The sequence below is a fragment of the Argiope bruennichi genome, chromosome 4, assembly GCF_947563725.1.
Source record: "Argiope bruennichi chromosome 4, qqArgBrue1.1, whole genome shotgun sequence".
Classification (NCBI taxonomy): Eukaryota; Metazoa; Arthropoda; class Arachnida; order Araneae; family Araneidae; genus Argiope; species Argiope bruennichi.
Window position 1 is genome coordinate 125,153,706 of NC_079154.1, and position 144,179 is coordinate 125,297,884.

Genomic DNA, 144,179 nt, shown 5'->3' on the forward strand with positions numbered 1-144,179 from the left:
TTTTTGCGAAATTAACCGAATATTTCAAGAAAAGTCCTTCTATTTTTCTTCAGTTCCAACAAACAGTTTAAATTTTCCTGTCTAGCAAAGAAAAACTGGAAAGCAGGACATCGAAATATGTGAAAATTTCAACTACGAAACAAGATCTAGTCACATGTGAAGAAACGGCTTTACCAATATTGATGTTAATTAATTAATTTTGTTCCAAACATCAAACTGTTTTACAGTTCCGAAATTATTCTACTAATTTCCAAAAATATTGAAATAATGTATATTTTAATTTACCAAAGGAATCACTTCTTTTGCAAAATTAGTGTGCATAGCAAGCATTACAGGCATTTTTGCTATATTTAAATAATCCTATGTAATCGTCATTGAAATGATCTAACTGGCTTTCTATTGGTTGGCGCAAACGTGTGATTGGTGGTGTGATCATGTTGGTATGGTACTGGAAATAATACCAACAGAGTTTGTTTATGTCGTATTAGAAATTAACTTAATCTATTTTTTTGAAATTAAATAATTTCAAAATGGAGGGCGAAATGCCCACTGATGTTGATGGTAAGTGATTTTCACTATTATTTATTTCAGAGTAGATAAGCATTTTTATTGAATAGCTTTAATGTTAGAAGGAAAAACGAGCGATTAAGGAAAACGGAATGTTGACACATTTTTTTTACGTTAGGCATCTGTTGTGTGAAAGATTGATTTACTTTCATGAATTTTACGTAGACATCTACAATTTATAAAATTTTCTAAACAGTGCCAACGTAAGTGGAAATGCTTGAAAAAAATAATATATGATGCAACATTAAGATAAAAGCACCTACTGTTGTATATTGGCATTCCCTGGTTGCTTTATATTTTTTTATAATATTGTTTAAGATTATGCTAAATGTATAACTGTCTGTTAATTTTTAAAATTTTGACCTGTAATTGTTTCTTGGAACTGATTTTAAATATTGCAACATGTTATTAATATATTTCATCATCTAACATCAGTCTTTTTATTTAGAATTTCAATTTCCCAAATGGAATATTAAATTGAAAATCTGGAGAAACAATATAATACAGTTTAAAATGTTATCTTGTTATTGATTGATATTAGATTTTAATATTAAGAATGAAGTTTTTATGATATTTAACAGATTATTTCCCCAATACTTAAAATATACATGAAATTAAATCAAAGTAAGCATTGGAATTTGTTTAAAGGTAGGAAGGAATGAAGGTGTGTTCTCCGACGTATGCTCCAGAATTGTAGTTCTTAGCTTTTGCTGGGTTAACAATAATCGAAATTCACGAATACCACAATTTAGTGAAAGGTAAAATAAAATTCTCTGTAAAGAAAGGATTGCTTATCAAAGTTCTTGATTTTGGCATGTTTTATTTATATAAAAATTAATTTACATTTAATTTTTGCAGAACCTTTTTTCAAAATTAGAACTTATATCTTTGTATAGATAATATTTATTTTACTTCTTTTAACCTTATTTGCTTTTCATCCATTTTCCATCATTAATTTGTGTTATTTTAAATTAATAAATGTTGAAGTAGGACATTTTTTTTTTTTTTAAATTTTCTACAGAGAATCAAAATGAAGGTATCAAAAAGCATGTCTAAATTTCTTGATCATGTTAGGTAAAACGTTTAAAAATGTATGATAAACTATTATATATTGTTAAATTCATGAGTTTCAATAATGGTGTCACAACAATAATAATAAATGTATAATTTTCTATATAGTTTTCAGCATTGTTCATCATTGTGCAATGTAAGAATTTTGGGTATTCGTGAAAGATTGTTAATGTAATTTTTTTTTTTTGAAAAATCTTTTATTTAACAATTATTAAAACAATTTTAAAATTTTTATGCTAGAATTTTAAATTATCAGTATTTTTAAAATTTCAGTTTCTTTTTAAAAATAGAACAATATTGTTGATATGGTATTTATTTTTTACATTATTATTCAATATTTGTCAAAGTATTGCACAAGATTGTGGTATTACTAGAGTTCTGGAAATGCTGTCAGATATAATTTAATATATATTTAGTTGACATTTGGAATGGTTCTTATGTTTCATTATTAAAATTAATAAGAATATAAATTTAAAATTTCTTAAAAATTATAAAATTAAATTTTTTCAATTATTTAAATGCAGATTTTTCGTTTTTAATAAAATTAAAGTGTTGAATGTTCTTTGAACAGAAATTCTGATTTAATTAAAAAAATAACTTGATGTAGAAAAAAGATTAGTTAAATGAAAATTTTCATTTAAAATATTACTAATTAGGATTTTTTAAAATTTAGTTTGCCAAAAATTTCTAAATGTTTCTTAGCAAAAAAAGGTTAGGTCAACCATATATATGCCATATATAAATGGATGCTTTAGTTCAACAATTATTTTAATGAAATTTTCTTTTATTTATTATATTATTGTTGCATTTTAAATGACATGAAGTTTGTGAAAGTAAAAGAAACTTTCTAATTTTCACCATACTCAGATAATGAAAGGAATATCTGACATAATATTCACACTTTCCAAACTTGAGAATTACACCAGTTTAAAAGTTTAATTCTTGATATGTTTAAAACACATTGGTCCTCTCTCCCTCCCTCCCCTCTCTCTTCCTTTCATATATATTGGTTATTATTAATTCAATTGAATCCTCATCCCACATAAAAGTTGAGATTCTGATATTGAATCATTGTGCTTTGATATGGTTTTAAAGTCTTCTATACTGAAAGTGATAAGCTCTTGAGATTTACAGTTGCTCATTAGCATGTTTAAACATATTTTAATTTACTTAGCTTCTTTGTTTATTTCTTGACATGGCAAAGCTGAAGAAATACAAATGAATTGCAATTACCAGAATATATATAATTATGCTGACACTATGTGTTCATGTGATTAATAATATAGTGATATCCTTGTTCTGTCTTTAAATTATTTTAGAATTGACTTAGAAATATCTATGTTTGATAACTTATTGTAATGGAATTTTTGGGCTCTTTGGTTATATTTAAAGACATTAAATGAATGAAATGGTTTTAAGATTTTAAATGAACAATGTCAGCTTCATAAAAATGAAATGTAATTATTATTCATATCCAGTTTTTTATTATTAGATTCATGCTTTATATTTAGTTACTTTTTATGGTTGTTAACTTTAATTATGATAACTTGTTTTATATTGAATAAAATATTATCTTTTAATATTTCAGAAATGCTCAATTTCATGTATGCTGAAAATGGGCATGTAGGTAATCTTTTTGATTCAGATGTTCTGTTGGAGCCCATAGACTTGAATAGCAGCGCTAAAATTAGTGACATAGACCAAGACCTGGTTCTGGATTTATTTCAAGATATGGAAACTGCTGGTATGCAGGATGATAGCAAACTTTATGATTCACCTCAACACACTCTGCATCTGGATTCTTCTAATTTAAATAACCTGTCTATTCTTAATCAGCAAACTATTCCTACTCTCAAAACACAGCCTCTGGAAAATATTCAATTAAAGTTTGAACCCCAACTGATACAAACACAAACTGAAGCTGTCTCGTTGCCAACTTCTATAAATCTCATGCAGTATACAATTACTCCCAATCCACAGCCAACTATTGCACCACAGCCTGTTCGAAAGTTGGTTGTTCAACCATCTAATCAAAAGAAAAGATTATTACCATCAAATGATGCTTCTCTGACTAATGATATTATTAAATTATTAAAAGAAAGAGAAAATGATAATAATCAACTACTTTTGCAACAGCTGAGTCAGATGCCACAACAAAAAGTGCAACAGGTGAATTTTTTTTTTTTATTATTATTTATGTTACAAATATAATATATTATACAATTTATTATTCTTAGGTTGAAAATAATGAGCTTACTTATTTATTGTAGTTTCTTCTGTTTTGCTGCAGGACATTTTTACATATACATATTAGATAATTTTTACAATGATACATATTAGATAATTTTTAAATTTTTAGGATTTTATATTGATCTAATTGAATGTGTTCTAGTTTATGATTCAAGAAAATAAAATTAAAAAAAATTATAATAAAATATTAAACAAAAAAATTTATAAAAACTAATCCGAAAGAAAATATTTTACTGTCCTTGAAATTAGTGAACTTTTCTTCTTAATATAATATATAAATTTATATGTAATTCATTAATTTTGAATAAAAAATTTGTTTGTTATCTGCCATTCATCTTTCAATAAAAATAGAGAAACTGCATGTTATCAATGTTATTTATACATCACATGCATTATAAATTAATTGGCAAAAGCATGCATAGTGCACCTCATTATTGTTCAAGAGGTTAACTTATTTGTTGTTCTTGATGTTGTAATTAGACACTAGCCTGATTTGTTTGAAAATAGAAATATTGAAGCAATGGTATCATACAACTTGTGCAATAAAACGTTTGAATTGTTTAAGTAAGCTGTTAATTGCTGTTTTGCAGGGGTATTAAGAAAAATTCTGATAGATGTCTTTGATTTCCTTTTTGTTGAAACAATTTATTTTACTCAGATTTAAGATAATTTGTATGAACATCTGTATTAAAAATAATTAATATGTTTTGATTTCCAGAGATTAAAAATTTACTTTAGCAGTTCTTGCTTTATTATCCTATTTACAGACAGTTATTATGTAACAGTAAATGTTTGTTATAATGTGTTGAATATAATGATATTATAAATGTAAATATTCTTATTTTTCCAATCAAAAAATTTAAGTACTTGTTTCTTCCTTTGCAGCTTTTATTACAAGCACAGCTTTTAAAAGGTGCTAATGAAAACAAGATTGTCACATATACAACAACCCAACCCATTGTTACCGCTACATTATCTCCCAGTAGTCAGTGTATAGCATCTGTGCCTTCGACTCCCATACAGACTGTTGTTGCAGCTCAGAATGGTACTATTCTGACCACTGGTATTCCTGTCATTCTTGATGCAGACAAGCTCCCCATAAATAGGCATGTGTATGTTCTGTGTTATTATTCATATACATTGTGTTGTTGTATCAATATGTATTGTATCATATTGTTGTTGTATCAATATGTATTGTCATTAATTTTCGCATTATTATTCACAAATTAAAAGCTTGACACTATCTTGCATATAAAAATTTACCCTTATAATTCAAGGCCCCTAGATATGCATTACAAAATAAGGTTAAATAAACAGTTTCCTTCTTCCATATTATGTAACCTTAATATTGAAGTTTATTAAATGAATTGATTTATATTTTGCCAGAATTTATTGCCAATCTTCTTTGTAAGATTTGAGAAAACCATGTAACCTTGACACAATATTTTTTGTCAAAGTTGAATTAGATATTTTTGCTTAAATGAAATGAAATAGATTATTAAAATCATGACTGTTATTTTTTTTTTGATTATCATGCATTCCAATCCTCCCATTATTAATTATTTTCAGTTGAAAGTTTGTGAAATATATCAAATGTTTCCAATTATCAAAATTATATTATTCTGTATGTAATCAAAATCAAATATTTGAATCTCATACTTAATAATTGAATGTTTGAATCTTATAAATAATAACTTCTAATTTTATCTATAACTTTATATATGGGAAATACAGCTGATCAGAAATAAGCACCCCACTAAGAAACTCGTAATATCTCGGAAACCACTGCATATATATCGTTCGAACATTGGGAATAAATATTAAAAGATTTATTCACCAGCTTTTAAAAAGAATCTGGGGATAAAATGCAATTTGTAATCGTAAAAGATAAATCTTTTTAAGTAAATGGGATCCAAAAGATTCTTATATATGAACGGAGTTTGTTCTTTCTCTTTAAACCTAACTAGAATGAGCAAATTGTAAAATTTTTTGTGGCATTTATTGGGGCAACTAAAAAACAGAATGAACTTGATGAACTGAAAGATATTTTCAATATCATTTCACTCCCCTTTACCATGAAAAGTAAGAAAACTCCTATTTTATTAGTAGATGAAAGTTATGATGCTCATTAAATGAAACATTAAAATTTTTAGTTGACAAAATAAAAATAAAGTTATTTATTATTACAACTTATATTATTTATGAATTATTATATGCTCATGAATATAAATTTTGTGGTCTCTTTTTAGGGTAATTTTCCAAATTTGTTTCTTGTATTATTTTAAAAATGAATGTTTTTGTATGTGTGGGAGAGGAAAAAGAATATACGCTTTTGGCATAGATTGTTCGAATCAAAAGCTGAAAAGCATTTCAATTAGTGCAGATTAAAAAGAAATTAATATTGTTGAAGGAACTTAATGTACATTAAGGATTACACTTAAGGTATATCACTGATATTTTTTTTTTTCTTTTTTTTTCAGGATATCTTCAAAACCACCTATAATTAAAGGGGAAAAGAAAAATGCTCATAATGCCATTGAACGGCGTTACAGAAGCAGCATTAACGACAAAATAATTGAATTAAAAAACATTATAGTTGGTACCGAGGCAAAGGTAATATATCTAAATTATTTAAAGTTTAATATAATGTTTTTAAAATAAATTGTATATACTTTTTATTATTTGAATTCATCTGATGAAATATAATTTAAAGCAATTAATAAAATTAATTGCTTAATTAATTAAACATGCAAAGCACTTTTTGGTACTTTACATATTTGATGAATATTTGTAATGATGATTTGTTGATAATATTTCTTACTGAATGTTATGTAATCTTTTACCACTTATGTTCAAAATTTATATGTTTTTCAATTCATTTAGAGACAGATTAATAATATAGGCATCATATAAAATTTAGAAATCTTTCTGAGTTTATATCATTTTTGTACTTAGATTATTATGAAACAAATATAATTTTAAATATAGAAAATTGTTTTATTTTATTGTTAATGGAATGAATATAAAATTATTTTGATATTAGTTTTAATTTAATTGTCACTTCTTTTCTGGACATTTTGTATCCTTGTATCTATAGTATTTAAATCATTTATGTATGTTTTGGACTTTACTAATGTTGATAAATGCTATTCATTCTTATTTGAGGTCCCGCAATAACTTTCTGGAATTGTCTGATTATAGAAAATTTTCTAATATGGAGAATTATACAAATAACCGTTTTGAATGAGCATTTAAAAGTTTTGGGAAATGATTTAAAATGAAGAAACTAATCTATGCAAAATTATAGACACAATATGGAAAATAACTCATATGCCATTGAACTTCAAGCTAACCTTATATAATGTAGGCATTTATACCTAAGACTTAGTTTTAGGATTAAGAGTTTGCTGAGAGATTTGAAAGTTAAAATAAATAACATTAAATAATGTATTATCTTCATTTTTCCTTAAATTTTGTGGGATTTGTGAAGTTTTTATTGCAATTTACATTACAATTTCAGATAACATAAACATGTTAACATTCATTTTTTGAAAAAATTGTATGAGGTTATGTAAGTTAAATCATTACATAACTGATTTTTAATTATTAATAATTAAAAAAAAATCTTCTAAAAACTTAATAAAGGCTATACGTGTTTTTTTTTAATTTTTTTTTATTTTTATTTATTTTTCACATACTTTTAACTTTACAATTTCAGATAAAACACAGTAGTGCAGAGCATCTTCATTTGAGGACAGTTGCATTTCATTCATAACATTTAATTCTTTTTTTCTTTATCTGACAAATCAATATATATTCTTAAACTGCTAAATTATTTTTAACTGGCATACAGCATCTGTAAGTTAGATTTTGAAATAAAAAAAATAGACATTTGAAATCTTTTGTATTTTTTTACTATATTTTAAAAATCTTTTAATGTTTATGTTTAAAAAAGTATTTTTAAATTAATCTTTTGATTATTTCCTAAAAGTAAAAACATTTTCAAAGAATGAAATTTTATTTAATTTCCTCACAGTTTCTTAATTTTTGTGGTTTATCTATAAAAGAATTTTAAGCTTTTATTAATTTGCTTGAACATTTATGCTTTTAATTAATTTGAACATTAATGGGTTAATAGTATTGATAGAAATACTCTAAATATTATACATTGTCTAATTATTTTATAAATTTTACTATCCTATTAATTCTGTAATTCTTTAAAACTTAAGAAAAGTAAATTATTTCTTTTTTATAGTACTGTTGTACTTTTTTTCTTAGATTATATATACTGTTGTGGATGCATCATTAAAATTATATTTAAAATCTTAATGAATAGGAAAGGTTATTATATTTTAGAAAAGTAGGTTTCAGTAAAACTCTGACTTAAACATGTGGTTATGTGCATTATAATTTCTGTAATTGTACTGCTAATATTAATTCCTAGATTCTTTAAAATCATTCTTTTGTTCTTTATATATTAAATCTGATTGAAACGTTTCTTTTTTGTAGTTAAATAAATCTGCTGTTTTACGCAAAGCCATTGATTACATTAGATTTCTTCAAAATGCAAATGCAAAACTAAAACAAGAAAATTTAGCTCTAAAAATGGCTTCACAAAAACACCGTAAGTATAATGTTTATGTGTATCTTTCAAATATATGCTGATATTTCTTTTTAGTTTCATAGTTATATTTATATATAAATATATAGAAAGAAGAATTGCCAATTTGCAGAGATAGATTTAAAATATGTTTTTCTCCATTTTAAATCTTGAAGTACAAGGTGTATATTAATATTTAGAATTCTATTTCTTTTTTGGAATTTATTTTTATATTTGAATCTATTTTATTTAGGTAATATGATTTATTAAAATACATTTATTTTTAGTATATTTTATATGAATTTTTTAAAACTGAATTAAGGTTAGAATTGCTCATTTTGTTGATAAAGCTGTTTAAAAATTAATGGGATAAAAAAAAATTACTTGAATGTAATACATTTTGTTTTTACATTAAATTTGCATATAAATTCTTTATAGGTTCTTTATTGCTTTTGTTTTTATGCAATATAATAACTGCACTTATTTTTTTATAATATTTGCAGGTATTGAAGATCTTTTAGACAAAAAACCATGCATTCCCCCTAGCATTGCTGATTACACTCCCCCAACATCAGATATAAGCTCACCTGAGCGAAGTCCTTCAAATAGTGTTGGTGATACATATTATTCAGATCAAGACTCTCCTCAGTTCAGTGGTTCTTGCGATACCCAGAATCTTGGACCTTACAGTATCACTTTGGATAAAGAGGACAGCAATGATAGTTTCTCAAGTAGAGGCATGCTGGATCATAGTCGAGTTTTGTTATGTGTTTTTATGTGTGCTTTCATGGTTTTCAATCCGGTCTCTTTTGTGATGAAAGCAGGGTTACAGAATGTTGGTAGAACTGATTCAGAGGCATATACAGGACGAACAATTTTGGCTGATGAAGTAGGATCTGAAGGTATTTAATTTTTATCTAATTTATCCAAGTTTCATGACAAGTTAATTTTTTTGCATGCAAGATTTGAATTATTCTGTATCTGTAAGAATCCTAGAAAATTAAATTAAATTTTTATTTCTTTATTCCTTTTCTGAAATTAAGTTAATTAAGTACTTTATTCTTTTTTTTAATTTCCTAAATTTTAATAAAGTATTAATAATTTAAATAAAGCATTGCATGCAATTATACTATTTCACTGCAGATTTGTCCATATAGTAACTTCTCTAGCACAAATCTACTAAATACACACTTTTATGTGGCCTGCTCTTCAGTGATAGATTTCAAAAAAAATGTAAAAATATATTTCTTGCATGCAAAGTGTTAAAATTCCATGAAGCATAAAAGTATGCCCTGAATTCTTTTTGTGTAAAGTGTATTGTTTGAAATTAGAAATTTAATTATCATATTAATGGAGTTTTAAAATCTAAAATTATGTTATGAATATGATAGTATGAGCAAGTGTATTGATGCAATATTAAAATATGATGCATTAGTTATACTAACTAAAATATTAAAATAATTCCATGAAAAAGAGTTTTTTTTTGTTAATTAAGTGCATATATATATTTTTTTTCTAGGAAAATGGACTAAATACTTATTATCGAGTGCTGTTACTTGGATTTTGAATTTGATTTTTATTGCAATGTGTCTACTGAAACTATTTGTTTATGGAGATCCTGTATTGAAAAAAGATTCTGGTAACTATACCATGTTTTGGAGACACAGAAAACAAGCTGATTTATCTTTTCAAGAAGTAAGGCATTTCAAAAACTCGTTTACTCCAATTTTCTTAAATTCCAGTTGATTAGTACATTTTTGTATTGATTGCAGAATTTTAGAATATGCATTTTTGTCCCTACTGTACTAATTTCAAAATTTCACCCTTTCTTTACTTTTATTAAAAAAATTCATTTAAATTATTATTTGAAAAATAAGTAAATTTATAAGATTTTATACTATTCATAGATTTTTTTTATATGAATGTTATTGGTAAGGCAAAGAAGGAGACATATCTGAATACAAGTCATAAAATAATGTAGAAATTTGAATCCTCAATGATCCGTTAAAAAAAAATTAATTTTAATTTTGCACGATGGAATAATATAAAAATGATGTATTTAGGAAATTATTTTAACCAAAATATTAAAATTAAGATCTACTAAAAGTTACATGCTTTTTTATGCCCACTTTCCCTATCTTCTGTCTTACAAACATTAAATATTACTTTATGTTACAAAATTTGTATGTATGTTGATTATTTACTCCCCTCCTATTGTTTTGCTTGTTCAGAATTTAAAGAATTGTTGAAAAAACGTTATTACATTACTGCTCATCTAAGTAATTTTGCTTCTTATAGCAGGGGGAAAAAAATCAATTTAGAAGTATCTCATATCTTCATTTGGAAACAAGAAAAGTTATTTTCCAAATAAATATGAATAATTCATAACTTTATTTAACATTTACTTTTTTAACATTTTTCAGTTATTTTTTTTTTATTTTTATTTTAAAGCAATGAAAATAATAAAATTTGATTTTTATAGGAGGACTATCCAAGTTCAGTTTCACACTTAAAACTTTGTCTGACAGCTTTGGGAAGGCCTTTCCCTTGCAGTTCAATTGAATTAGTAATTGGTGTTGTATGGCAATTTATAAGGCAAATTAGTCATTTTACTGGTATTCAAAAGGCAATAAATGCTGTCTTAGTTCCAAAAGGCCATTCATTATTGATGGAAAGTTCAAGAGATGCTGCTTTGGTGTATCAAAAGTTACAGCAGTTGCACTTATTAGGTAAATATGTTATAGAATATTGATTTTAAAAGACTTAGAAATCTTGGAAAGGTTTTATTTCTATTAGTGAAATATAATCTTTAAAAATTCACTGCAGTGGGTAAAATTTTAATTTTTTCTAATTGTGGCTTTTCTGAGTAATCATGAAAAACACAACCTTACATAAACAATACAACTTTTTATTTTAAGATGTTATATGTAATTGTCCTGACCAAATTTATCAAATATGTATTTCAGAATAGCTGTTTAGTTGGGAAAAAAGTACTATAAAATAGTCTATCAAATCCATTGTAGATTAAAAGTATTTATTTCCTTGTTTTCTTTATAGATTCATGTTTGTAATTGGCATGATTATAAATGAATTCATGCCTTTACATACAGAGTAAATAACAATGCTTTCTAAGTTAATTGTCTGAAAATACTTTTCAGATTTTATAATTTATTAATTCATGATGTCTGTGACAGATATTTTTCAATATAATGTGAGCCTGCCAACTATTGGTAGTTATACAATTTTTTTTTTTCATTTTATATCTCAAGAATCATTTCATTTTATGTATTTTTTTGAATCATTAGTATCATTTTTTCTAAACAGAGAGGAAATAAAAATTCTCTATGATCTATTTCCTCATCTGGAATAAATTTACATGGCACATTTGGTAGTGTCTTATGTAGTGTCTATTTATAAAAATAATAATATTAATAAAAAACATCAATTTTGTAACTTTTAAACAAACAAGGTAGTGTGCAAAATAATTAAATACCCAATTTCTTAAATTTCATGAGCAACTGAGGAATAACTAAATATAGAAAGTAATGAACACAATTTTTTTTAAAGAAATGCATCTGACTGTGTTAAGTGTTGTAAAAAAAATATTGTGTTTGAATTTCTTTACTTTTTAGGTCATATGTCTGAAAGCAAGCTTGAACGAGTATATCTGTCTCTGAATGCCCTCAATTTAGGAGAGGAAGCCAAGTCTCTCATACCCATTGAAGAAATGGCTGAACTTTATCTTATTTCTGCAATGAGTTTTATCAGCTGTTTTCCTCGTAAACTCTATTTTGTCACAGTAAGAAAAATTTGAATTTTAACTTTAAATTTGTGATTTTTTTAGTGGCTTAAAATGGATTTATAAGTTTTGTAATGTTAAAAAAAAGCCATTTAAAATAAATAATAGCTCTCCCTTATGTTAAAATGCATGACTTGAAATGAAATGCATTTCAGTTCATATTTGCATTGACAAATATATTTATTAAATAAAAACCATTTACTGCGTATTTTCAATATAAGTTTATCTATATATAAATTGAAATTGTGTGTCTTTTTCAATAATTTACCCAAAATTTAAAAACAATATATAAGCTGAAAGAAATGAAAATCTTGTAACTTTCATATTTGTATCTGTGAGAGCTAAAACACTGCCAAGTAGGTAAAATGGAGGGAATATTTCTGATTAAGTTGTTAAAAAATAAAATGCCAGACACCAACAATGATAATTTTAATTCTGGTGATTCTATCTGAAGCTAACAATTACCCCACCACCACCATGCACTTATATATGTGATTTATTGTATATATACTAGTCTTATTTTCTAATTTTTTTTTTATGTTAAAAAGATGAGCCAGAAGCAAAATTCTTATACAGCAAATTTCAAACTAGAGGTGATGGTATTTGCTGAAATTTCTAACAATGGTTGTTTGGTTGCTTTACGTTACTCCCTAAATCTTCTATCTTACATAAGAAATTAGCAGTAATAAACAATTTGAGAATAAACCACTCATTTTTACTAAAATATTAACTCATTTAATTTAAATTTCATTTTGTCTTAAATATAAATTGTATAATCAAAAATCTATTGCTTGTACTCAACAAAAATGTACCTCTTTTTTTTTTTTTTGAAATTAGTGCTGATTCCTATAGTTTAGCTTTAAAAAAAGTTACAAATAATACCAGCTTATTCAAAGAATATGCAGTACTATGACATGCATGTCAAGAATTCTGTATAATATTCTCTTTATAGAAACTTATAAAGTGTATTCTCTTTAAACATATAATATTCTCTTTTTAAAAACATATGTTTCTTTTTTTACTGAAGGAGTTCTCAATCTTTAAAAATTAAATGAAGAAAAATATGCATTATCATGTATACAAAATATATGCTTGTCTCTCTCTCTATATATATATGCCATAAAATTATATTTAAGCGATGCATCATTTTGCATTAACTTGAATATTCATAATTAATAATTTTGGATGTTTATCTAAATATTCTGTATAAAAATTATGCCTAAAAATAATGCAGTGCATCATATTTTAAGATACTCTCATTTATAAAATGCAATTGATTGTATATTAATGTTTCAAAATGTCGTTATTTAGCAAATTTACAACCTTCTATTTTTTTTCCCCTTCTAAAGTGGTATCTACTCAAGAAAGCTCGAAAAGTGTACATATCTAATAATGCCATGATACCACCTACTTTAAGATGGCTTTTTGATCCAATGGGACAGACTTTCTTCAGGAATGGCAATTGGGATTATTCAAGGGAAGGAACTGTTTTCAGTTCTGTTCCAAACTCAAGTAATTTCTTTTTATTATTCAACTTTAACTGATAAAATATAAATTAAAAAAATATTATTGTCCTTCTTTGTTCAATTATGATTTAAAATGAACTTGGTTTATCTGTTATAAGCCTATTTTTTGTTTAAAATTAATTTTCTTTATCTCTAGTGAATCCTCTTTGTTTTGCTTCTCGAGGATTCCGTGAATTCTTATTGGAGAAGATAGCATTGTCTATCATATCACCAAGCATGGAATTGGATGAAAACATAGAATATAAAAGGTCCTACTGCTCTTTTATATTTAAATAAATTGAGCTGTTTAAATTAATACATTTTTATGCCATATATATTAATTTTTGCTAAATGAGAAAAAAAGGGGGGAAAATGTAAATTTAATTGAAGTTTCGTTTACAGATGTATATGCACATTCCCCCCCCCATTTTTCATTAAGTGCTGCTTTACTTTCTCCATTGTATTATAATTTTTTAGTATAATTCTTGTTTATAATAATTAAACCAAAATAACAATTCTTTTATCTAAATTATTTTTATTTTTCTAAGTTGTGAACTCTTTTTGTGGTGACATGAAGATACTGTTTTATATATATATATATATATATATATATATATATATATATATATATATATATATATAGAGAGAGAGAGAGAGAGAGAGAGAGAGAGAGAGATGTTCCCTTGAAATTAAAATATCCTTAATAAATTCTGCTTACATAAGGTTAATAAATATAGAATTATATATGTGTGTTTGTGTGTGTAGTTTTGTTTGTTTGTAATATTTTTGTAATTAACTGTGCTGTTCCTATAATTTTAGCTGTTATATCTTTAAAAGTATTATATTTCCCACTAGTTTAACTCAAATGAGGTATTTAAATTATAGAAAGTATATTTTTTAATGAAAGCAAAATAATTGTCAGTATGTTAAAAAACGTATTAAAATATTTATTCTAGCATCTTACTTGTAATTTCAAGAAAGATACTTGAATAATGAATTAACTCTTCTAGTGTCATATTATAACTTTCATTTGGATTTTAACTTTCAACATAAGTATTTTTCAACATTTTATATTAATTTTGAAGTTTCTGAGAAATTTTAATTTAAATATGTCTTTCTTCATTACCAATATTTGAATGATACCATTTAAATAAATAAAAAAAAGTTTAAAAAAACCATTGGTTTTATTTTATCAACCTACAAGAATGACATTAAATCAAGATTGGATTATTATTTTTAACGTTCTAGTTCTTTAATGTATTTCTTAGTATTTTTAATTGAAGAATTGGGTATTATATACATTATTAACACTGTTTTTCCAATCTCTGTGAATATAGGAGTTATTCTACTGGTTTAGTAATATCAAACTGCATCCAGCTATTGAAAGACTCATGCTATGTGACTGAAAGCAGTCATTTTTCATCTGCGCTTTTGAGTTCTAAACCTGTCAGCTTAAGGCAAGAAGACAGAGTCACTTATTGGTGGGCTTCTGTGATGGCTGTTGCCCTGGCATGGTTGCTGGGAGAGGAAGAAAAAGCAGAAAAATTATACCAGGATGTTGAAGATTTTCCTAAGGAGCTTATGAATTTAAAGTAAATTTTGTGATCATGTGCTTCTTAGGTTTCTTTTTGTGATAGATAATTTTTAAAAGTTGTAATTACTATGAAATGATTAACTTTAGAATGTTGATGTCTGTGTTGAATATAAATAATCTTTTTTCTTATAATTAATAAAATTGTGAATTTAGGGATGCACTAAATGAATTTTTACTTTTGTTAAATACTATATCACCTAAAAACTCATTTTAAAATTTATATTTGCTTATGTAAAATAGTAGCTGCTCTTCTCAAATTAGTGCTATGTAAATTATCATACTAAATTTATTTTTATAATCCTTTAAAACTACCACTTGGTGGATTTCCTGTTTGACTTTCTTTAGATTATTTGTTTAAATTGTGCATTGATTTTCTTATGAAGGAAATCTTTTATCATAGTTTCAGGTTTGCACAGTATATACAGTACATTATAGTATTTTATGTTAAAAAATATACAATTATTTTTAGGTGTAAAAGGAATATTTTCATGAGTGTTAATGTACAATTATTTTTGCTCAAAATATTTTCCTATCTTCTAGTCATCCTCTTCCATCCGCTGTTTTACATTCTTTCCGAGCAAGGAAATGCTGCTTTAATCCTACAGCAATGCCAGGCCCAACTCTTCGACTTTGTGATAAAGCTGGTGCCCTTGTGAAGGACAGTTTAAACTATTCTTTGTATCAGATGCCCCCTCCTTTGGTACAGGTAAAACAGCTGCAAAACATTGGAAAGTTTAAAAATAAAATTTTAATATTTATTGTAAAATTATTTGTAACTAAGTGCTTTCAGTCACTAGTTGGTGTATACATCTGATCGATTATAAGATTCAATAGTTGTTTGTAATAATCATTATTGTTGTATTATACACTAAAAATTTGAAATGAAATCTCTCTAACAGATTAATTTTCAAAAGAAATTTCTTAGCATAATGAAGTGTTAATTTTGAGCAATGAATTATATTTCAATGGATAAATTGAAGATTCAAATGAATGACTGCAAGAAACTGCAAGTTATATTTAAATATATTTCACACTTTAAAGTTTATTAGTAAATGAAAGATGATGTTCACAGAACTGTAAATGAATGTAGCTATTTGTTGTTAATCCTCAAATATTAATTTAAACATCATATTGCATTATTAGAACAATTTGAAATATCATTTAAATTTATGTTTAAATTACATGTTCAATTTTATTTTAAAAAAAGGCAAAAATAAAAAAATGGTGTAATATGTTATTTAAAAAATATGCAATAATATAATTGAAATTAGTATTCGAAAATATTTAAAAGGAATCCATGTACAATTAAAAAATGTTTATATTTTATTGAAATACAATATTTATAAGGGAGAAAACTATTTAAATATTATTTTAATGCAGTGTTTCATCATTTGTTACATTCTGTTTATGGTTCTCCTAACTGAATTACATTTTCAATTAGTTCAACCTATAAATGGAAACAAAACTAAAGATTTGATGTAATATCTTACAGAATGCCACATTTTATTATTTAATATCAATAGATTTAATATTATAGATTATCAATATTAATATCAATACTTTTAAAATATTGATTTCTCTTTTAAAAATATTTTTTTAATCCTTTTTTTGGTAGTAGGGAACCATGAAATGTTCCCTCTTCGTCTTGTAGGGAGAGTATGTAAAACTTTATACTTGAATGACCTTGGCCATGTAAAATAATTATAATTTAAGTATTTGTAACAAATTCTGCAAAAAACATCATATGATACTTAAACAAATGCCATCAAAAAGATAGTTATTTGTATTTAAAAATGTTGTAAATATTATTTTTATGTGATAATTCTTTTAAAAATTCTTCTGGAATAAAATTTTTTAAAAGATAAGAATTTGACTTAATAATTAAATTACATGAATTTGGATTTTAAAAAATTTTAAATTTAGCCCCTAAATGCATATTTTATACCTCCCAAGTATATCACTGCCAAATTTTGTTGCTGTAGGTTTAGCGGTGTGTGCTCTAAGTAGCCACCAGATTTTCATCTGTATTAGTGTTAGAGATTAGCATGATGACAATTTTTGCTGTAGAATTAAACATTTGAATTTAGAAATGCATCTCTTTAAAATAAGGATTAATTTTAAACATAAGCTTTTGTTCAATTAATTATTCTTATTTTCTTAATTGTTTTTATGATTTAGTTAAATGTGTGTAAAAATTATTTACATATACATTTACACATTTTGTTTTGTTTTTACATGTTTATTTATTAATCGAAGATACACATTTTTGGCTAAGAGAATTTTGGAGATTTAGTTTTTCTTATCTGAATATGATCCCATTTCAGTAATGTAATATAAATGATTAATATATTTAATTACTAAAGCAAACTTCATGAAATTAAAGAAGATTTCTTTTCTATCTATAAGTGCTTTCCCACTTTTATACTGAGATTCAGTTTTTGAAAATAAGATTAAGAAACATTTTTTCTCCCCCTTCTTAAATAATTTTAGGCTTTTCAAGTTCTAAGCATTGATTGGTGTCTGAGTACACGGAAGCATGTCTTTGAAAATAACAAAATGGACTCAAACTCTTCTGAAGTATATGGTGTATCAGAAGGCTATCGTGAGGATTTAAGATGCCTGCGACGACTCTTACATCATATACCAGAAATACACTCTAAGGTAGAATTTTGTTTTTGTTTTTTATGTAACTATCGTGTACTTTTTTAAAAAAATTTAAATAATTTTTGCCTTTAGTAAAAGAAATAGAATTATTAATTTGAATATCAATTTCAATAATTTCTATTATCATTGTTTAATAGGTGTACAGAGTAATAGTTATTTAATGTTACAGTGGTATTTATTTACTGCTGTAATAATTTTTCTTTCTGGTCACTTTTTTATTTAGCTAAATTTAGTTCATGAATGAACTTGTGAAAGTTAAAATGCGACAATAAAGATTTGGGAATTTGTATTTAATGTTTCTACTTAAGGATTATTTGTTTTCATGTAGTTTTTTTTTATATTAATATTTAAAAATATCAATGTCAAATTGCTTTACTTTTCAGGTAAACCTCTACGAAATTACTCTCCGATTAATGGCTGGAGCAAATCCAGTCAAAACTCAACAGATGCTAGACAGAAGTCTTAGAAGAAGAAATAGGTTTGCTTCTGTGATTTGCACTAAAGGTAAATGGATTATTATATTTTCAATCATTAAAGTAAACTGTTTAGTAGGGGAGGGGAAAATTGCGTATTTTTGTGCCATGCATACAAATCTGTTCATATTATGAAAAATGACACTTTTAATTTTTATGCAAACAGTTTTCCGATATTTATTTCATAAGAACTTTATTTTATCCAAAATTTTCTTTATGAAATGTAAAAGTATTAATGAACTGTTCTTTTTTTTTTTTAAATATCTTAGAACATTGTTTTATACTAATTATTGATAAATATTTTGCTTACTTTTGAACTTATTTATTCTGTTATATATATATATATATATATATATATATATATATATATATATATATATATATATATATATATATATCTTTAAATTTACATTTTTAAAAATTCACATGAGTAAAATATAGAATGATTTTTTTGAATTTTGTTGAAAGCAAGTTTATTTTCTATGTTGCTTTTTTTTAAATTGTAAATTTTGAGAACTGTTAAAAAATAGTAAAGATAATTCAATGGTTTTCTTTTATCAAAGAAGGGGATATGATGAAATGATGATATAAGATAGAGGAAAAACTCAGTGGATGTAATCATATTAAAGTATTAAACATAATTTATTTTATAATAGAAACTGTTTAAAAGTAAACATCTCTCATATAGATGTATAACAGTTATAACTTGATGTCATGATCTGTACAATATTTTATGTCGTCATATTATAAACATTTTCTTTGTAGGCTGTTTTTGCAGTAAGGTTTTTATTCTAAAAACGAATGCTCCATTTGCTTATGGATTGATACAACTGTTGCAGCATTAAAACTGCATTCTGCATATATAATTTATCTGTGTATGCACCAGCCATATATTGTTTTTATTAATTTATTGTATGTGTTTTGGTTAAATAGTATTCTAAAGCGAAAAACAAAAATAACAATTCTAGATGACTGAAGGGGAAAGCAGGCCTCATTTCCCAACAATGGCTGGAAAAGGGTGAAACCCTTTCCTATTTCTTTATCCAAATCTTTGCATTGAAAGAATTTGAAATTTATTCTGTTTGAATAATATCAAAAATAAATAGAATAAAAAAAAAAAAAACTTTGTTATATTCCAGTGTATATCATAAAATGTGAAGGCAAACCTAAATGAGGAAGGAGGGTAGTCCCCCCCCCCCGATCTGGTTATAGTTTGTATTTTCTTGATATTGTACCCAAATGATATGATTAAATATCTTGAATATTTAGGAAGCAATGGAGAAGGTGGTCATCCAAGTGAGAGGGATCAAGCTGAAGCCCTCATGCTTGCTTGCAATCATCTTCCTGAAAGTATCATTTGCCATCCTCGTGAGAAAGAATGCATGCTTGCTGAAGCAGCAAGCATCTTACAAAGGTTGAGTGATAAGACAAAGTTGGAAAAGTGCCACAAGATGATGGTTGCAGCTGGCAGTGTTTTCATTGGCCAGTCTGGTGCATAAATTTTATTAACATTTCATTGTTGTTAACCATTAACAGACTACCTGTAATTTTAAATTGAACTTAGTCATTTGGATGAGTATGAATGGTTACAATATTGTATAGACTTATTCAACTTGATCTTTGAACTCTTCTTACTCAAAATTGGTAAATAATTGATATTTTACCATATTTGCTGCTTTTATAGATTAATGTAGATGATTATGCTAATAAATTTTATTTTTTCTAAACCAACTTGCTTATGTAAATTTCCAGTTTATTAATGCATATAGTATTTTGATGCACATGTATACCATTATCAATGAAGGGCTAAAAAATAAGTGAACCATAGAAAATTGAATTTCTGCTAAATGAAATTCTCAAAATGATTTTGCTTTTCGTTTGCAATGTTTATATATTCATAATATCATGCAGTCCAAATTAATAGCAAAAGCTATTTGTTGACATGATATTTCAGCATGGCTCTGAAATTTTAAATGGTGCATACTCTGACATTTTAGATTGACATATATATTCTTTCTTAGTTGTTTCATGAGAAATTTTATAAACTTTTTGTTTAAAATAGTTACAAAATTTTACAAAAATGTTTATTTAAAAATTATTTTTGTAGTATCTCGTAAAAAAAACAACAATAGATATTGTTTGATGGTACTTAGCTAAAAAGTACATTAGCTAACATTGTTATTATTATTACGTTTGATTAACTATATAATTTGTTATAAGATACATTACATTTATTTATTATTTACATTTATTTTTTTCGATTCACTGTCGGTGTTCAACTGGTTAATATATTGTACATTAGTGTATTATAGTTTTATTGAAATTATTGATTTATAATTTGATCTGTTGATGGTTAATGTGAAATTTAAGATTTATTTCATCTTTTTTCACTTTATCATATTTCACTTACATTTGCTTCTTTGTATATTAGACTGAGCTCATGCGTGTCAACATTTAACAAAGGGATTGAATAGTTTTCTTTTTTTAAAAATCTATTCACAATTTGTAGTAGAAGTCTTCCAAAGATTTTCATATAGAGTTTATTATACATTTTTTTTTCTTTAAAAATATTTATTGATCATTATAAGTTTTCCATTCAAATATGCATATGTATTTAATTTTTACTTGTTGTTATTTTTAAATGCTTTAGTGCTTTGTATAAAAAAAAATTTTCTATTGCATTATAAATGAAATATTTTTAAATTGCACTGAAAAATAAACATTTTTTACTATTAAGTCTGACTAATGTCATTGATTATGTTACTGTACCATATTGCTGGCAGTTTATATAGTAACAACACAAGTTAGTCTGTTTGATTGCTCCAGAAATATCACTAAGTCCTGTTCACTTATTTTAATGCAACAAAGTAACTATTGTATCCATGAGAAAACTTTCACAGTTGAAGTCTTAATAGAAATTTCAGAGTTGTGTAAGATTTATTTAATCACATTTCCAGAGGAGAGTCATTTTATACTTGTTCCATTTTTTAAGTAAAAGATTTATATGCTTTCAACTTGTTTGTGCTGGCCTATTTCATTTTTTATTTCTCCTATGAAATATATATATAGCAATATGAAAACAACAATAAAATAATAAAGTTCCCTTAATTTTCAGTCAAGAAGCAGAAACTTGTTTTTCGTACAGTTTCAATTAGAAGTCTTTAAACTAAGTGCTATGACTATAATGGAGGTTGCAAAAAATGTATGACAATATATTTGGAGCTGCAAAATCTTGAAACATAGTTTTGACTGCATACAAGTTAATCATGTTTTGGATGTTTTATTATTCTTGGAAAATAATTAACAAACTGTTCTGATTAGATTAGAATATTAGATATGTAATGAAAAAAATGGCTTTGTTACATCATTATGACCTTTTTTCTCCAGGACTTCTTATCTAAAGTTTATTAAGTTGGAAAAAAAAAAAAACCGTGGAGATGTCTACAAATTAAAATAGTCAAATTTGATTTTTATGCAAAAAAAAAAAAAAAAAAAAAGTAGTCATATATTGTTATATAAAATTTATTCCTATCTTAACTTTTTTTATTGTTGTGTCCGTACATTTTTATTACTACATTACAGTCCACAGAAATAATGCCTTAATCAATATGAAATTAAATAAAACATTGATTTTTTTTTAAAAAAAAAACAAGACTATAAAAATTCTTTCAAAAGAAAATAAAGATTGATTGAATGTTTTGTAAATTATAGTCTCGACTGATTTTTAATTAAATTGAAATATATCGCTTATGCATGCCTCAGTTTAAAAAGTTGTTGACGTAAAACACACAGACAGAGAAAGAGAGAGAAACAAACTGCTCTTTGAAAGTAAGAGAATATTGTATTTATTAAAGATTTAATTAATGTTTTTTGGTTTGTAAGAATGCCTTTTTAAGAATGGAACTACCATTACTCCAGTTGGTTAGTATATTTTATAATTGATAGCACACAACTTTTCAACTATTTTATATGGCATTTGTAAAAAACTTAATTGTTGATTATGAGTACGTTCAAAATATTGTGCTTAAGGATTTTATCTTGGTCTTTCTCCTTTGACTAAAATGTTGGATATATAATAATTTTTAGAATTAATGGAATAGTTTCTGAGCTGTTTAGAGTTGAGTGCATATGCATCATCTTTACACTTTAGGAGTTATTTATATGATTAGTGAGCTTTATTTATCTTTGAATAAGTTAACCAGTTTGTTTTTCATTCTAGCTTCTGAATCACTTAAAATACAGCATTTTTATTCTATTCTGCGAATAAATATATCACAAACATAAATAAATTAATAAATTTAGGTTGGTTTTTAGGTTTTTTTTTTATCACAATATAACATTTGAATTTTGTGAAAAATAAAAGATTAGTTGACTGCATATGGATAAAAAGCAAAAGAAAATTCATTGATTGTATATAGATTATAATGTTTAATCTGAAATTATAATTTTTTTTATGACAGTAATATCTGTTTGTATTTTTTGTGCACAGTTTTTGCATTAGTGCTCATGATAGCTGTGTTCTGAAATTTATATTTCATTTAAGGAACATTAAAAAAAAAAAAAAAACAGTAATGCTTCATGTATTCCTTTTAATTACTACTTTAATACTTCCTTTCAGTAACTACTTTAAGCATTTTCTTCAATAATTTATTCTGATATTAAGCCTATAAAATAATAATTTCTGAGTAGGTTCTGATTTTTTTTTTTTTTTTTTTTTTTTTTTTTTTCTATTTTGCATATGAGTAGATAATCAGAAATTATTTTAATTGTTAAAAAGAAAATGAAAGGAGATTCCATCTTCTGTTTTGAAGCATCATAGCATGATAAGGTCGATCTTTATAGTATTTTTTTAATTTTAATGTCAGTGTTCACAGGAGAAATGTATTTAATATCATTACAATGCACATAGAGTATAAACCCAGTAATCAAAACAGTAAAAAGAATTGATGTTACTTTTAATGATTTGATGATGATGATACTTTTAAAAACTTGGCATTACTGAAAAGCTAATTTTTTCTAAAGAAAATACCTAATTTATTGTGATGTTAAAATGGTTTTAGTGCGATTATAAGTTCTGAAATAAAATTAAAAAAAAACATTTTGATTTTTTCAATTTTTTTTTAATTAGATCTTCAATGAAGAGTTTGAACAATACTTTTTTAGTGATGGCATATTATCCAAGAAGTAATTAGTGTCAAATTTGGTAGCTATAGTCTATTAATACAGATTTGTTTTGCAGAATGTTTTGAATAGTTTTGTATATTTCAGTTTGTGAAATTTAAATTCCATATAGAGCAGTTTAAGGTAATTAAAAAGTGCCATGTTAAAAAAATATTAACTAAGAATTAAGTGCTAAATATGTTGAAAAATAAAAATGTGATTCATAAAAAAAATGATTTGGAAAAAATATACCTCTTAATAATTTATATCATTTTGGCCATTTTATTTTGATTTTCCATAAAGTACTGTACATTGATCATGAACTAATGTACATCGGATGTATCAGAATAAGAAAAAGTATGCAGGTCAATCTGGTTGAGTAATTTTTTCTTTTATCAGTGTGCTGATTAAACACATATAATATACATATGCTTATATCTTAATAGCAATCAACAATATTTTATAAACATAATCGGTAGATTCCTTTTTGATTGATTCTTTTCGCCCATCCTTCATTTGATTCAGCCTTCACAGTTCCGGTCTTTTAGCCAGCACCATAACATATTTAAGATTCCAGATAACTGACCCTCCGGGAGTCTTCTTGGCTTTCTTGTAGGCTGTTTTCTGAAACTCCTTCATGAAATTTTCCCTCTTGTCTTCAGGTATATGATGTAGTGTTTGGCGGATGAGGCAACGAAGACAAGCTATTAGAGAAAGAGAAACAAGTTCGTTAAACGAAATGGACAATATTTTTTGTCATACCAGAACATTTTTTTTTTTTTTTTTTTCATAAGAAACTAAAATATCTTATTGAAACCAGAATTTTCATCTTTCGAATTTTTTTGGCACCAGCTTAAATGCACCACGAATCATAGTTTTATACCATGGCTAAACGCTCCTATTCTTTAAATATCTTGCTTTTTCGTAATATAATAAATGGAATTCATGTAATGTCTCAGGACAAACGTAATGCGCTTTAATGCTGACTGGGCCGTTAAACTCTTAATATTAAATGTGTAGTTATTTAAAATTGCACTTTTAATATCTAGAAAAAATGTAAAAATGAATTAAAAATTCAATAGAAATTGAAAGTTATGCTAAAATAAATTACTTTTTTTCAGTTTTTGCTTTTAAAATAAAGTACATAGCATCAAAGTAGCTGTTAAATTTTCATTGTGTTAAAATTGAAAATTTGGTGAGTTATTTTTTGAAAATTCAAATTTAATAGCCGTACCGATATTTTAATCAAAAATAGTAAATTTTTATTTATTTTAATAAATATGTATGAAACACAAATTATAATAATTGCGAAATTATAATCTATATGTCTAAAATTGAAAAACCGTCTGTCCATTTGTATATTCGAATCTTACACAATTCTAATCCCCTTGGACAGACTTAAACAAAATTTGATACAAATTTGAAAATAAAAAGTTTTTTTTTTCTAAACGTTTATTTTTTTAATTATAATCCATTTTTTTAAAAAAATAATTTAAACACATTCCATACAATGCATTTTTTCCTTGAAATATCAAGCCTATTTTCGGTACAATTACATCCATTGCTCGTGCGTCTTTGCCACTATTGAAGTTTCTTTTGTTCTTATTACGTAATTTTTTAATGGCGGGTTTACACTTGGCTAGTTATAAGTTGGTAGTGCATGAATAGAAAGGCTGAAAAATGCAATTCGACCCATGGCAAGTAATTGTTCCGACGGGAGAACAACATGCCGCTGTATTTATTTATTTATTTTTTGCGCATCGTTTGTAGAATTTGGCGGTTTTTCGGCGTGAAAAAACTAATCACTTATCATTGATTAATCCCGACATTTTTTTTGTTCTTTTTAATAAGATTTTTTTTTTTTCATTTCATTTGCCATTTTTTTCCTATAGTTTTCAAAATTTATTTTTATTTTACCATATTTCTTTGACCTTTTTTTATTTTACCATATTTCTTTGACTTTTTTTTTATTTTACCATATTTCTTTGACCTTTTGTTTATTTTACCATATTTCTTTGACCTTTTTTTTATTTTACCATATTTTTTTGACCTTTTTTTTTATTTTACCATATTTTTTTGTGTAAATATCCATCATTATAATACGATACGCAGTGAAAAAGAAAATTTCAGCTATTTATTACTGCCAAAACAGCTATTTATAGTCAAGAATGGAATGTCTGAATTCATCTTATGAAATTGTGGCAAACATAAATCCTTCCCTTTCTGCGCATGCGCTGCCTGCTGGCCATCTTATAACTAGCTGAGTGTAAACCCGGCGTCAAATTAGAATTGAATTAGTTATGTGGTTTTTACCGATATGCGCGTGCAGTAATTCGTCTTTATACTCCGTTGACAAAAAAAGAAAAAAAAATCTTGTAAATTTGCATAAAAAAATAACCACACACATACAAATATACTCTGCTTCATATATATATCGAAAGATATATGATAACTCACTTCCCCTTTTAACAGCTTTGTAATTTGTGCCATATCATATGATGCATGGTTTAATGATCAAGAGTCAAAAGGTTTAATGATGTTTTGGAACTGTGATGATAGAGCATTAATGTGCTTATTTCCTTTTTTAAAATCAATAATACAGAAAGAAATTATATAGTACGATGTCCTGAGCGCCATGTACTTTTGCGACCTTTTTTACTACATTAATACTTAATGAGATGTGGATGTTAAAAATGAATTAATAAAAATTGTGTAGAAATTACTTAAATGTCATTATTACACTAAATTTAGTGATCCAAAGGAGAAATTTCCAATTTTTTAAAAATGAAAATAAGGAGGTTGAAAAAAGCAATACGAAACACGTGGAAAGATTTGTTCTGCGTACGACATCATTTGTTTTATCATATAGATCATCATTTAATGATTTCATCATTAACGATGAACTTACGGGCAATGTCGGAGGGAACAGATAGCGATAAGATCGAGTTATTTATTGATATAGAACATCACAATAATGTACGAATTGTTATGTATTAAAATCAAACACTGAACATTTTTGACCTTTGAATCTATTAAAAGTTAGAGAACACAACTGAAAAGAATTCTCCTGTCAACAAGTTTTTTTTTTTTTTATGCAGTACTTTCTTTTCTTTTTTTTTTCTTCTTTTTTTTTTAATGGGAGTAAAACAATTCTCTCTTGAAACATTATGAGAAGTCCTGAAAAACAGATTGTTTACAATTATCTCAAAAGCTGCCGCCAGCAGTGATGAACTTGCCCACTGATTGAAGCAGCAGAGCTTTATCAGAGGAAGGTCATGTTGACAGTTTGATGGAGCTGGCAAAGCATTGCGTGTTTTGAACTGCTTCCAAAGAGTGAAACGATTAATTCGAGTGTTTACTGTCGACAACTGGATGAATTAAGTAATATCATTCATCTGAACGTTCAGAATTAGAAAACTATATAAAAAAAATGGCTTTTATGATGATATGGCACACAGTACAGGGGATTCATCACAAATTGTTCGTAACTATGGTGCTTCCATATCTTGTTAATTGATCAGATCAACTATTGTGCTTTTCTTAGAATTCTTTGAGAGAAAACGTTTAGTTTCATGATGATATCAAAGAGTACTTTGATCAGTATTTTGCCACGAAAGACCAGAATTTATTTTAGCACGAAATAATGAAGCTGGAAGAAGCATGATGGATAAGTTGTTCAATATCAAAATGTTTTAATATGTAGTAATAAAATCTTGCTAGAACTTATTGGTAAACTCAATAAACAAAACAATTTTGATTGAATATTAACTATCAAGAAGTTTATACTTCAAGAGAATATGTATAAATTCTCAAAGAAGATAAGTCGACGCCGCTCTTTGGAATTTTAAGCCCCAGATACAAATAAATAAATCAAATCCAAGTTTCAATTCAAGAAAGGAATATATAAATTCTTTTCAAACTTATAATACGCTATTAGCACAAAATGTCCAACAGCATTGTTATGATGTCTGCACGATGTTGGCCGGCATTCAGAATATCAGACCTCGTAGAAATATCGTACAGTAGCTAGTGCTGACAGGGTACTTAATTTCTAGTACATTAATATTAAAAGAAAGGGGAAAAAATGATATAATTTCATTTTGCTTGTTTTCGCTTCAGCAAATCTATCTAATCTCACATTTAAATCTCGTTTTTCTCTATTTCGTATGATCTTGATAATACAGAAAATAAGGTGGCTAGAAGGCAATTCTGCGCGAGGTCACACTGACTTCGGGGAGCTATTGTGTGCGAATGTGAATTTTACAGGATGTACGTTTTGATTATTATATATCATTGGATAGCGTATTTTGCGTATACTTGTTCTGTTAAAACACCTGAATATTATTCTAAACTATGTCATGTTGACATATGATATCGTGATAAAAAGTTTAACTGAATCATTTATGACAAATTTTTATAATCTAATGTTTTACTTAATAAAACAGCGGGAGTAGTCCCACACAAAACCTTCTAGCATGTTCTCTACTAAAATTTTCATGCTAGAGAACGCCTACCATGGTATTGGCGTACAATAGATAAGAAATATCAACTTTTGGCGTGAATTTAGCATTTTTACTGAAATTATCGTGTTATGGCGAGTTTAATCCATGGCATACCGTTAATAGTATGTGAAGATGGGATTTATACTTTAGAGATACATTTCTCAACCGATTGGAACTAAGATTTGACACAAAATTGCATTTGTAATCCCAAACCAAATTTGATATATTTAAGTTTATAGTTTTTGAATTATCACGTTTACATGTTTCTGAAATTACAGACCGACAGACAGTCAAGCCGTAGATGGATTTAGCTTAAAATTTGATAAGTGTCTACACTATAGACGTTAAATCTGTGTACCGTATCTTATTCGTCCAACTCATTTCACTTTGCAGTTATTGCGTTAGCTTATATTCGGATAGAGAGATTTCCTATGAACAGATTTTTCTCAAAATTTGATAGAAATCTATAGATTTAGTGTATAGAATATGTACTAAATTTCAGCCGTCTAGCACTAAGTTAACTGTGTCAGTTATTTTGACATAATATCAAAAGTGTTTTTCGGACTCGACAGGTAATACTTTCTCGTATACGTAGTATAGAGAAAGTATAATTGTCGCCAAAAAATTCGAACAAATTTTGACGAATCTCCACGTTGTAGACCACCCAGAGTCCGAAAAACACATTTTTGAAAAATATCTGTCTATCTGTTTGTGACAAAGTTCACTCAAAAACGCTTTGATCTAATCGAATGAAATTTAATTTATGGTCTGTGCACTAAACGTGTAGATTTCTTACAAATTTTGAGAAAAAACTATTCGGAGGAAGTTTGTCTGTTTTTTCCAATATAAGTTATAGGATAAATACAAAATGAAGTAAGCTAGATGGATAACATTCAGTACACAAATATAACATTTATATTGTAAATAGGGTAGCGAAATGGTATGAGCGAGGATAGAACCTGGGATCTTGTGGTTCGCAGCCGAGTAACATGACCACAATACAAAAGCAATTGCTCGGGTAGCGTAGCTGTTAACTGGCTTATAAGCTATTCACTACAGACTCTCCTTCCAGTGAGTCGAAGATATGGCTGTTGAGTGGTGATGTATTAGCTGTTGATTCTAATGCACCTGTACCCATTTGAGTAGCGCCAAGTGTTATGGCGAGCGTCTGTGGGTGAATGGTTGCTGATGCTGTTGCTGCGTCAAGTGAGTCTGACGACTTTGGTTTGCTGTGGGTAGATGACGCCACAACAGCTATGCGAAGGTGGAAGGTTCATCGTCCGAGGTCACCAAATGTGGCGGATTGAGATGAGCGAGAATAGAACCTGGGACTTTGTAGTTCGCAGCCCAGTAACATGACCACAATACAAAAGCAATTGCTCGGGTAGCGTAGCTGTTAACTGGCTTATAAGCTATTCACTACAATAGCTATCAAATTTTGAGCCAGATCCAGCGAGGGATTGTACGTCTGTTGGTCTGTACTTTTAGCAGCATGTAACCACGGTAACTCAAAAATGCAGTAACATAAATAGGTCAAACTTGGTATGTATTTTTGCGCTTGCAATTATGGTTCAATGTCAATTTTGGATTTCAATCAATTGGGGGAAAACGCGCCTAAAACACAATTTAATAGACAGTTTGAGAAAAGGTTTTTGGAACCACTCCCGCTAGTTGAGATGTTGTATTTACATATCCACCGAATAGGCAAATCGACAAACAATCAGACAGTGCTGGTTATAAAAACTATATTTCAGAAATCCTTCTATTTTCTATTGCGTTTATGAATTATCGTATTCTTAGACGGATCGATATTATTCTGAAGGTCGAATTGGTTGCCAAATACAATATTTTCTCAGTTTTATATGCTAAAAAGAGAAGAAGTATGACGAATTGTAGTTACTGTGGTGAAAGCTTATAAGCCAGTTAACAGCTACTCTACACGAGCAATTGCTTTTGTATTGTGGTCATGTTACTCGGCTGCTAACGACAAAGTCTCAGGTTCTATTCTCGCTCATCTCAATCCGCCACATTTGGTGACCTCGGACGATGAACCTTCCACCTTCGTACAGCTGTTGTGGCGCCATCTACTCACAACAAACCAAAGTCGCCAGACTCACTTGACGCAGCAACACAAATTCGTCAGATTCACTTGACGCTGCAACACAAAAAGGCTGCAGCAACAGCATCAGCAACCACTCACCCACACACTCTCGCCATAACGCTTGGCTCTACTCAAATGGGTACAAGCGCATTAGACTCAACAGCTAATACATCACCACTCAACAGCCACATCGTTCGTCTCCCCTCCGGCTCACTAGAGGGAGAGTGCTGTGATGAAGCTTATAAGCCAGTTAACAGTTACGCTTAAAGAGCAATTGCTTTTGTATTGTGGTCATGTTACTCGGCTGCGAATCACAAGGTCCCAAGTTCTATTCTCGCTCATAACAAACCGCCACATTACATTATTATTTGTTTATTTAATGTAAAAAATGAAATTTTATAAATCTTGGTAAATAATATCTCCGAAATATTTCAGCATCAAGATTTTTGTTAATTTGCATACATGAAGTTGGTATTCAAAATGTATGGTTGGATAAATTTTGAACTGATGAGCCGAATTTGGATTAAGCCTGTCTAATTATTAATCAACGATTGCTTCATAGGGCTAAGAAGAGTTATAAAGAAGCGAGAGCTTCACAAAACATAAATTCATTGAAAAACCTACGGAACATAACGCATTTTGTAGCATTCTGATATATAGCAAGGAGATAACAAAAGTTAGTTTAAATACATAAATAACATAATGTATTTATCTGATGCCTACACAATTTCAAATAGAGAAAGTTATTTTTAAATCCTTTAAACATTTTCATAAGAGAACCCCCATGAAATTTCTTGTAGCTGTTGAAAATAAACATGTGAGAGAAGTCTTTCCCATGCGATGGCGTGCATATTCTTTTATCCGGACTAGATTCGTCTGGATTGGTTTAAGCGGACAATTACGCTGCCAAGTCTGACTTGAAATCTGTTGTATAGTAATAAATCGGTGTTGTCTACTATTGAATTATGAAAGCAAAAGAGTTTAAAAAATAACTGATATGAGAGTTAAGTACAAAATTAAAATTCTTAAATGGAATCAAAGTTTACCAAAAGTGAATCAACGCAACGATGTGGCACAGCACAGCAAAAAAATACCATAGCTTCTTCTTTGCAAAATTTTGAGGAAACTGATAAGTTTCTTCAGTTTATGCAAAGGAAGTAGAAATGATAATATGTTAATATTCTTAGAATCAAATAATTTTTAATCTTACCTTTGTATTCATCTTGCGAAGAAAATATATATCTGAAGTCAAAAAGCTTTGTGTGAAGAATCTGGTAACCCACTTGTTCAAGCAAGGCTGAATAAACTCTGTCAGCATGAGGATGGTGAAACCACAGTCGGTTACAGTTGGCCTCTGTGATGTCTGATACCAGATCAGATATTGGCTGCAATGAAAAAAAACAAAAAAAAAAAAAAAAAAAAAAAACGGATGTCAAGGTGCTATTTAAAATAGCGGCAATAATGAATAAAGATAATTTTAAAAAATAATTCTCAAAACACTGGACAAATGTAAGAAATTACTTTACAGATGCACACAATCAAAAATACAGTTAGGCGAAAATGAATTAAGAAACATTAAAGACTATAAATACTAAATTTTAAAAAAATTCACTTTTATGTTCGTATATATTAATTTGCTTCTATTTATATATGTATATTACAATCTTTTGAATCTTATTACAGAAATATTTCACCCATGTAGCTTCAATAATATATAACATAAATATACTTTAAACGGCTGATATAGTAATATTTCAGCCTAGGGATTTCAAGATAGTTCTAAATCATTAGTTTATTGGCACAATAATGACATTCTATCTGAGAAATAATACGTTAGAAAATACAAACAGTGTATGTTTCATTGAATACATAAGTTTTATCATTGGTAAAACTTCTTTAGCTTTAAGGTATCAATTCAATTTCAATACTATGTAAAATAATAGAGAGATGAAAAATTATTATCTGCTACATAATATCAGAAAATGCCTGATATTATGTAGCATGTAACTTTTTTCCTAGAAAATTTATCAGCACATTTTTAAAAAAATGTTTATAAAGATAAAAGAACTGCTTTTCAAAAAATGGATAAAAACTCTATTTCAGATAACAACTAAATTTCATAACTGTACTTCAAAACCACAAGATTTTCTGTAAGAGTACTTCAAAATTCTTTTTAATTTAATACATCAATCTGGAATTGTTTAATCTCTATCTATATTAATAAAAGGGATAAATATGTGTGTGTGTTGGTGCACTACAGATCAGATCTTCAGAACTTCAATTACCAAATTTGGCACATATTTACTTTGGAAGATGATAGTGTGCTGGTCGGAGCAATTTTTTAAAAATTCTAATTAAAATATTAACTAATTTAAAATGAAGGTGAATTTTGATGTTTTATCATCATAACTTCCAAAAATATTACAGCATAAAAATGACTTTTATATCAAATAAAAAAAATCAAATTATCTTAAAAATTCAAAAAATTATCTACCAATTATATCTGTCATTTTTCCTTTAATTTTTTCTATTTTTTAATGAATTTTTAAAAATATATCTTAAACGTATTTTAAAATATATTTCCTTATTGAAATGATGAAATACATTATAAAATATCATTCTTAAAGTACGTTAATCTTTTTTGTTATTGCCGCTTTCTTTACCATTTTGCAAGCTTCGGCTGCATTTTGTTATGGAGCAATATGAAATTTTTTAAAAGAATAATTAGGGAGATATCAGTGTTTTTCGAAATAATTCTGAAAATGCAATTGCAAACTAATTGATTTTTACATCTTTGTTTATATATATATATATATATATTAAGGAAATGTCTCTTTAATATAATCAATTTAGCTGCCAAGGAGTTCTTAAATTTTGACAATTTTTTAATTTTTTTTTTTTTTTTTTTTTTTTGCATTATTTTTAACAATACATTTAATTGTTGAAAGCTAAAGACGATGACTTCTGCGCAGTTTAAGCACTTCAAAAAACAACATGCAATTAAAAGATAGAATACTCGGACAGTTTCCTTTTTAATGATGATATGATTATAATGGGACTTGATTATGAATATGAAAGCTCATTTGCAGAGCAGAAAAAATGCACGACTATAAATTAAAATAACAATAAACTACCGAAGTATTATCATAAATTATGCATATAAAATTTAAAATTTGGAGGGGACATCTAAATTAATATAATTGAAAAAAAAAACTTTTTTTTTGGAATTTAAGGTAGTTTAAATATTATTTTTGTATAGTGTAATTTTTGAAGCCATCGTCGAAAAAACATAAGAATTTCCCATAATTTTTAAATAACTAAAATCTAATCAAATTTCGAAAATTACCACCCTTTATATTTATTGTTCTTCACACACACACACACACACACATACACTACATACACACACACATACACTACACACACACATACACTACACACACACATACACTACATACACACACACATACACTACACACACACACATACACTACATACACACACACATACACTACACACACACATACACTACATACACACACACATACACTACACACACACACATACACTACATACACACACACATACACTACACACACACACATACACTACATACACTACACACACACACATACACTACACACACACACATACACTACATACACACACACATACACTACACACACACACATACACTACATACACACACACATACACTACACACACACATACACTACATACACACACACACATACACTACATACACACACACTAACACACACATACACTAATACACACGCACACATACACTACACATACACTAATACACACGCACACATACACTACACATACACTAATACACACGCACACATACACTACACACACATACACTAATACACACGCACACATACACTACACACACATACACTAATACACACGCACACATACACTACACACACACACACACATAAACTACACATAACACACATACACTAACACACACACACACACACACATACACTAACACACACATAAACTACACATAACACACATACACTAACACACACACACACACATACACACACACACATACACTAACACACACATAAACTACACATAACACACATACACTAACACACACACACACACATACACTAATACACACGCACAGAATCTGGACAATGACTTATTTCAAAAGAACCTTCTCTGCATAATTGCAATGAATGTTAGTAAAATTTGTATTCATGCCTTCAAAGATTTTAATGAAGGCCAAAAGGGACATTTTCTCGTAAGAAGAGTTTTGGAACAATCAAGATATGAGAGTCAATGGTGAGCGTGGCAGTAGCGATTTAATATATAGATAAAAACTGTAAAAATCTAGTCAAAAGAGATGCGGGAAACCGAAGAAAGATTCCGTGAAAAGATGCAAAAACGAAGAAAAAAAATTGAGGGGGAAGTCAAATGTGAAGTTGACTGCTTTTGGTCCTAATTAAGAGTGGTACTAAAAATCTTATAAAAGTACATCTAGCAACTAACACTGCGTATATTTTATGATCAGAATTCATTCACAAAGAGAATAATCTTGGATGTACATAGTTGCTCCGGATCTACTATACGTCACTATTACTATGTTGAAGATAATGATCACTGACAAATCTTTTGTAATTAAGCTTTTGTTATGTACGAGTGATTAAAACTTCTGACTGCACGCTTTTTTTTCCTCTCTCTTTCGTGCACTGAAGAATATGATTTATTTTAATAACATTTTTTTTTTATTGTAAATAGTTATTGGAGCTTTGAGTTTTTTCAAAAGTGCCTTCTCAATTTTATTCTTTAGAAATAAAAAAATAAAAAAATTCTGATAGTTAATTTGTTGTTGCTCCGCTACATAATTTCAAAAACAATAAAATTGAACTTAGCCAATGACTAAAAATTTTTATGCCACTGGTGCCAGTAAAAAAAAGTAATTTTATGAAGAATGATGATTTTTTAAAAATTATTTTAATTAGTTCAGAGTTCTGCTGTTCGTTAGTATACATCATTGTATAAAATCTAAATTTTTTCTAAAAATTATAACAAATTGACTGGACCTTTTAAAGCAATAGAAAATGAGTGTCTAAGAGATTTGGTTTCCAAATAATATTATTAAAATACACTTGAGTTTTAAACTTAAAGTAACGATTCTGTATCCACTTCATGTATGGATAAAAAATACAAATTGTCATTTCTGCATAGTAAAAAAAATTTTCTGGGGATGAATTCCTCTCCGTTACTTATTCCGCAAAAATTTCAGAACAAATGAGCAAACTTAGAGAAATAAATTACAGAAATGTTAGCTGTTCCCGCGATGAAACCATCATGTGCGCTTCTTTTCGTTTCTACAAACTTTCCTGATAAAGACGATATTGAGAAATACTAAAACTAAAGAATAGCATTTATATCTTTTTATATTTAAAGTCAACGGCCTGAATAATGACGCATTTTAACTGCTAACGTGATGCATGCCAAATACACAGTTTCAATTTAAAAGTTCGAAAATGGGAGAGTAGGATGTCAACTCAGGTGTCTTCCTCGTTATCTCGTCGGGGTTCAAAATTAGAGATACATCCTAAAATAGCCCTAGTATTGTGTATAAATGAAACGTTTATATAACTAATATAAATTCCAAATCACGACATATACTGCACAGGGAGGTATTTTTGATATCCATTGCGTATTATCACAAGTGGAGAAAGGATGAAGCATCGCAAGACAACGCAATATAACACAAAGTTAGACATTAGAAAATCTACATATCTATGTTGTCTTGAAATTGTGATATACGTAAAATAATCCAGAAAATACAGTGCAAGATAACACGAAGTTAGACATTAGAAGATCTGCAAATCTACGTTGTCTGGAAATTGTGATATACGTAAACTAATTCAAAGGGAAATATAAAAATTACCAGCCAAAGCAATATGGAAAGCAACTGATATTTCCGAATAGTGTTCTGAACAGAGAAAAGAAAGTAAATTTCAATTAGGTAAGAAATGACCGTATTTTTAAAGTCAATTAACTATTAGTAACCAGAATCACTGAAGTATAAAAGAGAACCTTGATTTCATAAACTACTGGGAGAGACGTTCATTCCAATAGTTAATAAATTCACTACTATTATACTATAATTTTAAAAGACAAATTATTCCTTTTTTTCTGATATGAAAGGAAAGACGATCCCATTTAATCATTTAATTTATCGAATTTTATTTTCAAAGGCCAATTTATTCTAAATGTATTTTATCTAAAATGATGGTTTATCAAAAGAGATAACTCCATTTTTTTCCCTTCCTTCCATCCGTCCGTCAATGACCAGACAATTTTGGAGCAGCTGGAAGAAGTTCCTCAACTGTGACTCACTTTAAATGATAATGCAACTTTTATTGGTGCGATATGTTTCATTGCTTGCCAAGAAGACTGATTGCGTCATTTGCACCAACATCATCCTACGAGCAACCGAGTGAATCACATGGCCTTCCTCCAAAGGCTCCAGATCCTTGACCTTTTTATTTTTGTCCCTTTTAACCCACTTCTCAAGAGTTTTATAACTTCATTGTGAGAAATAGCATTCATTAAAGTCGTTAAGTGTAATGGAGTATTTCGGCGGAAAATGATCTGGACAAATATCTGTTTGATTCTTTTTTTAAACGGTCGAATGTATATAAAAGTTACTTAAGTTCTGAACAGTTATTTAAATAGGTAACAGTAATAATGGTTTTAAAAAATATCTTTTCTCTTATCTAAGATAATTTTAAACCGCTCTTCAAGAACTTCTAATTATTCATTTGAGAAAAGAAACCCCTCATTTTTACAATCTCATACATTAAATATATCATGTTTTTAAAATATTACATGTTTTATGTCATTATAGTACATTATATATATATATATATATATATATATATATATATATATATATATATATATATATATATATATATATATATATATATATATATATATATATATATATATATATATATATATATATATATATATATATATTTCTAAAAACCATTTTTATAAATATGTCTGTTCAGAAGCTGACTCAATTTCAGAAGTGAAAAATCAGGCTAGGAAGTTATCTAGGACCGCAATGCTGAGAGGATGCCACAACAGGCCAATTAAAGAACAGTATTTTGCTAGTTGCCAAGTAAATAAGTTTCACAAGAATACAAATTCTATAAATTAGAAAATATTGAAATAATGCAAATACTTTGTCAAATAGAATTGACTAAATTCCAATACAATTGGCCAATGTTTCATTACTGTAACTTTAATAAAAGGATATCTATTTCAATAATATTGTTTACAAATGTGGACCCCGGGCGATTCTTAGTCATAATAGATAAATAAATAAAAACAAATACATTTTTACGAAGCTAATAAAATAAAGAAATGAACCTAAAATGAAATATTAACATGTTAAAAAAGCTAGATTGATGAAGCTAGATTAACCAGTATATTAAATAAAAAAGAAGAAAGGTCATATAATGTATATAGGGCACAATATACAGGGTGATCATTAATTATTGTCGGGGTTTCCGTACCTCATAACTTTCGAATAAAAAATATTACGCAAAATCCGATTACGTATTCGTAAATTACAACTCAAAGAATTTTTTTAATGATATTAAAGTGTAAAGCTTGCACAATTTGCACTTTGTAGGCATTCAGCTGAAGGCGATTATGTATTCGAAAATTACAACTCAAAGAATTTTACATGGCAACAATGTGATCTTTGCGCATTTGCTTTACACTCTAATATCATTAATAAAATTCTACAATTCAAAGAATTTCATTAATGATATTAAAGTGTAAAGCTTGCACAATTTGCACTTTGTAGGCATTCAGCTGAAGGCGATTATGTATTCGAAAATTACAACTCAAAGAATTTTATTAATGATATTAAAGTGTAAATCAAATGCTCTAAGATCGCATTGTTGCCAAGTAGAATTCTTTGACGTAATCGGTTTTTGCGTAATATTTTTTATTCGAAAGTTATGAGGTACGGAAACCCCGACAATAATTAATGAACACCCTGTATATAAATCTACCACTATGTCTGTTGATCTGTAAACAGTCAAATGAAACAAGAAACAAGGAAATTTGGCAAGGGGTTTACTTTACCAAAATGGTGGATTTCTATCAAATTTTGGGGGAAATATCTCAAAAAGAAATCTATCTGGCTTACCATCCATGCACATAATACCTTAAAAACTTAACGAGCTGGTAGGTTGGAATCTAATACATAAAACTGAATGTCCGTTTGTTCGAACGATATATTATTTCACGCTACCGGACAGAATGCGATAGAAACACTTCTTTCACACTTAAAAGTATTAACTGCCGTATTAAAAGTTTTCTACAGCTCGGTAAAAAAGATGGGAGTAGAACGATTTTATGTTTTTCCGCCATAATTTTTTAACAAATCATTGGCAAAAAATGCTTTTTATATCTTTTTAAAATTAAAAAAAAACTTTTTAGTGATGTAAATTTCATTTAGATACAATTATTTCACTGATTTTAATCGCCTTTTCAAAATTTTTTATTCAAATATGCTATTTAAAAATAAAATGTCCAGCATTTCAGGGTTCTGAAACATCTTAAGTGATTGAATATATATATGGCATATATATATATTCAATCATATATAGAGGGAGAGGTCATATGTATATATAGTGTGGGCATATATATATATATATATATATATATATATATATATATATATATATATATAGAGAGAGAGAGAGAGAGAGAGAGAGAGAGAGAAAGAGAGAGAAGGTGGCAAGGAGAAAACAAATAAACGCAGGTGGAACCAGCCGCAGGTACAGCAGTTAATTTGTCATAAATCTATTTCTAGAAATGTTTATCATATTTCAGGCTAGATCTGTCAAAAGACTGATGCCAGCTGTTCTGTTTAGTTGAAGGTAGGGGGATACAATAGTTTAAAAACATAGTATACTAGATGAAGAAAATTTAGTATGCGATTTAGATATCAAAACTATAAATCTGTATTAAAGTTTGAAGGCAATTGGCCAAAGAGAAAATGTAAAAATGCAGGTTGAATAACTTCCACCATTCTACTATGAATCAAATCCTGCCATAATATGTAGATGTAACAGAGCAGCTACCAGAGAAAACCTCCGATAGTTGAAACTTTCGAGAGACGTTTAGTTTAGTTAGATTGATGCTCTGTTTAAAAAGAAACGTGAGGGCTATTTTAGGAGAGACCACATCGTTTTGGACCATGGCCAGATGCCGAGTATGTTACCTAAACTGATATCCACTTCTCTAAACTTGCACATTAGAAAACAACTACTCTAAACTTGAACGTGAAGGAGAAATGATTTAATGTGCACCAGACGCATGTACTCGGTGGCCCTCCAACTACCATCATCTGACTTACAGTTATAACTTTGCCATCAGGCCCTCTTTAAAAATTAGGCATTAATGAATTTTAAAAAGCAAAAACTGAAAGTTCTACTAGAAAAAAAAAGCATTAATTGTATTTTGTATCGAGTTGCAATATGAAATTCTGATATTTTTTAGTAATAAATGAATCAGAAAGCCAATTAAAAAATCTCTGTCTTCTTAGAGCTTGCAGCTGACAGAATTTTTTATTAGTTGTTAAAAATATTAACATTGAAATAATTATAATTTCAAACGAACATTAAATTACTTGGAACTAACTCCTTGAATATTTATTATTTTCTCTTTGATATCTTTATAAATGTGTTTCGAAAGTCTGCCTCTATTGCCGTTTTATTTTTCTCTGGATCAGCACTTTATGAAAGAATATTCAAAATAAATAAAAAGGAAAGAACTTTGAAATTTTAACAATATATAATCAACAAAGAAAGTTGACTTTCCAGAAAAGCATGCCAGCAAGAAAGGCTTATTTTTTTTTTTTTTTTTATTTTTTTTTTTTTAAGATTAGCTACTTGCCATGTCTTCTTCGAGAGGAAAATTTATTCTGTAGGTGATTATTGAGTTCACCGTAGTACGTGGATATTTAAAAACATCAATCCACACAAATGAAACAAAACAAAACAGATTCGCTACCTTCCGAGCAATTCGAAAAAAATATAATCAACGTTCGCCAGAAAATATTTACAACAAAAAGTTACTCTTAGATCATCATTTTTGTAAGAATTCCTTTCCTTTATATAAAGAAATTTGCAATTTTTAAATTCTTCACTAATATGCACAAAGAAGACATATAAAAAGTAAAAAGGACTAATTACGTTTAAAAACTCTCAAAATATTCTTTCCAATTGAGTGGTTAACTTTTTCTGTAGCATTTAAGGAGTATTTCTAATTTTCTACATAATAAGTAAAGATAGAGCGATGCAATATTCTTAATAAGCCAATAAAGAAAAAAAAAGAGAGAGAGAGAGAGAGAGAGAGAGAAGGGAATTATGGCTAATCATTCAGCAAATCATGTATCTTCCATAATAGGAAACAAAATTATAAAAACGATATGAATCCGAATTTTTTTTTGCAATATTAGATTTGATTTCAGTAATTAAAAGACTTCAATAATCTGATATTTTAAAATATAATTTGGTCACTTCCTTTTCAAAAAATTAGACGAAAGACAAGCTGCATTCATTATATTTAAGAGATAAATATTAAAAATATCTTTTATAATATTGAAAACACTTTTTACCAACAGAGAGAAATGTTTGTCTATTAAATGAAGTAGTTTAGTAATCTTTCAATTTCATTTTTAAAAGAAATCATTAAAATATAGAAAAGACATGATTAAGAGAAAAAACAAACAAACATAAGTCATTAAAAGAAAGTGAAAGAGACGGAAACTTACAATTTTAAAATTGAAAGGGGAAAGAAAGGCCCATGTCTTTATGAACAATTTTTGTATCATGTGAGGACATGATGTTGTTTTGGTTAGGAGGTTTTGAGGCTTGAAATCGCGTAGGCAATGAATAAAGCAGAGAGAGAGAGACCGATAGAAAAATCTCGTGATTGTTTCAAATCGGTTTAAACTGGTAAATGACTTAAATTAATTAAAACAAATAAATATTGACTTAAAATTAATAACGTTTTCACATGTGTGGCGGATTGTGATGCGCGAGGGTAGAACCTGGGACCTTGTGGTTCACAGTCCAGTAACATGACCATGATACAAAAGCAATTGCTCGGGTAGCGTAGCTGTTAACTGGCTTATAAGCTTTCGCCACAAACTCTCCCTCCAGTGAGTCGGAGGTAGGACGAAAGATATGGCTGTTGAGTGGTGCTGTATTAGCTGTTGAGTCTATGTGCCTGTACCCATTTTGAGTAGCGCCAAGCGTTATGGCGAGCATGTGTGGGTGAGTGGTTGCTGATGCTGTTGCTGCGTCAAGTGAATCTGACGACTTTGGGTTGCTGTGGACTTTTTTATTGTGTGTGTGTGTGTTGCTGCGTCAAGTGAGTCTGACGACTTTGGTTGCGGGTAGATAGCGCCACAACAGCTGTACGAAGGTTGAGGGTTCATCGTCCGAGGTCACCAATGTGGCGATTTGAGATGCGCGAAGATAGAACATGGGACATTGTGGTTCGCAGCCGAGTAACATGACCATGATACAAAAGCAATAGCTCGGGTAACGTAGCTGTTAACTGGTTTATAAGCTTTCACCACACATGATAACTTGAAATTTGCGATTGTAAATTTCCTTTTAATTATTATTATTGTTATTTTACTCTCTCATAAATGAAGTATAAAAGTATTGTAATAGCCAAGAAAGTTGAACTCGAGATTTGATGGATATCCACGTTTCAAACATCCCTGAGTTAAAAAAAAAGAACCATTTTTGGTATTATGCCTATGCATCTATCTGTAAATACGAAAATTCAAAAACGCAAATTTGACTGATGAAATTTGGTGAATGGATTTTACACCGATTTTGTAGATTTTATCAAATTTTTCTCTCACAGGAAGTTATTCTATTTGGCTGTTCGATTATTATGAATTCGATAACTTGAAAACACAAAGAGCTTGATAAAATTTGTAAGATAAACTTTCTAAAAGATATAGATTTTACTTAAATTTTAAACTAAACCTGTAAAAGGATGCACTGTCTGTCGGTTTGCACTTCCGCATGCATGTAAATGTAATAACTCGTAAATGGAATGACATAAATCGATGAAATTTGGTATTTCATCTTGTGACTGTTGTTCGTGTCAAATTTTGATTTTATTTGATCGGCAAAAATACTTTAAAATGCATATTCTCATGACATATTCAACAAAAATATTAAATTTAAACCTAACATCTATATTTAGTAAATATTTTCGTTAATGCCATGCAAAGTAATCGTGACCTTACCCTAGGTCCATAATTTCATGCCGGGGGAGAGGAATAAGACCTTGTGGTGAAAGCTTATAAGTCAGTTAACAGCTCCGCTACCCGAGCAATTGCTTTTGTATTGTGGTCATGTTACTGGGCTGCGTACCACACGGTCCCAGGTTCTATCCTCACTTATCACTAATTCGCTACAACTTTAATTGCATTCGAGAAAGTTTTCAGGAGACTACTCCCCTGATCTTAATAATAGCAGATAAAATTTTATTTGAACATAAAGGTTTTTTTGAAATCATTGCAGTTTATAACGTTTTCCGTTCATAACATTTTAATGTTTTTCCGTTTACAGAGTAGAAAAGTTCTTTATTTTAATCTCATTTGGTAAAAAAAAAAAAAAAAAAAAAATGAGATTTTCATTTTTGAAATTTTCTTTATGAATGCTGATATTTACAGTATAAGAAACATGCTGGCCAAGGAATGACAGCCAACACATTTCTTCTTTCAAAAAATAACAAATAAAAAAGTCGTCAACGTTCAAGATGGTTAACTACGGGTTCGAATCCAAAACATCCCTTGTAATGACCAGTAGTAAAAATGATGTTCAAAGAAACCATAAACAATGAGGATTAAAAACAAAGCATTCAGCCAAAATATAAAAGAACGTAAAATCTATGGGACATTATTGTGCAAATTGGACATCATTCACCAAACGAAAAAGTATTTAATGGGTGAAATAGATCCGATTGATCTGAAATCGGTTCAATTTCACATCTAGTTATCATATCGGGACAGTTGCCACTATATAATCTGTGGTTTAATAAGTTTCAACATGTTGAATCCTATGAATCTTATTTGAATGTTGGGAAAAATATTTCTTCATTATAGCAGGAATGTGGTCGTTGCAAATATATAGAGTGTGCCTTTGCTTCAACTCCCGCTTATTAAAGAAAACAGAAAAACATCTTTTTAGTTTAAAAGTGTCTGCAGAAAAAATATTGTCATTTCAAAAATCTTAAATTTAAGAAATTTATGAGATGCAAATTTAATAATCATTATTCAAAAACTAGCAGACAAATGTGCATTTTATCAACTTATTACTGGTGGGGTTGAAATGATAATATGATATTTTCCTTTTTGTTATACAAGCGAAATAAAAATGAGGGCTAGTTCCACTTGAAAATCATGCAGAATGCACCCTATCCCTGTATAATAGAATTAAATTCAGTATTTTATTTTAGGCATGGGCGTTCAGAGATCACTTTGGCCAATAAAAGCAGATCCACAGATCAATTTATCATGAGTTCTTGCCCAATGGAATTGGTATTTAGGCTATACTAAGGGGGATTAATCCCGACAACAAAAATAAATCTGTAAAATGAAGCTGAAAGTGTCAAATAGAAAACTGGTCTATTTTAAATTGAATTTTAATAGTTCATAAGAGTATCATTTAAGAAAGATTCCAAGAAATGAACGGGGATGCAGAGACTTAGAAGATAGATCTTCGTCATTAGTGGATTTCGGATTCGAAATTTGGTCCCACTTATCAATTCCTTATTGAAATTGGCATCATCAATTAGGCGTAAAATGTCATCTTACTAGTATTGAATAGAAGTTTGGAGAGGAGGATACCGGCGTAAGCGTGTTCATCATCTGAACATGGTTTAAAGTAACGAGAACCTTGCCTAAATTACCCTCACCTTGCTTTAAGATGCAACGTAAATTAAGCTAAATTAAATCAACAATTGAATAGAAACCAGTGTTAAAGAGAAATTAAATTAAAAATTTTAAAAAATTAAACATATCATAATATGCATTGATTTTAAAAAAATGGATTTTTATTTAAATGATATTTACTTTTTTACTTACGAGATATGCAGAAAAAACTGTAATCATTAAAAAATTCAGTTCGAAATTTTATCCATATTTTAAACCACCCTAAATAAAAAAAAAGTAGAGAAAAAATATACATTTTTGGAATACTGTCTGTGAGCACAGTAACTCAAAAACGCTTTGAGCTAAATGGATGAAATTTAGTATTTGAACTTTAACCCACATTTGTAGGTATTTTTATTTTATTTTATTCAAAATTTAAACGAAAACTATTCACAGGTAGTGTGTTGCTCAGCACATCTGAACACGATAACTACAAAACGTAAACAGCTATACACTTAAAATTTGGTACACAGTTTATCATATAAAAATGGATCTGTATTAAATTTTGTATCAAATTCATCAAAGGGTGGGCCCTCTTTACATTTTTGTTTATATAAATTAGATTATATAAAAATGGAATGGCTTAAGGTAAATGAAATTTGTTATGCGACTTTTTTACTAAAATTGTAATTTTTGAGCCGGAGTTTGGTTTTAGTCGTTTAAATAACAACAAAAGGTGTCCAAAATGCACACAGTTTTCTTCATTGTATTACAAAACACAAAATCCCACATATGTGATTCTGAAATTAACAATCTGAGCTCTCGTGGCGTTCACAATCTTGAACAAGGTGCACAATATTTATGCAGAGAAGAGTCCGATGGGGCCCATCATTTTATACTTTATTACGTACGTAATAAAGTATAAAGGCCTAAAAAAATAATATAAGGTATAAAGTTACGTATGCTACGTTTATTATTTACAGGATACCTTTATTAAGATTATGATAGAAATATTTGGGGTGATTATTTAAGCTGATTTATTGTTTATTATTCAAATTAAATAAATGAAAACAAATAGATAATATTGAATTGTTGGTAAATACCAATCTCTTCATTACTCCATATTCATCATAACAATGCGGTAGTTTGCTCATTTGCATAACAAATCGTAATCATTGATTTTCTAGAAACTTGCAAACAGTATCAATGCGAGAGATTAATACCTAATCCGCTAGTAATAGGGAAAATTTATGTAACACTGTTATATTTATTATCAAAAGGATATTCTTATGGTTTGAGAATATAAAGTAACATTCGAACATACCTGAAAGTTTTGTTTCCAGCAGTCAGCACCGATGACTTTTTTTGCTGCAGCGTGGAAGTCGGCGGGCTTTGCGGCGGGAACTGCAATGAAACATTTACCTCCAGGTTTTACGCACCACATAAGGTTCCTCAGGGCTGCCGCATGGTCCCGCACGAAGAACAAAGCTTGGGATGAGAACACCCAGTCGAATTTCCCCGCCCAGCTGAGATCGAAGGTAGACTGGTCTTCAATGTCGGCAAATGCGAAGTCCATCTTTTCATCAGCCACGAATGTGAAAGCATAGTTGATGGCATTTTTGTTCGAGTCCACACCTAATACCTCTCTGCAATTAGGCCAGTAGTCTGATATTTGGGAGGTCGTGGCTCCGTAAGCACATCCTACCTCCATGACGTTAGCTTTGGAGAATTCGTAAGGTTCAGTTATCTGCCGACATTCAGCAAGTAATGCACTTTGTAAAGTGACCAAGTAACCCCTGCATTCGTGGGGTACGTATTCATCCATGGTTATTTTGTTCGTTTGTTGTAACAAATGAAAAAGATACTTTGAATTATTTTTTTTAATTCAAAGAAACAAAAGATGATAAAAAAGACTAACAATTTTTACAAAAAAGAAAATGTATACTATTTGATTTTCAAGTAGATTCCATTATAGATTTGTTAGTGCTGAAATACAAATAGGGTACTATTTCAAATAAAAATATTTATGTATTTTATTTCTGGTTTCTAAAGGACTCAATGGTAGAAAAAAATTTCTTCTAAAATCCACCTATTTTGAACCGTCAAAAGAGAATAAAGCCCATATAACACAATTATGACAATAATCCTTAACGCTTTATCACTTACTTTAAAGATGCAATACTAGGAAACAAAATATTAAAAATGTGGAGTGTAATTTTGTCATTTGGGTAACGCTGCCGTCAACAGATCACACAATCACCAACGAAGAGAAATCCATTGTTAATCCTCATCACTCGATAGCACAAAACTTTTCCAGGAATTTGATTCACTGCCGCAGTAGCGAGGGATGGAGCAATGTGAAAGATCTCTCCTCTGCGTCCGGAGAAGTTTCTATACTTAGTGCCAGCCGGTGTAGAACTAAGTGCAAACACTCGGGACGCGCGCACTTGCGTGACGTAATCGGCCACTTGATTCACTGGGCGAAGACTTTTCAAGTGCAAAAGAACGTTCACATTTATCTGGGTTAAATGCTGACGGAGGGGGAGGATATTTGAGAAAACGATATCTCACCCACGTGAGCTTTTGAGTGAATTGAAAATTTCATTAAGGATGTGGTGTTGAAGTTTTAATTTGATTAACAAGTTGCTCTTGACTGCAATAATTTTTTTAATAATTAAGTTAATATCGTCTGTGAATTGATATAAATTTAAATATATTAATTTTTTAAAAAACGTTTTGCAAAAAGATTGCTTTAGAATTTCATTAAGGATGTGGTGTTGAAGTTTTAATTTGATTAACAAGTTGCTCTTGACTGCAATCATTTTTTTAATAATTAAGTTAATATCGTCTGTGAATTGATATAAATTTAAATATATTAATTTTTTAAAAAAACATTTTGCAAAAAGATTGCTTTAGAATTCCATAATGCAGTTACTTGATCAATTAAAACTTGTTGTCATGATAATGTAACTGAAATGCTGAAAACAATTTTATAAATTTTTCAGAAATAATAATACTGCATTATATATTCATATAAATTTTTAAAAAAGTATAAATCATGTTTTGGGATTATTTTCGTTTCAAGATCTCTTCTCTTTTGCTTTTAAAAATAAATAAATAAAAAGAGGCTCTATTTTATTACATTTAAAGAAGAAATTTACTATCCTATAGAATTTAAACCTTAAGCACATAAAGAAAATTTTTAAACGATTTTGAAACCTCAGTGAAATTATAGTTCTATTTCCTAGATTATGGAAAAAATTAAGGAATAAAAATAAAATCTTTAAAAATTGCAATTATTTATTTATATTTATATTTCAGAGCTCATTGAATAAATTAATTAACAGAACTTAACAGTTATAAAAAGTACTTTAATTTTATATTATAATAGTAATTGAACACATTCTTTATTTGTTATGTAATTTTTTAAGAATTCTGAGATCTTATCAAAAATATCATATTAAGAAAAAGGTATTTTATGACTTAAAATGAGATTTCAACTATTCTAGAATGAATCTGTTGCCATTTTTTACTGTTTAGTCATGCTTACATTTTGTGTGCAATTAGTTATCATTTAAGACTAAATTATTACACTTCAAGTGACGTCCTCATTATCCAAATAGTTCTTGCGTTTAATTTAAAACAGGAAGTTAGCTTAGTTAAATGTAAAATAAATACACTTAGCCATCTAGGACATCGATTTCACTCTGCAAGCTGAATTCCATTTTTCTTTACGGAACAACAAGCTTCCATAAGAAATGCAGAATTGGATCTGTACTTGATACAAATAAATTAAAACTTTTCCATAATATTTCATGATACCTCTTTGAAAGACATTAGAAATGTATATACCATTCTTCCATTTTCTATGGCCTTTCGTTGTCCATTGATATTAAAGTCCAAATTTATCACAGAAATGATTAAATAAAATAATTTTAAACTAATTATTGTTAAATTAATCTTATCATTTAAGAAAATTTTAAAATCATATTTTCACAAGGCTTTAAACTACATTTCGTTATAAAAAGAGAAAAAATGTAGCATACTCCAACCAAATTGTTTTCTTGATACTGCTTTAAAAAATTATCAGCTCTTAGTTTGTAAACAATTATTTCATATCTCATCAAAATTTTCTGCTTCCGTCTATCTATTTTTAATATAAAGTCTAAATCGTTTGAAGAATGCCCTCTATAAGGACTTTGTACTTGGCTAGAATTCTCGAAAACTTATATAAGTACATGTAAAGCGAAAATGAATGTAATGAACAAATTTTGATGGTAGAGAAATCTACCACTGTAGAACATTCCAGCAAGTTGTGAATTGGTATCTTTGAACAAGAATAAAGTTTACCCCTGAAATAAAATTTGTATGACTATTGTTAAAAACTTAATAAACTTTGATTGTGCAATTTTAATTCCAAGCACTAACAGTTTTTAATGGATGCTGATTTAAAAAAAAAAAATATTACCAAATACGAATGAAAATGTCTATTATCAGAATCAAAATGAACAAATATTTAAACTTTCTTATAAATCGAAAACAACAAACTCTCGATCTCTCGCTTTGTTTCATATCAAAATCTAAATTTCATCTAATAATAAGGGAAAATATATGCTTTTCTATTAAGCAGATTTTAAAAGCCATATATTTACAGAATTTGGCACAAATGTATTTTGAAGTGTAAAAATGTGTACTTCGGTGAGATTTTTAAAACTTACTAAGTAAATAAGATATCATTTAGTTAAAAATTAAGCGAAATTTGGAATTTTACCCCCATATTTCCGAAAAAAATTACCTTTTGCCTCATTTTAAAATTTAAAAAAAATGTCTTTTTAATGATACCAATTTAATTGTGATACATTTTTTCACCTGAATTGCGGCAATAATTTAAAATATTTCTTTTCCGAATAATTTTCAGCAAAAATTTCCTTGCTGCATTTCATCGTTTCATCAAATATTTAAACACGTAATTTTCTTTCGACTTTTAAAGCCAAAGGAGAACTTTGGGTGTTATTTGCGCACTTTACTTGATGAGACACAATTACATCAATGAGACAAACAACGTGTCATTAGGAGATTGATTATCCGGACAGATACGTTTATAATAGAAATGATGTCATGGGACTTGGATCCTTAATGAAAGTCATTTATCTAATAAGGTGTGAGAGAACTAAAAGTATACAATTTTAATGTTCATCACAATTTGATGCTTAAAAAATATATGTTGGGGGAATCATGAATATTTAGTCAAATATAAGAGATTTAACTAATATTAAACACAACCAATGTTCCTGGTAATCAGTTAGTCGTCAAAGGCGAATATTCACAGATTAAAAAAAAAATGCTTTAATATATAAATAAAGAAGAAAAACTGATAGATTTTCTTTGTAAAAAATAAATCAACAAATTTATAAACCTACTTTTTATTAAGTCGCAATTTTATGTGTAGGCCAATTATAGTATGCAAAAACTGCCCCCAAAGCATTTTCATGCTGATCAATGCATTTTGATGATTATTTGCGGTTGCCACGAAAAACAGACATTTAACCGTATTAAGAAATTTTTATTATATTTTTAGATAAATTGAAACAGAACGGTATAAAGGCATATCATTATCTTCGAATAGATTTATATACACTATTGCAATGCAAATTTTAAGTTTTTATTGTTTGTGAGCAAAGGAACTTTTTAAACAAACAACATACATTTTCTCATCACTATTTTTTATATCACTTTTTTTTTGCTATCGGACAGATTTTTGTAACATGACAAATGATGCTTTAGTGCAGTGTCAGAAATATCTCACTTCTTTACAGGTTAAGTAATTGTTGCTATTGTAGAGCGAGGATTTTAATTTAGTTTATAGCATTTATAATACACATCAGAAACATATGTAGTTGAAAAATTAATTAATACCGGTTTTACTATACTTTCCAAATACCCAGCTACATTGTTTCCTTAATAAATAAGTTTGGTTTAGTTTTAAAGGAACAGCGCATAACACTGTTTCCAAATTGTAACAGGTTCAGAGAATCCAAGAATATTTTCCAAAACTGATATCATGTAACAAGCAGAAACGTGGCTCGTCGACAGCTTTTCTTTAGGAGCTTCAACAACCCACTTTTTTTATTAAGAGAATTCTCGCTCGTTTGCTCCACTTTCTGAAAACTTGACGATCACCCGATGCGATTTAGAGACGAAAATGCTAAATTTACATCAAACCACCGCAGCAGACTACCACGTGTTCAGCAACGGAACTGTGCCAAAGACGATCCACAAATAGATGCACCACGCCCTTTGCCATCAGCCCGCCGAATGTTTTGCTTTCATTGATAAGCTGGACGGCTAACTCACGATCAGAAAGGAAAAGATGTAGAATCATGGGAATTTTTAGTCACGTTATTTTCATTTAATGAACAACAAAAAATGCAATACTTTTATGAAAAAAAAGTTGACTTTATATGCATACTTGTGAAATGGAGCTTAATGCGAGTAATTTTCAAATATTCATTAAAAGAAAATTACTGCCAGTTCAATGCAGCATACTTTTTTAACTGACGAGTTGCTATGACAGAACTATACAAGATTCTAAATTGTTAATGTGTAGCCACTTGTTGACAGAGCAATACCAATACAAAATTCCAAAATAAAAATTTTTCAAGTCAGCTTCCTCATCAAAATCATGATTATGTAATAAATATATATATCAAACAAATTATTTAAGGTCGAAAAAGTACATATGGTCTACTGAAGTACTTCATGGTCTTTATAAAGAAAAATAAGGAAATTTTAATGTATAATATCGAATTGCTGAATCCTTAAAGGTGAATTGAAATAGGTAAAAATACTATATCCTATCATACAGTGGACAAAAGTGTGGACATTTTTTGAAAGTTTCATGTTTTTCAACTTTGCGTGCTTGTAGAGTATATTAATTTTCACTTAAATACAATATTTATATATCAAATTGAAGGTAATTTAATGTAGAATTTAATAACAAAAACAGTATTACAATATCTGTATTACAAAAAAAGTTTCGCTCATTTTAGAACAAACAAACACAAATCATTTTGAATAATGACGTGTTTTGTAATAAAAGTGTGCTAGCCAATCACAAACACTGTTCTGAAGACCCAAATGTCTGTAACTATAGTTTAGGTTGTTTGGATGATAAAAGAGTTATTGTTGTGGATATTATTTTGCGGAATGGTGCATACTAGTACAATTAAATAGAGTATTGATTTTGAATATTTTAAGTCCTTTTTTTTTAATTTAACTAATTTTAAACAATGTCACCAACAAGAAGAACTGATTGGACATCTACAAAAAGAAACCGATTTGTCATATCGAGAGAAAATGGCCTCTCTTATGCTGAAACTGCAAGATAAGTTGGTGGTTCAGTAACTTCTTCTGGTGTACGAAAGTTCTGTTTACGTTGTGAAAAAACGAAATCAGTGGAAAATAAGGCAAAAAAAAAAAAAAAAAAAAAATGCACAAGTGCTACTGCCGGTAGAAAAATTAAACGGCTATGCCTTCAAGATAGAAAAATTTCATCAGATGCCATTAGATGTGAAATGAATGCAGCGGGTATTGCAGTAAGTTCAAGAACAATAAGAAGAAGGTTATCAGGATTTCGACTACAAGCTAGAATTCCAAGGAAAAAACCATATTTAAATCAAAAGCAACGCAAAAAACGAGTTAAGTGGGCAAAAGAACACATTAAATGGTCAGAAAATCAATGGAAGCAAGTAATCTGGAGCGATGAGACTAAAATATCGCTCTTTGGTTGTGATGGTAGCAAATACGTGAGACGTAGAGTAGGTGAAGCGCTTCTTCCTGATTGCATTCAAGCAACTATAGAAACAACAACAAATGCCATGATTTGGGCATGTATGTCTGCAGATGGTGTGGGCCGAATTCAAGTGATTGATGGCCTCCTGAATGCCAAAAAATACTCCGAAACTGTTCTGGAACCAAAATTGATACCTTCTATCAGGGATTTCTTCCCCAACAAAGCACCATTTATTTTTCAGCAGGATTCAGCTCCATACCACACAGCAAAAGCATGCAAAGCATGGTTTCAAAATAAAGCCATAGATGTATTACCATGGCCAGGAAACAGCCCTGATCTCAATCCAATTGAAAATTTGTGGCGACGTTTGAAAATTCTTGTACGAAAAAAACGTCCATCCAATAAAAGACAACTTATTTAATCTATAATTGATTTTTGGCACCATGTGATTACGAAAGACGAACTCCAAACACTCGTTCACTCGATGAAATGACGCTGTGAAGCTGTCTTAAAAAATAAGGGTTATCCTACTAAGTATTGATTGTGTAAGTATCACTTTAAAAAAATGCAAATCTAAGATAGATCTTACTAAAATGAGCGTAACTTTTTTTTGTAATACAGATATTGTAATACTGTTTTTGTTATTAAATTCTACATTAAATTACCTTCAATTTGATATATAAACATTTGTATTTAAGTGATTCTACGAGCACGCAAAGTTGAAAAACATGAAACTTTAAAAAAAATGTCCACACTTTTGGCCACCACTGTATATATTACACTATAGTAAATGAATTACTTTTTTGATAGTAGCAGGTAAAAATTCCACGCGATTTTTTTAGATTAAAAATCAGGCAACTCTAAATGATGAGATTCAAAAGCTAACTTTCAAGACATTAACTTTCTTTTCTTTTAATTTATTAAACTTAAAATGCGTAGTTCACCTAAAACATCATCAGCAACTACAGATTTAATAAGTGAAAACGGCTCTGGAGACGTTTCTAAGAAATTCTGGATTTTGACAAACTGAAAATAAAACAAATTATTGATTATTGCTACATTTTTTTTTAGTTGCGGTAAAAGATTTTAAAAATGTAGTTGCGAATATCCAGTTTTAAATTCACGGAATTGGTTATTTTCATTACTTATTAGATTAAATGCAATTAAAAGTTCTCATCATACGATAGCATGTCTCAATACAAATAAATAATACTCTCCTTTTTTTTTAAATTTAAGAACATAATGGAGAAAACTCTACCTTACTTATATTATCCACCATATTACTAAAAGAATACAGTTAAAAAAAAGTACAATGTATGCTTACAATGGTTAATGTGAAAAAAGAAATTCGGAATTCTAGTCTGAAACACCGTGGTATAATGCATGCGCTCTCACACGCATACTGAATATCGGACAATGAAAAGTAAAGTCTTAAAATATATATATATATATTTAAATTTATTAAAATAAAAAAAGAAAATAAAAACTTACCGAACTAATAATAATAATAAAAATTCCTCTCGCCAAGTTGGAGGGCAAAGCTAGATTTCTTATCATGTAAGTAATTTTTAAAAAATTCATTTCAATCTTGAGAGAAAAGAATAAAATATCACTTATTGAAGCAAACATGTATATAATGATTTAATTTCTATCGCGCAATTAATAATTATTGCAAATTAAATAATATTAAAGCAAAAAATATTATAAAAAGTAATACACAAATATAAGCTTGTCAAAAAGTTTATATTATTGGAAAGCAAAACAATGAAGTTTTTAAGCAAATGCCAGTTTATATCAATCGGCAAGAACTAAAATTTTATCGTCTGCCTTTTTTGAAATTATTTATTTTTTATCGTCTGCAACATATCGTTATTTCATAATAATTTTTTTTGTCGTCTGTTTTATCGTCTGCAACATATTTGCAATTATTCTTCTTTCAATTAAATGCAGAAAATGACGTTTTATGAAAGAAAGTACGTATTGTTTGATTTTTCAATATATTGGAAGAAAAAATCATCTACTTTTCTTAACTAATACTGAAATTAAGACCTTATTTGTTTCAGCAGCAATTTCCAGTTAGTGTCCAACTTATATACATTATCATGTTAAAATACGTTAAATAAAAGATCCAATAGTATTTTCATATCATTTGTCGGCACTTTATTCTAGTTATATAAAATCTGTATTCTGCATATTATAAAGGAATACGCTTTCGCAATCTTTGATTTGGAAAATGGAAAGGGAGAAAGCAAAGAGAATAGTTAAGTGATCACAAAAATTGGAACTAGCGTTCAAGAATTGCTGGAATTACAATGAAATTTCGGAATCTATTTTCTGTCAATCAGTGATGCATTTCTTAATTTTTTGGCGTTGAGGATTTCAAGGGGAGAACAATATCTTAAAGATTAGGATAAGAGAGCTCGAAAACGCATATGTTAGTATTGTCATTCAGTTTCTCATGAAGGCGAAAAATAGCCGAAGTTTTATGTCCTTTTAGATAAAATTTGAGATAAAGACTAATAAAATCAAAGAAAATCCTTTTAACTTATATCGATTGGAAAACAGTAATTTTTTCGATGTATAATTACATTCTGAATATTCTAGAATTCACTATCCTTCCTTCAAAAGCACAAGGGTTATAATCAGTTACCGATCACAAGTGTAGGCCACAGTATTCTATTTATTTACTCTTTTAAGAATTATAAGATTAAAATTTTCAGATAGCGATTCCATGAAAATGGCCTGAAAGCATCTAAAAATGATACATCCTAGGAAAGGCAAAATAATGCTATTTTTAATTCTTGAACTTAGATTTTCTCTATTTATAACATTTGAATACATTGTTACACGAAAATGGATGGTTTTACATCACATTAAAAAATATCTATCCAGTGATTTCAGCTTCTATTTTTAAAATTTTATTTCCACAATTAAAAAAAATTTCAGATGAAATCTATAATTTTTTAATGCAATTAATGTTGAAACATTTAATTACCTCAGAGTTTAATCCCTTTTATTATCAATACTTAAGTTTCTTTTCATTGATAAAATTGACTAACTTGTTTTAATCCTCATTTACATGAAGAGTGTGTTAAGGGCAGGATCTCTTCTGATCGATAAATTTGAGAGAGAGAGAGACTCTACAGTTTTCTCTGTTTGTTTCCTGCTTTTATAGAGTAGATGTCAGGGAAAAAATTGTGTAATTATGAGTTCTTGAAGCTCTTTTATTGAATCACACTCTTCTGGTTGTCGTATTAGTACTATATTTTTAGAATATATAGCGTTAGTATAGAATATATCGCAGGACAACAAGAGGTTTTTCCACACCACAGCAGTCGATTATGTTCATTCAGTTATAACTGCAAGGCTTCTCGATGCAGATGATCCCTTTATTAAGAAGTAATGCATCATATTCCCGTGCATTAGTTTGAAAAGCACAATTCTGTATTCACTGTATCACTATACTGATTTGGATTTTATGAATATGTGTGACATAAGGGAAGTATTACAGCAATCAGGGGTGTTTGTGGGACCCCAAAAAATCCCCTGAAACTGTTACGGACTTACTACCGGCATTTTGGAGTTTCGAGAAGGGGGGGGGGGAGAGAAATGAAAAATTACAATTATGAAATATTGAATGACCTAATTATAAAAGTTCAATGAATTACTTTTTTTGCAAAATTAATAACCATAAATTTTCAAACATATAAACTACTACATTTTATGCAAATATTTTAAATTACTTGAATTAATACTTTAAAAAAATTATCTAATTTCTGCTGCTTTTTTTTTTTTATTTTCTGATGTTTGTGGGCTTGTCTTTCTTTTGTGGTGAACTTCATAATTGCAGGAAGATTGACTTTTATTTTCCTCATTTACAGTTGAAGAAATTTCCTCGAGAACTGCACATGCAGAGGTAGAAGCAGTTTGCTTTTCTGCTAATGTAGAAGGTTTTTCAGAGACTTTTATAGGTGACTCATCTGAAATACATGTTTTTAAGTCCTCTTGATATGTTTTCCAACTTCTGTTCATATTCAGTAAGAGATCTTTGTGAATTGGATCAGTCATTGGATTTTTTGAGCCATATTTTTCACATGAGGTTTCTTTAGAAGCCATTAAATCATATTTAATAGTCTGCACTGCATCTAGGGAATCAATCTTAAGAGAGGTTCTATAGTCAGTGACAAGTGTATCCATTAAGTTGAATGCACTTTCCACTAATGGGCCATGGAAGCAGCTAAGGCAGGCTTTGACCAATTTAGCCAATGTAGGATACTTATAATCATTTGTGAAATCATCTTTTAAATTAAAAACTTTAGACCAACATTTATCAATTGTACACTTGACTTGATTTCCACTTTCATCAGATGTGTAGAGCATTTCTTTGGTGATATCAATATCACTCTGGTATAACCTTATTTCAGCTTCTACTTTTGACTTTTCATTATCACTAAAAATATGGGACATAAAAGATGATAATTTTTCAAAAGCTAATATTGTACTGGTTTTACCTCTTAGCTCTGAATCTAATGCTGTAAAACTAATTAGATATGAATTTTTAAGGGGTAATTTCTGTTTCATATGCTGAAATTTCAAAGTGAAATTCTCTTGCTTACATAAATAAAAAAATATTTCAATAAGAGAAACGAAAAATTTACACGTGCATCAATAAATGAAACGAAAATTTTACACAGCGGAGAAAAAAAAGTTGCGAAGCGATCAATGACAAATAGCTAATACGGCGAAAAATCCCCCTTCTCTACTTATTGGCGCCACGCCAGGAGAGATAAGACCTTTGAACCCAGAGTCACGTGATCGCACATCTGGTCGCGAAGTCTCTCCCTTTTTTTTTCTGCCGCGCCTACTTGCCGAAAAGAATCCAGAAGAGAATGTCCGAGAAACGGGGGAATGAGTCATAACTCGCAATAAGGAAAGAACAAAAAAGAAGTTTTTTTCCCCCTTTTCACGCATTATCACTGCCTTTGGAGAAAGAAAGGAAAAGTTTTCACCACACACGCTGACCTTGCGTTTTCTGCTTTCAAAGCAAACAAAATCGCCCAGATCAAAATAAATAATTCATTATTATTCCTACTTCCTTTTGAACGACGATCCCCGGAATTTCCGGGTATCGAAGTTCAAAATCCCCGGAATTCCGGGGTTTCCCCGGAGCACAAACACCCCTGAGCAATGCTAGGAAAACACACTATTCGATCCGAAGAATTTACAGTAGCTATGATCTACAGCTAGCTATAGTAACGTTGGCTAATATTCTTCCAAGAATGATAACGACTGTTTGATTAGTGAAACCCTGGAAGAATGCCGGCTGTGAATGCAACTCAGGAATGAAAAATGAGTTCTTAAAAGTCTAATATTTCAACCACATAACGTACAAGTATGAATTATTTTTCGAAGCGTAAAGTAGTAATTTAATAGATTCCATACCAGTTCTACTTTTGATATTTTCTTTTTAAATGTAGAATATGAGTACGTCTATTCTTTGCATGCAATTTTTTCAGCTAGGATTTTCGTAGTCAGATTTTTAAAAATTTATTTCGGAGTGGTTTTGATTCAACGATTTTTGGATGAATAATTTCAACAAAAGTGAGAAAAGTCAACCGTCATTTCAAATTTATCATGGTTATCAAATAAGTTTACTATTTTATGCAGCATCGCATCTTGACAGATGTTAGAAAATTAAGATAATAATTACATTTCTTGAGGACATAAATAAAAGCTAAAGACTTTAAGAATAATTTTTAAGAAATATCAAATATTGAACAAACCCAAACTGTGTCAATACAGCATTTTGAAGGTGTTAACGAATTTCTAAAGGATTAGATAATTGATTTAAAATATGCAGATATTTTCAAATTATAAATAAACCTTTTTATTATAAATAAACCTCGGCCTTTGGTTTGAAAATAAAGGTTTATTTGAAAATAAACCTTTATTTTCAAATTATAAATAAACCTCGACCTTTTTTAAGTGTAAATAAAATTTTGATAAACATGTCACATGAAATATGACTTAAATCGAATATTGTTAGGGAACTAAAGGGGGGAGGCGGGGTTACAACAAGAAGCTGTTCATTCTCAGATTCGATAACCCTATGTGCTTTTACGCATACATCATGATGCTTTTATTTAGTCAGAATAGGGGCGAGAGAAATAAAGAAAGAGATATTTACATTTAACAATAAAGTGAATTTGTATTACTCCCGGATTTAGAAGGCGTAAAAACTGCAGATAACTTAGAATGTTGTCGGAAAAAGAAACTGACAAAAAAAAAAAAAAAAAAAAAAAAAACACTTTGGAACAATTTTTACCGATGAATTAATGGAAGATGACTGTTCTTAAAATTTGGTAAATCAGTTTTTTCATAAATTTTTTATATCAAAACAATTTTTTTTATTTGTTATTGAATATTTTGAGAACATTTTAAGATTAAAAATAGTAGATATTTGCAGTTACATTTAATGATATTAATATAAAATATTTTTCGTGCTAGTTCTGAAAGTTTTTCGCCACTTGACCTAGCCATATAAGCAATCAATACACAATTTTGGATTACAACAAAATAGTACGATCAGAAATGAATTGGCACTCACATGCACGGGAAAAAAAATGAACAAAAACGTATCTAATGGGACGGAAGTCGAGGTGAAAGAATGTAGAAACTCGGAAATGCGGCGCTCATCCTCCCGCGTCTCACCCTGTAGCGAGGTAGAATCATCGAAAAGTGGCGATATTGATATACTGAAACGAACAGTAAATAATGGTACTTTCCCCCAAAGAAATAATAGGAAAAACCCACCCGAAAATCTCTGAGATTTGGTAATTTTAATGGAACATTAGCAGAAACGATCTTATCGCCACGCTGAAACGTTAGGTTAGCATTATGCTAATCTGGAGTCAACATTCATCTCTAAAATCTCCAGAATTAATTAAAACTCCTACAATACAAAAAGCTATAAGAGCAATGGGGGAAAAAAAACCCCACTTTACTGCAAAATAAAACAAGCCAAAGACTAATGCACTAAGAGTAAAACATATACAAAAATTGAACATGGAAAAACTGAAAAAGATAAATAAAAGTAATCACATCCATTTTTCAATACAAGACTTTGATTACGATTACAAAAATCAGATGTAGATCACCATATTCTAGTAATAATTGTCAGTGTATTATTTGATAACCTATCTCAAGAATTTAACAAAGTCAAATTTTAACCATTTCATTGACTCCAAACACCAATATTCAGCTTAGTGATGACTGGAGTAATGTTAAAAGAAAAATGCCTATATAAATTCCAAATAGGTTACAATACTCAGATTCCATTAGCATAATTTCAAAGTAAAATTTATGTTTGTAAACTGCATTGTTTGGAAAACACACAAATATAATTTTTTTCTTAAATTTTCCAAAAACTGTAAAGCAAGAATTGCTTTGCTGTAATTCAGATTAATAAAATAAATTTTAATATTAAAATTGTAATTTTTAGCATGGCCACCATTTTTGCTGTTTCAATTTCCCTGTCTCTTTTCGGATGAAGCTGAAATCTTTAGAATAATTTCACTTCCTTTTCTTCTAATATATTGTACACTACATGCTTTATAGTATGTGTAAATTAATAACACTCTAAATAAAATAAATATAGAACAGAGAAAAAAAAATGTCATTTTTCACTGATTAGATTTCTGATAAGCATCCTTTCTACAACATTTCACTTTTTTTTTTTTTTTGGAAATATTTTAATCAACATATACACTGTTAGAAGATGTTGGTTCATCTACACATGTGTTTAATCCACCAATCATATTTCAGAACTGATTGTCAAAGATTTACTCATGAAAGAAGCATTGAAAAATCACACGAACATTGTCAAAGAACTTAAGACTGTGTTAATATTTTCTTCCAGTCCAATCTTCCCTATTTGTACTATTTACCAATATCCCAATCAAAACAGGACAATAATTCTAGCAGCAGAATATATATATATATATGACATTTATAGCTATAATGACATATATTTTTAAACTAAAAAAATGCAACAATATAAAAGAAGTGATTTAATTATATTAACTTTCAGCCCACCAACTCTAGTACAAGAAAAAAAAAAAAAAAAAAAAAAAAAACATTGCCAGAATGCTTTACTTATTTATATCATGTTGGAAAAAAAAAATCTGGTTATCAAATTTTTAATGTTTTAAATATATAAATAAAAAAGATGGCATGAATGAATTTTGTAAATTTTAGTGGCGATTGATTTCATATAAAAAAAATGTTATGTTCATTTTGGGGAACATTACAGACTAATGATAACACAATTTGATGGTTTGTCTACCATTAACTTGTAAATAAAGACCCTGATAGTCTGGAGAAATTGCCTCACCACTACACAATTCTTAAAATATCGTTAGTAGCTGAATATAACAATTTATTATTACAGTCCTCATTTTTTAACCCTAGAATGCATGGCTTTTTTTAAACATAAAAAAAAAAAGTATTTTGAATAACTGCATATAATTTAAGAAAATTGTTTAATTTTTTAAATGAAATTTTAAAATTAATGCGCCAAATGGCTACATTACTGAATTAAACAGTCCCAGTGACACAAATCTTGTTATAATTCGGCAATAAAAATAAAAGTGCCTTTTTACAATGCAAAAAAATAAAATAATATAAAAAGTTGATAATATTTTTAATGGTAGAGCGATTCGCACAATAGCCATTTTGTTATTTCCCCCAGTTAAATCCAATTCTAGCACCGCTATTGCCACATATAGGACTTTATAATGTTTATCAAAAAGGATTTCCAACACTCATTGTTACCGTTTGGAACAGATACGTGAAGCTTATAAAAGAAAATAAAAACATGTAGCCAAATGGCTACATGACCTCTGTAGGGCTAAGAAGATGTAAAGTATTAGAAAAAAGTTTACAGTATACTCATAAATTCACAGTTCAAAAACTATACTTCCATTTCTATAATCAAGTGGTTTATGAATTTAATCAAGACAAACTAAAATCGAAAATGAAGGACAGAAGTAAAAAGAAGTCACAAAAGTCTGCATAAAATATACTTTATTATTTTTATTCAAGTTAAAATGTCAATTCATTTTTACTGTACAATTCTGACATGCTTTACACATTGTACAAATCATAATTGAATAAAACATTTTTTTTAACAAGACTATTAGTTAAAAAACTACTAAATTCTATTTTGGCATTTTTATAGCTCATTCTTTTTCTTAAGTGGTTTACAAGCATTTTATATTTATCTATCTAAAGCAAATAGATTTCATAATTCAGTGCAGTCTGCATTAGAAAAGGGCCAGAATTGAACTAAATATAAGATATCAGAAAAACAACTATTATTATAGAATGACCAATTATTAATTGATGTTTTTATTAAATTTATCACAAAATATGTGTATAAACATATACACTATATATATATATTTAATTCATCAACAGTGATAAAATTCTGAGGTTTAGATTTCTGAAAATGCAAGCTTTTGTTTTATACACTTTTATGTGAAGAAAACAAAAAATGTCGCATATTGTCTTTTTTCTATATCTATTTATGGTTTTAACAATAAAAATGCACAGTTAAATAGTTAAATGCTCAAGGACATAGAAACAAACATATCAAAATAGCACGAAATAAAAACAAGAACATGAAAAAAACCTAGATGGACTTCAAAATTGATGGTTCAGGAAACTCCAAATTTCGTAACAAGATCACCTTGCGGTTCAATTTCTATACTTTTATAAGCTGTAATGGCATCAGTAAAAGCATCGTCAATCTAAAGAACATTAAAAAAAAAAAAAAGTTAGCAGAAATCTACCGAGTCTGAACTAGACTACCACAATAAAAAAAAAAAAAAAAAAAAAAAATACTACCAATAGGAAAAATTAAGTTCTAAAGATTTAATTTCTTTCTTATTCAAAATTCTTGAATATTTTAATTTTCTAAAAAATAACATTGTTGAACACCACCATTCCTAGTTTTTGAAAAATTCATAAAGTTTTTTCATCATTAAAAAATACCAATATACAGAAATGAATCTCTGATTAATTCCTAACACTTATAATCAAATGCAGGATTAAAAATAGATAAGATAATATTCTGAATGTTAAAAAAGCTTAAGTATCTCAATTTATGTATTCTCATATCAATTTATTATTTCATAGTTTTTTTTTCTTTTTTCTTTCTTTTATCAAATGCAGTCTTTTTAAGCACTCAGATTTCTTACCCCAACTGTGTTCGGCAAGATCTTCAATAATTTAGAAATTTTTGGTCATTCAAGTTCTTTGAGTAGAACTGAAAAAATATTTATTTTGAGAGTAGCCTACTGAATTTCTAAAGAAAATATGTAATTTTTTTTTCTACCAAAAAATTTACAGCTGGATTCTGAAGAAATTGTATTAATCTCCTAGCTTTTTTGTAAACATTTAATTTTAACCTAAAAGTTTTTCATTAACTCTTCTAATTAAAAAAAAAAACACTGGGAAAAATAATGCAATTTTTTAATATTTAAATTTTTTTAAGGAGGGCATATCCAAAACATTTCAGTATTCAATTTCAACCAACTTGTTAAATTCTGACTAAACTTCCCATGTAGAAATTAATTTATCTGAACAACTAATTTCTTAAAATAAATTTAAAAAACATTAAAATCTTGAATTATCATAAATAATCCACTTATTTGCTTTTGAGTTACAAAAAGTAACTAGCTGGAGGGTCAAGTTCTTCCACAAAGAATAATGAATTTAGTACAATGATACATTTTATTTATTAATTTTTTTTATTATTATTGAAAGATGCAAATTGAATTACTTAATCTATCACACAATACATCTCATTCTTTACCACTTACCATTTTCAAATCTGCTAATAATAAAGGAGTTTCACTTAATATTTTCTCTGGCAAAGGAAGATCTTTTAACAAACATTTTTCTTTCATAGGATGCCTCAACTGTACTGAGGCTAATCTTCTTTGATACATTTTAACACGATCAATAAAATCTTTCTGCTCTATGTGGGTTGGAATAGCAGAGACATCAATAATGTCACTAAAAAAAAAAAAAAAAAAATTAAAATCATTAATACAATGAACATTTATTGCTTTATAATCTGCAAATGATTTTTAGAAAAAATAAAGCTGGAAAAAGAATTTCACACATAGTTTATTTATTTTATATATATGTTCCAAGTGCAAATGAACTATAATTTGGATTTTTATCTCCCAAAGTTTCATTAATTGGGTTCTTAAAAAATGAAACAATGATTTGTATAAAAAATATTATAATGACATCAATTAATATAAGATACAGATAGGTTCTTAAACTATGAATGAGAATACAAAATAATGTGATAGTAAAATAATACAGTAATAATAATTGTAAAAGTAATAAGTTATTGAAAGGTTTTATGACTCGTATATTGAGATATGTTGCTCATCACATAAAGACCAATACAATAATAATAAATCAATAAATAGTCAATACACTACAAAGTCATGAGAAATCTTTTAAAAAGGAGATAGAACTGACTACAATGATATTAGATCCTGTTCTGGTAAATGAAATATTTGATTTAATTATGCATGGCATTTTTATCGCTTTTTAGTGTTTTCTGGGTACAGACATAATAATAGGGGGGGGGGGCAAAAGAAAGTAGGAGCAATTATTAAAAACATACAGAAAAAAATTAGCCAAACTTACTTATTTGCACCATTTTAATAAAATTCTAAAAATTATGCAATATGCAAAATCATTGTAAAAATTATGCCTGGGAAAATCTCTAGACTCTGCCAATCAAAAATACAAAATATAATTCACCTTCCCCCCATACACAAAAGAAGCCCAGTAGATTATAACAGTCTGAGGACTTGTCATGTGTCAATATCTCATTAGGTAGAGGATAATAAAACTTGCATGCAATAAATAAAGAAATATAACATTTCAGGCAAATGGGGTCTTTCTTTCAATATGCTTAGAAGAAAACACCCACCCACACATGACAGTTAGTTCATATTAAATCAGTTGACAAAGCATTCATATAGAGAGAAGACATTTTCTTAGAAAAAATGGCAGTTATTTTATTCCCAAAATAAGTTTATTTGAAGGTTTAATATACTACTTGAAATAGACAAGAGATTAATTTTAAGCTTTCATATAATAATCTAAAGCTAACCAATCAATGACTGATTTTTTTAAAATACAGCATGTATGTATAATAATGAAAGCATACATAACCAGCAAAAATATACACTATATTTCAAGAATATTTCACATTAAAACATAAAATTAAAAATTTTCATATAAAAATGAAAAAGAAATCTGTATTCTATATAAATTATCACTTCCAGCTGACACCAACATGAAAAATTCTAAAATATGATTTATCAAAGTCTTTAAATTAACATAAAAATAAACATAATAAATTAACATAAAAATACAATCTGAGTGTAAGAGACATTAATAGATTACGATGTCAACAATTGCTAGATATACTTACATTGCAGTTTGGTGCAATATTTTATTCAAAGCAGCTTGTTCATCACCAAGCTGACCAGAAACTACATCTGAAAAATCTTGGCTAAAAAAGAAATATATCCATCTTATATGTTAATATTCATTCATAATAATAAATAAAATTGATAAAAAAAATTATAAAATTTTCAAAAGTACTTTAAATAATGCAACTTAAAATTTCATTCATGAAAGCGACAATGAAATAATAATAATCCCTTTCATTTTAGTTTTCATTTCATGGAAACTTAAATGAAGAAGGTTCTCGTAAATTGCAGATTTCAAAGAGCCGTTGGATATTTTCTAAAGAATGGATATGGAAATTGAGGATACAAAAGTTAAAGTCAAAAATTATTATTTAAACATTGTGTTGAAAATATACCATTAACTAACTATTGACAAAACTAAATTAAAAATTCCAAATTTATCCTATTTTTAATTTTCAGATGAAAATGATGAATGTCAGTTTCCAAAGCTCATGTCAATTATTAGAAAATAAATAAATAATTAATTAAATATCACCCAAAAAATTTATAATTAAGAAGTATCATTGTAAGCTAATGTAAAGTTGTTTGCAAGTCCTCAAGACATCATTCAATCCCAAATTTCAATACTAGCATGCATTATGCTAATTAGAAAATGAATCAAGATGAATCATTCTCCCAAGCAACTACATTATTTTGTTGATGTCAAAAAGAAATTTCCCAGCAATGAAAAATTTGAATTTATCAAGAAATTATATGTCTGTTGTTTTATCATAACAAATTTCAGAAAGAAAATTTGATTCTGAATCCCATAAATTATTCCAAATGAAAAATAAATCTAGTGATGTTTTACCACTTGATGGTTTATTTAGATTCTATCAAAAGACTGAATCCTCATTTCGGAGGAGATTCATTTAAAATTGTGTTCCTACAGTCTAATTTAAGTAACTAATTTGTACCCATCAAAGATCATTTATTGTGAATTTCAGTAAAAAAAAAGCAAAATATGCATTCTTGAAAACAGTGGCGAAATTTATTATCTATGTAACTGTCTAATAAATAGGTCAAAATGTTTAGTATTCTCATTTACTATATAGATCAAAATACAATTATTTTGTTCAAATGACAGTCATAAGTGTTTTGCTGCATAATACCTAAAAATAAAAACTACTTATATTACAAAGCAAGGGATATTTATTGCCTTTAAGATTTCCCTCATCTTTCTTCAAGTACACAAATAGAATAGGCAACAATTAATTTTTGTTGCACAACTTTTTCAAAATCATAAATGAATTCTTTTGCAGACTGTTAATTTTTATTTGTAATAAACAAATCAAATTTGTGCCAGAGAGAAAAGCTATAAATTTAGTTAGCAAAATTATTATAATACTTTCTATCTCAGCAGATTTTCTGGAACTAGAAAGGACATATACTAACTTATTAGTACTTTTTAAAATTGTATTCTGATATGAAAGTAAAAGCTAATTTTTAAAATTTTAATAGAATTAGTAATATTAACAAAAATAACACATTTTTCCCATATGCAATATTAGATGTTTGTAATTTGAGGATCCCCCCCCCCCGAAAAAATTGACTTTTCATTAGGCTAAGAACTATTTTGTGAAAGATAAAATTGTTGGCAGCGTACTATTGAATCTTCAAATTAATGATCAAGTTACTGTTTTTGATTAGAAGTATGGATAACTTAGATGAAATATTCATTTGGGAAAATAGAAAATAGCAATGAAAATATTTTCCCCAAGACTTAAGAATTAAAGCATTGCAATGAGTATCAAGAAAAATTCACAACAGAAATAGTGTAGGAAGATATAATATAAAAAATGTCCTTTAAGCTAGAATTCAAATTAGAAATTTCAGCTATTGTTGTTTATAGCATCAATACAGAAGGCCATGCTTGACTTAAAATTTGATTTCACTATGATTTAATTCTTAAATAATTAAAATATGATAAGAAAAGGTCCAAGGAGCAAATTCTTAGCACCTAAGTATATTTGCATCAAGTTTACCTGCAGATTTACAAGCAGATTGGTATAAAATAAGTAATATATCTCGTATATCAGAAAAAATACATTTCTGAATGTTCAAGAGTTGAATTATTTTATTAGCAAATATATATATTTGTTATTTTTTTTTTTAATATCACCTGCATAAAAGTGATGGAATCATTTTTTTAAATAAATATTTTAGGTATTTAAGCAAATTTGTTTCAATTAAAAATGCATTACAAACTTTTTTCAACCCCAATAATACGAAAATAAGTATAGACTTCTTTAATTTCTGATTTAAAATTAATTTCACATACCTCCAACTTCAAGTTTTATTATGGAATTTTTATGAATGCATTCTATTGAGTTTTGATAGGATATAAATCTACTCTTATTCAAAGTTTAAGAAGACTTTAAAAAATTATCATATTTTAAAAATCTCTTGCTCTCTATATTTTTCTAAATAAGCTCATTAGATATAGACAATAAAAGAGATTTTAGAGAATGATTTTATAAGATTTATTTTTAACTGAAATGACTTGAAACAATTTTTAAAAAACTCTACATTTTAGAAGTTTTGTATGAAATTCTTAGAAAAAAAAATATTAATATTAAGATTTTGTTAAAAAAAAGTGAAGTAATTTTTCTGTACTACAAAATGTGCAAAATATTTTAATATAAAATTTAAATAAGTGGATTTTTACATGCTTAATTACATGAACATCATAATAGATGTAAATAAATAAAAAAAAATCCAATTTATCTTCAAAGAAATCTAATTAGAATTCAGTTACTTAATATTTGAAATGCAACAGATTAATGCATTATAAAATACTACAAAAAATATTCTTACTAGTATTATGGTATATTTAAAAGTTTTAAAACAAAAGAAAATAATTACAAAAATAGTTGCTAGTTTCAACATATTACTCTTTTTTTTTTTTTTCACCACTCAAATTTTTTATTATCCTACAATAGCAGCTATTTGAAATACAGAAATGTTTTTGTTTATGGATTAAAAAACTTATTTTAACATGTAAAAAAGTGATGTAAAGTAGTAAAGTGATGCAAAGTAAATGTAATAAAATGATTTAAAAAAAAAAAAAACATGTTGAAAATGACACATTTGAATATTTAATTCTACACTTCATACAAATTTGTTTTTTTAGCAATTATCTATGTATTTACAAAAGGATTTTCCAAAGTTTAAAACAATTTCATTAGTAAAAAGAACAAAAATTAAAAGTTACAGCAAAATATTATTTTTCGTCCCTACTTTCATCTTTGAAGAGCGAGATTTATGTAAAAGTAATAAAATTTTTAAATAAAGAACTATTTCCAAATCCATGAATAGCAACTCTTATAATTGAAGCTCAGCTGAAGGCATCATGAATCTCAATTTGGTGTGGACGATGATTTAGTATAAATCTTTATTGTCTAGATAATGATATATATACATTTTAAAAAGTGAATATAAACACAGCCCTTCAGCTTAATACAATGCCTGTAAATTTACAAATTAAATTTCAAGTAATTATAACTTATTTAATTTCAAAATTAAATGAGAAATAAATATTCCATATAAAAATTACCTGAATAAAGGTCTGCCAATACTATTACTAACTGGATTTCCTAAAAGAGTGGTTCTTTCATTTGGTTCACCAGACTGAAAGAAATATTTCAAAAATCAATAATCAAGATATAAATTTAAAAGAAATGACTGCTTATTTTATTTAAGGAATATTCTGGATACACCAGAATGCATGCATAATTATGTATCACATGAAATTTTACTATGACTAAAGGGAGTGCAGAAGAAAACTGGAAAACAGTATTAAAAAAATTGAAATGTGAAAATAACCTTATGCTCAGAAAAAATTCAAATTGCATAAATGACATATTTGGTTTCAATAGAGTTTTTAAGAACATTAAAAACTCTATTGAAACCTTTAGATTTAATATATCACAATAAGATATTCAGTAATATATAATATTATATTCAAATACTTTCATGCAAAACAAATTCATCATTATTTACAATTGTTAGAATATTAAGCTACCAATAAATGAAAAGTAAACAAATGAATTCTAATAAATTCATGCTTTTCATTAAGATTTCAATTAGATTTAATAATAAATATTTTTTATTGAAGTTTTACTATTCAATAACGAAAGATTAGGAAATATCATACAGAGTAAAGAGGTTACCTGAGATTTATTGTCACCGTTATTAAAGCAACTAAAACAACAACCCATATTTCATTTGGATCTGAAAAACAAAATAAAATTTATGAAACACATTTTGGAATTATTTTTTAATTTTAATTTTTCTCCTTCTATAATATAATTTTTTAAAAGATAAAAGCTCAAATTTGAATTATGAAATAGAAATAAAAATATACAGAAAATTATAACAGTGGATTCAATTAATGATGACATTTAATTGTTAACAAATTTGTTTTGCTCCTTAAAAACAATGTATAAAAAAGATGCAAATAAAGGTACAATGGAGCTTGGTTAATTAAAAAATAATGAAACCAGAATAAAAATTTGATTCATGAAAAATTCAAATTAAAACCAGACTAAGTTTCTGCTAAGAATAGCCAAAAATGACGTAACAGATCTGATCAATCCCATATGTTTATGCATAACAGAGGATATTTTTAATTACTATTCAGATTCAATGCCTTTAAATAGATCTAAATAATTTTGCAACAAAACAAATTTCAAATTATACGAATATTAAAATAGTTTAATAATTCATTTAAACCAATTAATAAAAAATATAGCTTTTAAAATTGCATAGAACAATTAAGATATAATCTCTACATTGCCCAATATATGAGGGAAAAAATCATTATCTCCCATCTTATTATCTACAAGAAAAATATGATTCTTAGTAAAAGAAAATGATAACTAATGAATAGTCAAATACATTTTTTCCGCTAAGAAGTAAAAATTACCAATGTAAACATAATAAACATATTTACATGACTACTAAAAATGATTAGTACAATTATTTAACTATTTCTAGGCTCTTAAATATTAACTTTTTCTTTTTTTTACTAACGTATAATTAAACATTTCAAAAGAAATTACTTTATTTAACACAGTAATAAAATCCAGCAAATAGATTACATTTTTCTAACATTCAGATTATAAATATTGTTTTCTCCCTCTATACATGCTTTCAAAATAAGCTATTAAGACTGAATTAAAAATATGCGAAATAGAAATCAAATTTATAATCTTAACTTTGAATAAAATCTTCAGAAGGTCATATATGGTAATGGGAAAAATTGTGGAAATCTTTCAGAAAAAGTGTATTGTTGAGACTTGATTGCTCACAACAGGAATTACAGCATTCGCAGTAATACTTTAAAGCTATATATTATTTTAAAGATAATTTAATCAAGTATGTAATCAACCAGAATAAAGAAGTGGACTTGCTTATGTTGACAAGATATAGTTTTTCTTCATTTGAATGTAATCAATGAACAAAGGTTTTTAAGAAGCCAATAAAGTGGCATCTTGTTATCAATAGAATTCAGCAATCAATACCATGTTTGGCAGCTGAAAGGATATTTTTTTACATGCTTTTTGTGATTGTTCTTAAGTTAATCAGTTTATATAATTTTCATTTTGCGAGTTGTAAAAATTAAAGAAATTGCACAAACTGAGCACCCAAAAAACAAAAATTATTGCATAAATAAAACATTAGTTTAAACAAAAAATTAGTGAAATATAAGTGAAAGCAGGGATTTATAAATTTTCGGAGGAGTATGAGAAAACTTTGTCACTACAAAACTAAATAGATAAAAGCAGGAAAAGTTGCATAACATTAAGAGACAATAAAACAAATAAAAGACTGAATCTACATTATAGATATAAATTATATGGGAGAATACACAGTCAAATGATAAAATGCAATGTTGAAAGTAAACATCACTCAATACAGATAGGAGATATCTGATCAAAGTGCAAGAATTACAAAACAACAACAATTTTTAAATTCGAAAAAATTTGAAAAGATCGACTCAGCATAAAATCATATTAATTGGACAGCAGAGTAATGGGATAGAATGATTTGAAGTATTAAAACTGAAAATGCCCTTTTGGCAATGATGATATACAACATATAAGAAGAATTGAAGTTTTCAACACTTGCATTCTGTTAAACAGCCAGTTCATGTTATAATTTGCATTTATACAACAGCTAAATCCATTGACAGAATTATAGTGATTAATGGAAATATAAATGCCCTCAAGTACATAAATGAAATACTCATTCCTAAATGGATGTCTTCTGCATATGATCTTTTCCCAGGTAATGGAAAATTTATAATTCATCCTCATTCAGCTATATGTCATATTGCAACTGTAACAAGCTCTTTAAAAACAATCATATTTCACGGTTAGAATGGCCAGGGAACAACCAATACCTAAACTTAATCAAAAAATTATGTAGCAGACTAAAGAAACTTATTGCACAAAAGTAACCCAGCAAAAAAAAAAAAAAAAAAAAAAACTAAATGAATTAATTCAACTATGGTATTACATCATAACAAATGAGGAACTAAAAACACCGATTAATTCTAAGGGACAATGTTGTAAGGCATAATTTATGTTAAAGATTAGCCAAATAACTATTAACTACTTTATGCAAGAATTTTTGTATATGTCACAGTATCCGTTTTTTTAAAACTTTTTTTTGTTACTGCTATTTCAATACAAAAATTATTATAAAAATTATCTTATTGAATTCTTGGTTAAATTATCTTAAAAAATGCTATACAATTTTATGGTATTTCAGTTAATAAAAATTTCGTCAACTATGAGCCATCAAAAATCAAAAGTGCTTTCTTCCCCAAAGTTTTCACAATTTTAGCCATCACTATATACAAGTTAAAATTTTATTTTCTATTTTAATAAAAGATAGATGCAGTATTTACTATAAACTATATTTATAAATTTTTGTGTTTTGACACAATCTTCTCGCATAACTAATTTTTCTACAAGAGTGAAATCTAAATTCCAACTTTTAAGATTTAAAATTATATATCAAAACAGATTTCAGGCAACTTTAATAAATTTAAGATATTTTTATCATATATAATTACCAAATAAATTATCCATTAAAATTTTTTTCATAGATTTTAATAAGTTTTAAGGAACATGCCATAAAAATAAGTAAACTGCAAGCAAAGCTATATTGCAGCTAAATTTTATTCTACCTAAATAAATCTAAAGGAAAAAATCTATACGAAAACACTTTGTGATTTATAAATTAATAATTAAACCAGTAAGTTTTTAACATACATGAAATTTAAAATTAATTATGTCAATCAATCATAAATGAAAAAAAAAATTATTATAATACAATGTTGAGGCAAATCTGAAAAAGTTATAAATGTCTCTTTTTACTGATTGTCATAAAAACATACTCAGATTAAAAACACCCTTTTTCTTCATTTAAGTTGATTTTGTCGAAGATTTTGTGGGGCATTGATAAAAAATATGAACATACAACTATTTAATTCATGGTTTACAGAACAGTAATTAAAATTATGCTCTATTAATCAGCAGAAAACCGGACTGACAAAATTATGAATCGATTCAATTTTCTGATATGCAGTTGAATTTGCAAGTTTCGAACAATAAAATTCCTTTACAAAAACGAAACTGTATTAACAATCACTCTTACCAAATATTACAAAAAGTAAGTTGAATCAGAATTCAGAGCTACGAAACATTATCAGTATATAGATATTCTGCAATGCGATTAGTGAATATAAACACATACGACAATCTAAAGAAAATTTTCTGAATTTTCAAGTAACACAACACTTTCGCAATGACAATCAAATGCAAATTTAAATATCAAAACATACAAATTTCACAATTTACGTTCCTGCAGTTGATTCTATCTAAATGACTTCGGTTGCAGTTAACAGTTATTAAAAAAAATGAAAGAAGGTTTGCTAATTTATTTCTCAGAAACTATATTATGAAAGCACATATAAGCCATCTTATAGTCTCATGCTAATTTTGAAAATCCAGCGAAAACTACATCTTCAATCTATTTACGGAACTTATAAAATTGTAGATATTTAATTTTTAAAGGTATCTTGCTGAAAAAAAAAAAAAATTAACAAGAATTTTTTTTTTTACTTCACAATGAAAGCATAAGTCTAAATTGGCTTTGAAACAGATTATTTTCCTATATAAACCAGGGCCTGATTGATCAAAAACCTTATGATTTATTGGGCTGTGATGGTCTTGTGGTTCAGTTTCAATATCATAGCAGCAGAGATGCGAGTTCGGCATCCAATCTGTGAAAGGTTTTGTCGTTTAGACGGGCCTGCCGCACCACAAATTTACTGTCGACCGCCCATGTTAGCGTAGTCTCGCACCATCCGACCACTCTTTGAAGGCACGTCATAATTTTGAAATTGGATGTTGATATAATTAAACTAATCTAATTCATTAAATCTGGATAAATACATCCTGTTCTGAGGGTATAGAAACGGATAGAATAGTTCCGAACATATTGATTATAGCAAAATTTTCACCAAAATATACACTGATCTATTGATTTGAATTTTTCATCTACCATTTTTTAAAAATAATCTTTCGGATTTAACTTGCGTCAAAGCCGCGGTTCTCCGATGAAATCGGATTTCGAACCTAGAACCCTCCGGTTGTGTTGTCTAGATCTTATCACCAGGCCACTGTGGCTTAACACAGAACAATAACTGTAATCATTATATTGGATCACATAATAAATTTCATCTACCTACGTAGTTACGTTTTTTAATTATTGCAGTCATGTAAATGACCGCAAATTATGAACAAAAAATCTGATACAGAACTACGGTATAGATGATAAATCTGTCTCCTGAATTATTAAAAAAAAAATTTCGTTTTGTAATTATAGTGTTAACTTGTATTCAGACAGTTGAACAGAATTTCAAAATTTGATAGAAATCTACAAAATTTGCTATTAAGATCACATACAAAATTTCACGAGTCTAACTCAACGTTTTTTTTATGGTTCACAGACAGGCAGACGTAATTCTAAAAATTTATTTTTTACTCTCAACAAGTCTGAAAAGGAGAGATTCTTCGAAATCTCATGTTTTTTTATGTTTACTATACTTTCTTTTTAATGAGAAAAAATGTTTGATAACACTATCGTCACAGACGTCTCGATATGTCTTCGCCTGTCTTTTTTCCGGAAATAGTTGCATTGCACAACACATTCCATGGCAGAACGTAAGTCATTCATTTGGAGATCGGATACATTTTGCAAAATTCTGTCTTTTAAGATAGCTCTGAACATTGCCTTTATAAAAGCAGCTCTTTAAATATCTCCAGAAGCAAAAGTCATAACTGGGAAATCAAGGTAACTAATATATTCAAAATGATTTACAAATAAGTCTATCATTCGAAAGGAATTACCGCAATGGTGCTTGAACAGACAATGCTATTTGAAGGGATTAAATATCTCCAGAAGCAAAAGTCATAACTGGGAAATCAAGGTAACTAATATATTCAAAATGATTTACAAATAAGTCTATCATTCGAAAGGAATTACCGCAATGGTGCTTGAACAGACAATGCTATTTGAAGGGATGCATAATTTTGTATGAAAATTTGGACATGAAGACATCTTCTCTGTTGAAGTGATGGAATGAGAAAGTTCTTAAGAATCAATGCATATTTGGTGAAGCCTTTTTATATTGTCATTTTTGGGATGTGTAACAGAATTTTTTTGAGGAAAGTAAGGATTTTTGTCAGACTAAATACGGCAGTTACATGCGTTTACAGCGCCAATAAAATGAAAATGACTTTCATTACAAAGCATGTAAAGATCATTCATCACCCACTGTCAATCGAACAATGAATATCAAAGCAGATGTTATCCACAATTCATTTTCACCAAAAATCTATGTCGAGTGTAGGATATCTTAAACGGATAAAACTTCAATATACTTCTCACAATATTCCGCACTGTCTCAACGTGATACTTGAGAATCACAATCATATATAGAAGGTCCAATTTCTATGATATATGATTTCTCTGATGATATTTCTTTTCGCGCATTTCGGCTACCATGTGCATTTGCTGCACACTCTGCTCCATTATTGCAGTTGCTACTTCTTGAACTTCCCGCAGTTTCGGGTCTGGATAAGGTTAATGGTGAAAGCGCCAGCCTTTTCAAACCCAACATCTTTTTTTTTCTTTTTTAAATTTAAGATTAATAAATATTAGAGAGTTTCTAAAAATCTTTTACTTACCGAAATATTATAAGGATAAAAGAATCAACGCTGATTCAGTCAAGTCGCGTGCGATCTGATAAAGTCAGTTTCAAGACAGAATCTTCGTTGGTGAAAAAAGGGTACCCCACAACTCCTTATATAGACAGATGATGTTTCACATAAGAAAAATGTAAATTATCTACTTCGCAGCATTATTTCCTTCCCAAGCGGCCGGAACTTGAATTATGTCTTTTTCTCTTACTAAGGTGAACATGTGTATGAAATTTGGATGAATTTGGCAAAGTAATTTTTCCTGCAGAGCGATCTAAACACCCTTCTGTTTAATTTGGATTATTCTGCATTATGCAATATTATATATTATATATATTATTATCATACACTATTGATTAATATTATACAGTACTGAAAGTCTAAAATTAACAATTAAGCGGCGCTTGCCTTGTGCTCGGCGACTTAGGATATTTCAGAAAACGATTGTACATACATCGCAAGTATTGATTGCAATAGAGGTATAAAGGGATACCGAATAACGGTATTTTGAGCTATTTGTACAATTTTATAATACAGTTATTTACAAGTTTAAATACCTTTTTTTCGGTATTTACTAGAAATGAGGAGGAATAGATGTATTATACCAATATATATATATATATATATATATATATATATATATATATATATATATATATATATATATATATATATAGAACAGAAGAATCTAATTACTGTGGATATAGAAACTTCGGGTTCCAACTTTGAAGAGCGTAAGAATGTGAGTGATATTGATAATGAAGATAATGACGATGTAATTGTTGAAGAAGATATTGCTAATGAGGATGAAATATTTACCCATCAAGAATTGCTTCCTATAATTTACAACGTTCGAAGAATTGTTATGATATTTAAGCGTTTCCTTACAAAAAATGCCATATTACAAAAATATATACTAACTGAAAATAAAATAGAATATAAAATATATACTAACTGAAAATAAAAAATATAAAATATATACTAACTGAAAATAAAATAGAATATATGTTAATATTAGATTCTAAAACACGTTGGAACAGTTTACTACTAATGATGGAACGATTTTTGAAACTGAGAAATCCAATCCAAAAAGCAATGATCGACTTAAACCTGTAAATTAATTTTTCAGATAATGAATTCGACTTAATATTCAGAACTGTATCAGCTCTACTTCCAATAAAACTGGCTGTTGTGGCATTATGTCGGAGAGATTCTAATTTATTAACAGTTAATGCAACAATAAATTTCACGTTGCAGTCACTGAAAGAACAGCACACATCACTATATGAAGAATTATATATTACATTGAAAAATCGTACAGAAGAAAGGCATACCGAAATAGAATATGTCTTACGGTATTTGCATAATTATAATGATTTTAAAAATGAAAATGAAAAAGAAGAAAAAAGACTTACCAATTCAAATCTGATCAAGTTTATAGTAAATTTTCTTAAAATTTTTTACCCATAAACCTATCCACATTCAGAAGAATTCGGTACAGTTATCGAAGATTATGATGACACTAATGTCGATAGTGAAAAGGAATTGTCTCTTGAACAAAAATTAGAATTAGCGATAAAGAAAAACATTTCAACAAGCCTAAATACAATACAGAAATCAGCTATATCCAAAACCATCCGACGAGAAATCGACTTATTTGAAGATGAGGGATTTAGAGGTAAATATTTGGAATAAGTACTTCTCGCATTGTTAACAATACCACCAACTAGCGTAGATGCCGAAAGAGCGTTTTCGACAGCTGGTAATTTTTGCACAAAATTACGTTCCAGGCTTAATGACAATACAATTGATGCATTATGTTTTTAAGATCACATTTCAAAAATTTGTAATAGTACCACAGACTGAATAATGATAATTACACCTTTTTGTGATTTAAATAAATAAGATGTTCCTTTTCCTTTTTGTGATTCTTTATATACTGTTATAATTTATAAGATACAAATTATTTTTTGTGATATTTACACTCTCTAATAAAATTGGCAAATAAAACAAAGAAACCCCTGTGTTTTCTTTCTTTTTCTAAAATTTCTACTACCGGTATTATAACCGGTATCCAGGTATTAAGATCTAAAAAATACCGAATACCGGTATTGCACTTTTGCAATCCCTAATCGCAAGGCCAGGCTTTATTTTTGGGGGATCAACAAGGAATAGAACTTTTTCCCTTGTCCTGAATTCCTTTAATAATAGGTTACCAACAAGGTGAGCAACACACCAACGTGAGCGGTTTTTCAGTCACATGAAACTGTCCTTCCTGCTGTGGATTTATGTCAATTAACAGTTCACGAGCATAATTAAGTTCAAGCAACTTTAAATCATTCACAACAAAATTTCTCAAGAAATAACCATTTCAATATATAGAATGAATTGACAGTTTCGGTTAGTAGTTGATTAATAAATTAGATTAATAAACTGTTAAACCACATATGATAAACATATTTTCCCAAGCAACAGACAAATTCTCAACACATAGTTGATTGGGAAAAAAGAATTGGACGTTAACGATGGTCAATAGCGGAACAACAAAGGAATTCTTTTATTATATTTTATTATATATGATATTTCAAAGTACGTATTTCATCAATCAATTTCCTACAGTTACAAAAACTAATTGAATTCTAAGATGAAAATATAATCGTAGGAATTAAAATACGAAATGTCTTCATATATCAAAGCATTATAACCACTGGTTTATCAAATTAAAAGCGATACTCTAACTCTGCATGACTTCGTTTTATACATATTATATATTATTGTGAATAAAGAAAGGTATTTGAATCAATTTTCTATGCTCATGTGTTATTTTTGCAATGATTGGGACACTGGAGTACTGACTTATTCACATTAATTAAATAAAATTAATTAAATCTGTAACATGTAGAATTCATAAATGTGTATATGAATGTTTGGAATTCCGAGTTTCGCTTTGTAAAAACAAATAAAAAAATATTATATATTTTTTACGTTGTATTTTTACATTACTTCCAAATTAAACACATCAGTATTTTGATCAATAGTGAATTTTAACTATACATAGCATTGTCACAAATATTTCAAATTATTAAATGGAGTTAGTTAAAATATATTCCACTAGTCATATAGTGTGGAGCAAAAATTATCATTCTATTTTTTTATCGAATAATATTTATCATAAATTTAAGAAAAGCAGTCTTAAAATTTCTTATAAAAATTTTATATTCAAATTAAGCACTCATTAAATTGGGTAGGCTAATGGTTTAGAATTTTAGATCGTTAGGCTAAGCAAAATACTATATCATGATATCTGTTGCCTCACTTTCTTTACTTAAATGACTTAGAATTTCACATTTTTAGACTGAAACAAATTATTATATATTGCTATATATTTCCACAATTTCTTTATTTTTAATTTGGCCACTGCATGATGGAATAGTATCTAAATTTTGAGGAATCATTTTAAATTATCGTCTGGCTTAAGATAGTTAGCCCTTTGCACTCTTTGAAGTAATTCGATGCATAATTATTCACCTATTACAAGGACTTGTTTATTGCTCTGAAAAATAAACATATATAAGTTTAATAAATACATATAAGTTTTATGTTACATTTCTCCTCAAAATTAATCTACATCTTCTTCCATTCTTTAGATATTTTTAAAATCGAAATTAGAAAATAAGTAATTAAAATGTCAAAATGATGCACAGTCTTGAATGATGGTTGCACCGAGAAGAGCCATTCGATTGCAAAGGGTTGAATTTTAATGTTGGAGAGAATACGAGTAAGTCAAATGACTTCTCAAGTCTGGAATGCAGAGAATATTCCATTTTCTTGCATCCCTTTGATATAACTGTATCAGTTTTTATATTTGGGAAATATTTTCTTTACCAGGCAGAAAAAGCAGAAAACGCATGTCTCATCTATATATATATATATATATATATATATATATATATATATATATATATATATATATATATATATATATATATATATATATATATATATATATATTTAAAAAAAAATCCATCTTTCTAGAAATTAGGATTTCTCAGAATAATTTGTCTGGTTTAGTTACATATACATTGCATTTTGACTAACCTGAAAATTTATTTCTCAAAAGGAAATATTAAAATAAAGTTAAAATTTAGTGTTCACGGAGAAATATATTTAGAATAATGAAGGGCGATAATTATATAAATTATGACAAATACAAGAAGAAAGGGATTTCAATTAAATAAAAATCCATAAAAGAATTATTCAATGTAAGCTATTCTATTAAGAGAGAGCGAAGAAAGGGAACGAAAATATTCGAATCCATGTACTTCTCGCAGCATAATTCTTTTTACTCTCTCGTATACGTAGTATGGGCCGCGGTAGCCTGGTAAGATCTAGGGTTTCAGGTTCGAGACCCGATTCCACCGAAGAACCGCCAGCTCAGGTTTCGTCCTCGTCATCTGACCGCGGTTCAAAATTACGAGGTCCGTCCCAAAATAGCTCTAGTGTTGTTTTACAACGGGACGTTAATATAACTAAACTAAACGTATACGTAGTATAGAGAAAGTATAGTTGTCGTCAAAAGATTCGAAACCGAAAGTTGGGCGAATCTCCACGTTTTAGATCTCCCTGAGTTCGAAAATCACATTTTTGGAAAATGTCCATCTGTCTGTCTGTAGCAAAAATAACTCAAAAATGCTTAGAGTTAGACGAATGAAATTTGGTATCGATCATTATACCTAATTTGGAGATTCTTATTATATTTTGCACAAGATCCGCTCAGAGAAAGTTTATCTGTCCAGCTGTTCGAATATAATTTAAAATGATGACTACAAAATGAAGAGGGATAAATAGATAAATTCTATATACATAATTAACATTTGTACATTATACAGAATTAACATTTATTTTATTAACATTGTTTTATACTTATCAAATTTCGAGCCAAATCCAACAAGGGTTTGATCATCTGTCGGTCCTTTAATTTCAGAAGCATGTATACTCGATAACTACAAAACATAATGACTTGGATATATAAAATATTATACGTAATTTTATGACTACAAATGATTTTTATGCCAAATTCTTGTTTCAATTGGTTGGGAAAAACACAAATTCGATTTTCGCATATTATTCACCATATGCCAGGAATTAATCGCCAAAAAAATCGCCATAATTAAAGTCAATATTTCGTAACTACTGTACTCCAATACAATGCAAGGCGTTCTCTGGAATAAAACCTATGTTATAGTGTATGCAGGATAGTTTTGAGGAGACAACTCACACAGGTTCTTTGTATAAAAGTCCTTAATTATTCATCAACTTAAATACTCTTTGGTCATACACTGCATATTAAGCTTAATCTGTCAATCTATATGTATATATAATTGAAGCCCGTTTCTTTGAATCTTATACAACTCCACATCCTTCGACTGAATCGATCAAAATTTGGTATTAATATTTCAAAAATTAGTTGATCTGTTAAAAATTTGCTACGTCCCTCTGAAGAGAGTGAACTGGAGGCAAAATGCTTTTACATTTTTGAACCATAACTTTGGAGCATTTCAATGCACAAAAATTATTAAAATTATCTCCAAATTTAAATAATAGGCTTTTTATTGACAAATTCACTTCTGTTAAATCCTTTCTCTAATTTTAATCCATTTTTCAAAATCAATTTAACCACAATTTATAACAATGTCCATTGAAATATTAAGCTTATTTTACTATTCAGTCACATCGCATCCAGTATTGTTAGTTTTCTTTTTTTTCATCAAACATTTTCATTTTTGCTTTTATTTCTTAATACTTTTCCATATCCGAATGCGTAATTTACCTTTAAATAATATCGTTTAAAAATTGTTGCCATTTCTTTCACTGCTTGCCTCAATTTTATCTATTTTAGAATTGTCAAATTTTTAATGTCTCTTTGGACAAATCATCTGCCTTCTCCATGGCTATTTTTAAGCTTCAGCTCAATGAGCTTTTATTCACTGGAGATGGAGAGCTCAATAAATTTGTTATTTTCATTGAATTATCATCTATTTTAAAGCGCCGTTTTCAAAGTCTTATTTATTTATTCTTTTTTAAAATGCGTCAATGAATCTTTCTTTTAGCTTTGGCAAACGATAAATCTTTTCAATTTCGTAGTATCTTTAATTCAAGCCTTTTCCTGATAGTCATCGAAGTTCAAAAAGATTTGAATATCACGACTTCTAAAGCAGTATGATGTGATTGTGGTTACAAAATCTGCACGAAACGGAAAATATTTACACAATAATTAAATGAGCCGGCGTCCTGGCATAGGGGTAGCGCGTCTTCCCCGTGATCTGGGCGTCCCGGGTTCGAGTCCCGGTTTAGGCATGGTTGTTCTTCTGTTGTTCTATCTGTGAGATGTGTGAATGTGCCCTCCTGTAAAAAGGGGTTGTGCAAGCGAATGACTGATGCGTGAGTGGCAAAGTCGTACTCTTGGCCCTAGTTGGCGCTGCTATAAAAAATAAGAGACGTCCCCCTCAGGCTTAAATCGCTGTCTTCGTAACAGCGGGCTTGTCAGTGGCAAGTGCCATAAGAAACAAACAAACAATAATTAAATGAATAAACTAAATATTTCCAAAAAAAATAGTTATTTTTTATGCGTGTTAGAATTTTGTTGGAGGTACAGAGTTTTCTGTTCCATGAAAATTATTTACTTGAACTTATTTGAAATTTGTTGCAATTGTTTAATTAATTTTGTTCACTAATTCTGTTTTAAGTAGCAATTAATACTGAAAGATCAACGTGCATTATTTGAGCAAATATTAAATAAAATAAGTATTATGCATTTAAGATCAATGAAGTTTTTATGTTGCATGAACTATTTTGTTGCATGTTGTATATTCTATTTTATGTTGTATGAACCTTTTATGTATAATTGGTATTTTTTGAAGTGAAAATTTAATCAAAGCTGCCAGCATCATATTTCTCCCAATGAAATTGAGTATTAATTAATTACTATTCAAATTGGGGGGTGGGGGTGGTTTTAAAGCAACTTGTGGGAGTTAAATACAAGAATTCAAAAATCGTATTAAGTAAAAATTATATATATTTTCTTTTTCTTAGACATACACACACGTAAACGGAAAAACTGCGTGTACAGCAGCTAGTAATCAAATATACCGGTGATATGTTGTGTCTTTATTACTTAACTAAACTCAGTGGCGCGACAGCTCATGTGGGCCAAGGCCTACAGTGCCCATATCTGCTTTTTAATCGAAAGCCCTGGGGTGCAAGGCATATGTCTCGGTTAGATGGTTCAGCCTAACACGGAACCTCCAGTGTTTAATTCCTAAGCATACCTGTTGAGTATGACCGAAAAATTTCTACCAACTACCAAAATTGAATAAACTTGTGCATGTATAGTTCTTTTCAGATAAGCAATTCCATTCGCTTGTGAATAAGCTAAAAGTTAGTGCTATATATTTCATACTTTTAAAACTTTTTGTTTAAATTTAATTTCTTGAGGAACATTTAAGGAGAAGTTAGCGCAAAAACAGAAATTTCAACTGGATGTATTTTATTTATTTATAGAAAAGATAAAAAAAAACAATAAATGTTCTATATTCGATCACCAGTCATGCATGAAGTAAAGCATTGATCCAAATTTTTTTTGTCTGTATGGTCATTGGACTACTATGGCCAGATCGTAAAGCCAAGATTTCAAGTTCGGAAATTGGAATTTGCTAACAATACGTTTCAAGAAATTCATTGCTAGAGAGAAATATTCTTCAATTGGAATCCCGCGAAAAGTTTAGAAAGGATGGATGGATTTCCACCTTATCTAACCACAACTGGAAATCGAGATGTCTCTTCCAAAATAGGATGAGTGCAGCCGCAATACGCAACGTTATTTTAACTCTTTCTTTTCTATACGGGCCCAAACCAGTTTTGAAAGCTCTATACTAATGGATCGTTTGGAACTGGTTTTTGTTCCAGGAGGGGCGCAGGATGTAAAGCAAGTTACCCCTAAGGAAGCCTTCGCTTAATTCCTTGTTGAAGAAAGAAACTAGCCTCAAAATGTTCCATTAATATAGAAATTATAATATATCAAGTTATCTCACAGGATGCTCTTGATTTATATCTTAAATTCCTTGTTGGAAAAAGAAACTGGCCCCAAAATGCTCCATTAGTATAGAAATTGCACGGCTGAGTTAGATCGGATTAGAAGTGAAATGTTAATCATTCAATCTACAAATTAAGCATCACGATGAATCTTTTTTTTTTCTATCTTCAAACAATGATTTAAATTTAAGAGTTCTTCGCCAAATATTCAGCGTGTAGCCTCGTAACAGACAGTTGATTTAATCAATTAGTGAATGTTTCTATAAGATTAAATTACATGGAACTGAAGCGTCGTATTGCTGATAATATCATTCTACCTTTCTTTTAGTTATATTTCCCCCTTCTGTATTTTCTCCAACGTTGATTATAGCTTAACAAAAATGAGATTCTGTGCACACTCCATAAACTTATTAAATCTACCTCTTCCCTTCAAAAATTATATATGGAGAAATGGGAAATGTAACTACCTTCCTGAGAAGAGTCGATAAAAAATATTACAAAATTAATATCCCAATTTTATACAAGCATTTAGATGGCCATAAAGACAGGAATTAAAAAAAAAAAACTGAAATGAAGTTATTGATATCTCAGGGCTTAAATGTATATAAACAGCCTTTAGTTATTCAGTCCTACAAATCATCTGTATATAACAAGCATATTTATATATTAGACCAAGCATCCGAAGATGGTTTTTCCGGAAGCAGTTTTATTTGCCGAAGATTTGATGAAGTTTTTCATGAACATTTGTCAAGTACAGTGGACTTCCGGTATAAATGGTCAAGTCTGGAATGAGTATCCTAGAATGTTCACTGATGCGATGGGCAATGTAGCCTGGCTTTTCTCACAACAGCAAGCACCACCCCAAACATTCATTATACAGGCGAACAATATGCCTCTTTTCTACAGAGGCTACAATCACCAAGACTTTCTCCATTATTGTGGTATGTTGGGATTCGCTTCTGTAATAAGAGCCAGGAATGGAGAACGAAATTATGCAGATGGAGCTGCGATTGCAATATTTACTTACTTGGCGAAAATTCAAGAAGATGGCACATTTGACCAAGCAGGAGGGTGGAATGGACTTAAAGTTTATGCACAGTGGACATGGCAAGGGATGTCGACATTTCCAGGGATGTCAGGTTTACCTAGTACAAGTAAATAGATGCCGGTGTATCATCACAGGTGTCCGCAGATGATTATTTTGGATAATTTAAAATCAAAAATCGCTTAAGAAAATTTCGCAAGGTGAAAATTGATCATATGAAGACTTATTGACGATCGAATGTTACAAATTTTTTAAACATTGGCAATTTTTACCCAATCATGAACGTTGATTTTTAATTCGCGAATTTTTAACTTTCATCTTCTTAAATATTAGACTATACTGTTATTTGAAGTTTTATTAGCTGACATTTATTGTTAAATTTTTCCTTGTGTAATATTACTTTTAAACTAAAGAATTAATTGAATGTAAAATCATCGCTCTAAGTAATAAAACTTTGTACACTCGGTGATTCCTTGTGTTATATTTATAACCTCAAACATGATTATGATCCATAGATGAAAAGGGTTTGAAAACTCGAACAGTATATTAAGGCAATAAAATATTTAACTTTTAATCAACAATGATTTCATGTTTGTTTCATGGCCACATACAATGGATCTGACTAATGGTACAAAATTAAGTCCTTGATCTTAGTTTTTGCCGTTAGATTTACTTAATCCAATCTTAATATTAATTGTTTAGTACTAATTAATAAAAGTGCAGAAGAGGTGTGGATATAATAAGTGCAAAATGCATTAGATATGCAATGGTCACAAATAAGGCGGTAGCCTTTATTTTTAACTCGCAAAGTAATGGTTATATATGCATGCTACAAACAAGTCTTATATTTCATTAATATGTAATGTTTCCAAGCAGATTATATGAATTGGTCTAAAACACGATTTTCGAGGCGAAAAAAAAACTACACTGTAAACTTGGCTGAAGTTATTAGATAAGCAAGTTTTTTCCTTGATATATGATGCAATCGGCAAAAATTTCGGCTTCGAGGTTTTTATCCATATATATTCTTTTAAATGTATGTGAAAGCTGTAACTGAAAAATCGGTAATAATGTACTAATATTAAAAAAAATGTACATGATAAATATGTACTTGTTGTACTTTGTAACTCAAACACAACGAGCTGGATGAATAAACGCAATTTAATTTGCAATCTTAACTTCAAATTTTCACCAAACTATTTCATTATAGAGCAAAATTTCTATCCGTTCACCTATATATGTATAGGGTTATTATGATTAAAGTTCAACTATTTAGAATGCTTTAGATGAAAAAATATGGTATTTATGGTTCCAAATGAAAGAATTTAACTAGTATGTTCTATGACCCACCCCCATAATAAAAATAGTCATTTTCTTGAATAGGTATCGCTGTGCCAATATATAACACAACTCTCAGAAGTTAAATCAAGAAAAACATTTTTCATTGTTGCTGAAATAAAAATTCACCAATTCAGAAATTTCTAGCTGGATCTGCCCGTCGGGGCCAAACGTCCTCCAGCTGGTGTGGTGTGTAAGATTGAAGAGGAGGTGCTATCTCGGGTGTCGTCTCGTCATTTGACCATGGTTCGAAATGACAAGATGCGCCCCAAAATAGCCCTAGTGTTGCTTTAAAACTAGACGTTAATATTAAACTAAATCTAGCTGAATCTGTAACTCCAAACTATATAAAATGATATTGAATCTGTGTTAACAAAAATAAAAGGATTTGGCTCTGCAATAAATAAATAACAAAAACAGCTCTATGCCTATTCAATGAGTCTGTCATTATTTCAAAATATACATTCTGAAAACTATTTTCTGTGATACAGTGCAAAGTATCCAGTGTGATTGAGAGGCTGTTAAGAGCAATACTTTAGAGTAGAGATCATATGACATATATCTATAAAACCGGCCTTTAAAAAAACCCTCAGTGAAAAATCACATGATGTGGAATCGGATGATACTAGTGACAATGTTGTTTCGAAAAAAATCGGCTGAGTACACAGACTTGTGTAAAAGCCAGTTACTAAATGCTTGTAATTGGTGTAATAAGTCGATGATGGTAAAAATACTTCTTAAAGTGTGCATTTTAAGAAAATTTGAGCTGGACGAATAATTCGAGGTGGTAAATCTTGTATATACATAGTATTTTGAAGGTGGCATCGCTATTAAAACTATGGAAGAAACAGACAAACAAACAAAAAAAAAAGTCGAAAATGCATTGCGATATGTTATCCTATTTATGGAACATGCAATGGGTCATATGGGTGGTGTTTTCATAAAGAAATATGATCCTATCATAAAAGCAGCGTTCAAGCAACATCAACTGCCACTTTTGCTGTCTACAGTGGAGTTATTGGATAATGTTAGGAATCTCTTTCGCTTAAATCTGAGAGTTTATATGCACTTGTCCATTTAAATAAAAATGTAATTTATCGTTCCACAGAATATTCAAGCGAAAAATCATCTATATAAATTGTAGTGCGGATGTTAGCCGATTTTCTATGTCATCTCGTAGTAGCTGTTGCACTCTTAGAATGTTATAATGTGTATCCCTTTTCTCATCACAAAAATTGACATTTGCAATAGCTCATAAATTCACATTTTCATATGTCGATTGGCTTAATAAATCTTCTACTTGAACTGAAATGTAAAAAGTGTGGGATATAGCGACAAAGACTGTTATCCCATGGATGTAAATCTACTTGCGCAATACTAATATATTCAGCGCTAGAAAGATTCGCTTGAAGTTGAAGAGCATTTTTATTGGGTTATGCTACAAGATAAAATAGGCTTTGACAATGATAATCTAAGCTGGTTCACTTGTTTTCATCTTCTGCCAGTAAAAATGTTGAATCTTCCTATAGACTAAAATCTTTTAATCATTTTGTAACCTTTATGATCGGATACTGGAGCACGTCTAATATTTTTTGCGTCTTTGAAATTCTCGAAGACATGCAGCTAATTTGTTGTTATGTTGATAAAAAAAAGGAGGGGTTTTTTTTTTTCAAAATTAACCATTTTTATAAAGTTTAGAGTTTAAAACTTTTTGTAGCAATAATAAACTTATTCAAGATCAAACGAATCGCAGACGTGAAGAATATGAACGTGAAGCGTGCTTGCAAGTTTAGAAGCTGCATTTCGACAAAGATTCGAATAAATAAGACAGTTTCTTCAGCGTTTTAATGTAATTAAAAATAAATTAAAAGAGCAATTCAGTTTTACCCAAGTAATAAAAACAATCTGGAATCTAATTTAGTTATATTAATGATCCGTTTGGAAGCAACACAAGGATTATTGGGGGTAGGTCTCGATCAAATGACGAGGATGACACCTGAGCTGGCAACCTCCTCTTCAAATTTTGCCTACTCAAAAACGGAAGGACAATTGGGCATCAGATTTAGTGCGCGTCTGGCCACACGACGGATCTTTGGTGGAATCGAAAAACAATCTTTAAGAAATCACCTTAGATATGGTGCAGCGCCATCTATTAGCAAAAAACGTAATTAAATTCTTTTTTTTTTAATTATTCTAAAACATATTATTTGTATCACAAGAGAGTGAATTCATGTTTCGTTAGGAGACACAGAACCGATTCTGGAGTCTTTTGAGTAGGCGAATTTTAATTATAATACTTTTGAAGATAATAATTAACCATGCTAGACAAATGAGATTTTGTATGTGTATTCTATGACAAAGTTGCAAATCGTAATTTCATATTTTGGAGCATATTTGAATTCTATCCAATTAATTTTAGAAATACATATTCTGTTTTTGTTATTACGCTAGGGGTAGAGATTGCTATACCGGGATACCGAATACTAGTATTTTGAGCCATTTGTACAATTTTGTAATACTTGTATTCACAAGTTTAAATACCGTTTTTTTTGGTATTTACTAGAAATTTTTTAAATTGTCTCCACTATATGTTCAGGGATCGCCAACATAGCAAAATAGTATACGTTTTTGTGTTTACGTCTCCCTAAAGGGCGAAATTAATTAGACTATGAATACAAAGTTGCATCGCACAGTCAAGAGAAGTGATAAAATACTGTTTGACAACGGATTGTAAAACCCTCCGGGCTTTTGTGCATGCATTAGGATGGATTTAATTCGACAAAATAGGGGTGAGAGGAAAGATGAAAGGAGGAGATGTTTATATTTAACAATGAAGACTCGCGGTTTCATGAGACGTAAACATTACAGATAATTAGTAATACAGAAGGAAAAAGTTTTATGGAAAAAGCATTATGTCGGAGAGATTCTAATTTATTAACAGCTAATGCAACAATAAATTTCATTTTGCAGTCACTAAAAGAACAGCATACATCATTATCTGAACAATTATATATTACATTGAAAAATCACACAGAAGAAAGGCATACCGAAATAGAAAATGTCTTACGGTATTTACATAATTATAATGCCGGCGTCCTGGCATAGGGGTAGCGCGTCTTCCCCGTGATCTGGGCGGCCCGGGTTCGAGTCCCGGTTTGGGCATAGTTGTTCTATCTGTGAGATGTGTGAATGTGCCCTCCTGTAAAAAGGGGTTGTGCAAGCGAATGAGTGATGCGTGAGTGGCAAAGTCGTACTCTTGGCCCTAGTTGGCGCTGCTATAAAAAATAATAGACGTTCCCCCTCAGGCTTAAATCGCTGTCTTCGTAACAGTGGGCTTGTCAGTGGCAAGTGCCATAAGAAACAAACAAACAAACAACATAATTATAATGATTTTAAAAATGAAAATGATAGAGGAGAAAAGAAACTAAACTCAAATGTGATCAAGTTTATAGTAAATTTTCTTAAAGTTTTTTACTCACAAACTGATCCACATTCAGGAGAATTCGGTATAGTTATCGAAGATTATGATGTCGATAGTGAAAAGGAATTGTCTCTTGAACAAAAATTAGAATTAGCGAAAAATAAAAAAAAAAAATCAACAAGCCAAAATACAATACAGAAATCAGCTATATCCAAAACCATCCGAAGAGAAATCTATTTATTTGAAGATGAGGGATTTAAGAGGTAAATACTTGCAAAAAGTATATATCGCATTGCTAACAGTACCACCAATTAGCGTAGACGTCGAAAGAGCGTTTTCGACAGCTGGTAATTTCCCTGTCAGGGGCTCACCTTCTTTAGATGAGTAGGGGTGTCCTAACCCCGAGGTACCCAGGGATCTTTACTTCCTTTCAATTCAATCTCCCTTACGCCTTCTGCTTTCTGCTTTGTTTTTCTATCCCTCGTTGGCAAGCGAGGGAGCTCTCCATGAGAAGCTGTCGCCGCTCTGTTTGCTTTTTGCTTCTCATCGACAGCCAAAACCCCCACGTGTTAGCCGTGCGTGGCGACCCATTAGACGGGTGGTACACTTTGGTCCCCAGTGGTCAAAGCCGGTACCTAGTCATTTGAGTGCCTAGTCTGCTAGGGATCAAGCGAAGGGCTTGGCGTTAAGGGTGGTCACTGTCTCCGGGGGTAACTCTGAGCGTATAGGTTCCGGCTAGCGCTAAGGTAAGCGCCAAGGCTGGAAATGGTCAGAGCCGGTGGTTGCCTTCTCTTGTTGGGCTCCGTGGTGGGCAGTGCCGTCGAGACTGAAAATTTAACAATGTCATATGGGAAAATCCAAACGTTCTCCCTTCAGTGGGCAAAATAATATATCGACTGTTCAAAATAATTTTGCACTGTTCTTTATTGTTCATCGAATTTCAGACTCTAAAGAAACATTTCACGGTGTGTCTTCTTTTCTTGTTGAAAAGGGTATTATTGGAATCAAATTTCATATATTTAAGTCATTGCTTTTTTAAGCTATCGCGTTTACATGCTCTTGAAGTTCAGTTTTTTAAAAAAATTTTGTTTCTTAACATCCCGTTTCAAAGCAACACTAGGACTATCTTGGCCCGGAATTCGCAAGTTTGAATCGCTTTCAGAGGACGAGAACTACACCTGTTCTGGCAGCCCTTTCTCTCCAAGCTTCCACACCACAGGACATTTGGCTCCGACGGATTTAATGTACATCAGATCCGCTTGCACGAGGTTCTTCGGTGGAATCGGTTCTCGAGCCTGCAACCTTTGAATCCCGACGACGAGACCATACCGACAGGCCACAGTGGTCCTTGCAACTTTCTGAAAATACAGATTAATAGAAAATCAATCCTTTGATGAAATTGATTCCAAATTTGATAGGTACAAATTTAACTCGTTCACTCGGAATGCTTCTGGATGAATTTCCATCAAAATTTGATAGAATTGTGCAAGGTTGAGGTTCGAACTCGCAACATTAGGATTCATAGCCGAGTAACAAAGCCACTAGTCGAAAGTGTACACTCCTTTCCGGAGGTTGTTATCTGGCTTATGAAGTTACCACCACAGAATCTTCAAATTTGGTACAAAAATCATATTTCAAATTTCTTCAGTCTAGTTCAACGTCTTTTGGAATTATCTTTAATTCAAACAGACAAATATAATCACAAAAATATGTTTATTTTTTAACTCGGGAAGGTTTAAAATGTGGAAATTTGTCAAAATCTCTAGTTAAATTTTCTCTAGTCTAGTTTTTAAAAAAGATTACAATACTTTCTCTATATTTCATATGCGAAAAAGTAAAAATGTATTTTTATTTCTGTAACGAAATTGGGTGAAAATGCCTGCATGCCTATAAGTGTATCTCATTAATATTTTGAGTAATTTTAAATCCTATCAGATTTTCATTCTTTTGTAGCTTTTGGAATATTCGAATTGAGATCGCTATCAACACTGCATTATTTTTAAAGTGCCAATTAACAGTATTGTGTGCTGAAACTTATAAGCCAGCTAACAGCTGCGGGACACGAGTAATTGCTTTTGTCTTGTGGTCTTGTTACTCGGCTGCGAAAAACATGGTTCTATTCTACTCAATGATCATCTCCGCATTGGTGACTTCGGACAATGAACCTTCAACCTTCATACATCTGTTGTGGCGCCATCTACCCACAGTAACCCAAAGTCGTCAGACTCACTTGACGCAACAGCAACCACTCACCCATACACGCTCGCCATAACGCTTGGTGCTACTCAAATGGATACAGGCGTATTAGACTCAACAGCTAATGCATAACCACTAGACAGCCACATCGATCGTTTCATCACCGACTCACTAGAGGGAGAGTACTGTGGTGAAGAGCTTATAAGCCAGTTAACAGCAACGAAACACGGGCAATTACTTTTGTATTGTGGTCTTGTTACTCGGCTGCGAACCTCAAGATCCCAGGTTCTATTCTACTCAATGCTCACCTCCACAATTGTGTGACAACGCCAAGGATGCCATTTCCGGCCTAATTCCATATTTAAATAGAAGATATCAAAATACTGAATCTAACTTGAATTTATCAGTGGAAGTCAATGTCGTCGGTTATCAAATCTAAATTTTTTCTTTGCTTGATATTTTACTGAAATAAACACAATATCTAATCTATATTTTCCAATGTCGTAACGTTAAATTCAACGTTTTGAATAAAGTTTTAAATGAACACAAACTGTTTTACAAACTGATACTGATAAAAAATTAACGATAAAACCAATTCGGGAAATGAAAAAATACTTTTAGCCTTCTTAAATGTATTCGACAAGGAACAATAAAATGCTCTTTCCATGAAGTGTTGATAGCTCATATACTTATCTTTGCAACGAAATATTCAAAATAAAAAAAAGAGAAATGTACATACTAGAAAAATAGTGAAGGTTAACTTACAGGAAGAAACATAGTTGTAGTTAGACGAAGCGATTGAATTAGAACTATTTTACAATTGCACAGGTGTGAAAACATTTCAAAATTATTTCTCCTGTCTTCATTCTTTTGGGTTACAAATGAAACATATTTTTTATCATATATTTTTGCTGTAACGGAAGCATGCAAATTCATAGTTTATGATGAATATCTTTGTGGTCGGCTCAATAGATTAAACTGTACAAAAATCCCTAAAATATTCTGAGTTTGCTTTTTAAAATTTCTAATTAAGTAGACAGTTAAAAACTGATTGTAGTGACATGGTAGTTTATGGTAGTGAAAATGTATTTGACAATTTTTTCGATCTAAAATTGAATATGAAGCAGCGATTCCAAAAGTTTTGTTTTTATCAAATGACATTTTTTTCAATAGAATTAACCATTTTATAAATGAAAATAATATGCAGGGTTTACCTTAAAGTTCAATTTAATTTTGAAGGTCGAAATATGCAATCATAAAAGTAGTGTCTAGTTATATTTAAGGGGTTGCTCACTATATCATGAGAAAAATTAGAATGTCGCCTAGTGACACAATCAGCAGTTAGTTTTTGAATCTATGATTAACTATCGATTTGGAAAATTATGGGAGGCCTCGGAAGAATGGTAAGAATAGAAAGCATATAAATTTCATTTATCACCTCACGATCTCCAATACTGATGCTTCGGGAAATACGTTCGGATTAAACGCAGTTCTTATTAATCATTTAAACTTGCTTTCTTTTCCACTATAAAACAAACAAACTTATATAACCTTAAGAGTTGGCAAGTATTGAATTACAAGCTTATGAAAAGGTTAAACAGGATGGTTCTGGAGTTTTTCTTATTTTAAAGAGAATATTGAAAGTTTTACTCTAGCACAATGGAATCTCTCTTAACGAGTATTACTCTAATGTGAATCACTCGTTAAGCAAACAATTTTTTTCTATAGGAATCCACATAAAATAGAAAAATGCGCTCTATTCCCCCCCCGCCCCCTAAAAATACTAAAGCTGATTTATAATAATTATTATTTGCAATACATGCTTTTTTACTTTCTCGTATACGAAGTATAGAGAAAATCTTTGAAAAAAATTCAAATCCGAGATTTTGACGAATCTCCAAATTTCGAAAACCACATTTTTGGTTTGTGACAAAAATAACTCAAGTATGCTTTGCGCTAAATGGATGAAATATGATATATCGTCTTTGCAATAAATTTGTAGATTTCTTTCAAATTTTGAACAAAATCCGTTCAGAGCAAGTCCATCTGTCCCGGTGTTCGAATATAAGTTAACATATTAACTACGAAACAAAGACAACTGAATAGATAAAATTTGGCACACAGATTTAACATCTAGGTGAAATCCTAGATGGGCCCACTTCTTTTCGACCTTATTTGAAATCTTGCCAAGTTGACTACTAATTAAATATTTGTTATTATTATTATTTTTCAATTAAAAAACGATACTTGAAGGCCAGAAATAATAATAAATATAATAAATAAATAAAATAAATAAATTAATCATAATAAAATAAAATAATAAATAAATAATATTAAAATAAAATAATAAATAAATAGAAATAAAATAAAATAAAATAATAAATAAATAGTAATAAAATAAAATAATAAATAAATAAATAAAAATAAATAAATAAATAAATGAAATGAAATAAATATAATAAAAAATAAAATATAATAAAAATAAATAAAAATCCGTCTAGATTGCCACATTGGCGACGTTATCGCCACTCGTTTGGCGAGAATTCAAAAAGACGCCAAGAGGTGGGCTGTGCTAGGATCCACCCAATATCTATAGTGTAAACACCTATCAGAGTCTGAAACAAACCCAACAAAGGGTTCATCGTCTGTTGGTTTATACTTTCAGAAACATATAAATGTGATAAATCAAAAAGACAATGGTTTATTCATATCAAATTTGGTATGGGATTTTGTGGCTATAAGCGTAATTTTGTGTCAAATTTTTGTTTCATTCGGCTGGGAAAAAAGCATCTAATACTCAAGTTCGATTTTTGGATACTTTAAACCACATTCCAGGGATCCGCCAAAAAAACTCGCCAAAAAATCTCACAATAAAATAAATTTATTAAAAGTGCTCAATTCATGTTAAAGGTCAATATTTCATGACTATTGTACTAAGGTTTTCTGTGATATAAAAAGTATATTAGAGAGTATGCTAGAATGTTTTGGGTCACTCTCGATGGTTTTGTTTTATGTCATTTTTTTGGCGAAATCCATCAAAGGAAATTAATTAGAAAACCAAAGAGAGAGTAATTATGTGAGCAGGTAAATATAAGCCCATAATTGAGTAAGATCAAGTTTTATTGTCGCAAAATTCTAATAAACACAACTGTTAGGATTTAAATATTTAGAATTAAAACAATAGTGATTTGGTGAAAAGTCATTTCATTTGATAAAGATTTTGATTATCGATGATATTAAATTAGATATTTTGCTTTCATGAAATATAAATCAATATAATATGGACTGCAGATTTTTTTAGTTTTCTACTTTTTAAATAGCTTTTTATCCTGCCATCTCAAAACCAAATGCAAACAGATACTTTTATCTGTAACTGTAAATGGTTTGAGATAAGATAAGATATTCACGAAAGCTAGTACTTTAATCATATCTTCGGCAAATCCAAAAGGATTCAAAGTCATCTTACTTATGGAAATTCTGCTAACATAGACAAAAACATGAAAAAATTATACATACGGAGGAAATATAAGATAGATCATGATTAATAAATTGTGATTATTTAAATTTTAAGGGAATCTGAAATAAATTTGAAAATAAATGCAAAATTTTTTTTATATTAGATATGTTTTTAAAGGAAATTTTTCTCATAGTAACGATGCCAACCACAAATGTTCATGAAAATTATTTTTAAATTTTACGCATAAATCACTAAATCGTACATTAGTAGAAGCCAAAGCCGTTGCCATTTATTTACGAGAAAGAGATATTCACTAAAAACAATTTCTTGCACAGTTTATTCTTTTATGATATAGCCCAAATTTTCAATTTGTACTCTAAATATTTTCGATTTTTATATTTGTATGGCTAATTATTCATATATAAACTTCAATAATCGTCAAAGATAAAAATATCAATAGAGAAATATATAATATAAAGTGATGTATCTATGTTTCAACTATTTCGTATTAATAAATTTCGAATAAATTAATAATATATATATAAAGAATTATGCATATGAAATTTTTCGATGAAATAAAACATCGACTAATGTAGTATAATAAACGAGAAAAAAGATAAAAATAAACAATGCAAATTTTTTTCTGAGTTATCAGCGGAGAAAGAACGAATTTCGAATATTCGCAGTAGGTTATTCTGTCAGTTTCAAGGTGCAGCTGTTATCACTTTTGAGATAATCCATAATATTTCGATCAATAAAAAAACGTCATCCTTTTACACTGAAAAGTTACTCTTTGAATACGAAAAATGTTACTTCCTTAAACTGATTTTAGTTAAAAAGAAAGCTCCAGTTCAGGATCAGCGTCATACAAGTCTGCAACAAAGGCAGGAAGATAGATGTCCTAGATAGTAATAAGTAAGTTGTCAAATTTACTATTATTTCAACAAAACAGCTTGGTTAATACAAAGAAAAGTGGGTTTAATTAGTTTACGCTTTGAGGCATGCAGCCAAATGTGAAAATTTTTGTAATAAATTTGGAATTTTTTAAAGCTAACATATTTTGTTGATTATTATTAGCCACAAGCAAATTGTGTTAAATAACGTGAAGAAATCAAGAAAACCCATAAAATGTTTTGCTTTCTCTACTAATATGTCTTATTATTAATGAATATTAGGTTTACGAAAATATGTATAAGTAATGCCACTAAATAAAGCTATCGATTTAATTTAAACCTCTCAACTTAACAATTTCTTGTCGAAAACGCAAACGATCATTTAAGTAAATTCTTTCAGAACTCTTTTTTTTTATGCAAATGTTAGTTTAATTAAAAATTCTTTTCTTACAACTGTGAGCGTTATTTTGCCACACAAGAGAATGTGCCTTGTTCCATATCAATTTTACGGATTAAAGAAATATGATGTTTCAGCATTTTGGTAATTAGAGAAGTTTTATTTACAATATTTTGTTGATACTAAATGCTGATGCAGCAGAAGGAACGTATTTTAAAAAAATTGTTCTTTTGTTCTCTCTTGTTCTTGTCTAGTTAATTGATGTCTTACTGCGAAATCTTTTGTGTGTTAAATAACGTGACAAAATTAAGAAAATACTTTAAATGTTTTGCTTTCTCTACTAATATGTCTTATTATTAAGGAATATTGGGTTTACAAAAATATGTATAAGTAATGCCTCTAAATAAAGCTATCGATTTAATTTAAACCTCTCAACTTAACAATTTCTTGTAGAAAACGCAAACGATAATTTAAGTAAATTCTTTCAGAACTCTTTTTTTCAATTCCTACAATTAGTTCACACTCTCCCTATATATATTTATATATCTTGTTTAAATTTTCAATCGTTAATAAAATACTTTTTATTCATCCACTCAAGTTCAAATACATTTTTTTAAAGTCGTAATGGATGACACTTGATATTAATACAGTTTTTTTCAAATATTAATTCCTTAATTGTTAAATTTAATTAATTGTTAAGACTTTAAATAAAGTTTTAGCAGTTTGTAAAGCAAATTGAAATCAACAGGCAGTAGCTCAATCGGTAAAATGCAAGGATTTCAGTGTTTTGCAAATGAAGGTGAAGAATGCGAGTTCAATTCTTGCGAAAGTAGGAATTAACTTAATTTTTTTTTATATTACTTGTTTTTGTAAATATTAGTTTAATTAAAAATTCTTTTCTTACAATTGTGAGTGTTATTATGCCACACAAGCAAATTTGCCTTGTTCCAAATCAATTTTACGGATTAAAGAAATTTGATGTTTCATCATTTTGGTAATTAGAGAAGTTTTATTTATAATATTTTGTTGATACTAAATGCTGATGCAACAAAAGGAAAGTTTTTTAAAGTATTTTATTTGTTTTTTAGTTCTCTTTTGCCTCGTTAATTGATGTCTTATTGCGAAATCTTTTGAAACTGTGTCAACGTTTATTTCAACTCAGAGTTCAAAGCAAAATTAACATGTTTTGGGATTTTATACAGAACCGAATGGCAATGTATTTGAAGAATTTTAGCTCATAAATTTAAAGATATAACTCGATCCATTCATTGCGCGCATCTCGATAATAAATTGTTTAAAAAACATTTTTCCAAATATTTATTTAGGTGTATGCGGCATTAATAATCAACCATTACAAATGTGCTTATGTTCTTCTGAAATAAGGAAATGTGTATCTATATATTTTTATTTTATGAGAAATATGTTAGGTTTAGAAGCCATAAAATGTTTAGTGAAATTTTGTTTTCGTATTAAACATGTCATTCATTAAAACTGGAATTCATTTACATTTTGATTTGCTGATCTTCCATAGATAATTCTTGAATAAAAATAATAAATAATTTTTAGAAATTTTGTACATTTATATGTATTTCGGAATATTTCAGTGAATTCGTGTGATAATACGATCGTTAGTTCGAGATATCGACGAATCTCCCCGTTTTAGACTTCCTGAGTTCAAAAGACACATTTTTGAAAAATGTCTGTCTGTCTGTGCCATACAGATGACACAAAAACACTTTGAAATAGAAGGATGAAATTTGGTATCGTCTTAAAGGAAGTCTTTCTGTCTAGCAGTTCGAATTTAAATTAGCACGATACTACGAAACGAAGCGAGCTTGATAGATAAAATTCGGTACATAGATTTAACCTCTGTAGTGTAAACACCTACGAAAGTCTGAAATACATCCAACAAGGGGGTTCACAATCTGTTAGTCTGTACTTTTAGAAACCTGTAAACCTGATAATTCAAAAAAGCAATGGCTTAAATATATAAAATTTGGTATGGAACTTTGTGATTGTAAGTGCAATTTTGTGTCAAATCTTTATTTCCATCGGTTACGAAAAGCGCGTCTGAACACAAATTCAATTTTCGGATACTTTTAACCACATGCCAGGGATTGATCGCCAAAAAACTCGCCAAGGATAGCACGATAGGTTCAATAAAAATGCTAAATTCTAAATGCTAAATTCCAAAGGGTAATATTTCGTAACCATTGTACGCCAGTACTAAACAAAGCGTTCTTTGGGATAACATCTTTATTAGAGTAGGTGAGAAAATTTTTGGTAGACCACTCCCACTGGGTGATTTATCCTGTTTCCATACATTAAGTAACTGTCAACTTAATTTATGTTTATTTGATTTTTGTTTTAAGACCACAATTGACATAAAAATGTGCATTTAATTTGCATTATACTTTAATGAATTCTAGTTATAATCCGAACATTTAGTATGCAACATATATAAATGTCATAAAACTGATTGAGTCAAGAAAATAAAATTTATGGAATAAATATGAGTACTGGGAACAATTAATATGATCTGTTTAGGATATCCTTAAATTTAGCACTGTATTTTAAAAAAATAAAGTACTTTAAGTATTTCTGGTCTATTTATAATTATATTACTGACAACACTTTTTTCCTGTGAATATATACATATATGCGTATAAACATATATAATGAAGAGAGATAAAGTATATTAGGTAAGAAATTTTTTAAGTATTAATATATAATAAATTTAAAATCTACATTTGCGAACATCAAAATTTTTAACATAAAGCTCTGTCAAAAAATTCTATAAAATAATAATTTTTCTTAAATAATTGAAAAAATCTATGTGCTATTTATAATTCTATATATATATAATCCTAACTTACGTTACACAGAAATCATGTTTTTTACTTAGATTTATACGAATGGCAACAATCAAATGTAAACAAACCATCATACAAATTTCAGGCTACTTTATTTAACGATTTCAGACTGCTTCAATGTAGCTTTTATTTTTTTTAAAGCTGCATTGAATTCAATGCTTCACTTAATTAATTAATGGAGTTTTAAAATGTTATTAGAAATGTTCTGTAAAGTGTTCGCCATATCACCAAAAATTCTTTCAGTCAGAAGGAAGAAGATGCAAAAGAAATTATGAAATAGGCTTCAAACGAAAAGTTTAATCGAGCGTCAAAATCGGCTTAACCATATAATAATGGGAAATTATTATCATTTGCAAATGGAAATTATTGTTCAGGTCTTGCGAAACAATTATCTCACAATCATTAGCTGTTCTCTGCAGACCTCTCATTTCAGGAAGTATTACAAAATAAAATTTTGAAAAAGTCCCAGACTCAAGAAATGGATTGATTTCGCAAATTTTATTCGTAAATTTATATCCACTTTTTTCAAGAGTAAGTTATTAAGGAAAATGCCCTATTTTCAATGTGCAGGCATATTTTAAAATAATATTTTTTGTTGTTGTGAAAAGACGTAATTCGTCAAAAATCATTTGTATGACTAAATTGATCTCGCTAATGCTAGCCACTTGAGGGGATCCATCATACGCCCTACATATAACCAATATTGATTTTGTCACGTCAACTAACTTTGAAGAAAACATTTTGTCGAAGGAAAAGAAAATGTTATTTTAAATATGCACAATATTGATAAAATATTCTGATTGGATAGCTAAGCTTACAAATTGGTGAAATTAATTTGTGAAATAGGTTCAGGCTGGAAGGAAAAAGGAAAAACAGATCCGTATTTTGATTGAATTGAGATTTTAGGGGTTATATATAAGTTTCTTTGCAGTATTTCTCAAAAATGGTGAAAAAGGGGGTAACTTTTGATAATTCATCTAAAGCACCATGAGCTTTCATATGCAATATTAAATCAGAGGAAATGGTCTCTCCGAAACTTCCTCGCATGATTAATAAAGATGTAATCTCCTCGCTTTAAATGTTGGACCTTGGGTAAAGTCATGAACATCACGATTGCTCAAATGCTTATTTTCAGAGTTCATCGCATAAGCGTTCTGTGTTTCGTAGTATAGTAAAGAAAAAAGAAACTGTATTTTGAACCCCCCCTCCCTTTTTTCTACTGAATGCAGTCAAAATTGAGCACAAAATTAAAATTTTAAAAACAAGATTACGTACCAAATTTAATTTATCTGATGAGTATCTACATTTTTAGGTGCTAAACTAAATATCAAATTTAATTTAATTACGTTGTTGAGTTTTTGAATGATTGCGTTTACTTGCTTTAGAAAATGTGGACGGACAAATGATCAATTTTATGTTCGATTTACTCCTAAGTTTAATACGATTTTAAACTTAATATGATCAATCTGTGAACCAACTCTTATCTACCTAGTTCTTTGCGGTTTGTAGTTTTCATATTCACATGCGCTTGGATACAGGATCCTGTGAATATATACATTGGAAGTTTGAGAGAAATCTACAAATTTTGAGTGAAGACCATATACCAAATTTAATCCTTCCAACTCAAAGCGTTTTTAAATTGTTGCATTCACAGACAGACAGCCTTAATTCTGCTTTTTGGACTCAATGAAGTCTGAAGCATGGAGATTTTTCAAAATCTCAAGTTCAAATTTTTTTACGGTTGCAATACTTTCTCTTTGTATGACTTTTCCAAATACCGATTCGTATTTTTTTTTTCCTTCCTATAATTCGTGTGCGGTGAAATAAAATGGATGAAATCGAAACGTTTGATATTATGCACTGGTTGTGAATAAGAAACTCTATCACGTTTTTCCCACATACAGATATGCATTTGGAAATACATATGGAAATGCATTTGGAAAATGGACGACATTCATGGTTTATTTACGGGTCATTGAATTTCCTTTATAATGAAAACTGGTATAGTGTTGGTGAGTGGGGGATTTTGTCTAGGTTTTTCTCCTTATGAAATACACAAAATTTCTCTCGAAAATAAAATTTACCTATTATTTTAAATGCGCAATTGTTTGGCAAATAACTGATTGATGAAATATAAAACTCAGTACAATTTTCTTCCATTATCTATTTATTTTTTTATTTGTAGAAGTTTTTTTTATTAATTTTTAAATTTTTTGGGGCCCATGAATTATTCAACTGGATTGCAACTTGAAAGGTCTTTTGAATAAGTCAATAGTAACATTATAACATCAATAGCAGCTCAGATTAACTTGTGATACTTTTTTATACTTAGCAATATAATTTTTCCCATGAAACATAACTGAATGATTCAAATTAAACAGAAATTTGGTTACATGCTCACACGCTCTTCTGAGTATTCTTTCTTATTTCAGAGTAAACAAATAGTTCAGATTTTTTTATTAGTGAGAGGAAATTGATGCTGCAGTACTAATAATTTGCATAAAATTTAGAATATTTCAGATTTTTATTATTTTAGAGTAATTACGATTTTAGTGACAATGAAACTAACTTTATTAGATCAAGCGTTACTTGTCACATTCTTTTAGCATGGGAAATGCCAATGCTCCAGCAGTGCTCAAGGCATTTCGTCATAACCATAAACAGCTATTCCGACAAGCCAGAAGGCACACGGGAATATTGAATGAGCGGAATGTTCATAACAGCCTAGACGGAAACTCTGGTTGTGTCCTAAGGGTCATCACCGGCCACGGTACAACATCTCCAGTAGGATGTGCATCTCTTTATTCAAAGGGAGTAGCTGATCCCACAACATTTTTGTACCCACTAGAATGACTAGGGTACAATTATATTAGAAGCTTCTTATCTTCATTTCTGATGTTTCTACCCCCCCCCCTCCAAAGGATCAAGCAAAAGATAAGAGGTGCCGTCATCATACAACTAAAGACCTTCAGATTCTATATTTTTATGGAGGCTGGAACATTTGCTTTGAAACCTGAGAAACTGAAATGCAGGCAGCTGAAGAATTTGCAACTGCAGTACTTCCACATCTCCCATTGGCAAAATATGAGCCATTTTTTTCTTCTTTTCTCAATGAATATTCAGGAGACTTTTGTGTACGAACTTTCGTTGTGATCCATTTCGTAGTGTTTGCACAGAAAAAAAATTAAATACCCATTTAATCGAGCCCTAAATTTCTAAAAGTAGTTTCATGTAGTTTCAAGCATAGCAGAAATTTTTTTTGAATTAAAGTCACAATTGATATAAAAATTTTCAAGTGCTTTAAAAACGGATGTTTAAATGCAATGATTCTCATGACAGAAAAAAAGGAAAACACGAGGCCTTTTTTATTCCTTTAAAAATACCATCAGAACATGCGGCTGACATTTATCTTAAAAGCAAATAATCGTAAGTGAATTTTTTTACTGTTTGTTTAAACAGATAGCGTCATATTTTAAAATGACGCATTTGTATAAAAAGGAAGTAATCTATAAATATCTCCTTTAATAAAATAAACAAATTCCTACATATTATTTTTATAAAATAAAACTGTAATTTATAATCTATTTATAAGTCTATTACGTGCCGACATGACATCTATTTAAATATATACTTAGGTAATGAAGTTAAGCAATTAAATTACGAACATCTTTTAATAATTTTAAAATGCATATAAAAGGTGAGATATGCAATCATGCGATCAGCAAAATGGATCGTTCTCTATGAAATTTCTAATTCTTTTCAATATTTAATCATCATTAGTAAGCTCTCTTTTGTTTCTACAATGCAATATTTACCAGATTAAAGAGTAAATTTGTTAATAAATAAGCACGCTTGACTAAAGAAAATTTTGAAACAGAAATTTTTTTTATAATACGATTTTAAATGCTTAAGACGTGTATTTTAAATCAGAAATCCCATGAGCGAAATCTCGTTTCAAGAAAGTAAGAGATGCAATTGCTTAAACTTGCAAAGGAAGTCCTGCACAGCTTCCTTGACTTCGTCGTCCGAATGGAAATGTGTACCCTGTAATGCTCTCTTACGTGGCCCAAAGATGTGGAAGTCACAGGGTGACAAATCCGTACTGTTCGGCGGGTATTCCAACACTTTCCAACGGAATTTTTTAAAGGTCGTCTTGGTTTCAGGGAAACATGAGGGCAGATAAAGAAGGTTCACTTGTTGTGTGAGAAGGCCTTTCTGTATGCTTTTGATTGCTTTTCGTAGTTTCGTTAGAGAATAGCGGTATTGTGTTGAATTGATAGTGTTCCCTTGGGAAAAGAAATCAATCAAGAGTGGTCCAGAGCAATCGAAGATTCAGAAACCATTCTACCGTGCATTGTTCCGATCTAGACACATATATGTATAACACGACTTTAGTTTCGATCAATTTCCTCTACCACGAACAACTTTCACTGTTGAACGCCATATGCAATGCGCACCTCCTACTGCCCTTTATATCCTTGTTCTTGTAACGCTGCTGTAGCTGCAGTTATTCTGATGCAATCGCAAGTGTCTACTTTTTATTTGGACAACCCTTATGTTACTTACTGTTGAGATTGCTATTCTTAACTTTAAAAACAAATTTTAATTTTTTTTTGTCAATCTGTTTTAGTTCTGAAATTATCTAAGCAAAATATATCGGTGATTTTTTTCCTGCGAAATATTTAAAGACAACAATTTATTAAAGCAAAATTAACATTTTTTCTTACCAGAGGATGAATTTAAATTTTTGCAAATTAATTTTAAAAGTTACAATACATAAGTTGGTTATACAATTTAAAAGCAAATTTGAATTAAAAAAAATTATAATTAAACGTTTATAATTGCAAATAAATTTTTTTCTTTATTTTAATCAATTTACTCCTTTTAAATTTATATATTATAAATAATGAATTTTCTTTACGTTCGAATAAGATGCTATTCTTCTACGATGTTTGCAGGACTTACGACAATAAACCAATAATTGTGAGAAAAAGTCTGCTTGCGATAGGGTGCAATTTCATTCTAATCACGTCCACCCCATTTATAAAAAAATTATTGGCCACAGTTATTAATTTTCTCGTTTCAAAAGTAAATATCTCTGATAAAAAGTAAAATTTCATGAATAAACTCCCATAAGAAACTTTGCAGATCAATTTAAGAACGTTTCTTCCCCTTCTGTTCAGTAGCCTCTTAGCCAATGCAATTATCAAAAAGAATTGCATCGTTGCCCGGGGAACACCACGTGGAGGTGGGCTACTCTCGTTCCCCTACCGCCAACCCTCCCATCACAGCTGCAAGAAGCTCCAGATGCAAGAAATGAAGACAGATGATAGACGTGGAGATAGTTATTGAGGCTATTGCTTGAGTTTGAATGTATGGATACTATTGTTGCTTGCAGTTAGAAAATTTTGTTACTCATTCCAAAGGAACTCCGCTTGATGCAATAAGCAGTTCAAGGCCAGAAAAAAACCCAATGCGGAGTGACATTTTTTTTTTTTTTTTTTTTTTTTTTAAGGCTAGCTTGACAGGCAGGCCAAGCCCCTCGCACATTTTAAAAACCATAACGGAGTGAACCTCCGGTGCGTTCTCCACTGTAGGAGCAGCCAGTTTAACTGGTATTCCCAGTCCTTGACACATCTTAAACACCATTACGGACTGAACAGTGGGAATGGATTTGCGTACTGGTGGTTTCAAGGGATTAATGTCCACTGCAGGAAGTCCAATGTCACCGAGTTTTGGTATTATACACGACGAGCAAAACATCATCAGATAATTATAAACAAATAACAAGGTGCCAAAAACAGTTGCAGCAATAGCTACAGTCATTGACAAATCCATATCAAAGCTTTCAATATGCAATAAGAAACGCAGATTAAACAAACAACTCGAGTTTCAAAATCACAAATGATTCCCAACAGAAAACTCCAACTGCTGTCTTCATTGTTTATTCTGTTGCTATATTTTTGATATTGTTGGCCTTTTATTCGTAATATGTATTGTTACAGTCAATAGTATCTATTACAATGAATATTTTCATTATTTTTTAAAGAAGATTTGTTATAATTTAACAATGATAACTTTGTTGGGGGGGGGAGGGGGAAGAAGTGTCTGAAATGGAAAGGACATTAATATTATATACTTTATACTATTAATTGTGAAGTTACACGACATTTAAGTGAGAAATTTGTAAAACAATTCATTCACATAGGCATTACAAAGAAAAAAAAATATTTTTTTATGAAAATAATTGAGAATAAAAAGGATGTAGAAATTGGAAACATTTCTATTAGTTTTAAAAACTGTTTAGATCTTATAATACATCTATTATAGCCTGTTATAGCCTGCTTATACATCTGTTATAGCCTTCTCCTTGATGCCGATACAGATGTTGATTACGTTTTTAGTGCTACTTTCTCCTGTGTGTATACAAAGAGAAATAATTACAATCGCCTAAAAATATTTGGTCTCAATGTTTTGATAAATCTTTATATTTCAATTTTTTTTTCTATTTCATTTTCCCTGAGTCTGGAAAACACATTTCCGTGGACACATAAAACTCAACAAGATAGATGGAGTAAAATTGAGAATGTGGTCCTTACACCAACATTATGCATGTGTATCAAATTTTTCACGTCTCGTAGAAATCTATCTGACCGTACATAGGGACTTAAAAATCTACAAGACTTATTAAGCATGAATTATCGTGCCCCTTCATCATTGGAAATTTCACACACATCGGAAATTTACGCTATATACCGGGCTTTGATAAAAATAGCAGAAAAGGATTATAAAAGGAACATTTTATATACAGACTCCAAAAGTGTTTTCTCAGAAATATTTCTCCTTCAAGTCCTCCATCAGTGGTGAAATGTGAAGATTATTATCTTTATATATCAGAGAAAGGCATACAGATAATATTTTGTTGGTTTCCTGGGTATTCAGGAATTAAGGGAAATGAAAAAGCTGATAAGGCTGCTGGAAGCTCTACAGCAATAATTGGAAATTTTGTTCCCTTAAATGGTGCTATGCAAGCTATCAAAAATCAACTTGCGACAAAATGGCAAAGTGTTTGGGACCATCAAGATAAAAATAGGCTACACGAAGTTCAGCCCTTGGTAAGACCTACAAAAAATAATTTAAGCCGAAGGCAATCAATTCTATTAAATTGTTTTAAAATCGGACACACTAGATTAACACACAAACATCTACACAATTCAGAACCAGCACCTACATGCTCCTTTTGTCATTGTCATTTAACCATTAAGCATATTCTGGTGTAATGCCTTAGTTTTAATACATTTAGACGTAATCATTTTGGTGAGAATGATATTGAATTAAAAGATTTGCTGGGAGATAATCCCCACCCAAACTTATTTTTGTTTTTACATGACATTGGAATTGATAAGCTCCTTTGAGATTGTCTTTTAATTTTTTTTATTTCTTAGTATTACTAAGAACATTGTATATTTAGACAAGTCATGCTTTTTTGCGCAGCATGGCCAAGTATGGCTTTTGCGCCATTAAAACAAACCAGACCTACCGCTCCTTATATCCCTGTCCGGTGACGCTGCTAAAACTGCAGTCATTCTGATGCAATCGTAAGTATCCATTTTTTATTTGGGCAACGCTCATAATTTATTTTTCGTCATGTGCTCAGGAAAAAAGAAAATACATTTTCTAGCATTTATTTCCGAGAAAAATGACACCCCGGTACAGTTATTTGCCATTTCACGAAATGAATCTTCCGCCTTTTCAAAAACCTGCACCACAATATGGATTGTAAGTATAAGAAGTGATATTATCCTAATAGAGGGATCAAAAATATAAAAATATATGTATTTCGTTAAAAAAAATTAATATTTTCATGTACGTTCCGGAAGACTTTTAATTTATAGGATTGGCATAATTTTTTTATAATCAATTAAAGTTCTTAATTTCATATTTTTCTTTTCACAAATTGCTTAGTTTTTATACTTTACTTTCTATTAATAATAATGAAATTTTTTATATTTAGTACATTTTATACTTTACTTCCTATTTCAATATATAATTTAAGTCCCGTTTAATTATTGTATTTTATTATGTATTATTCCGAAAATTAATTTTCCTTTTAAATTAATTTTTAATTTTATTTACTTTACTCGAAACTTCATATCTTTCGAAATACTTGTTTGCCATTATTCACAAACTGTTTATTTTATACTAGAAAAAAAAGAATCACTCCTGCTTTTTTTTGTATCGTATTTATATGACATCATCTTCTGTTCCTGTGTGTTTCGGTATGCTGATATCTTTAAAGTTTATCAGAATCTTTTCTTGCGTCTAAAACGTCTTGCAGAAGAGAAGATTCAGATTATTAAACTGCCTTAATTTTTAGCATTTGTCATTCTTTCGTTACAGGCTTTGGCATTATATTTTTCGAAAATGGTTGCAACCAGTGGATTTCGCCAGTTCGTGATTCTGTTATACAAAGGACTTCTCCTTAGAAAACGACATTATATCATAACGTTTTTTGAAATTGTTATTCCTGTCTTCGTTGCCTCCATACTTTGCATCATGCAAGCACAACAAACTTATGATGTTAACAAGCCAAAAGGAAACCTTTGGGTTGATTTTGCAACCTATGAGCCCTTTGATCCATTCGGACAAGCACGGCGTAGCGACCGTCCCGTGGAATTGGTTTATACACCTAATAACGATTTAGCCGGCCAATTCATGAATGAGTCTGCTAAATTCTTCAAGAGAAGAGCATTGTACGAAGGCCGGATAAGTATGTGAAAAATATTTTGATTTCTAAAATTAAATTAAATAAATGTGCAACTTTTTTTTTTTGTCATGCGTCCGTAATCTTGATGAATGTGTTTGTGTGTGTGAGATGGCGCTCTAGAGGTCAAACTGCTTTACCTGGAACTACCAAATTTGGAGCATATATATCTTGGAGGGTGGGAATGTGCACTTCCGAGCGAGTTTTTTGAAATTTTAATTAGAATTTTAATCAATTGCAAACTAAGCAGGATTTTGGTTTTTTTTGGCGCACAAAAATTATTTTCATATCGTTTGATGACATAAAAAAATAACTTTTTAATGATACCAATTTAGTATTTTTGCGAATTTTTTTCTGAATTAACTTTTTTTTTGTATTTTCAACAATATATTACATTGTTACTCTGAAATTCAAATCGTTTTCATTGTTTCATCAGATATTGAATTGCATATATTTTTTTTTCTATTTTTGAATGCTAAAGTAGAAAGTTTCTGTTTAATATCTATGTAGTTTACAAAACAGATAAAAAAATAAAGTTACAATATCGAGAAATTTAGAACAGGACATTGACGTTTTCAACTGCGCGATGATCCTATAGGATTGTCTGCATTAGAAAGTTTATGTACCCAATCAACGGAACTTGATTCTTTGACTGCAATTATAGTTCAATCGGTTGAGAAAAAAAGCGTCTAAAACGCAAATTAATTTTTTTATTCGAAACTATGCGGGAAACTTCAGAAAAGACCACTGACACTAGTTATCTATTTTAACTATTTTAAAATTGATCTTCAATTTTATATTTTCAAAGTTTTGATAAAAAAAGTACGATTTAATTGAATTTTCTTGTGAAAATTATTAATAAATTTTATAGACTCACCAATCAACAATATTTAGAGAATAAAAAACATTAAATGTTTTAATGTTTATGTTTCTATCCTATCCTGGAAGATTCCATTAGATAAAAAGCCTTTCCTTCTAATGTATATTGCTTCACTGTTGTATCTCTGATAATTGCTGTTAAATATCGCAAGAATAAAGTAAACGACAATGCCTTGCTTTTAAAATGAATTCCATTTCCTTCCTTCCCTTCAATTTTGCTATGCAATGAATAAAGAAACTTCTTTTTTTATCGCTATTTCACTACTTGTAATAAAAAATGAGAACTGTTTCATTTCTGTTGTTATTGCTTATTTCAGCTGTAAGAGGTGCAGACACTGAAAAGGAGTTAGAAAGTTATTGCGTCCAACAACAAAGATATAGTCCCTATACAATCCAAATTGGGACTATTTTCCAGAACTTCGGCAATAGGATACCACAAACACTGGATTACAAGATTCGATATGCACCTAGTTATGGAAGTACCTTTAAGACCCAACTGAAATATAAAATGGGCAACCAGCCGAAATGGCATTTCGATGGTATTTTATTTCTCATTGTTTTATGTGGTGCATTTTAGCAGTATTTTCGATTCTTACGCATTTAATAAATCACTAATAAATCATAATATTTTTTAAGAAAATAATTTCGTAAAAATCACAAAACTAAAAACTATATTAGTTGAAGTATCCTTTAAAAGTATCTTCCTCTTCGAAGTATCTTTCTTGATAAGCCTTTATTATTCGAATTTGTTAAACAAGTAAACATGGTTTAATTTTGTGTATGTTTGTAAAATAAGAGAACTTGGCGCATCTATAATAAATTCAGTAAGAAAATAACAATGAACTTGAATGCACATGATATGAAATTGCCTTTTAGCCTATTAAAAATTAATTTTGAGGTTAAAAATGTAATCTAAAGTTCCTAAACCCAACCAAGGCCCCTAAAACTGCAAGATCTGTAGATAGGACGATTCTAGATCATAAAATAAATGAGTCTTGAGCTAATTCATGTAACAAAGTAGAAGCAATTCAGCATTTTACCAGAATTTGCCCGTTTACTTTAAGAATTGATAACTAATTATTTTTTATTTAATCATTTTAACACTAAGAGCATGTTTGCAAATCCTAACTGTGAGAGTAAAAATGCGAAGTATATCAGGTCATTGTAAAATTTAGTGCCGTTTTTCACAGAATGTATTTTAAAGGCAAATGCCGATACTTTGTTTGGCTATCTGCTTGAACTTGTAAAATGAAAGGGCCATTTGTTCTACAGCTTCGAATATTTAAAAAAATCGTTTTTTGAGTTTTGAATTTTTTAAAAATGGACATAGAGGAGTTAGATTTGTAATGCTTTATGAATTTTGGGAAGATGTGAGGTGTTGGAATTAAAAAAAAAAAAAAACCCTTCAACATGCTTTTTTAGACCATTTTTTGCTCTGTAGACAGAGAAAAAAGGGTTTGGTAAATTTAGTAATGTTGAATTTATATCGGAAGATCTATCACGATAGGGATGGTCCTTCAACATTGATGATAGTACAGTGAGTACTTTAGTTGAAGAATACTCGAGAATATCAATGGTAGAAATTGTGGAAAAAGCTGAACATTTATAATTCAACTGCGTTTCGTCATTAAAAAGAATTGCTTATTTTTTTCAAGTTCGATACTAATTCGTTCGAAGGATTCGGTTCGAATAATATTCAGCGAAAAGAATATAAAAAAAAACACCAGATAAATGTGTAGAACATGCCACAAAGGCTGCTCAGAAGACCAGATCTACATCTTAGTCTAGCTTCCGCACCACATCAATAGTATGGAGTTTTCTGAATAGTAATTTGTTAAATAAAAAAAAACAATAAGTCGTTGACCTATGCAAAAAAGAACATGCAAATTGCTCATAAATTATAACTGATTCATTACTACTAAAGTTAATTTAATTGGAAATGATTTTTTTAATAATTTTGTAATCTAATTATATTAATAATTTTGAATGGCTTTATGAAAAATTATGTAGTACTGTCTTTGTTCTCAGTTTCATTTAACATTGTATTTTTTCTTAATTAATGGATATGATGGATTTAATAATAATTGTATACACGTAAAGGACAAAAAGGAATTATCATATGAAGGAAATTCTTATATGTATTATATGAAAACTAGAATTAAAAATATTTAGATATGTTGAAGAAAATAGATTAAACACAGATATTATACGATAGTGGTGATGAAATGAGATGTTTTTTTTCTTCACATGTCATTTTAGTATATAAAGGAACTTACTTCCTCGCTTGGCAAGCATCAGTTGAAGGGACATTCGTTCAAAGAAGAGCTGCTGAACAGGGAAAATCTCTTGATTTAAGCGATTACAAAGTGAGTGATTGTTTTCATAAGAGTTTTTTTTATATATTTTTTAAAAATTACATAATAAGAATTACATAAAAAATCACACAAATGATTTTCGATTATATGAGAGCATTTTTTTTCAAACTCTTATAGATTATAAAAAATGGTGTGTAAAGAAACAAAATGAACTCATTACCAAAAGTTATAAATAATAAATATTATTTTTCGAACATAATCATTGTGAAGATTCAGGCATTTGACATATCGCTGTATTAAGCTCCCTACACCCTATCGAAAACAGTTGTCACCAAACAATATGAAATGGGATTTAGCACTAATCAGCACTAATCTTAAGCTCTTCGAAAATATGTTGCCAACAGTCATGTGAAATGGACCTTAGCACTTCTTTAATGCACCAAGTTAGTCTAGAAGTTTTTTTTTTAATTTTTTGAAGGAAAAAATAAGCAACAGCAAAGTTAAAATATTAACCCTCTAAAGTCGCAATTTTATCAATCTGGGGGATCAGTTAATTGCCTGGAATTCCAGCATGTTCCATTCCTTTCGGAGGACTTGATTAGTTCGTTGTATAAGATCTCCTGTTGCGACAATATTGCAACCTTACGTCTCTTCATGGAAAATGCAATTTAGTGAAATAGAGAATGATTTTCATCTCTATCTTGAAATGAAAAACTGGCAACAATGCAAAACTAACAACTCCAGACTAATGAGGAACTTTAAAGGAGCGTTAAGGTTTGTATCAAATCACCGATGGCAATACTTTTCCGAAGAGGGAAGGGGTCGTGGTGGCCTGGTGGTAAGGTCTCGACTTCGGAATCGTAGAGCTTCAGATTCAAGATCCAATTCCACCGAAGAACCGTCGTATAAGCGGGTCTGGTTCACGTTAAATCCGCCGAGGCCAAATGGAATAGAAGTTTGGAGAGGAAGTGCCTGCTCAGGCGTCGTCCTCGTCATCTGACCCCGGTTCAAAATTACGAAGTCCGTTCCAAAATATCCCTAGAGTTGCTTTGAAGTGGGACATTAATACAACCAAACTAAACTGAACTTAACCGAAGAAGGAATCGGAAACCTGATTCACCGATATGACAAATATCCGAATTTTCCCCTGATCATGTCAAAAGGTAACCATTATTATATATAATAAATTACTTTTTTTCATTTTTCAATGTCTATCGGGGTATGAAAAAAAAATCCCTCGTATAATACATGAAATAAAGAATGATTTCAAGCGAATGCCCCGATTTTTAAAAGCTATGCCTCTGCTACTATCTTAAAAATCACTGTGAAAGGAGCATTCTGTTGTATACTAGGTTCAGTTTTCATTACGATATGAGGCTTTTTTTCTTATTGTCTCGTATCCAAGTATAGCAAAAGATATTGGAATAGTAAAAAAATTCAACCTCCCGATTTTGAGGATTTTTTAAATTTTAAACTTCACTTAATCCGCAAACCGCATTTTTAGAATTATACTTGTCTGTACTATGATGACTATAAAATGTAACCAGCAAAATAAATCCTGCCGTCTGTGTGTAGATAGAGTGAAATGCACAAAGCTAAATTAATGGAATTAGCAATATTTTTTTACAATTAAAATTAAAGATCTGGATCAACTTTTTTTTAAAAAAAATCATCGTTTGGTTGAGTTTTTAGTGATCTGTCTATTCATATGAGAGCTCAACAGCACACTAAATTCGATCGGTGAATTTGAATATATAATCATCACGCCCAAACATTGTATGTACCAAAGGTTTGGACAAAATTAGTTAATATGATAAGTTCCAACTTTTCGTCACTAAAAAAGATTAGTTTAATACAAAGTGCATCACTTTTCATTAATTTATTAAAAATATTCAATAAAGATCGCTCTAACTGACTTGTTTTTCACTCGCTTTCTTTTTCTATTGAGCAACCGAAAACGAAAATAATTGTAACCTTCTGAAATACTACATTGCTGACGATGCGAGATCAGTTTAAATACTTACTCGATATGTGTCATTAACAATGAAAATTAAGGAATTTATAGTACTTATAATTTTACAGTATTAATTTTTTAAATGATAGGTTAACTGGGAATGGGATTTGATTTTCGTTTTGTAAATATAGTTTTACAAAATTGAGGTATTCTTTTCTAATTATTCTGTGCATTGCTACGAAAATATTTTTTAAATCCAAAAATATTTTGTTATATATTTATTAAAAATATTTTGTAATGTATTTAATAATTATAATATAATTTTTTGTAATATATTTGTTAAAAATATTTTGTAATGTATTTAATAATTATAATATAATTTTTTGTAATATATTTATTAAAAATATTTTGTAATGTATTTAATAATTATAATATAATTTTTTGTAATATATTTATTAAAAATATTTTGTAATGTATTTAATAATTATAATATAATTTTTTGTAATATATTTATTAAAAATATTTTGTAACATTATTTTATATAATCTGCTTAAAAGTATTTTCCTATTTTCGCCCTGGATCCATTTTTGAAGGATTAAATGGTGTCACTTCGGAAAATAATACAACTGCTCATTTATTAATTTTATTTTTTCTCATTTTATTCCAGTCGAATTGTGATTCATTTTGACATTGAAAAAATGCATGACAGCAATTTTATTATTTTGAGTTGATAAATTTGCTACTCAAAACAAGATAGTGGATTATAGAAATGTATAGATTTCAATGCAATAATCAATTTTAAAAAAAATGTAGATTATAGAAAATTTTAAAAAATAAAGGAGGAAACGAAGTAGGATACAATAGCTTGTGGTAATTGGTTTTCGAAAAATATTAAATACTGGCGTTCGTGAGCTTGATATTATCGGAAAATGTATTCAAGTTTAATAATTAAGATAAAATGTTTTCAAACATAATTTTCAATACCTTATTCTGATAATAGACCATACAAATACATCTGAAATTGTAGGACAACATTTTTAGAACAGGATTTTTTTTTTCAGTTAGAGAGTTTTGACGGATAGAAATGCACTTATAATCACTTTTCGAAAATCTCATGGCCAAAATCAAATTTTTCAAAAAGAAAAAAAAATGCGCATAATGATATGAAATTCTTTGCTAGTTAATGCCTTCTATGTGACACATATTTAAAAGGAATTCCAAACATTTCACTCAAATGAAAAAAATTAAAATATTTTCCCAAATTTACTCTTGACAATATTATAACATTTGATATCACTTTTCTTAGGCCTTTTAAATATTAACTTTCTGTTTAAACTTTTCACTCAAATTAAAATCTCATTTAAACGTGAAATACTCCCCCGCATACTGTATGATATTCTGGGGCAAATTCGGAAGCCTCTTTTGGATGATCGAATTAAAAAAATTAAACCAATAAAATAGCTGTGATGAATTTAAAAAAAAATATTTTGAGCTTTCTATGACAATGCGGTTGGACTAATACAGGCAGCAAAGGTTTTCAATTTTTATTTTAGTGGAAGCATTCTGTAATATGTCCGTAAGGTCAGATAGTGTTTTTGATTCTTTTAGTTCACAAACGAAACGAAATATAACTATGGTATTTTTCTTGAATGAAAGAACATTGAAAGGACTAGCAGGAATGCAAAAAACTTTACATTTATATTGAGGAAGAGTAAACATTTAAGCAGTTGTAATTATATAAATAATGGTTATGGGCAATATTTTTCTCTGTTTATAAATGGCACATTTTGATTCTTCTGTGGAAAAGAAAATACTGATTTCTAGCTAATATTGGTTTTGTTTTTCTCTATGAAATTATTTTTGCTTTTTTTTAAATAATAAAAATAACATTTTACAGTAATTCCAGAAATTACTGTGAAGAAACAAATATGAAAATAGATAATATTTGTACTAAATATCACTTTTAAAAATTTGAATACGATGAAAAAAATACTCAAAAAATATTCACAAAATAAAAGTTTGTAAAATTTTTTCGGAATAAAACTTAATAAAATTCAGAATCAACAATCTTGTTCGAGACTCAATATTAATGTCAATGTCTAACATTCTTTCAGGTCTGGATGCAAAAGTTCCCTTATCCCCCGCACAAGAATGTTTTGAGGGACTACTCCGCCGTTGTTTTCATTCCTTGGGTCGTATGCTACGGATATTTGGTTTTCATACTCAATCTGGTCAGGAGAATCATTGAAGAAAAAGCTAATGGATCAAAAGTACGTTAAATAAGACTTATAAAAAATGCTGGAAATAATCTAATAAGCTGGAAATAAATAATTTAATAATCTAACTTTTGAAAGATATACTACTAGTTCAAAAGAAAACACATAAGGTACAACGAGGAAATTTAAAACAAGAAAAGAAATTGACTCGGAATGCAGAGTAAGAAGTTGCTTATTAAGAAACTGAAATTTGCTTTCTGACATTTATGACATGAACTTAAACTTCCTCAGAAAGTACATTATATCTATTTTCATTCTTCACCAGGAAACTAGGATCGAATGTTGCACTCAAATGTAGGAGGAAAATTTGAGTTTAAAATTTTTGACAATAAAAACAAATAAACACCGATTAAAAGTAATATTAATTTACTAGGATCTAGATTTTTAAACGCAGTAACCTTTCCATTATTATACTGTTCCAGAAAATGTAATTAACATGTTTAATTCACTAGTATTGTTATTAACTAATGCAGCACACGTAACTATGAAACTTCGTCAATAACTTTGTAAGCAGACAGGTATTCAGTGTTATGTGCTGTCACACTACGAAACGCATAATTTTTTAATGTGGTAATATACGATAATTTTAAAATGTTTAATTGTGTTTCCTAAAAATATAAAATTTCATTTATTCGTTTTAAAATTTTAAATAATATATAAACTTTTCAATATTGTTTGTTTAATTGTGATTGACAAATAATCAGAGGACTTTGTATGGTGCAGTTTTCAAAAATACCATCGCAAATATGAGAAAATAAATTTAGATATCAATTTTCATTTATCCTCAAGAATCAACCCCCGGGGATCAATCCCCACCTCGTAATTAGGATGAGATGCTTCCGGCATGGTGGTTGGATCTCGCCACCCTAGAAGGTACACAAATAGGTGGGGGATCTGACTCCTTCCATCGATGACGGGACGTACTCCCTTCGGGGAGGGTTGTACCGTGGCCGGTGATGGTCCTTAGGATTTAACCCCAGTTCCCGCCAGTGTTGCTGTTGCGGCGGTCCGGTCATTTATGGTTTAAATCTGTGTGCCTTCGTGGCGGGTCGGAGAGTCAGATGGCTGACTTATCCTCACGAATCTTTTTAAAATCATTTTTTTCCCTTTAAAAAAGATTTTACTGAGTATAACCCTTTTTACTTGAAAAAATTATTCACGTAGGCAGTTGTGAGTCTTAAAATTATTTTTTTGGTTTACATTTAGGGATATTATTTACGATAAATTTTAAATGTTCCTTCTGATTTTCTTTTTTATCATTTCAGGAACTGATGAAAATGATGGGGATGACGGATTTCACGTATTGGTCCAGCACGTTTTTAAATTACTTCATAATTGTCCTTATCACTGTGCCAATTATCACCATCGTTTACAAGTCCACTCTTAAGAATGGAACTTCTCTTTTGAAGCATTCGGATGGCTCACTCATATTCGTCCTTCTATTATTATTTATGATAAGTCTTATATTATTTTGTATGGCGTTTAGCATATTTTTTAACAGAGGTAAGCATAATTTGTTTTAATATGTATGATACTTTGCTTAAACAATTTCCTTTTCTCTGATCCTGACATAGATTTATACAAATGTGCATTCATAGATTATGTGTCTTGGAAGGTCGTTTACAAGTTTTAACTGTAGACCAGACATACTGAAAAATGTCATGTTTACAATTAAAAAAAATTGCGAGGTCAGATACGCAGATTTGGGGAAGGGGATAATTTGTCAGGCAATTTTGTAAATGCTGGAGAAGCATCAAATTTTGTGTGTAACAGATTAAACTTACAACGGCACAACAACCTAGTTGAATGAATAACATATCTGAAGCATGTATTAAAAACTCCTTTAGATTTTTAAGTACTCAAAAGCTTCTTCACTGATTCTGCACTTTACTGACAAAGTTATCGGCCGTGAAGTGTAATTTAAGCAATTGGATTGTTATTTAAATGTGTATTCTATTAACTGATGTAAGCTTTTATTTAATTTTGACAAAGAATTCCCTGCAATACCCTTTTATCTGCGTTTACAAATTTAGTTCGAATTGTAAAAAAATGACAAGTTTTTGTGTTCCTTGTAAATAATTTTCTGTAAGCTCTGTATAAAATATAATTTATTACGTTAAAATTATATTTTATACAGATGAAATCTTAAAACCCATTCTTACCACGTTAAGCGCCACGTCAGTCATCGATGGCCGATGCTGAACTTTCCATTCGAGCTACATCAGTCACTGGTGATTAACGTTAAATTTTCCTTACAGACCGCGATAGTTGCCGGTGACTGAAAATATAAAATGCGATAAAAAACAATTCATTAATAAATTAATAAATGCTTTTGAATTTCCTTTATTAAAATATTTTAATGGGTTTCATTAAAACACGATACACATCTTGTGTGTAAAATGAATCTAAATATCAAGAACCTCGCTGGAGATCGCAGGCTAAACGGAAAGAAAGGCAATATCGGCCTGGCTCTTAGCGTGTTAAAACTGGATTTTCGAGATGATGGAAGTAAAGTCTGTTTACCATGCTTAATTCTTTCGCAAGTAATTTGAAGAAAATATTCAAAGATCCATGTGGTGGTTTATTTTTGCCAATTCTTACTAGCAAGAAATTTGCTCATGATACATATGGTGATGCATTAGGTAAGTGGGGGAAGTTATCTATAAGGCAATTAAAGTTTTCCATTAAGCTATATCATAAAAGAAGAAAAATTCTATTAACAGATTATCTATACTATATTCTACAAAAGTAAAAAAAAATCAGTACAACATTTATACTGTTTAAGAAAAAAATACTGTGGTATACTGAGTATCGTACTATCACATTTCATATAATGCTATACATTATTATTAATTGTAGTAATAATATATAGCTTATTGCTAGGACTTCTTTCTCCAGTAATCGTAAGATTTTTCAAATATTTTGTATTCCCAGGGATTAGATTTTGTTCCAGGTAATTTCTCGGAAAATATATTATATAAAGAAGAAAAGGATATTGCTGATAGTGGGTAGCTAATTTAAGAATTAGAGTTTTAAGGCAGTATATAGTACATATGCTATGTTTTATATTGTTATGCAGAAAGAAATTCTAATACTAATATAAATAAAAAAGATAAGGGATTTTATAAAATTATTCTGGTAATTTTTTTCAAGAATAAAATTTTACAAAATTATGCTAATAGTTGCAAATTATACAAAGCGAAGATATGAAAAGATGGTTGTTTAGACAACAAAATACGTTGAAATAGATTTCTGTCAATGCTTGAAAGGGTTTTCAACAATTCTAAAACCATTCATTGATATCGAAGAAAAACAATTTCTTTTCTATTGTTGGATTTGAAATTCTGATTGCAGTTGTTAAAGGTTTGAAGTCAGTAAAGAGTAATTGATTGAAATGAAATACTACCATGTAATTATATTGAAAATTAACGTTATAGATTTTCAACTTCTGATAAAACTTATTTCTTTTTTTTTCAGCTGTTTTTGCAATCATAGTGTTACTGGTTATTTACATCCTTTCCTTTACCCTTTTATCCGTAAAACTTCTCGACCCAAATAACGAGTCGGCATACTTCACGATGAATATCATTGGTAAATTGGGAATATGCCTTTTCCCGCAAACTGCATTAGTCACTGCCATCTTCCTCATATCCTCCTACGAAGCTAGTGGTAAGTAGAATATTTTAGAACATTAGTATTCAGTACAATCATAACTCATTTCAAAATCTCTTTCTCAAAAATGCCCTTCGCATTGTCTTTAAATGCTTCAATTGTGATAAACACTTTACTCTTTATGCAATCCAAAAAGAAAATAAAAAGCGAATGGAGTAACATCGAGTGAATGTGGACGTCAGTAATATTATTTTTGACATGATTTTATTGACGTCATTTCGATATCAATAAAAGGTAAAAACAATTTCTGCATTAGTTGTGCCATCTGTAAATTAATATATATATATATATATATATATATATATATATATATATATATATATATATATATATATATATATATATATATATATATATATATATATATATATATATATATATATATATATATATATATATATATATATATATATATGCAGGATGTTTGCTGAATTCCACCGACAAATTCAGAGGGGTGATAGTAGGCATCAAGAGAATAAAGAATTACCATACAAAATGGGGTCCCAAACGACGAAATCGCAAAAATATAGAGAGTCGGAGATGCCTATTATCCTTGCTCTGAATTTGTCTTTCGAATTTGACAACGCTCTCTGTACTATTGTTACAGCGATATTTTCAGGTTCCCATTTTAGTTTTTCTTGAATATTTTTAAACTCCCCAATTCTCATACTACACGCTTATATTAAATTATAGAATATAAAATTCCTTGCATTTTCAAGCTTTTATTTTTCTACAAGTTTTAATATTTTTGCAAATGTGGATTCTAAACTACTTTTTCGTTTTCAGTAATTTACTACTTTTTAGATCATCAAATCCGCATGTTACCAGCATGAAAAAAATCTTTTAACAACGTGCTTTCATTTTTAAAAAATTCATAGTTGAAACATCATTTGCTATTTTTTTATTAATTTTTTACAGTTTCCAACAGTTGGGAATGTTGTCCCATGTTGTATGGTGATTCTTTATTCTCTTGATGCCTACTATCACCCCTCTGAATTTGTCGGTCGAACTCGTCAACACCCTGTATATATATATATATATATATATATATATATATATATATATATATATATATATATATATATATATATACACACACACAGGGAATTCATCACAAACATAGAGCTTCAGTAAAGTAGTAAAAAGACAAATGATTATTTAATCAAATTAACACATTTTTGAATCCAAAGTAGCATCCTCAAGAATCAGTGGAAGTGTCTTTCCCTCGACTTTCCAGTATAGTCACGTTGCATGATATGTTTTGTGCTTCATATCAAGGAGTTTCATAAAAGAGAATATAATATATAGAATTTTCTTTTTATCAATTTGGTATAAAATTTATTAAGGATTTGAGTGACAAGACCACAAACCAAAAAATTTCATTTATTGAAATAGTTGAGCTTATTTCCGTTTCCTAACGATCAGGTAGATAACAGCTAGCTAATCAACTTTCGGCACACAATTTTTCTCGACTCAACTTTTGGCACACAATTACAATTCTGGTAGTAAAAATATGACCAATTTCATCTAATTAGTGACATTTCCAAGCTATCGTATTAAAATAAACAGTGAAGTTTTTAATGCACTGTCCAAAATTTATTACAAATCTATGATTTATTTATATAAAGATAGCATATTAAATATCTTTCATCTTTCTTGTTCTGTATTTGAATTTTCATGTTAAGTTCAGTTTAGTTATATTAACGTTCTGTTTTAAAGAAATAGTAGGACTATTTTGGGACGAACGTTGCAACTTTGAGTAGCTATCAGATAGTAAGGATGACACCTGAGCTATCACTCCATCTTCAGACTTCCGGTCCCAACCAGCGAGAGAACAATTTTTAGAGACAGACAACTGAAAATAGAATTCGAATAGAATTACTTGAACAATTATAATAATTTTTCATTTGTACGGGAGAAAGTTAAAAATATCCATCTTCAGCCGTAGTATTACAGATTTATCATTTTAATTTCATGCATAGAAATTACATTTGAAATATATGAATGTTCAGAGTACTGTAGAACAAGAAGTAGAAATCATAAAATGTAGAAATAAGAGCAACAAATAGAAATTGCTGTGCTTCATTTACTTTCCCATTGAAAAGGTCATTCCTTTATGTCTTAAATTGTTTTCTTTGTACTTTCACATTATTCATATATGCTGATCACTTTTTAGGTGAAGGATCTAACTGGAGCAACGTTTCTGAGTTTGCTTTGATTCCAGAGATCAACTTATTGATGGTTATATTAACCATGCTATTTTCTTGTTTTCTGTATGCTTTTCTACTTTGGTATTTTGATGCTGTTTGGCCGTGGCAACCCGGTGTACCCAAACCATTTTATTTTTTTCTCACAGTAAGCAATCATTTTTTAATCCCATCGTCGATTGAAAAAAAAATAACTTATTTATTTTATTTACTGTAAAGAAAAAAATATATAATTGCAGAGAAGCTACTGGTGTGGAAGTAGACCCAACCAACAAGCCGAAATTGAATTGGCTGAAACACGAAATAGCGCCGAATTTTTTGAATCGGAACCCAGTAATATTTCACGTGGAATCGTAATAAAGAATTTATCAAAGGTAATAATATTAATTTTTTAAATGTCTTTTATATTCGCTTCATTAATTTAAATATCATTGTTTTTTAAAAATACATGTTTTTATTTTCAGATAAATGCACCATTTTAAAATTCGAAATCTCCAAATAGAATGCCTAAATATACATTTGTTTAATCAAATATTTAAACTATTAAGTTATATTTTAAAAATATAGTATAAAAGTATATTAATTCAAATAGTAATTTTTTTGTCAGTTGTTTGATGTTGTTACTTATAACACTTGTCATGGACAAGCCCGCTGTTATGAAGACAGTGATTTAAGCCCGTGGGGGAGCATCTCTTGTTTTTTTAGTAGCGTCAACTAGGGCCAAGAGTACGACTTTGCTACTCACGCATCACTCATTCGCTTGCACAACCCTTTTTTACAAGAGGGCACATTCACACATCTCACAGATAGAACACCGGAAGAACAACCATGACCAAACCGGAACTCGAACCCAGAATGCGCAGATCACGGGGAAGACGCGCTGCCCCTATGCCAGGACGCCGACAATTGTTTGAAGATGCTATAAGCAACGGTTCGACAAATATTGTTATACAACCGATTTATTTATTGGATTAACGTTTGGTTTTGAAGGTACATGATAGTCATTTGGGGGAGATTTTGCTATTTCCAGTTCTGATAAGATAATAATAATAAAAAAAAAATCGATAATCGAGTTTTCACCAGACTAAGTTAATCTTTTTTTTTTTTTTTTTTTTTTTTTTTTTAAGTTTTTTAACCGTTTTACTTGTCAAATGATGGGGAAAAGAGGGACTCGAACTTTCTACCTTCTTATTTTCAAATCTTCCCACCATTTCACAGCCATTCGTATCGTCATGAGATATATGAATCAAAAATAGCATTTTAATAATTTAAATTTCTCTTTAAAAATGAAATATCATTCACATCAGAATTAAAAAAATATGCTAAAATAAATTATTTTAAAGACATTTTCATCTAAACAGATTTTACCATTTTTTTCTGATGTATGAAAAAATCATGTCACATTCTCATCTTCTTCGGAACCTAGCTTAGTGAGCATAACTCATCCCCAAATCTTACTCGTAATGCAAAATACTTGCTAAGAGAAAAAATTGTTTTCCATAGGAATCCATGTTAAATAGGTCAATGTATTCCATTCCGAGAAAAAAGTATTCAAACAAATTTATAATATTGTATTTTATTATTTATAATGCATGTTTTTTAAACAAGATAATTATCTAAAAACATTCGTCTTACTCTCGACACCGCAGCTTTCTGTTATAACACAGAATGCAGCTTCATAAGCTGTTCGATGATCTGATTATGTTCTTCCACCGGTTCATCGATGTCGTTACTATCCAGCCCTATAATCTTGGCTAGAGACAAAATCTCGCGAATTAAGGCAGGCATAAATCCTTTGGAATGGTGTTCGCCAACGCTATCTGACCAAAATTTCTTTGTTGAAGATATAATTGTTGTTGAAGAAGAATATATGTTGAAGATTCTTTACAAACAAGCTCTCAACATAAATTATAAACCAATCCAGCATGTGACGTTATCGTGTCTCGTCGCCACTTTTTCTTAGAAACAACTCTAATTAAGCGAGCATTTTTTTTTATCCTTTGTTTTGCTAATTAAGCTATATAAGACTGTAATCCGATTGCAATACACTTTGATGAAACACTTCTTATCATATCAATAAAAATAATATTTTAAAGTAAAATAACTATTTAACAATAATTAAACATAAAAAATTCTGATAGTTTAGCAGTGCTCTCAAAAAGGCGAAATTATTTGACGAAAATGGTTCATTTATTGAGATTTTACTTTGCGATATGTCTCAAAAATTAAGATGTAGGCATGTGATAATTGGTGACGTATATAAATGTCAATGAACTTTCAAATGAAATAAAAACTGGCAAAATCGACAATATTGTTGTGACTGGAGGACTCTTCCAAGCTTTTGCCTTATAGTAAATAAACAGAGAAGTAATGATTTTGAGATTTCTTTCAAAAGTAGAGTTTGGGGTGAAACAGGTGTTTGTTGATGTCATATTTAGGCGTCATAAACTTTCAGATTTAATAAAAATTTATGAAAAAGGAGCTGTTATTGAAAATTTAGGGAATGTTTCTTTTAATTTGTCTACTATTTTAAATATACGGATGGATTAATATTGCAGCGATACATTGCAAATTTAAACTTGAAATTAATCTTTCAACTATGCTTTATAGTTTCGAAGGCAGTATAATTTAATTTTTTATAGTAAGTACGAATGTTTCTGTGCGGTTTCTCTCATGGAGCGATTTTTTGTTTAGGAATTCCATTCTGGACTTACTTCGAAATTAGCGGTTAATAAAGTGTCATTGAACATATATCAAGGCCAAATTACTGCACTACTTGGTCATAATGGGGCTGGTAAAACTACAACTATCAATATTTTGACAGGTAAGTTTAAAGTATTTCTCCGTTTTTTTAAAAAAAATACTAAGCTTTTTTTCTTTCTCTTATGCATAGTATAGAGAAAGTATCGTAATCGTGAAAAAATTCGTATTCAAGATTTTGATGAATCTTCACGTTTAGACCCCCCCCCCCCCCGAGTTCAAAAAACACATTTTCGAAAAATGTCCGTCTATCTGTGACAAAAATTACTCAAAAATGATTTGAGATGATTAAAATTTGATATAAAATCTTTACATCAAATTTACAAATTTCTATCAAATTCTGAGCTAAATCCATTCAGAGGAATTCGAATATAAGTCAATATGCTCATTACAAAACGAAGAGTGCTAAATAGATAAAATTCTGAACACAGTTTTAACATCTACAATGTAGATATCTTTCAAATTTTGAGTCAAATCGAATTATGGGTTAACTGTCTGTCGTTCTGTATTTTCAGAAAAATGTAAACGCGATGATTCAAAAACGTAATGGCTTCAATATATCACCTTTAGCATGGGATTCTGTGACTAAAAATACAGTTTTCTGTCAAATCTTTGTTTCAATCGGGTGAGAAAAACGTATCTAAAACACAAATTTAAATTTTGGATACTATTAACGTATGTCATTGATTAATACCCAAATAACTCGCAAAGGATGTCACGATAAATGAAGTAAAAATGGTAAATTCAGGCCAAAATTCAATATTTCTTAACTATGATACGCTACTGCCATGCAAAACACTGTCTGGCAGTATAAATTTATTTGAGAAAATGCGAAAAAATATTTGGGTGACCACTTATACTGGTTTAAAAGATGTATATGACAATATTTCAAAATAAAATTCAATTAGTTTGATTATTACATGATTATTAGACATGTTTACTTACAAAATAAAATTCATTAGTAAGCTTGAAGAATTTTTCAATTTTTTTGAAAAAAAATATCTTTAAGCTTATTTAAAAGACACATATGATTCATGGTGTTTAAAAATATTCACGTAATAGTTTTATTTTGAATACTATATGATAGTTCATAATGAATTACAATAAGAAATGTAAAAATTATTTTACACTCATTTTTTTACTTTGATTTTAGGTTTGTTCACTCCAACAAATGGTACTGCCTTTATAAACGGACTGGACATTTTAACAGATACAACAAAAGCACGCAGAGGTCTTGGGGTCTGCCCGCAACATAATGTTCTGTTTGACACTCTTACAGTTGACGAACACTTAAAAATCTACGCAGCAGTACGAATCGTTATGAATGTTTTTTTTTTTTTTAAATTCGTAAATATCTGGGTTTTCTGTGTCTTATTTATTGATCTGTATATTAATGATAGTGTTCATGGTGATTTAATGATTAAGCTGGTGATTTAATGAAATTGACCAATATTTTTTCGTCTGATTTGTTTAAAAGTAGGTGATAAACCAAAGTTGTTAAAAGCCTTATCATTTCAAATACGTCAAATATTGTCATTAATTTCTTCTTAAAAACCCAAATAGTCTTTTCAAAAGTGCAGGAAAGTGAAGAAACTGAGAAAAAAATATTTTTCTTAATGCAATGTTACTGTCTAAGAAACTTTTGCGCGCTGCAAATTTTTCAGATACTCAGAATGGATCCTATATTCACAATGCTTTTAAATTTGCAATTTAAATTACGAATAGAATTCAAGTTAAAAACATAATTGGAGATTTAGTTTCGTTTTGCTCCTTTTTGGAGGTTTTAGTTTGCATTCTTTTTTTGTAGCTAAAAGAAAGAAAAGACGTTTCTTTGGAAACATGATTAAAAATTCCATCTTCCATTGTGTCTGGCAGCACAATGGGGAAAATGTCAGACCAATGGAACGATGACAATAGTTTCTTTGACAAGTTCGGAGTTTATTTTCGCGTCCCAATAATCTCATGAAAATAATATTTCACCTCGTACAACATGAGTAATAAGGAAAAGTAAAATATCTCAGATGTGCACAGAAGATAGAAGTTTCAGCAAATTTGAAAAAAATGTTAAAAAATCAAGGATGGTACATAGCAACTTCAAATCACGTATATTAGAAAGATGATTTTTTTTTGTACTTCACAGTGATATAAAAATTACATTCTTCAATGAAAATATATCGGGAAAATTTGCAACATTAAGAAAAAAAATGGCAAAATTTATTTTAATAAAATAACTATTAATAGTAATATAAAAAATAATTCTAACTGTTATGAAATTTTGAATTCAAGTTATTAAGTAATTAACTAAACAATAATTTCTAAATTCATATTATCTCTATTACTTTTTACTATGAAATTCAAAACATTCTTTCCACAAAGTTTTGAATCAATGCTTCGTGTTATGCACTTGACATCTATATTCACAACTATTTAATCGTAATTGTATGATTTTGTCTACACAATAACCTCTAGTTATTTGTAAATTTATTAAATTGCGTCAGTAAGAAAAAAAAGATAAATGGTAAATACAAGCATACATAGTCGCTATATATGCTTGTATTTACCATATATCTTGTGGTTGTGCTGTGTAGATCAGTTGCAGAGGGTTCAGTTGTAGAACACTCATCCAATCCATAAGGTGGAAATGCCGAATATGGTCTAAAAATGCGTTCATTCTAATAAATGTTATTTTTAAAATTTTCGTTCATCACGTTTGATTCAACGGGATCTTTTTGCCGTTCCTTGAAATTCCACGCGAGGGTAAGGAAGTTTTTGTATCTCATCCTGTAATGGCTTTTTCAGAACCAGAATTTTAGTCAGGCTGTCTATCTCCAATTTAAGGGTTATAGCCTCTATGGATTCAAAGTGATTAAATCTAAGAAGATTTCTCGTCTATCTTGTTTCCTGTCCAGAGAACTCTTTTACATATATATCTGCTGGCATTATGTAGGATGAAAAGGAAGTTGTTTGCTATCCTACAGAATCTTTTCTTCAATTTATATGGAACAGCACAACATATATTGAAATTAAAGGTTGATTTTTTTTAAACCTTAATTTACTGGAATTTATATCCAGCCGAATTTAGAAATGAAACAAAACTATGAATTAACAGGTTTACATTCCCCGGAATTTATGCAATAGTAATAGTAAAAGAGAAATTTTTTTTTATTCTCTTCATTTCTTTTTTTCCAAATGATATACCATACAACTTCTAAAATTTTCAGTTTACAGCTTTGCTTTCTAATTATCAATTAAAAATCTTGTCTGGGAAGATAAGCTATTAAAGTTACTGGTTTCAAAATAAAACTCCATAGCTATCTTCAGCAAATTATGTGTTGAATTTCTAGAGTGAAAATTCCAATCAACCTTTACATATATTTTCCAAACGATGAGACTAAAAATGGAGTTTATTTGAATTTTTAAATGTTTTATTGATTAAAGGGGAGGATCCTAAAACGTCTTAAGTGGTTAAAAATAAAAATAGAAAACTAACGTTGATTTTTCTTTCATAATTAGAGAACCAATAAATGCGGTTGGAGCCGCAGTACAACAACTAATGCATGCTATTTATTATATTTAATTTTTCATATTATTTAAATAATTTAAAATCAAGTTCTTAATTATACTATATCAAATTTGATCGATAATCGATACTTTTGTAAAATAATGAATAAGCAAAAAAAAAAAAAAAAAAAATGATATGAACTGTTACATTTTTTATTGATTTCACAAATTTTTGATAATACAGATGAAAGGAGTTCCGTGGAGCCAACTGGCATACGAGGCAACTAAGGCTTTGGACATTCTGAAATTGTCTGATAAAAGATACGAACTGGCGAAGAGTTTGTCGGGTGGAATGAAGCGCAAATTAAGTCTCGCAATTGCTATCATTGGTGGATCAAAAGTAGGTACCATTTCTCTTTACAGAAGGACTTGAGTTTTTTTCAGAATTAATAAAATGTCAGTACTGTTCGTTTTAGGATCCCGAGACTAGCACTTTTCGACGATTAAACTTCGATGAGGGGGATTACGCAGGAAAATGACCGGTTACTACGGTTCCTCTTTCCATGATTGATCTGAATTAAACCTATTATAAACGTATATTTTTGAAGTGTTTCCTCCCCTTATCTTTCCTCTTACCTCCTTTCTCTTATGAAATAAACGCCTTCTGTGAAGGCCTGCAGGTGCTGAATTAAGGTTTCAGGATTCAATAATAAAGATTACTTTTAAGAGTACATATACAAATATTAAAATTTAATTGATTGATTTGTTCAATTTTGGAAAAAAAAATTAAAGTTAGATTTTTACTTTTTCATATACAGTGAGAAAATTTTGTAATCGTCAAAAAATTCGAACTCCAGATTTTGACATATATTTACTTTTCAAGTATCCTCGAGTTCCAAAAACACACTTTTGGAATTATGCCTGTCTGCTTAATTTAAAAACACTTTGAGCTAGACGTATGAAATTTGGTATATGATATTATACCAAATTTGTAGATTTATTTTCAGGTATAGTTTTAGAAAGAAAATTTTGAACTGCTAATTGCTACCTTAAGACACTGGACAGAATTGTTATTTGGTTCCATTCTTCTAGTTGTCTCATTCCTTTCAAATCCTACTTCAACAGATATTCATTGAAAAAGATTAGCACAGTGAGTATGAGTATCATCATCAATTACCATGAAACCATTAACAAAGCACCAGTATAGGGTCTTATATACGAGTCAAAAATCTCACCTCGATATTTGGTTACAGTAAAGAAGGTCAGTGTGACTATACGGAAAGCAAAATCCAGCCTAAACTATGATTACACACGTATAGTGGTCTCTTTTTTTCTAAAATGAGATTGATATGTTCGAATCAGATCCGAATATGGCTAAAATCACTTTTAAAAGTAAACCTAGACTAATTTATAAAGAATATTGATCTCCATTATCCTCTTATTCAAGTAACGTGTTCTCTTGTTAAACATGGCTAAATACAATCTGTAATCGGTTGAAAGATATCCATGTTTCCATGCATCCATTATGAAAATATTTACACACAGAAGTGAAAGATGCTTTTCTTTCTGTTCCTAATAAATTATCTGAAATGATGCGAGAAGTTTCCCCTCCTTCAGTCCTAAAGCCGGGGGGGGTAATGATCATCAAAGGGGGGTATTATTTGTCGAAGGCTTAGAATGAGTCTTCTTGTAACTATATTTTCTTATTGGAACTGACTCCGAAATCTATCAGAAATAAGGGAGATATTACAATGTATTTATCCGGATTTCATGAAATTATGTTGGATTCTTAGTTCAAGTTTTTTCCTTGGCGATTTTGAAATGAGATTGCAATAATGGTTTATTTAGTTTTAAATCGATTGGTTTCAAATTGTGTTTTTCAAATAAATTAAATGTTTGCATTTGTTTTAAGGTGCTATTTCTGGACGAACCGACATCTGGCATGGACGTTGAAGCGAGGAGAAGTGTATGGGATGCTTTACTAGAGATAAGACGAGACCGGACCATCATCTTGACCACGCATTACATGGAGGAGGCAGATATTCTAGGGGACAGAATAGCCATCATGGCAGAAGGAGAAGTGCAGTGTTGTGGATCTCCCATGTTTCTCAAGCAGAAATTCGGTAAACGCTTCCTGAGAATAATAATTGTTCTTTTATGGGAAAGGAGAAACATTCAAAATCAGGTTAAAATCAGTAAGATCCCCCTTTATTTGCTACAAGAAGTACTGCAAGGTTATAGTGTTATTCTTTTCATGGTTCACTCTGTTCATTTAATTTTCTATCTTTCAACACCATGTAGATGAAAGTTAAATTTGTGTTTGAACAGAAATTCTTTGAAACTTAATTACTTAAATTCAGAAATGAGTGAAGACATTTTTAAAAATACTTGTTTCGAATTGTATTTTCGAATTCATGATAATTTGAATTTTCGAATGTTAACTGTAAATTCTAAAAAAAAAAAAATTCAAATAATTTTTTTTTGTATTGAAACTAAGAAAGAAAAATGATGAAATGGAACTTAATTTTTTTGTTTGATTTAATTTCAACGACACACTAAAAAAAAACCTGAATAAAATTTAAAATTACTCATACTTATTTTGGATCAATATAAGTGTTTTAGCAATTTATTTTCGTCATTTTCAGCTGGGAACTATGAGCTAAAAATTGCCTGTTTTCATAAAACTTTTTCTATAAAATATATTTCAATTTTAGGTACTGGGTATCATTTACACATTGTAAAAGATGAGAAATTCAACTTACATGCTGTGACTGCTCTCTTGAAAAAGTATATACCCGAAGCCAAGCTCGGAAAAGAACTGGAAAAAGAAATCTCCTTCAGTCTTTCCAATGACACTGGCAGAGATTTTGGCGATATGTTTGAAGAATTAGAGTATCGCAAAAGAGAACTCGGGCTCCTATCTTGTGGAGTCACTATAACGACTATGGATGATGTATTCTTAAAGTAAGTAACGGCAATTATCACTTTTTTAAATATATGTTTACTATAAAATATTTCATTGATTTTTTTTGTACGAAAATAACAACTATTGCATTTTGATAGTGACATCTTTATTTATTCATATAAAAAGAAATATTTTTGAAATTGAGAGGAAAAGTTGAGTAGAAAAAGTTTGGGCTCAATTTCTTTTAGTAGTTGTATAACGAAAGTGGTATTGACTTAGGAAGCATTTTACAACATTTTATGATATTCAAATTATTTATTTTTTGACACAGGAAAATTATCGACAGTGCATTTGAGGAAATTCGTTCTTGATAGGCAGTTTTTTCATTTTTCAATACCTTTGAAACTAGGAAAATTAATCTTTTAGATTGTATACGTACTTAGGATACGAAAACGCATTCTATCGAAAGTCATTCTACGAAAAGGCAGTTACATCTGACTTTTAACCGTTTTGGATTAATGTCTTATTCTATTTAAATTTATTTTAATTATAATTACATAATTTTTTTCATAATAATGCATTATTTGAATAATTCATTTAACATGAAATATAAAAGTACAATACAGAGTGCTTCAAATTTCATTCTTCAAATGTTAAAGATTGTTTGAAGGCATTTAGAAAGCACAAATGATCATACTGTACAAAGCCACAAATCGTGAAATACTAGAAGCAAATCACAAAATGATAAAACACTAGAAAAATAGAGATAAAATGAAAGAGCAAAAACAAATGCAGCATATGGAATAAACCCAAGAAAATTTTGACCATCGATATCATCAATTTCTCCCTATTGACGAAGAAGTAATGTGTACGTACATCGGTGAAAATATCCTTCGAATAGGGCATATACAGCAGTGGAATTCCTGGCACCTAGATCCACATGAGGATCGACGAGGTTATCACCATTCCTTTGGTCATAGGAGACTGACACCCCTTAGGATGTGTGAAACACTAATCCTGATGAATCTTTTAGAATGGCGATGAGTATGGTAAACCTTCACTTTAGATGATTAACTAAGCCTGGAACCGACATTACGGATGATGCTCTGTGTTGTACCATCCTTTAATGTCTCATTCAAAGGTTTTAAAAAGAATACAGTATGTTCAGATAAAATATTATTTAAGAATCTTTCCTGTATTATGTCCATTGAGGTTAAAGAGGATTCCTTTTTTTTCTATCTTCTTTTTCCTCCCTGCTACCAGAATGCAGCATCAATAACTGGATCTGATTGTTCTTCATTCACAATGATTTTAAAGAACAATCCTGCGAAGCTCATGAAAGGTTGTAAGCCATCAAAAATTGGTTTTGAATTTGCTGTTGCTTTACAAAGAAACGAATTTTCTAGATTGGTACGAATTTACCATAAGTTAAGCTGGTCCATTTAAATTTTTTAATAAGTGGACTGTATTCTTTTAAAAATCAAACGACAATTCGGAAGCCAACTTTTTATTTCATCGAGGTGCAACGACCCCGCAACGAACTCCTCAGTACGAAACTGTTTTTGAAACTGATCCCATGTCAGCAGGGTTACAATAATTTTATCGCTGAAGCCAAGTCAGCGTAGGTTTGCTACATTCCTTACAAAAGGCGCCAACAAGGCGGTAACATAGATTTTTAAAAAAAATCATTGATTCAGTAATGAACTCGTTTTGCCTTCTCACCTCATAGAACCATCTTTAAGATTGCTAAGGCACTTTTAAATCTTTTTCGTTTTTTTTTTACCTGCAGCATCTTCGAAAGTTTTCTTTCTTGGAAAAAAGTAGTTATCATTGATTGAAAATCACTAATTTTTTTTAGCAACAACAACTTGTGTCAGTTTTTGATCGATTTTCGAAATGATTTTTACTTTTCTCCAAATGCTTTACGTTAGTCCATCACTTTAACCCATGAAAAAAAAAAGGAATAGCAAGGAAAACGTGGTTAATCCAAAGTGAGTAGTGTCTAACCTACGAATGAAAAAATATCAACAGTGGCCACTCGGTGAAAGTAGAGTCCCTCTGAGCTCCTTTCTAAAACAAGCTAAGCAGCGGCTGCCTATAGAGTTTGAAGCTTTATACGTATAGTAAACAGACACCACCTTTACAATTTTTAAAGTATTTTATTTAGAGTTCAATGCTTTAGCATTATATTAACAGCAGAAAGAGATTTCTGTCGTTTCAAGAAAATTTTAGACATTATAGCATATATTTTTGACTTTCTCTTATAGGGTTAGTTGTTTCTCTCTCTCTTTCTTTTTAAAGATTGCTTTTTAATTATGTTATAGTGTTGCAAATATATCTGATGTGAAGTATAAGGCGCAATCTAAGCATGAAGAACGAAATGGTACTGGTATTGAACTGGAAGGTAATTTGTGTTTTATGCTTATTTTTTATTTGAATTGAAAAATGCCAATTATTTTGTGTATAATGATTTCGAAATTTTCTCTGCGGCTTCTGTCATAAAGGACGGGGTGTTTTTTTTTAACATTTACTAAAAATAGGATGTTTCCATCTCGATTTCTATAGACACAGATACTTCTTTTTAAGAAAGTTCTTTTTATAACATTTTTTTTTAAAGATTCCTTTACGACTAAATGTGACTGCTTCCTATGAAAACCGATTAATATTTAATGCCACTGAGGAACCTGATTTTGAATTGTTTAAGAACCAATTATCAATAAGAAATAATTATCAAAATATCTATAAATATTATATATGAATGTGTGTGTGTGTATTGGTGCTCTACAGGTCAGACCTTTTGACCTGCAAATATTAAATTTGGCACATCTTAAGGCGTAAAAATTGCATCTGGTAGCGAGTTTTTATAACTTAAAAAATAATTTTAATTAATTAAAAATTAAGCTGAATTCGTTTTTCTGTTATAACTTTACATGTAACTCAGTATAACTTCTATGTAACATTTTCATGTACACTCAAAAATATTTTCTGAAAAAAAAAAGAAGAAATTTTACGCCATTTCAACATTTTAAACATTGTCTTTTTAATGATACATGTTTAATATTCGTGAAAAACTTTCCCAATTTTTGGCAATATTTAAATTTTTTTGCCTTATTTCCAATAGTAGATTACATTGTTAACCTGAAATTAAAACCGTTTCCATTGTTTCATAAACATTTATTCGCTTCATTTTCATTTACCATTGAAAACTAAAGAGAAGGATTTATTTTAATGTCTTTGCGCTTTACAAGATAAATAAAAAGTGAAGTTATAGATATACATACTAAACAATTCAAAATAATATATTGAGGTTTGAAGTGCTGAGATATAACAACTCAAATTTTTATAATTTTGTCTATGACAACTACATAGAAATTATATGAAAATGGTGAATTGCTTATATAACTGAACAGTTACTTTAAATAGAGAAAAGATTCATCAAATAAATTCCAATAAATATTTTTACCCTATTACGGATTTATTAATAATTTAGTATTTATTTTATTATTCTTCCTTCTCTGCATGATATTATTAATTCTGGAAAAGAATGAACAGGATAAAGATTTCTTATTTGTATATGAAATAACATTTAACACCAAATATATCATCTAAATAAATACTATAGAAAATCTCGGTATTCCGACGTAGTCATATTCAATTTGGACGTCATCGATTTTATATTGCAAATGAAGTTCTTTTTCCCTGTTTGAAATTAAAAGTTCTTTGATACTGATTTAATATTTAAAAAGTAAAAATTTCAATTTTTAAAAACTTTTATCAGAAATTATTGTAATAACTAATTAGCATTGCTTACAAAAGTCGTTTGTTCTCAAAGAAAAGCCCACCAGCAGAACTCATTATACTGAATTTTCTCAAACGCCAATTATTTAAACAAAAGAAATGTTATCAATGATGGATGAAGCCTCTTTTTTTGTTGTTGCAGATATTAAGGGAGGCTCCCCTGGCCTGAAATTTCATCGCAAGCTTGCCAACCAGTTCATCGCTCAACTGATAAAACGCTTTCATTATTCCAAGAGGCACTGGAGCGTTCTCATCGCCCAGTTAGTCATACCAATCCTCCTCATGTGTTTGTGTATGTACAGTATAAAAAGCGGCAGCTCTCAGTACAGAGCGGTATACGATCCCCTCAAAATGGATATCAGTTCTGTGTATGGTAAAACAGACGGGTTTTACTACAGCGTGGAGCCAAACGTGAGTGAACTAGCAAATTCTCTAAAGAATGTTTTGGAGTCGAATAAAGTCAACGTACAGAATGTGTCTGAGCCTACGCATTATGTACTGAACTATGGCAAAGACATTACTAAGTACTACAAAAAGATAGTTGTAGGGGGAGCTATAGATATTGATACCCGTGGAGTTCTGAACTTGACTGCTTGGTACAATGATCAAATGCACCATGCAATGCCCATGTCTCTTCTTCTGATGCACACTGCCCTGTTGCAAAATATAGCAAAAGGTGGCAGCATCTCCATGACCAATGCACCCTTACCCGAGCTTCAGTCGGGGTACACGCTTGATGTTGGTGGACAGATAATGGTCACAATAATGGCTACTGTGTTTGTACCTTTGGCTTTAGGTTTCCTGTCTGCTAGTTTTACTCTAGTACCAATTCACGAGAGAGCGACAAAAGCAAAACTGTTGCAACTAATGAGTGGAATGCCAGCAATAATGTACTGGAGTGCTATGTTCCTTTGGGACTTTGTAATACACTGCATTGCTTGCATATTCATGATAATACCTTACGCTATATTTGCTCGCTACGCATTCTTTGGAATACACTCTATATCTACAGGTAAACCACATTATATTATTTTAATTTATTTCCGAAGTAGTTTTAAAAAATACAGTATTTTATGTAAAAAATTACTATTTTTTTATAAATTAAAAATTTGCATATTATAAGCTTCTCAATCACTAGAATGTATATCATTTTAATGATTGAGAAATACGACAAGTAGCTAAAAAAGAAAATGTAAAAATGACAGCTCACTTGTTGGAGCCTAAATTTTCAAAAATTTCTAATAAGTTTTTAAAATAACATTTTTTTTACTATGCAATAATTGCCTGATTTTTCTATTATGAGAGTTCTATGATCTGAACTTATTATATATTAAGATCACTTAATAATACTACTTCATGATAAAATCCTGTATCTTTCCATAAAATTTAGCACAAATGAGAATAATTGAAAATTGTAAATATTAAAATAAAGACAGTTTCAAAACCAAGGACTGTAGTTTCAATTTTAATCGATCTGTATGACGACACAAGCTCATACAAACATAACTGCGCCAGGCATACAAATATATTGTGCTGTATGGCCAGTGCATATACGACTGCCATCTAACATCTCCCACCATATAATAAACCTGCATTTGCATTTGGCGCAGGTTTATAAGGAAGGCTAAAATATTATTAAATGTCTTTAGCTGTTATCATCAAAAAGAAAGGGAAGAGACTCGTACGAAAACATTTTTCAATGTTTTTCTTTTTTCAATGTTCAAGTTTTCAAGTTTACATAATATTTCGTGCTCTCAGAAATGAAATATTTTTCTATGCACCTGTGTATATACTTATTAAATAACTTTTAAAGAGTAAACAGTAAATATGTTACGATTTTTTTATTCAGCTTCCCTGAGTAATTATTTTTTACGAAGCGTAACAGATTGCTCTGAAGGATGCTGAATGGATGACAAGTAAATAGATGACACGTAAATAAATCCAAGTAAATTTTATTTGCATAGAGTTGGCTGCAAAATACTGAAACATTTTCTTGTGCCGAAAGTTTTTCTTATAAGGAAAGATAATTATGCAAAAATGGTAAAAAATCATAATTAAAATTTTAATTTGAAATAATATAATTCGAATTATCCACCATTATTACCAATAATCAAAGATAATCTCTTGCATTACGGTTCGATTGTGACAAGAATCATCTATATATATGTATATAAAATGTTAACTCACATGGCTCAGAAATCTTTCTTATTACTTATTGTCGAATGGCAACAATGAAATATAAACAAAGCGTCGTACAAACATTTCAGACTGCTTCACTGGATGTTACAATTGCACTTAATTCAGGCCTTCTATGGAAGATATGGAGGTAATGTTCAAAGAAGACAATTTTGTAATCTTAATTTTAACATTGGCAAAAGCATGAGGTTGATTGTTTTGATGAATGAGTTTGAATTTCATCATAACATTACTAAGTAAAGTAAATAATAATAATAATAATAATTAATTAATTAAAAATTTAAAAAATTGCACGGAATTGAAATTAATGTAATTTAAAAAGGTATATTTTTTTCAAATTTTATTTAATGCAAAAATTATTTTTTCTAAGATAATAGTTTTGAGACATTACCTGTGAAATAAAATTTTCACTTCTGCTTTTATTTCGTAGTATTTTCACTTTTAATTAGTACCCCCAGTAATAGGACAGGATGACCTGATTGGTAGGGCATTGGACTCGCATCCCTTAGGGTTGTGAGCCTGAACCCCGCCGACCGGAGACTCTCCGTGTATGTGGTGGCTGGCGCACATATGAATCTGTCGGGGTCACAAAGTCCTCCATGTCGAGAGTAATACTACTGGGAGTACTGGTTGGGAGGTGATCGTTCTCTGATTCGGGTCTAAATTACGATCTGTAAATGATATGCATGAATGAAGTCCGCCCGTAAAAAGGGTTGTGACGCGTGAGTAGCTAAGTCGTACTCTTGGCCATAGTTGGCGCTACTGAAAAAACAAGAGACGCTCACTCGGCTTAAATCACTGACAAATAACTGCCAGCAGGCTTGTAAAGTGCCATAAGTAGCAACACACAACCTTAGTAATTGTAGTAGATTGGTTCATTAAAATTCGTGTATTTTAGTCACAAAAAATAACACCTTCAAATTTTTAAAAAATTATATTCCATATTAATTGTTTTACTGCCTGAAAAATCAATAATCTGGGCAAACAAGTTGATCGCCAAAGGCAGCTTGTTTCACAAAAGAATCGATTTTATTTAAGCAGTACGATAGCTTTAAAGGAAAATTGTGCTTTTAACGTTAACTTTCACTTTTAAAATCCCTCAAATGCCATAATCTAAAGGATTTATATTCTTGAAGAAGTTGTTCTTTTTCTTAATTTTTTTTTCTTTGGCCAATTGACAGGGAGGTAGACAAGTGTCACTGCGATGGTACTTAATTTATTATGTTATATCAACAATTGGCAATAAATGTGTAGCAAATATATCTTGTTTGCAAAATTCCTCATGTTTTACCTCTTTAATGATGAATTTCAGAGACAAATTTCCATTGATTGGAGTTGCAACCCCGAATATTTCAGAATTCTTGCTCTGACTGAAATTAATAATTCGAAAATTTTCCAGGTGTATCCTGATAGCTTGTTTTTATATACGATAGGACTTTTGGCATCGTTACATTGTTCAATGCGGAATAACTTCTCATCAGAAGATATTGTGGTATTTTGTGGATATTCACGGCTTTCGGTTTATTTGGCGATTTTGAGATTAAGCCAAGCTCCATTATACATAATTCAACGATCTTGGCGATATTTCTCGATTGTTTGGCTATAAAACCCGGTGTCGTAAATATACAATATTATTCCATCAAACTTTTGCTATGCCCATACCTGTTCTGTTTAGTATATTCTTAACATTTATATAGCAATCAATTCTAAAAATTTTGAGATGAGGCCGAAAACTTTTTTTCATTTATGATGACTCTGATATTCCTATGATTTATATTTACAAGAATTTCAGAACATATTATTATTTCAATTTTCTGCAAAATTTCATATGCAAAAGGATCGCCGAATAATTGTTGGCAAATCTGTTGATATTTCTTACATCTTTTTTTTCCTTTTCAGATTCAATAGTATTATTTTGTGTAATGTAAACATACAAAATTTTAGATATTAAATTTTATATTCTGTTTTTTATTTCTTTCATTCTTAGGTACGTCTTTGCTGCTGATGTTCCTTTATGGCTGGTCCTCGATTCCTTTCAGCTACTTAGCCTCTTTCATATTCTCGAGAGGAAATGCTGGGTTTGCTGCTATCGTAGGATTCTGTGCAGCAGCAGGTAAGAATTTATTATTCTATCAGGATAGTAGTATCGCTGAAGAACTTCATAATTTCCTCGAGTAAACCTATGGTGTCATGGTTCTTCCTTAATACGTGATTTTTTCTCAAAATATTAGAAATTGCCTTAGATCATGAGTGTATCTAAGACTTTGCCCCATGTAAAGTGTGTGCAGATTGGTTTATTATTTTAAAAATCGTTGAAATTTTCTTGAGAATTAATATTTTGTTTGAGATTTTCCAGTATTCTTTACAGAGAGAGAAATGAGAAAAAGATTTCTATTTGAAACATATTTTTTAAAAATCTAATTTCAAATATCTGTGTCTGATGAGCCGTTTTTTATCGTAGATTAGATTTAATGTCTGTTGCTATTTCAATTGTAATAACTTCTGGAAAAAAATGATAATGAGATCATAGTTATAACATTCAAAAGGATCTTGAATTTTGAAATAGTGTTATTTTATAATTTTGCCTTTGCTGTCAATAAAATATTTGGTCACTTTATCATTTTTTTTTTGTTATTTGAAAAATAGATTCTCAATATACACTTTTCGAGCCTTAATAACATTCTTAACCATTCTGTCTTTATTCCTTTAGATAATCGTTTTCAGAAAAGTTTCTGATTTTTAAATGTTTGTTCTTTAGATTGAATAATGTGACTTTTTTAATGTTTGGCAAGTTCTTGGTTTGCGGGGAGTTTTATTTTGAATCTTTTTTCCTCATTATGTATTTCATGTTGGTTTCTTTGTCGCAGCACTGCTGCACGAATGACGATAAAAAATATTCTGTTTATACTCAAAGAATGGAAATAAAAACTTCAATGGAAATAATTTTTTCTCATGGAAACAGAATTAATTAATAGCATAATTTGCAATTTAAAGACTCATAAATTTTTGCTGAGTTCTATGTTACGTAGGAAAAGAAATTGGTCGGAAAAATGGCTTCCAGAATTTCATTATGTCCTCTTCCATTCAGTTGTCAAATAACAAGCATCAATTTTTTTTCAGGTAGTAAGAAACATTTTATTGCTGGGTTTGTTCAATGTGGTTAAAGCTGTAAAAATGCTTCTTTATCTGATAATTACTTTCCTAAAGGATGGATTTACTCTGCCTCCTCGTATCCTTAAATAATCAAACTTTCTGATCGCTAGAACTGAACTTGTTGCTCCTTTTATGTTAAAGAGATGATTATGTATTTTGAATGTTTTGCAACAATGTATGCATGCAGAAATAATACATTATATTTTATTAATGGAGTGGTAAATTTACGGTTAGATACAAGTATTGGTAACTAAATCGGTTAATGGAAGTTGTGCTATTTGCGATGCCAGGACACACATCTAGAGAGATTAGGAGTGAAAAGGAGTGTAGTTTCCGGTTCGACAAGTGTATTAAGCAGCGTTCAAACGAGGGCAATTATTGCGTGTAATAGAAGGTCATACCTACCTCAGGAGGCACGTGACCCCTATGGGTCAATAGCAATTGGTTGTCTCTTCGGGGCAACCATTTGCTCTTGTCCCATAGGGGTCACGTGATCTTCCTGAGGTAGGCATTGCCTTCTAATTCGGGCAGTAATTACCCTCGTGTGAACGCTGCGATACAACCATTTACCATTGTCCCATAGGCAGTCACATGATATTCCTGAGGTAGGCGTGGCCTTCTACTTAGGCCAATAATTAGCCTCGTGTGAACGCTGCTTTAGCCTTCGTTCACATTTTATCCTTTAGCAGAGTGGTCTTGCAGCGACTTGTTGTTATCCCCATATGACTCTGACGGAGTAGGTTATGCTTAGTCAACGTGCTCTTTTATTCTATATAACGAATCGTTCAAGTTCATTTTGATTGTTTAATTGTAAATTATGTCATGCATGAATTTTAGTTTCATGACAAAATTTCCTATTTTATTTCCATCTGTTTTTTTACAAGCGGCATCTTTCTATTTTTCGGCTTTTTCGGATTGATTTTTATACCTGCTACGGATTTACAAATACTTTGTTTATAAGGTGAAAACCTATAAAGTGAAAGTAGATAATGCATCTTAGACAGTTTTTTTCTAATATTTATTAATTTGTTCCACAATGTCTAAAATGAACAAAATCGAGATAGCATTAAATTCTATGAACACGAATAACTTAATTACAATTACCCTCTGAGTAAAAAAAATCCTTACTACAATAAATATACAATGGAAAATTTATGAAAGACTATATTTTTTTCAGGTGTTGGTGCCGCTTCTACTTTCAAAGCTATACTATTTGCATCAAATATTTCTGAAAAAGTTAGAAACGATCTGAAGATAGCAACTTGGTTTCTTCGCCTTTTTCCGACTTTCAGTCTTGGAACCGGGTTTTCGAATCTTTTTGTAATAACTTATTCAAATGCTATTTGTGAAAGTATGCCCCCGGAGGATCTCGAACAAACCTGTAAATCACCGCTCACGCTTCCTGGAAGTGCTTTTTACAAATGCTGTAAAGGTAATTAAGTTTTATTACGTCAAGACATTCCAAATTCTTATTTTATTAAAGGTGAAAAATAAATAAAAATCAAACAATTTACCATTATTATTGTGCTGAAAGTTGAATCTTTTAATCGATTTAATTTTTTTTAAACTTTTTGATCATTAATTTTTACTTTTATGATTCTTTAATACCAATGTCATGGCTTAATAAAATTAAATTTTTCTCTTATTCACTAATAGATGGCACCCCTCATATATTATTTAATTTAATTATTAACTTAATTGATTATTAAATTCTGAAAATATTGAAATAATTATAGCATTGACGACATAAATGTGTTGGACACTTTATAAATCATTCTAGAGTAAAGGGAAATGAACGAAAAATTGATTGCAAAATTCCATATTTAAAATCTTGAAACTCCTAGAGCTTTCATAAAAGTGTATAAAAATAGAAACGTTTAAAGCACATAAAATATCGAATGGACTTCTTACTGATCTTGATTTTCGAAAATATAGTAGACTTTGATCAATCAATGTAGATAGTTTTAGTCTTCCTTAGTTTTTACAAAATAAGGGTCGTTTTTTCTTTTGTTGTTGTAATCTTTTTCAAAAGCAAAGTCTGTAAGTAGAAAATAGTGCTATTGAAAATTTCGAAAAATGTCATCATTCACGAAGATTTCTTAACCCTATTTGATATTTAAACTCATATTTAAAAAACTGTTAATTTACCCATTGACTGCCAAGCCGAATTTTTTACAAAGTAGTTTGTATGAGTCAGCATGTCACCGGTGACCCCCCCCCCCCACACGGCAATCAAAATGATAAGTACGAAAGATATATTTAGAAAGCTCATAATGTGATACTTCGAATTATAATGTTTTTAGATAATTGGAACTTTATTATTAGGGCTTTCTTTTTTCATTGGCCAGCCTCTTTAGATATGGCATCCTTATTATCAATAGATCGAAAATGTTGGTAAATAGAAATTTTCTGAGGAATTGTTTTATAAAGTTTTAGTTAAATGAAATCAAGTTTTTTTTTCCGACTAGAAATAGTAAAAAGCAGAAAACACGCTTTGAACTCATCTTTATACATTGTTATGATTTCTGGAATCTGATATCATGCTATTGCGAATATCTTCTATAAATTGCACTTCGTTTTACATTCTATTTACGTTACCATAATCTTCTAATTTCTACAAGATACTCATTGTAGCAATTCAGCATTCTCCATGCAAGCATGGTGACCATGAATTATACGAAAGAAATAAATTTAACTTCAGTGGTCTGAAATACCATATAAAAGCTCTCAGTTTTTGCTTGTAGAATCTGCATTATTTTGAACATCGAAGAATGGATGGTTACTGAGCTTAGTCATAGATTTGTTTATATTAGCTTTCTAAGCCAGTTACAGTTACTCTGCTTCAAAGTAAGATAAAATCATACCAATCTGATTCGTTCTTCGAAAACAGTTTTTGTATCTTCTTTTGAATAGCCAAATCACTTATGTTTCTAAGTATAATTTCTTGTATAATAGAACGATATCTTCTTTACTTTTAAAATGTCTTAAATAATTACAATAACTAAGAACCTCAGATAATCTAGATTGTACTATAGTCACAGTTGAATATGGCTAATTTAATCATTTTTAAAATTCATCGGTAATTTGAGTTGATTTCTGGTTTCTTGAATTTCCCATCAGCATAATATTATATAGAATATTGTCTATAGAGAATATATTTTGATTCATTCGAAGTATATTAAAACTAAATTAATTCTTTTTTTTTCGAATTGTTTTCATAGATAACTTTATTTATTTTTGTCTTCAGATCGTTAGGAAACTACGCTGTATAATTTTTAATCATTTAAGATGCTTATTGTTTTTAATCCAAAAATCAATAAAAAGTCGCCAGTTTATTATGAACATGTAAGATGTGAACTATTTTTATTAAAGTTTTGTTCTACAACTGCTATGTTTAAAGTATTGTAGATTGTTTATTTATTAAAACTAATTATTAAGCATCGGTTACTTATTAATATTGTTAATTATTAAAAATAAACTTTAAACGCATTTTTAATTAACATTTTAGATACTTTTCTTAATTCGAGTATTGGATGAATTAAATTTTATTTTGATCCAGTTAGCTTTGAGCTAGCTAGTTTTTATTATTTACTACCAATTTTATACCAGAGATATAATTTATTTCCTTTAACTATAGAAATTATATTGCATGATATATCTGATAAAAAATTATATTGTATTATTTAGAGCTCTGTGGAAGCAACTGCATCAAATTTAATAGCTCCCTAACATGGGAAGAGAAAGCCTGTGGGCGTGATTTATTGTTCCTATTCATCGACGGTTTCATTTACTTCGGCATTGTGCTTCTGCTGGAGACAAAAGCTTTGGCTATGCTGATTCGCCTCTTCAAGTCCCGCATGCAGAGAGTGAAGCGACCAACCATCAGCCAAATGAGGCAAGAAAGCACCATCGAAGATTCGGAGGTCCTGCAAGAGGAACACAGGATTCGACATTTAACAGCGACCCAACGAGGATCGGGTGGCGAGGCTCTGGTGGTCTCTGAGTTGACTAAAGTGTTCAAAAATTTCTATGCTGTCAAACACCTGACTTTTGGAATTCACCAAGAGGAATGCTTTGGCTTCCTTGGGGTGAACGGTGCTGGAAAAACGACTACTTTTAGAATGCTGACGGGAGATTGCCTTCCCACAGAAGGGAATGCTTTCATACAGAATAGTTCCCTGAGAACGGATTTGAAAAAGGTAAAATGTGTTGTTGGCTTCGTTTTTGTTATTCCTTAGAAAGCAGGTTATAAATATTGACAATAGCTTCCCCCAGATTTTATTTCTACTGAAGTTTTATATTTTCGTGTTTTAAGCTAATGAGGTTTTTTGAAACTTTGTCCTTTGGGTGCAACTGATTTTGGTAAAATTGTTGAAAATATTTTTTTTCTTCAATTTTTTGCTTTTGTAATACTTAATAACAATGGATCCTTTGTAAATTCTGTAACTATAAGCGAAATCTGCTATTTTAAATCAATTTCCAAGCTTTATTCTTCGGAAAGTTAAAATGTCTAATATTTGATATCAATCTAAAGTACTGATATATTTATATGCAAGAAGTTTCCACATTGTTAAAATAATATTAAAAAGAAGAAAAAGTTAAATTCAGCAAGAACTAAGAATGGCATCTGGGAATTTAAGGGGAAATAATAAGTTGTATAAATTCTGACGCATAGAACATTAGAATTTAATTATGATTTATGAATTATTTATATAAATGGATTTGTCATTACGTTTTTTATAGCTTTAGTCTTATTATTTTTTCGAAACTTGGTCAATTTTTAACTAGATGCTTCATTCTTCAATCGTAAATGCTTCCATATATTATCATTACAATTATTGAAAGATGCAATAAAAGTCTTTATGGCGCAAGAACCATACTTGATTGGCGCAGCATAATCAAATATGGTTCTTGCGTCAGAAAACCCTAACCAACCAACCAACCAACCAAAGAAATAAAAGTCATTCTGAAAATCTATTTTATCTAATCTTGTTTATAATATAACATATTTAACATTTTGACAATTTATGGTTACATTTTTAATCATACAAGAAATCATATCAGAGTAAAAACTTTATAAATATCACACTAACAGTTTTCTTGAATAATAATATTTTGCCATAGCAACCATGGAGATGTTATTATCAATAAGCTTTACGCAAACACATATT

The 144,179-nt window shown here is 29.4% G+C and overlaps 4 protein-coding genes across 6 annotated transcripts in view; 2 read left to right on the forward strand and 2 right to left on the reverse strand.

The window, feature by feature from the left end:
- The first annotated feature begins 413 nt into the window (after positions 1–413).
- On the forward strand, positions 414–21,537 carry LOC129965821 (sterol regulatory element-binding protein 1-like). Of its 2 annotated transcripts, none has more exons than XM_056080029.1 (16): positions 414–561; positions 3,227–3,807; positions 4,774–5,000; positions 6,369–6,501; positions 8,398–8,512; positions 8,992–9,390; positions 10,008–10,183; positions 10,971–11,217; positions 12,121–12,287; positions 13,637–13,799; positions 13,950–14,061; positions 15,130–15,384; positions 15,927–16,092; positions 17,877–18,047; positions 18,434–18,554; positions 19,793–21,537. In XM_056080029.1, the coding sequence occupies exons 1-16, from the start codon at positions 531–533 to the stop codon at positions 20,020–20,022; spliced, it is 3,294 nt and encodes a 1,097-aa protein (XP_055936004.1). In that variant the 5' UTR covers positions 414–530; the 3' UTR covers positions 20,023–21,537. The 2 variants fall into 2 exon arrangements, with proteins under 2 accessions (XP_055936004.1, XP_055936005.1); XM_056080030.1 differs by having other exon boundaries at positions 4,774–4,994.
- Positions 21,538–23,942: 2,405 nt separating this feature from the next.
- Positions 23,943–46,696, reverse strand: LOC129967141 (uncharacterized). The gene is made up of 3 exons (XM_056081830.1): positions 45,607–46,696; positions 31,497–31,671; positions 23,943–24,387 (listed from the first exon to the last, which is right to left on the reverse strand). The coding sequence occupies exons 1-3, from the start codon at positions 46,105–46,107 to the stop codon at positions 24,212–24,214; spliced, it is 852 nt and encodes a 283-aa protein (XP_055937805.1). The 5' UTR covers positions 46,108–46,696; the 3' UTR covers positions 23,943–24,211.
- Positions 46,697–61,141: 14,445 nt separating this feature from the next.
- LOC129965952 (ragulator complex protein LAMTOR1-like) lies at positions 61,142–72,558 on the reverse strand. 2 transcript variants are annotated; one of them, XM_056080261.1, is made up of 6 exons: positions 72,496–72,558; positions 68,813–68,873; positions 68,197–68,270; positions 64,601–64,681; positions 62,958–63,153; positions 61,142–61,883 (listed from the first exon to the last, which is right to left on the reverse strand). In XM_056080261.1, exons 2-6 carry the CDS (start codon positions 68,858–68,860, stop codon positions 61,791–61,793), a joined length of 492 nt encoding a protein of 163 aa, XP_055936236.1. In that variant the 5' UTR covers positions 68,861–68,873; positions 72,496–72,558; the 3' UTR covers positions 61,142–61,790. The 2 variants fall into 2 exon arrangements, with proteins under 2 accessions (XP_055936236.1, XP_055936235.1); XM_056080260.1 differs by having other exon boundaries at positions 72,309–72,539.
- A 22,672-nt stretch (positions 72,559–95,230) lies between these two features.
- LOC129965847 (phospholipid-transporting ATPase ABCA1-like) overlaps positions 95,231–144,179 on the forward strand; it is a 54,937-nt gene continuing 5,988 nt past the window's right edge. The window contains exons 1-19 of the mRNA XM_056080072.1: positions 95,231–95,380; positions 107,029–107,398; positions 108,589–108,810; positions 110,531–110,637; positions 114,655–114,810; positions 116,082–116,319; positions 118,294–118,485; positions 120,665–120,843; positions 120,935–121,069; positions 123,390–123,519; positions 124,609–124,763; positions 127,201–127,356; positions 128,869–129,079; positions 129,671–129,920; positions 132,186–132,265; positions 133,802–134,671; positions 137,843–137,968; positions 140,186–140,440; positions 142,696–143,207. Of these exons, the coding sequence (XP_055936047.1) occupies positions 107,053–107,398; positions 108,589–108,810; positions 110,531–110,637; positions 114,655–114,810; positions 116,082–116,319; positions 118,294–118,485; positions 120,665–120,843; positions 120,935–121,069; positions 123,390–123,519; positions 124,609–124,763; positions 127,201–127,356; positions 128,869–129,079; positions 129,671–129,920; positions 132,186–132,265; positions 133,802–134,671; positions 137,843–137,968; positions 140,186–140,440; positions 142,696–143,207 (4,320 nt within the window). The 5' untranslated portion in view covers positions 95,231–95,380; positions 107,029–107,052. The remainder of the gene's footprint in view (positions 95,381–107,028; positions 107,399–108,588; positions 108,811–110,530; positions 110,638–114,654; positions 114,811–116,081; positions 116,320–118,293; positions 118,486–120,664; positions 120,844–120,934; positions 121,070–123,389; positions 123,520–124,608; positions 124,764–127,200; positions 127,357–128,868; positions 129,080–129,670; positions 129,921–132,185; positions 132,266–133,801; positions 134,672–137,842; positions 137,969–140,185; positions 140,441–142,695; positions 143,208–144,179) is intronic.

Bases quoted from the DNA above. Each gene is read 5' to 3' on its own strand.
- LOC129965821 (XM_056080029.1), top strand. From the start codon at position 531: ATGGAGGGCGAAATGCCCACTGATGTTGATG. The intron at 9,391-10,007 runs GTATTTAATTTT...TTTTTTTTCTAG, and splicing joins TGATGAAGTAGGATCTGAAG to GAAAATGGACTAAATACTTA. The intron at 14,062-15,129 runs GTCCTACTGCTC...CTGTGAATATAG, and splicing joins GAAAACATAGAATATAAAAG to GAGTTATTCTACTGGTTTAG.
- LOC129965952 (XM_056080261.1), bottom strand. From the start codon at position 68,860: ATGGGTTGTTGTTTTAGTTGCTTTAATAACGGTGACAATAAATCTCAG. The intron at 64,682-68,196 runs GTAATTTTTATA...TTTCTTTTTTAG, and splicing joins ATTGGCAGACCTTTATTCAG to CCAAGATTTTTCAGATGTAG. The intron at 61,884-62,957 runs GTAAGTGGTAAA...AATGTTCTTTAG, and splicing joins TATTAGCAGATTTGAAAATG to ATTGACGATGCTTTTACTGA.
- LOC129967141 (XM_056081830.1), bottom strand. From the start codon at position 46,107: ATGGATGAATACGTACCCCACGAATGCAGGGGTTACTTGGTCACTTTA. The intron at 31,672-45,606 runs GTATGTTCGAAT...TTTTCATTGCAG, and splicing joins GCTGGAAACAAAACTTTCAG to CCAATATCTGATCTGGTATC. The intron at 24,388-31,496 runs GTAAGATTAAAA...TTTCTCTAATAG, and splicing joins TTCGCAAGATGAATACAAAG to CTTGTCTTCGTTGCCTCATC.